General features: G+C 49.5%; 12 protein-coding genes, 1 long non-coding RNA gene and 2 other non-coding genes across 33 annotated transcripts; 8 read left to right on the top strand and 7 right to left on the bottom strand.

Annotated features, from left to right (window-relative positions):
• Window positions 1–33490: 33490 nt before the first annotated feature.
• Hs3st6 (heparan sulfate (glucosamine) 3-O-sulfotransferase 6) lies at window positions 33491–39193 on the bottom strand. 5 transcript variants are annotated; one of them, NM_001357340.1, is made up of 3 exons: window positions 38652–39193; window positions 35637–35728; window positions 33497–34220 (listed from the first exon to the last, which is right to left on the bottom strand). In NM_001357340.1, the coding sequence occupies exon 3, from the start codon at window positions 34211–34213 to the stop codon at window positions 33605–33607; it is 609 nt and encodes a 202-aa protein (NP_001344269.1). In that variant the 5' UTR covers window positions 34214–34220; window positions 35637–35728; window positions 38652–39193; the 3' UTR covers window positions 33497–33604. The 5 variants fall into 5 exon arrangements, with proteins under 5 accessions (XP_030105708.1, XP_006524490.1, NP_001344269.1 ...); NM_001357342.1 differs by having other exon boundaries at window positions 38683–39193; XM_030249848.1 differs by lacking the exon at window positions 35637–35728 and having other exon boundaries at window positions 33491–34220; window positions 38652–38790.
• A 10209-nt stretch (window positions 39194–49402) lies between these two features.
• On the bottom strand, window positions 49403–55588 carry Msrb1 (methionine sulfoxide reductase B1). 2 transcript variants are annotated; one of them, NM_013759.3, is made up of 5 exons: window positions 55419–55588; window positions 52534–52682; window positions 51987–52101; window positions 50244–50275; window positions 49403–49871 (listed from the first exon to the last, which is right to left on the bottom strand). In NM_013759.3, the coding sequence occupies exons 1-4, from the start codon at window positions 55471–55473 to the stop codon at window positions 50244–50246; spliced, it is 351 nt and encodes a 116-aa protein (NP_038787.1). In that variant the 5' UTR covers window positions 55474–55588; the 3' UTR covers window positions 49403–49871. The 2 variants fall into 2 exon arrangements, with proteins under 2 accessions (NP_038787.1, NP_001333597.1); NM_001346668.1 differs by having other exon boundaries at window positions 49403–50275.
• Window positions 55589–56037: 449 nt separating this feature from the next.
• On the bottom strand, window positions 56038–64355 carry Rpl3l (ribosomal protein L3-like). Of its 5 annotated transcripts, none has more exons than NM_001163945.2 (10): window positions 64295–64355; window positions 63672–63864; window positions 61144–61312; window positions 59710–59845; window positions 58686–58872; window positions 58437–58597; window positions 58163–58264; window positions 56669–56764; window positions 56340–56459; window positions 56038–56181 (listed from the first exon to the last, which is right to left on the bottom strand). In NM_001163945.2, exons 1-10 carry the CDS (start codon window positions 64295–64297, stop codon window positions 56125–56127), a joined length of 1224 nt encoding a protein of 407 aa, NP_001157417.1. In that variant the 5' UTR covers window positions 64298–64355; the 3' UTR covers window positions 56038–56124. The 5 variants fall into 5 exon arrangements, with proteins under 5 accessions (NP_001157417.1, XP_030105842.1, XP_017173098.1 ...); XM_030249982.1 differs by lacking the exon at window positions 64295–64355 and adding an exon at window positions 63959–64216; XM_017317609.2 differs by lacking the exon at window positions 64295–64355 and adding an exon at window positions 63963–64216.
• Window positions 64356–67757: 3402 nt separating this feature from the next.
• On the top strand, window positions 67758–70121 carry Ndufb10 (NADH:ubiquinone oxidoreductase subunit B10). The gene is made up of 4 exons (NM_026684.3): window positions 67758–67994; window positions 69388–69526; window positions 69661–69800; window positions 69961–70121. Exons 1-4 carry the CDS (start codon window positions 67847–67849, stop codon window positions 70062–70064), a joined length of 531 nt encoding a protein of 176 aa, NP_080960.1. The 5' UTR covers window positions 67758–67846; the 3' UTR covers window positions 70065–70121.
• A 132-nt stretch (window positions 70122–70253) lies between these two features.
• On the bottom strand, window positions 70254–74060 carry Rps2 (ribosomal protein S2). Of its 2 annotated transcripts, XM_030249519.1 has the most exons (7): window positions 74023–74060; window positions 72049–72229; window positions 71729–71908; window positions 71450–71647; window positions 70879–71212; window positions 70467–70558; window positions 70254–70378 (listed from the first exon to the last, which is right to left on the bottom strand). In XM_030249519.1, exons 3-7 carry the CDS (start codon window positions 71903–71905, stop codon window positions 70298–70300), a joined length of 882 nt encoding a protein of 293 aa, XP_030105379.1. In that variant the 5' UTR covers window positions 71906–71908; window positions 72049–72229; window positions 74023–74060; the 3' UTR covers window positions 70254–70297. The 2 variants fall into 2 exon arrangements, with proteins under 2 accessions (XP_030105379.1, NP_032529.2); NM_008503.5 differs by lacking the exon at window positions 74023–74060 and having other exon boundaries at window positions 72049–72118.
• Window positions 71276–71392, bottom strand: Snora64 (small nucleolar RNA, H/ACA box 64). The gene has a single exon (NR_002897.2). It is a non-coding gene; the product is annotated as a small nucleolar RNA, H/ACA box 64 (small nucleolar RNA).
• Window positions 72216–72650, top strand: Snhg9 (small nucleolar RNA host gene 9). Its single transcript, NR_027900.2, has 2 exons — window positions 72216–72321; window positions 72574–72650. It is a non-coding gene; the product is annotated as a small nucleolar RNA host gene 9 (long non-coding RNA).
• Window positions 72349–72505, top strand: Snora78 (small nucleolar RNA, H/ACA box 7). Its single transcript, NR_028515.1, has one exon. It is a non-coding gene; the product is annotated as a small nucleolar RNA, H/ACA box 7 (small nucleolar RNA).
• A 63-nt stretch (window positions 74061–74123) lies between the features above and the next one.
• Window positions 74124–76342, top strand: Rnf151 (ring finger protein 151). The gene is made up of 4 exons (NM_026205.3): window positions 74124–74198; window positions 74573–74718; window positions 75019–75115; window positions 75472–76342. Exons 1-4 carry the CDS (start codon window positions 74196–74198, stop codon window positions 75943–75945), a joined length of 720 nt encoding a protein of 239 aa, NP_080481.1. The 5' UTR covers window positions 74124–74195; the 3' UTR covers window positions 75946–76342.
• An 8185-nt stretch (window positions 76343–84527) lies between these two features.
• On the top strand, window positions 84528–91528 carry Tbl3 (transducin (beta)-like 3). Its single transcript, NM_145396.4, has 22 exons — window positions 84528–84657; window positions 86015–86066; window positions 86151–86246; window positions 86333–86380; window positions 86475–86616; window positions 86700–86784; window positions 86864–87034; window positions 87295–87370; window positions 87456–87549; window positions 87633–87814; window positions 87904–88045; window positions 88131–88189; window positions 88840–88943; window positions 89558–89705; window positions 89806–90036; window positions 90134–90204; window positions 90283–90439; window positions 90520–90578; window positions 90798–90901; window positions 90990–91061; window positions 91147–91305; window positions 91396–91528. The coding sequence occupies exons 1-22, from the start codon at window positions 84617–84619 to the stop codon at window positions 91506–91508; spliced, it is 2406 nt and encodes an 801-aa protein (NP_663371.2). The 5' UTR covers window positions 84528–84616; the 3' UTR covers window positions 91509–91528.
• A 122-nt stretch (window positions 91529–91650) lies between these two features.
• Window positions 91651–95947, bottom strand: Noxo1 (NADPH oxidase organizer 1). 5 transcript variants are annotated; one of them, NM_027988.4, is made up of 9 exons: window positions 95057–95947; window positions 93773–93961; window positions 93583–93663; window positions 93320–93395; window positions 93059–93236; window positions 92731–92912; window positions 92524–92637; window positions 92166–92283; window positions 91651–92060 (listed from the first exon to the last, which is right to left on the bottom strand). In NM_027988.4, the coding sequence occupies exons 2-9, from the start codon at window positions 93836–93838 to the stop codon at window positions 91826–91828; spliced, it is 1050 nt and encodes a 349-aa protein (NP_082264.2). In that variant the 5' UTR covers window positions 93839–93961; window positions 95057–95947; the 3' UTR covers window positions 91651–91825. The 5 variants fall into 5 exon arrangements, with proteins under 5 accessions (NP_082264.2, XP_017173141.1, XP_006525014.1 ...); NM_001357836.1 differs by having other exon boundaries at window positions 91657–92060; window positions 95185–95947; XM_017317652.2 differs by lacking the exons at window positions 92166–92283; window positions 95057–95947 and adding an exon at window positions 94455–94544.
• A 77-nt stretch (window positions 95948–96024) lies between these two features.
• Gfer (growth factor, augmenter of liver regeneration) lies at window positions 96025–98991 on the top strand. Of its 3 annotated transcripts, none has more exons than NM_023040.3 (3): window positions 96025–96350; window positions 96731–96927; window positions 97739–98990. In NM_023040.3, exons 1-3 carry the CDS (start codon window positions 96114–96116, stop codon window positions 97899–97901), a joined length of 597 nt encoding a protein of 198 aa, NP_075527.2. In that variant the 5' UTR covers window positions 96025–96113; the 3' UTR covers window positions 97902–98990. The 3 variants fall into 3 exon arrangements, with proteins under 3 accessions (NP_075527.2, NP_001365967.1, NP_001365968.1); NM_001379038.1 differs by having other exon boundaries at window positions 96090–96350; window positions 96764–96927; window positions 97739–98991; NM_001379039.1 differs by having other exon boundaries at window positions 96090–96350; window positions 97744–98991.
• A 3240-nt stretch (window positions 98992–102231) lies between these two features.
• On the top strand, window positions 102232–107089 carry Syngr3 (synaptogyrin 3). The gene is made up of 4 exons (NM_011522.3): window positions 102232–102460; window positions 104441–104678; window positions 105520–105662; window positions 105741–107089. Exons 1-4 carry the CDS (start codon window positions 102362–102364, stop codon window positions 105948–105950), a joined length of 690 nt encoding a protein of 229 aa, NP_035652.2. The 5' UTR covers window positions 102232–102361; the 3' UTR covers window positions 105951–107089.
• A 3068-nt stretch (window positions 107090–110157) lies between these two features.
• Window positions 110158–122494, bottom strand: Zfp598 (zinc finger protein 598). 3 transcript variants are annotated; one of them, NM_183149.2, is made up of 12 exons: window positions 122208–122494; window positions 115515–115627; window positions 114996–115125; window positions 114560–114771; window positions 114129–114346; window positions 113468–113585; window positions 112957–113144; window positions 112776–112860; window positions 111906–112672; window positions 111383–111557; window positions 111150–111300; window positions 110158–111072 (listed from the first exon to the last, which is right to left on the bottom strand). In NM_183149.2, the coding sequence occupies exons 1-12, from the start codon at window positions 122421–122423 to the stop codon at window positions 110719–110721; spliced, it is 2727 nt and encodes a 908-aa protein (NP_898972.1). In that variant the 5' UTR covers window positions 122424–122494; the 3' UTR covers window positions 110158–110718. The 3 variants fall into 3 exon arrangements, with proteins under 3 accessions (NP_898972.1, NP_001335160.1, XP_006524063.1); NM_001348231.1 differs by having other exon boundaries at window positions 113477–113585; XM_006524000.1 differs by lacking the exons at window positions 115515–115627; window positions 122208–122494 and having other exon boundaries at window positions 110165–111072; window positions 114560–114788; window positions 114996–115088.
• An 11134-nt stretch (window positions 122495–133628) lies between these two features.
• Window positions 133629–134852, top strand: Npw (neuropeptide W). The gene is made up of 2 exons (NM_001099664.2): window positions 133629–134186; window positions 134677–134852. The coding sequence occupies exons 1-2, from the start codon at window positions 133756–133758 to the stop codon at window positions 134774–134776; spliced, it is 531 nt and encodes a 176-aa protein (NP_001093134.1). The 5' UTR covers window positions 133629–133755; the 3' UTR covers window positions 134777–134852.
• Window positions 134853–135965: the final 1113 nt, after the last annotated feature.

The raw sequence follows: 135965 nt of genomic DNA, 5'->3' as shown, positions 1-135965 counted from the left end.
TATAGATACAAGCTGCACACCTAGATTGGACAGTTACTATTGGCTTCTTCACTGACCTTCTAGTTTTAGACTCATAGGTCTTGTGTGACACTGAAGACTATCAGGTCTACAAAACCTTGCAAGGAATCAAAGTTCAGTTCCTCTTCTGGCCTCTAGGAGTATTGCATGCATGTATGTATACACAAACACACATAAATAAAAAATATTAAAAAAAAAACAACTATTGCCTAAAAGCATATGGTCTAGTATCTAACAGTCATTAGCTCTGGTTGGCTGCTAATCAACAGTCATATGCTCTGATTGGCTGCTCTCATACATTCTGATTGGCTGCTCTTTACAACTTTAATTATTAAAAGGATGGAGTGAAGACGCAGACCAACCAAAGGCAGACTATGGTGATGGCGGGCAGACACTCAGTGGCCAGTGGCCTGGTGGCAGTGCTGACTGCTTGCAAGTTATCATCTCTGATGTCAACTACAATGGCACTGTTATCATTAAAATGACTAATGTCTGATGTTATGTGGTATGAATTACACCTCTATTTTATTTTATTTTTTATTTTAGAGATGGCCTCTACATAGCCCTAGCTGGCATTGAATGTACAGAGAGCCACCTGCCTTCCTAAATGCTAAGGCATGGACCACCTCAATTTTATTTTATTTTTAAAATGGGCCAGCAAGATGTCTCCAGAGGGTAAAGACTCTTGCCACCAAGCCTAACTTCCTAAATTCAATGCCTGGGATCCACATAGCAGGAGGGAACCAACTCTTGAAATTGTCCTCTCACCTCTCATGCATGCTATGACTCGTTCATGAACAGACCTGAGAGCACACACAATAGATAGAAAGATGACAGACAGACAGACAGGCAGGCAGGCAAGCAGGCAGGCAGATAGATGTTTTTTAATTGCTTCAAAATAGAGGCTGGGCATAGTGGAACTTGCCTGTTATCCCAGTACTTGGGAAGTAGAGGCAGGAGGATTAAAAGCTAAGGTTGTCTCCAGTTATATAATGAGTTCAAGGCTAGCCTGGACTATGTGAAACTATCTCCCTATCTATTTTTATTTTTGAAGCATAGTCTCACATGACCCAGGCTGGCCTTATCTCCCTATCTGTTTTTTTTTTTTTTTTTTTTTTGAGGCATAAAGTCAGTAAACTGCGGTGACCTATGACACTCCTGTAGCCTCTATCACTCTGAGCCTGACCTGTTTTATCAATTTGGTTTAAATATCATTTCCTTGCTCCTTTTGCAAATCTGTGTGAATCTATTCAGGTCTTTCAAATGAGAAGCCAAGAAACTGGAAACCCCCTGCCCAGATAGATGCCCAAATTTAAATTTCAGAAAAATAATGACTCATTTTTAGCATATTCCTAGACATTCAGGGAACATGCTTACTCTGGGCATTGTCTTTGAGACAGGACTTCACAGAGCCCAGACTGGCCTCAGAGTCCCTCAAAGTCCCTGTGTTGCCAAGGATGGCATTGAACTCCCGATTCCCCTGCCTCCACCTCTTCAGTGTTGGGATTACAGCTGTGCACCACCACATCTGGGTTACTTTAATGCAACGCAACCCAGGGTTTCTAACATACTGGGCAAGCATTCTGTGGACCAATCTGCATTCCTAGTCATGACAATTTATTTCTTGCTCATCTGAAGTTTAACTGGGAGTCTTACATTATTTTCTCAATCACACAAGCTCAGGGCCTCCCCAGTACAGCTTTAGGCAGGCTGACCCCATCTCTCCTGCCCAGTGTTCCAGGTTTCCTCTAGGAAACTAGGAACATTTCATGTTCTTTCCTACCCCAGGGCCTTTGCACATGACACACCTCTCTGTACATGCCTGGCTGCCTGTCATCCACAAAGCCTCTGTTTATGAGTCTCCTTAGAAAAGTCTTTCCTGGGGGCTGGAGAGATGCCTCAGAAGTTACAAGCACTTGCTGCTCTTACGGAGGATCCAGGTTCCTAGCCCCTAGAAGGTGGCACACCAACCATCTCCCCCTCCTCTCCTGGCTTCCACGGACACCAGGCACGCACACAGAACACTTAAATACATGCAGGCAAAACACTGATTCACATAAAATAAAAATAAAGAATCTTTTTGTAAGAAACCAAAACGCTTTCCAGGCCGATCTGTGACCTGAAGCAGCCTTTTACCTCCCATGTTTTGTGTGTTGATCAATTATCTCATGACATTGATCATGTTCATAATAATTATTTGGGTTATTGATTTTTTAATTCATATATTTATTTGTCTACTCTATTCTGTTTGAATAGCAACAATGACTATTTTTTATTAGATGTTTTCTTCATTTACATTTCAAATGCTATCCCCTTTCCTAGTTTCCTCTCCGAAAATCCCCTATACCTTCCCCCCTTCCCCTGCTCCCCAACCCACCTCCTCCCACTTCCTGGCCCTGGCATTCCCCTATACTGGAGCATAAAATCTTTGAAATGCCAAGGGCCTCTCCTCCCATTGATGGCCAACTAGGCCATCCTCTGCTACATATACAACTAGAGACTCAACTCTGGGTGATACTGGTTAGTTCATATTGTTGTTCCTCCTATAGGGTTGCAGACCCCTTTAGCTCCTTGGGTACTTTTTCTAGCTCCTCCATTGGGATCCTGTGTTCCATCCAATAGATGACTGTGAGCATCCACTTCTTTATTTGCCAGGCACTGGCATAGCCTCACAGGAGACAGCTATATCAGGGACCTGTCAGCAAAATCTTGTTGGTATATACAATAGTATCTGGGTTTGGTGGTTGTTTATGGGATGAATCCCTCAGTGGGGCAGTCTCTGGATGGACCTTCCTTCAGTCTCAGCTCCAAACTTTGTCTCTGTAACCCCTTCCATGGGTATTTTGTTCCCCATTCTAAGAAGGAACGAAGTATCCACACTTTGGTCTTCCTTCTTGAGTTTCATGAGTTTTGCAAATTGTATCTTGGGTATTCTAAGCTTCTGGGCTAATAGCCACTTATCAGTGAGTGCATATCATGTGTGTTCTTTTGTGATTGGGTTACCTCACTCAGGATGATATCCTCCAGATCCATCCATTTGCCTAAGAATTTCATAAATTCATTGTTTTTAATAGCTGAGTAGTACGCCATTGTGAAAATGTACCACATTTTCTGTATCCATTCCTCTGTTGAGGGACATCTGGGCTGCTTCCAGCTTCTGGCTATTATAAATAAGGCTGCTATGAACATAGTGGAGCATGTGTCCTTATTACAAGTTGGAACATCTTCTGGGTATATGCCCAGGAGTGGTATTGCTGGATCTTCCAGTAGTACTATGTCCAATTTTCTGAGGAACCGCCAAACTGATTTCCAGAGTGGTTGTACAAGCTTGCAATCACACCAGCAATGGAGGAGTGTTCCTCTTCACATCCTCTCCAGGATCTGCTGTCACCTGAATTTTTGATCTTAGACATTCTGACTGGTGTGAGGTAGAATCTCAGTGTTGTTTTGATTTGCATTTCCCTGATGATTAAGGATGTTGAACATTTTTTTCAGGTGCTTCTCAGCCATTCGGTATTCCTCAGTTGAGAATTCTTTGTTTAGCTCTGTACCACATTTTTAATAGGGTTACTTGGTTTTCTGGAATCCAATTTCTTGAGTTCTTTATATATATTGGATATTAGTCCCCTATCTGATTTAGGATAGGTAAAGATCTCTTCCCAATCTTTTGGTGGTCTTTTTGTCTTATTGACAGTGTCCTTTGCCTTACAGAATCTTTGCAATTTTATGAGGTCCCATTTGTCGATTCTTGATCTTACAGCACAAGCCATTGCTGTTCTATTCCGGATTTTTTTCCCCTGTGCCCATATCTTCAAGGCTCTTCCCCACTTTCTCCTCTATAAGTTTCAGTGTCTCTGGTTTTATGTGGAGTTCCTTGATCCACTTAGACTTGAGCTTTTTGTACAAGGAGAAAAGAATGGATCAATTCTCATTCTTCTACATGATAACCGCCAGTTGTGCCAGCACCATTTGCTGAAAATGCTGTCTTTTTTCCACTGGATGGTTTTAGCTCCTTTGTCAAAGATCAAGTGACCATAGGTGTGTGGGTTCATTTCTGGGTCTCCAATTCTATTCCATTGATCTACCTGTCTGTCACTATACCAGTACCATGCAGTTTTTATCACAATTGCTCTGTAGTACAGCTTGAGGTCAGGCATGGTGATTCCACCAGAAGTTCTTTTATCATTGAGAATAGTTTTTGCTACCCTAGGTTTTTTGTTATTCCAAATGAATTTGCAAATTGCCCTTTCTAACTCTGTGAAGAATTGAATTGAAATTTTGATGGGGATTGCATTGAATCTGTAGATTGCTTTTGGCAAGATTGCCATTTTTACTATATTAATCCTGCCAATCCATGAGCATTGGAGATCTTTCCAACTTCTGAGATCTTTTTTTATTTCTTTCTTCAAAGACTTGAAGTTTTTTTTTAAAAGATTTATTTATTATTATATGTAAGTACACTGTAGCTGTCTTCAGACACACCAGAAGAGGGAGTCAGATCTTGTTATGGATGGTTGTGAGCCACCATGTGGTTGCTGGGAGTTGAACTCTGGATCTTTGGAAGAGCAGTCGGGTGCTCTTACCCACTGAGCCACCTCACCAGCCCAAGACTTGAAGTTCTTATCACACAGATCTTTCACTTCCTTAGTTAAAGTTACACCAAGGTATTTTATATTATTTGTGACTATTGTGAAGGGTATTATTTCCCTAATTTCTCTCTCAGCCTGTTTATCCTTTCTGTAGAGAAAGGTCACTGATTTGTTTGAGTTGATTTTATATCCAGCTACTTCACTGGAGTTGTTTATCAGGTTTAGGAGTTCTCTGGTGGAATTTTTAGGGACACTTATATATACTATCATATCATCTGCAAATAGTGGTATTTTGACTTCTTTCTTTCCAATTTGTATCCCCTTGATCTCCTTTTGTTGTCTAATTGCTCTGGCTAGGACTTCAAGTACTATATTGAATAGGTAGGGAGAAAGTGGGTAGCCTTATCTAGTCCCTGATTTTAGTGGGATTGCTTCAAGTTTCTCTCCATTTACTTTGATGTTGGCTACTGGTTTGCTGTACATTGCTTTTATCATGTTTAGGTATGGGCCTTGAATTCCTGATCTTTCCATGACTATTATCATGAAGGGGTGTTGGATTTTGTCAAATGCTTTCTCAGCATCTAACCATGATGATCATGGTTTTGTCTTTGAGTTTGTTTACATAGTGGATTATGTTGATGGATTTCCAGATATTAGACCATCTCTGCATCCCTGGAATGAAGCCTACTTTATGATGATGGATGATCATTTTGATGTGTTCTTGGATTCGGTTTGCAAGAATTTCATGAGTATTTTGCATCGAAAATCATAAGGAAAATTGGTCTGAAGTTCTCTTTCTTTGTTGGGTCTTTGTGTATGTTTAGGCATCAGAGTAATTGTGGCTTCATAGAATGAATTGGGTAGAGTACCTTCTGTCTCTATTTTGTGGAATAGTTTGAGGCGAATTGGAATTAGGTCTTCTTTGAAGGTCTGTTAGAACTCTGCACTAAACCCATCTGGTCCTGAGCTTATTTTGGTCGGGAGACTATTAATGACTGCTTCTATTTCTTTAGGGGATATGGTACCGTTTAGATCGTTAATCTGAGCCTGATTTAACTTTGGTACCTGGTATCTCTCTAGAAAAATTGTCCATTTCATCCAGGTTTTCCAGTTTTGTTGAGTATAGCCTTTTGTAGTAGGATCTGATGATGTTTTGTATTTCCTCAGATTCTATTATTATGTCTCCCTTTTCATTTCTGATTTTGTTAATTAGAATACTGTCCCTGTGCCCTCTAGTTAGTCTGGCTAAGGGTTTATCTATCTTGTTGATTTTCTCAAAGAACCAGCTCCTGGTTTGGTTGATTCTTTGTATAATTCTTTTTGTTTCCACTTGGTTGATTTCAGCCCTGAGTTTGATTATTTCCTGCCATCAACTCCTCTTGGGTGAATTTGCTTCCTTTTGTTCTAGAGCCTCTATTAGGTGTGCTCTCAAGCTGCTAGTATATGCCCTCTCCAGATTCTTTTCGGCAGCACTCAGAGCTATGAGTTTTCCTCTTAGGACTGCTTTCATTGTGTCCCATAAGTTTGGGTATGTTGGGGCTTGATTTTCATTAAACTCTAAAAAGTCTTTAATTTCTTTCTTTATTTCTTCCTTGACCAAGTTATCACTGAGTAGAGTGTTGTTCAGCTTCCACGTGTATGTAGGCTTTCTATTATTTATGCTGTTATTGAAGATCAGCCTTAGTCTGTGGTGATCTGATAGGATGCATGAGATTATTTCAATATTTTTGTATCTGTTGAGGCCTGTTTTGTGACCAATTATATGGTCAATTTTGGATAAGGTACCATGAGGTGCTGAGAAGAAGGTATATCCTTTTATTTTAGGATAAAATATTCTATAGATATCTGTTAAATCCATTTGGTTCATAACTTCTGTTAGTTTCACTGTGTCCCTGTTTAGCTTCTGTTTCCAGGATCTGTCCATTGATGAGAGTGGGGTGTTGAAGTCTCCCACTGTTATTGTGTGTGGTCCAATGTGTGCTTTGAGCTTTACTAAAGTTTTTTTAATGAATGTGGATGCCCTTGCATTTGGAGCATAGATGTTCAGAATTGAGACCATTTGCTTGAAAATTTGTTTTCCAGCCTTTTACTCTGAAGTAGTGTCTGTCTTTGTCCCTGAGGTGGGTTTCCTGTATGCAGTAAAATGTTGGGTCCCGTTTATGTAGCCAGTCTGTTAGTCTATGTCTTTTTATTGGGGATTGAGTCCATTGATATTAAGAGATATTAAGGAAAAGTAATTGTTGCTTCCTGTCATTTTTGTTGTTAGAGTTGGGATTCTGTTCTTGTGGCTATCTTCTTTTAAGTTGTTGAAGGATTACTTTCTTGCTTTTTCTAGGGCATAGTTTCCCTCCTTGTGTTGGCGTTTTCCCTTTATTATCCTTTGAAGGGCTGGATTCGTGGAAAGATATTGTGTGAATTTGGTTTTATCATGGAATACTTTGGTTTCTCCATCTATGGTAATTGAGAGTTTTTCTGGGTATAGGAGCCTGGGCTGGCATTTGTGTTTTCTTATGGTCTGTATAACATCTGACCAGGATCTTCTGGCTTTCATAGTCTCTGGTGAGAAGTCTGGTGTAATTCTAATAGGTCTGCCTTTATATGTTACTTGACCTTTTTCCCTTACTGCTTTTAATATTCTATCTTTATTTAGTGCATTTGTTGTTCTGATTATTATGTGTCGGGAGGAATTCCTTTTCTGGTCCAGTCTATTTGGAGTTCTGTAGGCTTCTTGTATGTTCATGGGCACCTCTTTCTTTAGGTTAGGGAAGTTTTCTTCTATAATTTTGTTGAAGATATTTACTGGCCCTTTAAGTTGAAAATCTTCATTCTCATCTACATCTATTATCCTTAGGTTTGGTCTTCTCATTGTGTCCTGGATTTCCTGGATGTTTTGAGTTAGGATCTTTTTGCATTTTGCATTTTCTTTGATTGTTGTGTCCATGTTTTCTATGGACTCTTCTGCACCTGAGATTCTCTCTTCCATCTCTTGTACTCTGTTGTTGATGCTTGCATCTATGACTCCTGATCTCTTTCCTAGGATTTCTATCTCCAGAGTTGTTCTTTATTGTTTCTACTTCATTTTTAGATCTTGGATGGTTTTGTTCAATTCCTTCACCTGTTTGGTTGTGTTTTCCTATAATTCTTTAAGGGATTTTTGTGTTTCCTCTTTAAGGAATTCTACCTGTTTAGCTGTGTTCTCCTGTATTTCTTTAAGGGAGTTATTAATGTCCTTTTTAAAATCCTCTACCAGCATCATGAGATATTATTTTAAATTTGAATCTTGCTTTTTGGGTGTGTTGGGGTATCCAGGACTCTCTGTGGTTTAGAGTACTGGGTTCTAATGATGCCAAGTGGTCTTGGTTCCTGTTAGTAAGATTCTTACGTTTGTCTTTCGCCATCTGGTAATCTCTGGTGTTAGATGTTCTAGCTGTCTCTGGCTGGACCTTGTTCCTCCTGTGAGTCTGTTAGCCTCTGTCAGCATTCCTGGGAGACCAGCTCTCTCCTGAGTCCCGGGGGTCAGAGCACTCCCTGTAGGCAAGCTCTCCTCTGGTGGGGAAGGTGCCCAGAGGGCTGAAGATCAGCTCTGCCTTCTGGCTGAGGATGAAGGCCTGAAGGGACCCTGTCCAAGAAGCTCTGTTGCTTCTGTGACCCTCGAGATCTCCTGCGCTGACCAGCCTCAGAGAGACCCTGGATAAAAATAGCGATCACACCTGAGTCCCCAGGTCAGAGCACTCCCTGGAGGCCAACTCCAACAATGACTATTTATTTTGCTTTCCATACTTAACCATTTTTTCCCCCAAAACAGGATCATGGTCTCATGTAGTCCAGGCTGGTCTTGAACTCACTATGTAGCCTAAGATGATCTTGAACTTTTTTATGATTTTTTTTATTTCATTATTTTATGTGCATGAGTATTTTGCCTGCATGCCTGGAAAAGAATCAGATCCCCTGGGACTGGGATTATGCATGGTTGTGAGCCATCATGTGAGAGCTAGGAATTAAACTTGCATCCCCTAAAAAGGCAACAAGTGCTCTTTTTTTCAATTATTGGTTATTTTGTTTATTTACATTTCAAATGTTGTTCCCCCTCCCAACCTCCCCTCCGAAAATCCCCCATTCCATTCCCTCTCCCCTTTGCCTCCCCCACCCACCCACTCCTGACCTAGCATTCCCCTCCATAGGGCCAAAGGTCTCCCCTCCCATTGATGCCAGATAAGGCAACCCTCTGCTATATATGTAGCTGGAGCCATGGATCCCTCCATGGATACTCTTTGGTTGGTTTAGTCCCTGGGAGCTCTGTTAGTTGATATTGTTGAAGGGTTGCAACAATTACTGAAGGGTTCAGCTCCTTCAGTCCTTTCCTTAACTCTTCTATTGGGGTTCCCCAGAATCAGTCCAATGGTTGTCTGTGAGCATCTGCATCTGTATTAGTCAGGTGCTGGCAGAGCCTCTCAGAGAACAGCTTAGCTCTACCAGGCTCCTGTCAGCAAGCGCTTCTTAGCATCAGCAATAGTGTCTGCAGATGGGATAGATCGCTAGGTGGGGCCGTCCCTAGATGGCCTTTCCTTCAGACTCTGCTCTACTCTTTGTCCATGAATTTCCTTTAGGCAGGAACAATTCTGGGTTAAAAAATTTGAAATGGGTGGATGGCTGCATCCTTATCTGCTGGAAGTGGTCTCTACAGGCTCTCTCTCCCCTTTGTTGGGTTCGGCTAACATCATCACAGTGCAACAAGTGCCCTTAGCCACTGAGCCAACCCTCCAGCTCCTAATCACTGAGCCATCACTCCAGCTCCTAACCACTGAGCCATCTCTCCAGCTCCTAGCCACTGAGCCAATCCTCCAGCTCCTAACCACTGAGCCATCTCTCCAGCTCCTAACCACTGAGCCAACCCTCCAGCTCCTAACCACTGAGCCACCCCTCCAGCTTGTCAATATTTCATTAATAAAAAAAAAAATTGGCAACTCAAGTTTGGTGGTAGTGGCACATCCCAGCACTCAAGAAGCCAATGTTAGTGACATTTATAAATTAAAGGCACAGTATTGTTGTGTTATAATGGCCCTGTCAAAGATGCCACCCAAGGTCAAAGTCACAGCCTCCTCTGTGGCCCTCTGTACCATGAGCTTCTGGACCCTCCTCATTCACTTTCTGTCCTCAGGAGAGGGAAGCCAAACTTTGCTCACAGGATCCTGGGTCGTGCTAGACATGTCTGACAACATTTACTTAGTTCTATGTCTGAGACTCTTTTATTTTTTTTTTAAAGACAGGGTTTCTCTGTGCAGCACTAGGATTAAAGGCATGTGCCACCACTGCCTGGCATATGTGTGGTAGTCTTTAAATAAATCATCTACTCTTGCTATGAGCATTACTATGTGTCATGTTGAAGGTGTAATTAAACAGCATGATGAATTACAATAAATAAATAAATAAATAAATAAATAAATAAATAATACTCTAATTATATTTTTCTAGGCATTCAGACGCTTCTACGATGGATGCATGGTAAGAGAAGCACCCCAGGACTGTTTCTGGCAATCCACTTCTTTGTAAAAGCTGCACAATGTTAGCTAAAAGTATACACACTCCTGGAATAGCTTCCGGGTGAGAGGCATCCCAGGGAAAGCCAGGGAAAGGGTTTCTCTTCGTTAGGTAAGAGTCCAGGTGCTGTGCACACAAGAAAGAGGAGTGGAGGGGTTATCTGGTGAAATCAGAGCTGAAGGTTCTGGATCTGAAATTCTCTGTGGTCTCTCTGTAGGGGCATAAAGCCGGAGACAGAGGTGAATAGTGTGGTCTCACACTGTATATGGTGAGCATGAAACGTACAGATTTCCATTTGTTTGGGGATTTTGTTGTTGTTTATTGCCAGGCACGGTGGCACAGGCCTTTAATCCCAGGCACACACCATGGCAGGGAGGGATGGTGATGGTGGCAGAGGCAGTTGGATCTCTGTGAGTTCAAGGCCACCCTAGTCTACAAAATGAGCTTCAGGAGTCTTGAACCTAACAAACAAACAAACAATATTTTTATTATTCCTCTAAAAAGCTCAATCTTTGCCAAGCATAGTGGCAAAGGTCTTTAATCCCAGGCCTTAGGAAGCAAAGACAGGTGGATTTCTGTGAGTTCAAGGCAATCCTGGACTACAGAGGCAGTTCTAGATTATCCTATGCTACATAGTGAGATCCTGTAGCAAACAAACAAACAAATAAATAAATAAACAAGTGGGTTGGTGGTGGTGCACAATTTTAATTCCAATACTCAGGTGGCAGAGGCAGGCAGATCTCTGAGTTCGAGGCCAGCCTGGTCTACAGAGTGAGTTCCAGGACAGCCAGGACTACACAGAGATTAATTTAAACAGCTTCTCCTTGGGGCTGAGGGGATAGCTCAGTGACAGTGCTTAGCTAATGTGTGAGGCCTTGAGTTCCATCCCCACCAGGACAAAAACAAGCACACAAATAGCTCGGGGTTGGAGGTTTGGTTGGTTGGTTGGTTGGTTGGTTGGTTGGTTGGTTGGTTTGTTGAAATCATATTTCCTCTTTTCTGGTTCCAGCACTTCCTTCTTCTTAGAGATAGAGAGGTCTAGCCATAGGCCCTAGTGAGAACAGAGAGCGGTGGGGAACATATTCAGAGAACAAACATCACAGGCTAGCCCAAATGGTGGGAGCAGGGGCCTAGCAAACACAGAAGTGGATGCTCACAGTCAACTATTGAATGGATCACAGGGCCCCCAATGGAGGAGCTAGAGAAATTACTCAAGGAGCTAAAGGGATCTGCAACCCTATAGGTGGAACAACATTATGAACTAACCAGTACCCCGGAGCTCTTGACTCTAGCTGTATATGTATCAAAAGATGGCCTAGTCGGCCATCACTGCAAAGAGAGGCCCATTGGACTTGCAAACTTTATATGCCCCAGTACAGGGGAACGCCAGGGCCAAAAAGGGGGAGTGGGTGGGTAGGGGAGTGGAGGAGAGGGTATGGGGGACTTTGGGATAGCATTGGAAATGTAAATGAGGAAAATACCTAATAAAAAAATTAATTCTAAAAAAAAAAAATGCTGGGAGCAGTCATGACAGACAGACGGCATCTTGAACCTCCTCAGCAAAGCATGGGCAACACAAGGAATCTGTGGTCTGTCTGTCAAAGTCATATGTCCCCTTTCTGACTCAGGCACTCTAGGATCTGTTGTACTGTTTGACTTTGTCATAAGTCCTTTTTTTTTTCCCCAAAGATGATTTTATGTGCATGAGAGTTTTGCCCTAACGTGTGTGTGTACCGCATGCACACCTGGTGTGCATGGGGATAGAAGCGGGCATCGGAGGCCCTGCAAGTGAGGCTATCAATGGCTGTGAACCACCATGTGGCTGCTGAGAACTGAACCCAGGTCCTCTGCAAGAGCAACAGATACTCTTAACTGCTAAGCCATCTCTCCAGTTGCTCTATCATGAGTCTTAATATCTTCCATCAATATTTCCCCTTTGAAACAGCATCTCTTGTAGTCCAGGATGGCCATGAACTAGGTATGTAGCTGAGGGTAACCTTGAACTCATGATCCTCCTCCCTCAACCTACAGAGTGCTCACATTATAGAAAGTGCCTTCAAACCCAGTTTACTTAGTGTTCCTCCACCCACTGAACTAGCCTCTCACCCCCTGCAAGACCTCCTAACTGAGCAGGTCTTTATAGAAGAACTTCTGCTGTCTTACTGAGTTCAGTCTGGGCCTCAGGTCCATGGAGCTGAATGAAGAATCTTGTTCCTCCTGGCTCGAGAATCCTGGAGCTAAAGCCTGAGCAGAAAGCAGCGCTTTCTCTTTTTGATCCAGCCTCGGTGACAAGGAAGGGAGGAAGTGGGTGGTGTCCTAACTGGATCATACCAGTGGTGTTGCTGTGAAATACCAAAGCAACTTGGGTTTATTTCAGCTTATGCTTGCCTCACTGAGGGAAGTCGGGACAGGAACTCAAACATGACAGGAGCCTGGAGGCAGGAGCTCAGGCAGAGGCTGCGGAGGGATGCAGCTTACTGGTTTGTCCATCATGGCTTGCTTAAACGGCTTTCTTTTAGCACCCAGGGCCACCAGCCCAGGGCCAGCACCTGGCTAACAGCCAGAAGCTGGATGGTTCAGAGACCTAGAGTAGAAGCAAAGACGACTGACCAAAAAAAAAAAAACAACCCAAAGAACAAAGCAATGAATGACTCCTAATGAGAGTCTGCTGGACTCATAGTAATCAAATACCCTGCTACAAGGGGCTCTGAGGTCTTAATGCTCTTGTTCTATTGTGGAGATAATGACACAAGTGAGCTGGGGAGGTCCATTTTATTCCTTAAAAACAAATGTTTAGTTAGAGTTTTCCCCACTGGTTAGAAAATTACTGACAGACAGGTGTTCCTCGCTTGTTACCTGCTCATGGGAGCTCATGGGAACTCGTGGGAGCCAGTGGGAGCCAGTGCCTGCTGACTTAAGGACCCTGTGACAGGAAGGAAGGGAGAAAGAAGCTTCCATCCCTGCAGTTACCCGAGGCTCACAGAAGTTTCTCTTGTTTCTGATTAGGCAGTGGTAACCATGCTAAAGCAAAACCTAGTCTTTGCCTAGCACCAGTTCCAACCTGCCTTATCCATAACTGAAGAGAGTCCTGTAAGCCAGAAACACGAACAAATCAAGTATGCAAGTTCTCCCTGAAGGTGAGAGTGGAAAAACAGATAATGGTTGCTACACCCTGGGAGAGGGAGGCAGACGTACAATGCAATCAGATAAGACCACAGATCTGAGTATTCTGTTGTACAATTAAACAACTATAATTTCTAACTAGTTAGTATATATTTCAGAATAACTGGAGAAGCTTGGTACAGTGGTAAATGCCTGTGATCCCAGCGCTTGGGTGGAAGTGGCAGCCAAGTCGGGAGTTCACAGTCATCCTGACTATACAGTACGATGAGTTCCATGCTATCTTGGGCTATATAAGACCCTGACTCAAAAAATATCAATAGCTCGGCACTGGTGGCGCACGCCTTTAATCCCAGCACTCGGGAGGCAGAGGCAGAAAGATTTCTGAGTTTGAGGCCAGCCTGGTCTACAGAGTGAGTTCCAGGGCAGCCAGGGCTATACAGAGAAACCTGTCTCGAAACAAACAAACAAACAAACAAACAAACAAACAAACAAAAAAGAAAGTCCAAGGTTATCCTTGTTTACACAGCAAGGTCAAGGCCAGCTATGAGTGAGGTCCTTTCTAAAATAAAATAAAATAGAATAAAAAATTTTAAGTCTGGAGTACTAAATCATACCTATAATCCCAACTCTCTGGAGGCTAAGATGGCAGGATTGCTGTGAGTTCAAGGCCAGCCTGGGCTACATAATTAGCCCTTGTTTCAAATAGACAGACAGACAATTTAAAAGTAAATTTGTCACCAGGTGATGGTAGAACTCACCTTTAATCCCAGCAATCCGGGGGCAGAGGCAGGCTGATCTCTGTGAGCTGAGGTCAGCCTGGTCTACATAGTGAGTTCTAGGACAGTGAGAGCTACATAGTGAAACTCTATCTGGGACAGCAAGCCACGGCCACAAAAAACAAACAAAATCTTTTACAAAATAACCATGGTATGTAATGATTTGTTGATGAGAATGTTATAAGGAGAAACCCCCAAACTGAGTTACCTAAAAATTACCTTTAACCACTGGTCTCCCTGCCCTCACCCCCAAGTGCTGGGATTACAGGTGTGCGCATGCCCAGCTTGGGCTGCCCATCTTCCAAATGTGTCAAGAAGTCACTCAAGGCTGATTCTGATTCTGCTACCTGGGAGAAGCCTGAGGGCCTGAGTCCAACCAATTTCCAGGAAGGGAAGCCGCCAACAACCGAAAGCCCTCCTTGGGCTGGAGAGATGGCTCAGTGGTTAAGAGCACCGGCTACTCTTCTGAAGGTCCTGAGTTCAAATCCCAGCAACCACATGGTGGCTTACAACCGTCCGTAATGAGATCTGACGCCCTCTTTTGATGCATCTGAAGTTAGCTACAATGTACTTAGATATAATAATAAATAAATCTTAAAAAAATAATAGTCCTTTAAAAAAAAAAGAAAGAAAAGAAAGCCCTCCTTGCACATAAGACCCTGCACACCCTGTCTGCCCTGTTCCCCTGTTTTCACAACTCAAATTTGCAACCAAAAGGTTCCAGGACTTGTAGGCACAGGGAGGTCACCCCTCCCTGCTGCTTTTCCTCTGGAGCACAGCCTCTTAGCTCCTTCTTCTCTTTGACCCCTGTGCGCCCAGGACTCTCAAGAGCAAGCTTGAAAAACAAGCCCTCAGCCAGGGCTGCAATAGGAGACTCACCGAGAGCTTGAGAGGGCCAGGCCCATACCCTAGACCAATCAAACCAGAATGTCTACAGTGGGATCCAGTCCAGGCTTCTTAAAAAGTAGGTCACAGGTGTGTAGTATACAAAATATCATCTATAAAGGTTTGCCAGCCTCAGATGGCTCTCCAAACCTGTTGGTAAAGTCCCATACAATGCTATACCATGCTGAATGCTACTCAGCCAAGCATAATGGCTCATTCCTGTAATCCCAACACTCAGGGGGCTAAGGCAGGATGTAGAGTTCAAGGCCAGCCTGGCTTATGTAATTCTATCTCAACCCCTCCTGCTAAAAAAGAGCAAAGTTAAGCCAGGCACGGCGGCTCACTGCAAGTTCAGTACTTGGGAAACTGAGGCAAGAAAATTGTCATAACTTGAGGCCAGCCTGGGCTACATAGCAAGACTTTGTCTAAAAAACTTTTTTTTTAACATTTATGTATGTGTATGTACGTGTGTGTATGTGTATGTACAAGTGAGTATGTGTGTGAGAGAGTGTGTGTGAGTGTGTGTGGTGTGTGTGTGAAAGTGTGTGTGTGTGTGAGAGAGTGTGTGAGTGTGTGTGTGTAGTGTGTGAGTGAGTGTATAAGTGTGTATGAGAGTGTGTGTGTGTGTGTGTGTGTGTGTGTGTGTGAGTGTGAGTGTAGAGGTTGGAGAACTACTTGTGGGAGTCTTCATTATATATGACCTGAGGATAAAACTCAGGCCAGACTTGGCAGCAAATGCTCTTGATTTCAAAGCCACCTCAATGACTCCAACAACAGCAAAACATTTATTAAACAAGGAGCCACAGAGATGACTTAGCAATTAGGAGCATCTCTCAGTTCGAGGCCAGCCTGGTCTACAGAGCGACTTCTAGGACAGCTAGGGCTACAGAGAAACCCTTTCTTAAAATAATAATAATGATAATAATAATAATAAACAGGGGCGGAGAGATGGCTCAGCAGTTAAGGGTACTGACTGTTCTTCCAGAGGATCTGGGTTCAATTCTCAGCACCCATGGAGCCACTTACAACTGTCTATAACTCCAGTTCTAGGGCATCTGACAACCTCACCCAGACATACATACAGGTAAAACACTAATATACATAAAATAAAAATAAATAAATCATTTTTAAAAAAAGAAAACAAATTCCTTTTTAAAGGGGGGAAAGGAAAGAATAGGGGAGTTCTGTTAACCAAGTGCAAGAGCTCATCTGGCCATGCTGGCTATATGTAACCAAGTGCTATCTGCAAGAGCTCACCTGGCCATGCTGGCTATATGTAAGCAGGGCTAGGGTAGAACTCGTATTCATATTTAATTTCGTACCCTGTTTACTTGGTGTTTCTTTTGAGCTGAAAAAAAATTAAATGTTTCATGTTTGTTTTCTTCAAATAAAAAAGTGAGGAAACAAACATAAGAGCTGACAAGATGGCTCAGCAGGTAAAGGGGTCTGCAGCCAAGGCTGAATAGACCTGAGTTCAATGCCTGGGTCTGCATGATGGAGGTGACAACTAACTCCTATCAGATATCCTTTCTCTTCCACAAGCTGAGGCACACTCTCAGCCCAATGAATACACACATGAACCCAGGCACAAATACACACATGCCATCTACACATAAACATGCAGATACATATACACATGCACTTGCACACATGCACACACAATTCAACTCTGGATAGGCCCAGCCGTCAGCTCTGGAGGTGACTGACAGACTCATGCTGCGGGGCAGAAGAACAAGCTTCATCCTACAAGACAGGACACCCACCAGAACCTGACTGCTAGAAACTATCCAGGAAGGGTCAGTTACCCACTGAGTCATGGACTGAGAGGGAGGAACCCTGTGCTGTTACGAATGGGCAAACAATATGCCTCATAGCCATAGATCCCGCTCCCCGTACACAGAGCCCAAGCTCGGGAGAACGGCATGGATTAATCTCTGGGCTGTCTCTGGAATTGCATTTCTGTTTCCTTAAGTCATTTTCTATAGCAGGGGAGAATCAGAACAAAGCAAATATCAACATAAAAGACACGCCCTGGGTTCTCTTTGCACAGGACCCAGGTGTGTATGGCAGAGCAAAGACCTACAGGGAGAGTGACATTTCACAAAGGTCCCCAAAGGTGTAGAAAACGGGACCTGAGGGGCACAGATACCAGAAATGATTGTCACCAATCAATGGGACTTATGTTTCTGCTGTGTGATGGATATCTGAAATGTTTGCTATAATTGGTTCCCAGCCAGCCCTGCCTCCTCTATTAATTGAGTACATTCCTCTTGACAAGTGCCACTGGTGGCAACAATGTGTGCTTCAAGAACAGGTATTTTTCTATCTAAAATCACATTTGTGACCAAGGGTCATACAGGGAGCAGAACCCAAAGGTCATATCTCTCTCTCTCTCTCTTCCAGGAATATCCGGTGGGGCAGGGGCTTGTTGGCAGTGCATGTATCATTGTGTCACCTTGACATGGCCATTTAGATTTCTTGGGTCTCCTACATTACAGCCCCTTTAGGAAGACTTTGCCTGAGCCAAGCCTGGTAGTAGTCTATGATCTCAGCACAGAGGCATCTAAAGCAGGAAAGATACACATTCAAGGGCAACCTAGGCACCAGAGTAAACTCAAGATGGCCTGGGGCAACTAAGCAAGACCTTGTCTCAAAAATAAAAAGTACCTGGATGACTGGGGGAGTGTAGCCCACCAGTAGTGCCTGCCTAGCAAGTGAAAGTCCCTATGCTAAATTTTTGCCACTGGAAAGAAAGGGATGGAGGGGGAGGGGGGAGAGGGGAGGGAGAGAGGGGGAAGGAGGGAGGGACATCCTCTGTGGTGCAGGTTTGATCTTGCAGTTGAGGCCACTCCAAACCTAAACCTCAACCTGCTGGTGAACATTTAGCAAATGAATGAAAGTTTAAAAGAAATAGAGCACGCACGTGCAGTGACTCACAAGCCACCGCCAGCTGTTGTTAATTACAAAGCAGAAAATGGTGCCCTTAGGTGGTGACCGAGGAGCCCAGCTTTGAGGGGTCCTGTGTAGAGGTCGGACTTGGGAGGATGAGGCCGAAGGGTCCCTGACAACCTGGGCTTGAAGAGTGTGAAAGAGAAAGAAAGAAGAGAGGAGACATTTGGAGAAGAAAGCTGTCAGTTCTACAGGAACCTTAGCACAATCTCATAGCTCTTCCCCAAATCAAACATTACTCTGCAGTCCCTGCTGGCCTTCTAACTAAGTCTGAATAAAAACATTTCTCTTAAAAAAAAAAGTTGTGTTAGCTGGGTGTGATGGCGCACGCCTTTAATCCCAGCACTCAGGAGGCAGAGGCAGGCGGATCTTTGAGTTTGAGGTCAGCCTGGTCTACAGAGTGAGTTCCAGCCCAGCCAGGGCTGTGTTACACAGAGAAACACTGTCTCGTCTCAAAAAACAAACAAACAAAAAACAAACAAGCAAACAAGAGAGAGAGAGAAGGAAGGAAGGAAGGAAAGAAGAAAGAAGTTGTGTTGTGCTTTGTTTTTGAGAGGATCTCACTGTGTAACCCTGGCTGGCCTGGAACTGGCTGTGAAGACTTACCACATTCACAGCAATCCTGCCTGCCTCTACCTTTTGCCTCTCTGTTGGGTGAAATTAAAGGTGTGATGTACCACCACCACACACACAAAATACACACTACACTACACTACACACACACACACACTAGATAGAGAGACAGAGATCTGGCTCAGCAGTAAAAAGTACACAGTGCTTTTATAAAGAACCCAAGAACAGGTCCCAGCATCCACATGGTAGCTCACAAATACCTGTGACTGCAACTCCATGGTATCTATCGCCCTCTGCTGGCCCCTGTAGATATCTGCATATATGAGGCATATACCCACACAGACATATACTTATAAAATAAAACAATGTTTTAAATCATAAAGTGTAGTGGGGGGGGCATCCGTCCCCCCCTCCTCGGTGCTGGCTGCCAGGCTCCAGGAAGTTGCTCTGGAGACCCGGAGCAGCCGTCACTTGTCTTTCCCACACACCATCCCCGTAACTGTTAAATCAATAGCTACATCTTCATAGGGAATAATTGTGTCTGTGGTATTTTAATGGTCTCCTGCTCTGGAGTTGTCAGCAGAGCAAAGCCATTGATTTTCTGCCCATCCACTCAGGGCACAAAAGGACAAGCTACCCTGCAGCCTGGACTCAAAGATCAGAACTGAGAAAAGCCACTCCTGGGCCCCACGCTTGCCTCTTGGCATTGCTGTTCCCAGCAAGGGCATTTCAATATTCCCCCTTACCACACATTTCCATTACAGTTAAACCATTTCAGCCTAGGAAGATCTTCGTGGGGACTGAGAGAGAGGCTCGGTGGCAGGCGGAAAGGCTTGCCATTCAAACCTGAACACCTTTGTCAGATCACCAGCATCCACATTGAAGCCGGGTGCAGCAGTGCACAGCTGTAATCCCACCACTGGATAGGCAGAGGCAGGGAGATGCCCTAGAACCAATCTATCTGAATTGGTAAATTCCAGGTTCAAGGAGAGTCCTGTCTCCAAACATAAGGTGGGCAGAGCAGGAAGAAGCTTCGGCTAAAGGTGCCATCAGCAAGCTTGATGACCAGAGTTCCGTCCCCAGAACCCACATGGAGGAGGGAAGGGACCAACTCCTGAAAGCTGCCCTGTGTGTGTGTGTGTGTGTGTGTGAGAGAGAGAGAGAGAGAGAGAGAGAGAGAGAGAGAGAGAGAGAGCGTACACATAAGTATACACACACCACAAAATAAATAAATTTAATTTTTTCTTGGATCTTTTCTTTATTTACATTTCAAATGTTTTCTCCTTTCCAGGTCTCCCCTTTGAAAACTCCCTATCCCATTCCCCCTCCCCCTGCCTCTATAAGTGTCCTCCTGCCCTGGCATTCCCATACACTGGGGCATTGAACACCCTCAGGCCCGAGGGCCTCTCCTCCCACAGATGTCCAACAAGGCCATCTTTTGCTACATATGTGGCCAGTGCCATGGGTCTCTCCATGTGTATTCTTTGGTTGGTGGTCCAGTCCCCGGGAGCTCGGGGGGCTGGAGGGGGGCCTGGCCTGTTGACACTGTTGCTCCCTCCATGGGGCTGCAAACCTCCTCAGCTCCTTCAGTCCCTTTTCCATCTCCTCCACTGGGGACCCCCGAGCTTAGTCCAATGGTTGGCTGCAAGCTTCCTCCTCTCAGAAGACAGCCATATCAGGCATCTTACCGGCATCCACAATAATGTCTGGGTTTGGTGGTTGCATATGGGATGGATCCCCAGGTGGGGTAGTCTCTGGATAGCTTTTCCTTCAGTCTCTGCTCCACACTTTGCCTCCATATTTCCACCTGTGAGTATTTTGTTCACCCTTCTAAAAAGCACTGAAGCATCCACATTTTGGTCTTCCTTCTTCTTGAGCTTCATATGGTCTGTGAATTGTATCTTAGGTATTCTGAACGTTTGGGCTAATATATCCACTTATCAGTGAGTGCATACTGTGTTTGTTCCTTTGTGACTGAATAACCTCACTCAAGATGATATTCCCAAGTTCCATCCATTTGCCTGATAATTTCATGAAGTCACTGTTTTTAATGGCTGAGTAGTAACCCATTGTGTAAATGTACCTCATTTTCTGTATCCATTCCTCTGTTGAGGAACATCTGGGTTGCTTCTAGCTTCTGGCTATTATAAATATGACTGCTATGAACATAGTGGAGCATGTGTCCTTATTACATGTTGGAGCATCTTCTGCATAAATGCCCAGGAGTGGTATTGCTGGTTCCTCAGGTAATACTATGCCAAATTTTCTGAGGAACCACCAGACTGATTTCCAGAGTGGTTGTACCAGCTTGCAGTCCCACCAGCAATGGAGGAATGCTCCTCTTTCTCCACATCCTCGCCAGCATCTGCTGCCACCTGAGGTTTTCATCTTAGCCATTCTGACTGGTGTGAGGTGGAATCTCAGGGTTGTTTTGATTTGCATTTCCCTGATGACTAAGAATGTTGAACATTTCTTTATGTGTTTCTGAGCCCTTCAAGTTTCCTCAGTTGAGAGTTCTCTGTTTAGCTCTGTTCCCCATTTTTAATAGGGTTAATTGGTTCTCTGGAGTCAACAACTTCAGCAATGTGTCGGAATATAAAATTAACTCAAACAAATCAGTAGCCTTCCTATACTCAAAGGATAAACAGGCCGAAAAAGAAGTTAAGGAAACAAAGCCCTTCACAAAATAATACAAAGTCACAAACAATGTAAAGTATCATGGCGTGACTCTAACCAAGCAAGTGAAAGACCTGTATGGCAAGAACTTCAAGTCTCTGAAGAAAGAAATCGAAGAAGACCTCAGGAGATGGAAAGATCTCCCATGCTCATGGATTGGCAGGATTGATATAGTAAAAATGCCTATCTTGCCGAAAACAATCTACAAATTCAATGCAATCCCCATCAAAATTCAACTCAATTCTTCATAGAGTTAGAAAGAGCAATTCTCAAATTCATCTGGAATAACAAAAAACCCAGGATCTCGAAAATTATTCTCAACAATAAAAGAACTTCTGAGGGAATCAGCATCCCGGACGGACCTTAAGCTGTACTACATACAGAGCAATCGTGATAAAAACTTCATGGTAAGCCGGGCATGGTGGCACACGCCTTTAATCCCAGCACTTGGGAGACAGAGGCAGGTGGAGTTCTGAGTTTGAGGCCAACCTGGTCTACAAAGTGAGTTCCAGGACAGCCAGGGCTATACAGAGAAACCCTGTCTTGAAAAACCAAAAGAAAAGAAAAAAGGAAAAAAACAAAAACAAAAACAAAAAAACTTCATGGTACTGGTACAATGACAGGCAGTTAAATCAATGGAATAGAATTGAAGACCCAGAAATGAACCCACACACCTACAGTCACTTGATCATTGATAAGGAAGCTAAAACCATCCAGTGGAAAAAAGGACAGCATTTTCAACAAATGGTCAACTTGTAGAAGAATGCAAAATGATCCATTCTTATCTCCCTGTACAAAGCTCAAGTCCAAGTGGCTCAAGGACCTTCACATAAAATCAGATACACTGAATCTAATAGAAGAGAAAGTGGGAGAAAGTCTCAAACACAGGGGTACAGGGGAAACATTCCTGAACAGAACACCAATGGCTTATGCTATAAGATCAACAATAGACAAATGGGACCTCATAAGATTGCAAAGCTTCTGTAAGTCAAAGGACACTGTCAATAGGACAAAATGGCAACCCTCAGATTGGGAAAAGATCTTTACCAATCCTATATCCGATAGAGGGGCAAATGTAATTTTTAAAACTTAAAAAGATAATAAGGTGGAGATCGATCAGAAAACATACTTAATGCTAAACTGTGGCCTCAGAGTGCACACATGGGCTTGCTCGCCTGATGTACATGTGTATTCTCAAAGGAGTCCCCCCTCCCCATTGGAACTAGAGAGCAAGCCCAGGGCCTTTCCAGTGCTTCCAAACAGTATCGTGGGAAGTCACCATAGCTTTCTTTGCTGCACTTATTGGAGCCCAAGTGGGTGCAGCAGATGCACATTGTCACACACCGGACAGAAGACTATGCAGCAAGTGACGGGCTGGCAAGGAAACTCGGCCAACGCTTCCTGTGCCCCACGGTGATAAACGCAGATCTTTCCATGACCAGCCATGAAATGTTCCATCATTATACAGGACATTGCATGTCCTTAATTACTCTTAAAATAGAGCCTCTGAGAGAGAGAGAGAGAGAGAGAGAGAGAGACATGGAGAGGGAGAGAGAGGGAGAGAGGGAGAGAGGGAGAGAGGGAGAGAGAAAGTGCTCACTTGTAAGTGAGCAGGGAGCCTGGACCTGGGTGGGAGGGGGAGGAAACAAACTGAGCAAGCAAAGCAGGTAAGACACACTCTTCCAAATCGCTGCTCTCAAGCTGCTGCAGCTGCAGCTTTAAGCCCCAAGGGACCTGGCAGCAGCTGCCTGGGCCAACCACAAATATTTGCACAGGTGAGCTCCATTTGAAAAAGGCAGTCAGCAGTCAGCTGCCTTACTGAGGAAAGGGAAAGAGAGGAACAAGCCCACCTAGCTCCAGGCTCTGGGGAATCCGTGACTGGAAACGGGCTGTGACTATCTACTTCAGCTTCCATTCCAGATGCCCCGCTAGGAAAGACGCAGCCCTACTATACAGCTCTTATAGAGCTATTATGGCCTTATAGAACCTACCATCATACAGTCTGTGGATATCCAAAACCAAAAAGGGTCCAGAACGGGCCTCACTCCCACCTCCCCACACCCCCCAATCTGTCTCTGAGACAGGATCAGCAGCCAGGCAGCCCTGTAAATCCAACAGGGCTTGGTTCTTTCTTGTTTCTGAACAAGGTTTCCAAAGCATTTGTAAACAAGCCCTTTGGGTCCTCTCTGAAGGCTACAGGAGCACATACCTGCTGGATCCCTCTGGTCCACAGAGAGCCACACTCCTCGGCTCTGTTTGCCCTGCAGTGTCTTCTCTGGGTCAGGAGTCCTGTAACTAGTAGCCCTGTGCACCTCGTCTGTCCAGGATGGATTCCACCATCACCAGCAAGTGAGCAAGAGGTGCCTGGGGATGGGGCTCCTTGCTGCTAAATTCCAGCCAATGGTGAGTTTGTCATTGCTCCCTCCCACCACGGGACATTTTACCATGCCTGGGGACACCACTGGTTGCCATTTGGGGGAATCCTGCTGGTCTCTATCTGAGGAGACATCCTTAACTGCACAGGCACAGCCCCAAACACCCACAGTGTCCACAGTGAGGTGCTCAATGTTGCCAGCTCCCACGTTCTCCAAAGACCTTTCCCTTGGAGCCCAAGGCAGCAGTCGTCCAATTACCGGTCTGTGTTTGTCTGTGGCTGGCTGCCCTACCCCATATCTGACTCTCAGTGAGTCCAGGGAAGCTTCGCTCTCCTTTCTCCCTCTGCTCTGTGCCTTCGTTCCCTGGATTTGTGATACTTGTTTTGTGCTTTGGTCCTTGTCACTTTGTGGGGCTCTCAAGTTAGAACCTCCAGGAAGACCTGTCTCTCCTCAGCGTTCAAGGTTTGTGCAGTCCACTCTGACTGAACACTCTATCTCAGATGGCTGACCAGGCTCAATTTAACACATGAGAAGCAGCCCTGTCCCTTCTGCCACTGTGCCCTCATCTCCTACCCCTGTCAGCTCCGTCCACAGCTACCCTGATGTGGGCAACACAGTCCTCACTTCCCAAGAAGCGCTGTGGAGAGTTACATTATTTTAAAATAAGTAAGGTTGTTTATTTAATTCAGTGTTGACCTGGTTGGTTTTATGTCAAGTTGACACAAGCTGAGTCATTTGCAAAGAAGGCCTATCAATTGAAAAAAATTCCCCCACAAGATCTGCCTATAGGCAAGTCTGTAGTGCATTTTCTTGATTAATAATGAATGGCAGGGGGAGGGACATTGCAGACAGTGCCACTCCTGGGCCAGTAACCCTGGCTTAAATATGCAAGGCTGAGTAAGCCACAAAGAACAAACCTAGGCAGCACTCCCCCATGGTTTCTGCTTTGATTCCTGACTCCAGGTTTCTGCTTGAGTTCCTGCCCTGGCTTTGCTCAGTAAAGGTCTACAAGCTGTGAGCTATAAACAAACCTTTTCCAATGCAAGTTGCGTCTGATCAGATGTTTTATAGAAGGCAAACTAGGACCTGCCTAGCATGTGCAAGGCCCTTCATTCCATCACCAGCAACACAAAGGGGCATGAGTGTGACATCATACCAGGTATGTAATGTCACAGGAGTAGAAAAGTCCCCAGATTTGCAATGGCAGCATATACTTTATGCCACCCTCCAAGGATGCAGCCACCCCCTCTGCCAGCTCATGGTGACATCACACCTGAGCAAGGGTGCTGTCTGTGGGTTGGCTCTGTTGGTTGTTTGTTGAGATCACTCAGAGTAGCCTTCATCTTTTTTTTTTCTTGTGTTGGTGCTGAGGTCAGGGTTTTATGTCAAGTTGACACAGCAGCTCTGCTGTGGAGCTGTGACCCCAGCCCTTATCCTTAGCACTGCTGCACTTCAACACCCTACCTTCCAGCCAGCAGGCTCCGTGTGTGTGTGTGTGTGTGTGTGTGTGTGTGTGTGTGTGTGTGTGTGTGCGCGCATATGAATGTATGCCAGAGGCCTCTGAAAGACCCTTCAGATCTCTTCCCAGTCCACCCAACCCTCGTCTTAAATAATTTATGTTTACAGTAGGACAGAGAAGAGATACTTGCTTTCCCAGTGTTGTGGGGGGCATTTGGGGCCCAGTGGTCTGGGAGAGCTGTTCATTATATAGCGAAAGCTACCGTTATGAAAGGATTCACCATCCAAGACTTTCCGGATTGCTCTCCATACCTCATCGCTGAAGACTTGCTCGTTTTTCCAGAACACTCTTCCCTGGTTGACTTATTCTATTGTTTTATTTTCTGTGCTGTTTAACAAATGACCAGAATTTCGGCAGTTCAATCCAGATCCCATTTGCTCTCCCAGGTTGCCGAGGTCATGAGTTCTGGATGGCTGAGCAATGCTCTCTGCCTCGGGTTTCACAAGGCTGCAATCCAGTTGGCCAGGCTATGACTCTGAGACTTGTGGCTCTCTTCAAAACTCCCTCAGTCGAGGGAAGAATTTGATCCCTTGTATCATAAGCCCTGCTGCGTCCCTTTGTACCTGATAGCTGATAGTCCTGAGCCTCTTTCAGCTCATAGGAGCTGCCTGGTGCCCCTCCCCCAGTCCTCAGTCAGCGGATTGCTTCCTGCAGGGCCAGAAGATTCCTCTCCACCACCTTCTGCTCCTTTTATTTACTTTTATACAGGCGATAGTCACACTGCACTTAGTACACTCACGCTAGCGCTCCAGCATGGCCGCTGCAAGTCCTGGAACCTTTTCACCTCTCCAGAATGGAGACTCCCTCCCTTTGAAGAACACATCTCATCAGCGAGGCCTGCCTGGGAGCTGCTCCCTTATGAGGAATGGAATTCAGAGTCCGTGGTTCAACAATCAAATCACATGAGTGACAGCCATCAAAGGCACAGTCCCCCACATCTGGGGCACAGTATTTTACAGAGGTCCTTGCAATTTTACCTCCTACATCTGTGTCCTGGAGAGCTTGACCCAAGGGTGCTCCCTCCTTGATGTGTGCATGCTGTGGGCAGATGAACCCGAGTGTATATCACAGATTCTAGTGACACGATCTCTTCTCACCCTCTGTCTGCTCATTACTATTACCAACCATCACCATCTTTGCCAACACCACCACCATCACCATCACTGTCAAATCCACCATCATCACCATCACTGCCAACACCACCATCATCACCATCACTGTCAAAACCACCATCATCACCATCACTGCCAACACCACCATCATCACCATCACGATTGCCAACCATCATCACTATTATCACCACCAACATCGACATCACCACTATGTTCATCAATAAAGCACCATCACCTCCCCAGAGATTTGTTCCTTCCTCTCCTTGCGGACCCACGGAGTTTGTTTCTGCTCATACCGTGAGGGTCTAGTAAACTCCTTAAGATCAGAGTCTGACTTTACATCTTGTGTCCCATGTCTTGCCCACCATACTCCTAGGTCCATATGTCCCCTCTCTGTTAACTCCATACAGGACTAGCTAGCTACGAAACATGAGGGTTTCCTCTGTCACTCCTACAGAAGCCCACCCCTCCCCCTCCAATTCAAGTCCAGACAGTGAGACCAACAGGCCAGACAGTCTCCGGATGCTTCTCCCCCCACCCCGCAGAACCGTTGTGGTTGGCAGAATCCCCCCCCCGCCCCCCCCACCCCCCCACCTCCGTGTGCAGCCACTAGACTCCTCTGTGAGGAACAGGCTTTCCCTGAGGCAGTCAAAGCCTTTGTCTCCGGATCGGCTTCCCATCAGATATCCTGTCCTCCCTCACAGACGAGGGAAGAGGGATGATAGGATCTGACCGAGGGAGGCTGTCAAGTCAGGCCAGACCTCTCTTCCAATGAGGGGCCCTGCGCAGAGCTCTGGAAGCAGAAGGACAGCGAGAACAAGATCTCTGATTGTTCTCAATTGCCTGACTGGAGATCTCGTTTTTCCCCTTAATCAGAAGGCTCGTGTGTGAAATGCTTCTGGCAACAGTTTTGCATTAACTGTTTTGGTTGACTGACTGTTTATGTACAGCTCTTCCAGCCAAAAACACGCACAATGTGGCTCGGATTAGACAGTATGAAAGGAATCTCGGCCTCAAAGCCAGGAGCTGGGGCTTTAAAGTGGAGATGGGTCCTCCCTGCCTTATTGTCACAGAAGCTTCAGCAGCCCAGACCCTGTGGCTGAGTATCACACTTAGATAGGTCTCACCGGTTCTGGAAAGTCAGTGCCAAATGTCTCCTGGTAGCAAGCTCTGGAGCAGGGATGTCACCCGAGGCTTGATGACCCTGTAGGTGCTATGTACCCGAGGGTCTTCACAACCTATTGGGCTATCATTGAACTTCCCTGGTGGCTGAAACAAGCCAAATCCCCCAAAGCCAGGCCTTCAGATGTGTTCCTGGTCAGGTCCTACGCACAGCTCATCTGGAGATGCCTCTTGTGACCAACTCTGCAGAGAGTAGGGTCTTGTGTCTGAACTGTACAGACTGACCAGTCTCCAGAGCCAAGGCAAGAACTCTGTCTTGCCTTCCATCTTCAATCCACCAGGACTCTGAGCAAACCTTTTATCCAGACCAGATTGCCCTGGGTCTCTTATGGATTCACTGCTGAAGGAGGGCAGACAGTTTCAGAGGTGGGGTGCGTCTGAAATACGCCACCGTTCTTGGAGGTGCTGTAGCGCCTGTTGGTTAAGCTAGCACCATGCCACCACAGCTACTGCAGGCTGGGACCCAAAATGAACCAGAACACAGTTTGCATCTGAGACAAGTCCCAAAGACTGGGCTTCAGTGGGAAGGGCCCTTGCCTCAAGCCTGAGAAGAAAATCCTGTGCTTTGCTTCTTGGGTTCTGTTCTTGTCTTGTTTTGGGATTTGTTTGTTCATCTGTTGAGACTGGGTCTCAAGGAGCCATGCTAGCCTCAAACTATTTATGTAGCTGAGAATGTCTTTGAACTCTTGATCTTCCTGCATACATATCTCATAGGTGACTGCCTCTATGCCTGTCCCTACACACGCATGCGCACACACACTCACATGCACATGAGAATGCGTGTGTGTGCACACAGACACCCCATACATAGTAATTTATCTCTCTCACATTCCTTTCCATTTTTGGCCAAGATGGAATGACAAGGGCTGGAGAGATGGCTCAGTGGTTAAAAGCACTAGCTGCTCTTCCAGAGGTCCTGAATTCAATTTCCAGCAACCATCTATAATGTGATCTGATGCTCTCTTCTGGCATGCAGGTATATATGCAGATAGAGCACTCATACATAAAAATAAATAAATATTTTTAAAAACATGATAGACTGATAAGGACTTAACTGGACCTTTCTGCTTGAAGCAAGCAAAGAGCAAAGTGAGCAAAATGGTGGAAATATCGTCCTCCTTCCTTTTCAAAAGTCTGAGTGGTGCTGGGAATGGTGGCACATGCCTTTAATCCCAGCACATAGGAGGAAGAGGCAAATGAATCTCTGTGAATTCGAGGCCAGCATGGTGGGCATTGTGAGTTCCAGGACAGCCAGCGCTATGTACAGAGAGACCTTGCCTCATCAAAACAAGATAAAAATTCTGAGCTGCTCTCAGAAGATGCTGTCCATATCAGGGTGAATCTTCCCACATCGATTAAGGGAGTGGTCCTCAGCGTTCCTAACGCTGTGACTCTTTAATAAAATTCCTCATGTTGTGGTGACCCCCCTCCCACAACCATAAAATCATTTTTGCTACCACTTCATAACCATAAGTTTGTTACTATTATGAACTGTAATATAAACACCTGTGTTTTCCAGTGGTCTTAGGTGACCCCTGTGAAAGGGTCTTTTGACCCCCCCAAAGGGGTCATAACTCATAGGTTGAGGACCACAGAACTAAGGCAATCAGAACAAGTCTTCAAATGAGTCTCTCTCAGGTGATTCTGATTTATGTCACGTTGACATTAAAACCAAACATCACAAGTCAAGTGGTGACACTCACCTATGGTCCCATCACTCAGGAGGCAGAGGCAGGCAGATCTCTGAATTCAAAGCCAGTCTGGTCTACAGAGTGAGTTCCAGGACAGCCAGGGCTACAGAGAGAAACCCTGTCTCAAAAAAACCAAACCAAACCAAACAAACCCCACCCATCACGCTGCCCAAAGTTCCACCAGGACTGTCCCTTTATCTCAACCACTAATGCTCACATGGTGTTTGTTATCCAATTTGTGAGGAACCTTCTAGAAATGGAGAGTCCTGTGGGTTTACTGTGGTGGCTAAGAAAAACTCCACTGTGTGCTAGGTACCCAGTCTCAATTCCTAAAAGATAAGCTCCCTGAAACCTAACTCCATGCTCCCTCCCAGAACTGTAATGCTTCCTGCTCTGGCTTTTGTAACACTGCCTATCTCTGTAACAGGGATTGAGAGAGACAGCTCCTCACTAGCTGAGGGAAACGAAGGTGTTTCTCACTCAGCTGCATATTCCAGGAAAACAAGCTAATTGTGGTCTCTACCTTAAAACCTTTCCTCCAGCCACTTGTTCATGGCACATCTCCAGTTTGGCTTAAAGACTGCTGTCCTGCTCTAAGTAATAATACATTAATTTAATTATAATCTGGATGGCCTATGGTCTTTTACCAGTGGCTTTGAACTCCATAGCATTCATGATGGCAGCATAGTCCTGGTCCCTCCCAAGGGAGCTTCAGCAACTGCATTGAAAACTTCAAGGGAGGGAGGCTGCACAAACTAAATCACTAAAGACTTCCTGTCCCATCTGCAGCCACACTGCAGTACTATGAAGACTCCTTGGAAACCTAACAGAACCCAGGGCAGGCAGACCTGGGCTTAGAGAGGAGCCCGGGTGAGGAGCCACTCAGATCCAGAATAGGCCACTTGGAGATCAGCTGTGAGGACCACCTACAAGACCTGTCCCCAAAGCAGAGACGCATAGGTGTTCCAGTGTAGAAGGCGACTGCTTCCGCTCACCCTTCTTTCTCCTAGCGCTGCCCGGCCCAGCACACCCTTGGGAGGAAACAAGCCAGGGGCTGCCTCCCTCTGATCCTCTAACCATGCCCTGACCACAGAGGCTGGCCCAACCCTACCAAAGAGAGACCACCCACAACCAGAGACCTCAGGCTCACCTCCCTGAGAGGAGGGAGGGGTCAGCAAGTACAGCCCTGAAGTGCTCGGAGAACGACCGGATGCTGTCTTGACCTTATTGCCAAGAGCTGGCAGACCTCTGAAATAGGTGGGAGGATAATGGCCTTTTCAGGGGACTGACACTGAGAAGAAGTGTGGGCGAAATGTATCCTAGGATAAGTCTTCATATAAGGAAAGTATATGCAGGCAACGGAGAGGGTAGACCTGGGCGCTGCCTTTTCTAGTCTCCCCTTGACCTTAGGCATTCATGCCAGAGTCTGCTCAGGGTCTCAGTACCTGCTCTATACAAACCCACAAAGGCAGGAGCAAGAACACTGAACTCACCTAGTGAACCTTACCTAGATAGACCAGGTATGACCAGGAGCCTGGGGCAGGATGAGATCCTACCAATAAAAGCAACCTCATCCCAGGGCTTCTTCAAGCCACCTTCCTGGACCCAGGGTGGTAAGGAGGCTTGTCTGCTCCTGCTCCAACCCTGTCTGGAAGCTAGAGAAAGATCCCAGGCCACTTCTCCACTGGTCAAGACAGGAAGAAGGTAATTGAATCAGCACTTCTCACTCCATCTGGAACATTCCAACATGGGAAAGCCACAGAGCAGCTGGGGAAGCAATTTAGGACTTTAATTAAAGGCTGATGACTCCCCCAAGGAGCTCCACCCCCACACAGCCTGTAAGACCCACCACATCTGCCCACAACGTGTTCTGAGGCACAGCTGGGCACCTCGCACTGGGCGTTAGCCCTCAGGCTAAGTTTCCACTGGGCGGGTGTGAGCAGAACACACCAGTCCAGCTTTCTCTTTGGTGCATCTAAAAAACTGCCCTTAGAGCCTGGGCCCAGGCAAACCCTCACAGCACTGCACCCAAGAAAGCTCCACGAGGGGGAAGCACTCACCTTAGAGGGACTCAGACAAAGAGCTCTGAACATAGGAACAGAAGCAGGGACACCAGAGCGGAGGCCCAGCTGCCCAGCTCAAGGGTGTCCCACCTCTCATGTCCCTCTGCTTCTATCTGATCCATCTGTGGAGAAAGACATCCTGGCAGAGAGAACAGTATATGCAAAACTTGTGAAGGCAGAAAAAGGCATGGTGATGATGGAGATATCAAGGGCTAGGGGAGCAGGAACTTAGAGCTGATGGGGAGCAGGCCAAACTGGAGAGGTGAGCTTTTAAAGCCGTTAAGAGCTGCAGGCAAGCATCTAGTCTTCATCCTAGAAGCAATGGGGCTAGGGCTGGAAATGAGAGGTGGTGCATGCCTTTAATCCCAGCATTAGGGAGGCAGAGGCAGGCTGATCTGAGTTCAAGGCCAGCTTGGTCTACATCATAAATTCCAAGACAGGCAGGGCTGTTAAACAAAGAAACCCTGTCTCAAGAGGGGAAAAAAGGCAAAAACAAACAAATAAAATAAACTAATGGAGTCTGCTGAAGACCCCATTATTCCAGTAGAGGACAATAGCAGGTCAGGACAATAATGAGGCCTGGGGACTATCCAGGGAGAAACGAGTCATGTGTTTACTGGACTGGTAACTGACCCAGGAGCCAAGGGCTTTCCTGCCATTTTTTCCACCTCTGGCCCAGGGAATAAAGATAGTAATGCTTCTAATATTGATTTTAAAGATAATAAATTGTTTTAAACTTGGGTTTTGCTTTCCCAAGGTTATAGGTATTATCCTAACCTTACACAAAAAACTTAAAAATTATGGTTAAAACTGCTATTGTTCCATTGACTGCAGCTTGCAGTTTGATTTCAAATTTAAGATCTTTAATTCACCTGTATACTGTAATTAAGATAATTACAAGAGTAATCATCTTATGAGAGCGCTCATACAGCTCACTTCATACAAAACTGTGACAGAGTTATCTAGTTATGTTTGTCTTTGTAAATAAATTAGACAAACAGTTTGGTTATAGTTGCTGCCTGGCAGGAAACTGCAGTACGGGCAATTTTTTCACAACACTAAAGTTGTGAAAAACGTTTTAACTGTAAGTCATCTTAAGAAAGAGTATCAAAATTTAGAGGCGTAGACAGGCCCACTAGGTACCATCTAACAGAGCCAGGTGTAGAATATGTCTCCCTTCACCCTTGTCAGAGCCTGAGGTTGGAGGAGGCTATGAACGCCTCTAATCTGCATCTGGACCAACATCTGTCCAGCACAATGCCTTGGCGGTTGCTCCATGGGTACTGGAAGTAAAGTGCCAGCCCATAGCCCCAGTGGCCTGGTCCAGGGCAACTCATCTTGGAGAAAGCATCAGTCCCTCAGGTCAGCCCCAGACAGGAATGTAAACTCAGGAGCCACCCTGGACAAAGGCAGGGGCCTGCAGCCTGCCCAAATCCTTCTTCCTCTCCTGAGACTCTTCTTGGTGCAGACATTAACTGACCCAATGTTAACACTGCTAATGGACTCAAGTGACCAAAACAGAAGCTACAGTGACCTGTGAGACCTTTGGCTCCCAGTGAACCTTGACAACCAGGTGAGGTAGGTGTTGAGAGACTCTCCTTGTCCCCAATAAATCTCCCCTTACTGCTAGGATAAGGAGTAGCTCCAAGCATCACAGCCAGGGACAGGCCACAAGACCCAAGGAGTCATGGATACAAAAGTCACACACAGCCAGGTCCTTATGCAGACCTGAGACAGCGCAGGTATGACAAGGCTTATGTGGCCTCAGAGTTCATTATCAGGACAGCTGGAGGGGGGGTAGCCTGCACACACCTGGCCTCTCTTGACTATGAATGGGCAGGTGGGCTGCTGACAGGCACTTGTTCCTGCTCTGTCCTGGCGGAAGTGTACAGGAGGATAGGCATGGCATTCTGGGAGTGATGCCTGGTGGGCAGGGCCAGAGGGCTGGAACCACTTGGTGGCTGTTAGAAGTACCCACTCACCAGCTACCCACTGCCCACCTGCTACCCACTGCCCGGCTGTTACCCACTGCCCGGCTGCTACCTACTGCCCACCTGCTACCCAACACCCAGCCATTCCATTAGGCTTCCAGGTGGGAAGACGGATAAAATGAGGTGGTGGATGTAACACACACAGTTGGCCAAGCCAGCTCTGTCTTGCTCCACACTCAGGAGCCTGGAGCTTGTTTTTATCCTAGACATAGGGACAGCCCTGCTCAGCCTCCTAAGGCTGAAAAGAGAAGCTGTGGACAGCGTCCAGGGCCACCTGTATGTCACTGGGCTCAACCTCTCTAAGCCTTCCGTGTTCACCTCTGACATAGGATCAAGGACACAAGGACACTGAGTACCTCCCAGGAGATGTCAGTGTACCATCAGTGTCTGACAGAGGTTTCATGATGCCATCCCTGCCCACACCTTCAAGTCCAAGTGGAAGAAGACAAATCTAGGCTTTATTCCCTAAATACTGCAGTGAGCCAGCAGACAGACATAAATTAAAGGTACTGGGCCTTCAGGGAAAGGCTAGGCTGGGCCTTGATCAGTCCCAGCCAAAGTCCTGGCCAGTCATCTGGTAGAACTTGCGGTTGAATGGCCGGTAGAAAGCCTGCAGGCGCTGAACCACTGCCTCCGGCACTCGGGGGTGAGGCCGGCCCTTGGATTTACCCAAGCAGCGGGGTCTCCCACTACCCTGGGCCTTTTTGAGGCAGGGGAAGCCCTTAGTAGCATTGAAGTAGAAGTGCTTGTCAGTGACAACCCGTTTGAGACCCAGAAAGTCCTGTACACGGCCCACTTCGCCAGCTGGATCACTGACCAGGCGCTCACCGCTTACAAACAGGAAGTGGGACAGAGGAAAGTAGCGGAGCCAGTTGTCCAAGTGCTGAGCATAGAGGCCAATGCGCACAGCACTCCAGGCTGTGTCCACGGGACCCAGGCCGTGGCGGAAGGCCAGGGCACGGAAGCTAGGCAAGCCTGGGGTCTTGGAGAGTGTCTGTGCATAATCAGAGATGGCCCGGGTCACGGGGTTCCGCACCACCACAATCAGCTTGGTATCTGGGGACATGCCATGGATTCGGCGGGGAGCCTCCTGAGTCACAAAGTAGCTGGGCGTCTTCTCCATGGTGATCTGCCCATCCAGGGTCCGTGGCATTAGGCCCCTGTGGAATGGCAGGAGTAACTGAGTGATCCCAACATACATCTCTTCCAAAGCCATTTCCTTTCCCAGCTAGATCAGCCCTCCCGGGACCAGCAACCAACCCCTTCACCTCTGAGGAAAGCCCAGGCCAAGGAGGCTATCCTCCTCCTCTCTTAGGCTCACCCTCCTAAAGGGCTGGGTGCCCAGTGTGGTCCTACAGTTTACCCCGAAACCAAAGCTGCCCATCAATATGGCTCCAGGATAAACAAAGTGACAGCCTTGAAGGGTCCCCCTCCATGGAGTCCTGGTAACACCACACCACAGACCAACCCCTTCCAAAGCTGCTACACCCAGCCTTGACCAGACACCCCTGAGGCTGGCCAGCACAGTCCCTGCAGCCTCTTTACTGTGATCACTGACCATGAGTTAGGTCATCAATTATTACTGACAAATGTAACTCCCTCCCTCCCCTAAATGTAATTACATCCCCTCTTGACCTTTAGTTGTCTCTCTGGGCCCAGCTAAGAACATCAGTCACTAGCAGAGCCCAACACCCTTTTCAAAAAGTTAGTAGTTGGTTCTGATTTACCTAGGGCCTGTCCCAAGGTCCCTAGTGGCCCTAGGGTACCAGGAACCAGCATTTCTGAAATTATCTTCATTCTGGATAAGAGTCCTGGCCTAATCCAAATGTTCAGAGAAAGTAGGCTGACAACAGCCAAGCCCAAAACGGAGGGGAGCCCACACAGAGTGCCTGGCCCAGGCAGGCCCAGGCACCCTGAGAGGTGTCCTCAGGCTGCATTCGACAGCTTGTTAGTACACAGTGAGGTAGGGTAGGGCGGGCGGGGCTCCAAAGGCAAGCTAGGAACTAGGTCAACTGAGGCAGAGGCCATGGGGCTTTGAGAGAGACTCCTGTCCAGCTCTGACTTCAATCGTCTCAGGGATACTGTTCACCGCTTTCTGACATCCCAGGACCTACTCTGGCCAAGCTGACACTCAGGCCTAAGCTCAGCTTTACCAACCTACAGACCTTCATTCTCTTCTCTCTGTTCAGGCTCCCAAGAAGGCACAAATATGGGAAAGGCAAAAATGCACAGGGGCCATGCTGTGCTTGGTTTGAGGTGCTGATGATGGACGGGGGGATATGTGCATGCACCCCCATTAGATCAGGCAAGACTGATATCAGGCCCAGATATGGTGGTACATGTCTATAATCTCAGGACTCTGAGGACTGAGGCAAATATGATGGAGAGGAGAGGAGAGAGAGAGAGAGAGAGAGAGAGGGAGAGAGAGAGAGAGAGAGAGAGAGAGAGAGAGAGAGAGAGAGACCTTCAGCAAAATGACTGTAGAACACTGTAGTAAATAAGCAGGCATCTTAAGACTGTGAAGGAATAGGAAGTACCCAGGGGAAATGATAGGCCTCAGGCCTCCCCTGACCCACCTGAAAGAGGGGATTCCACAGAGCTTGTGTTCCCAGAGCTCCTGTCCCAATACTTGTACAGTCAGGACACATGTTGGAACATCACCCAGCCACTGCCAGGAAAAGTTCAACAGAGTACAACTCAAGGTCTGCAAATCAGTCCCAAGCCCTCCTGCAAACTTACCCTCCCTGAGCCTCAGAAGCCTTGCCTGGTGAGCTTGGAGAGAGAAGACCTATGTGTCTGGAGGGTGTGAACAAGCAGAGCGGAGCTCTGTCAAGTAGCTCCATGAACTGTACCTACCATTGTGCTCACCCCATCTGGTCTGCATTTCTCCACGGCTCCCAGACAGCCTGAGACCACACCCCGTTTGCCCAGCCCCTCCAGCGCACCACCACAACCTCTATATCCCACACCTCATTTGGGCCAGATCCAAAGAGCCCAGGGAAAACTGGTTACAGATCCTATCCCAGTGTCTGAGAGTGTTAGGGAACCAAGTCTCCAGCCACAGAAGCAAAGACTATTCCCAGCCCCTCCTCCTGCATACCGTGACATCCCCTCATATGGACTGACCCATTAAACCCCGGGAACCACAGGGCTTCTCCTACCTGTGCCCCTTCTTACCTCCTCTTGCTTTTCCAGAAAATATGACCTGACAGACGTCCCAAACCTTAAGATGACCACTCAGTGAGTAAGCTAACTGGACTAGTAAATGTTGCAGGATTTTGAGTGTGGTCAGGGCCGTGGCCCCCAAGATGGAAGACCCTTAAAAAGCCCAAGAAGCTGAGGATGTAATTCAGTTGGCATAGGATTTGCCCAGTATGCACAGGGCCTGAGTTCAACTCCTAGACCTGCATAAGAACAGCCAAGAACTGGGTATGGTGGCACAGGCCTCCATCTCTTTTTGAGTTTGAGGCTGGCATGATCTACACTGCAAGTTCCAGGCGAGCCACAAATGCAGAACTGGGACCCTGCCTCAAAAACCAAATCCCTTTGGGTGGGTGGCATGACTCAGCAAGTAAAAGCCTTTGCTGTGCAAATCTGTTGACTGCATTCAATCTCCAGATCTCACAGGGGGAAGAGAGGAGATTCCTAAGAGTTAGCCTCTGACCTACATGTTCTTGTCAGCATATTCATTCTCTCTCTCTCTCTCTCTCTCTCTCTCTCTCTCTCTCTCTCTCTCTCTCTCTCTCTCCACACACACACACACACACAAAGAGAGACAGACAGACAGACAGACAGACAGACATAGTGGTACCTATAATGAAGATATCTGTAATCCCCTGCACTGATGAGGTGTAGCTAAGGGGATGAGAAGTTTAACCATCCATGGCCACACTGAGAATCTGAGGCTAACATGTGCTACAAGAGACCCTGTCCCAAAAGTAGCAGCAACAAAGCCAAAGAAATAATGTAATGGAGAAGCAGAGAAGATAATAGTTGTGCAAAAAGCAACCCAGGGCCCCTCTGCTGAGTCCAGCAGATACACGGGTCACTGCCTGAATGAGGCAGATCACAGCCCAAGATGAGCAGTACCTCCCCAGTGGCTGCTCCTCTCCCACCTCCCTCCCTCAGCCCAGGTCCTGTGACTGGAGATACCACCATGGTATCAGGTGGTAACTTTCAGAGGCTCAGTGCATGCATGTGATGGGTTGAAGGGACATTACCTGAGAAGCTGCCACCAGAGAGCTATAGCCAAGTGAAGAAGACACTAGGCTATACAGTCCCGAATCCCAGACAGGCCACTTAGCTTACTCCACACTTCTGAGCAAATCCAGAGCAGCAAACCACAGAGGATAACCCTGAGTAGGGTGGGGCCTCGGGTCCCTCCCTTCCCCAGCATCCTCTGCACACTTCCACATGGATCCTGAAGCTGTGCTGTGTCCTGAACGCTCCCTCCTCCCATGCTGAGAACATCAGTGTTCCCGAGAACCTCTCCTCGGGTAGTACTGACCCTTAGAGGTCTCGAGCTTGTTCTCTCCCAAACCCGTTAAGACCGGTCTTAGTGCAAAAGGCAGAGTTAGCAAACGGGAGTACAGAAGAACCCGGGAAACAGTCAGTGTGCCACCCGCACTGACTCTCCAGGTTATCATGGCTCAGCTCGGGCTTGCAGAAGAGGCAAGCCAATATAGCCCCATTTCCCTACATGAAGGAGCAGGGGGCCCTCGATGCCTGCAGGAGGCGGTGGGCGGAGCCTGTGGGTAGTCACACCAGAAGGGAGGAACCAGAATCTGACCATCCACCAGGACATACTGCTGTACCTGGGGTAGTGCTCCCCACATTCCACTGCTGCATCCCAAGTCCTCCTGTATGTAGAAAGGACAGCTACAGAAGGGTGTATTCCAGTCCCCACCCTTGGGCTAAACCAAAGAGCAGAGTCTCCCTCCTCAAAGCCCAGACCTAACTTTCTTCAGACTCCAGCAGCTATAGAGGGCTCCCTGATGCAGGGTGAGGGAGAGATTCTTAGGGGTGGAAAGGCACTTTCTAGAACACTTCTGGAAACCTGGAGGCCCTTCCAAAATATACTTGACTAGTGGTCAGATAATTACCAGTACTTACCCAGAGTTATAGCAGGGAATGGACAGACACGAAGGGATGATAAAGTGACTGAGCTCCAAGTATCTCTAAGGCTGCCAAGTAGCTCCACCGGGATTATATTGATATAAACCATAATAATATATGGATATATATTAGTAGCTTAGTGGTAGAATACTCGTTTAGTACATTTGAGGCTTCAGGTTCAATTCCCTGACCCTCTAAAAAGGAAAGTCTACCTGCCCAGTTATCTCACTCGCTTGAAACTACTTTCAAGATAGGATCATGCCTCGCTGAGTCCCTTGGCCACCCAACAGGAGAACAGAGTTTTCTCTGAGATTTTCTAATTCCTGCGACCCTTGGCTATAGATGGCCTCTCCTTCGAGGGTCGCTGTGCCCAGGAAATCAAGGCTATTTCCCTAACAGGCTTGTTTTAGACCCAGTGCCCAGGATTCTACCCTACTCATCCTGGGTTCTAAGAAAGCACAGTCCAAGGCACACACCGACGAGGCGCGGACCAGCAGGGACGCTCACCGGTACCAGGCGAGGCCGCGATCATAGCACCTGTCGAAGAAGTGGGGTTCAGAGCCAAGTGCACGGACGTCGGGGTGCAACCGCAGGAACTCCAGCAATGCGCGCGTGCCGCCTTTCTTCACACCCACAATGAGCGCCTGAGGAAAGCGCCGGCGCCCCGGGCCGCTGGCCACCGGCAGGCCGGGTGCTCTCAGACGGAGGGAGGTGTGGGGCGGCTCGGCGGGTGCAGGAACCGGAGCAGGGGCGCGGGCGGCAGGTGGACAGCGGCCGGGGAGGGCGAAGAGGCAGTAGGCGCTTAGCAACAGAACTACGAGCGCCAGCGGAGCACGGAGAGCACGCAGTGCAGTCCCCTGGCCCGTCCCCGCACCCTGGAGGTCACCGGCCCCGCCGCCCAGGCCACCGCTACCTGCCATGGGGTCGCTTCGCGCTCAGGCTCGGGAGCGGGAACCGCAGACAGGTGCGCATCCCGGCTATAGTGCGTCGCCCGCTCAACCCCAGGGCGCCCGGCTTCTGGGTTGAGCTCCGCAGCCTCGCAACCCTGGAGCCGGAGAGGGGCGGGGCGGGGCGGGGCGGGGCGGGGCGGGGCGGGGCGGGGCCGAGACGCCCCTCCCCAGCCCTCGCCTGGGACTAGCGACTCCAGCTAACTTCCAGAGCGACCAGGAGCTATCCCAGCTACCCCAACACTCCTCCTGAGCTGGTCTCCGGTTCGCTTGGCTCCAAAGTCTTCGCTCTTACACTACGGGAATGCGTGGCGCGGAGGGACACAAGACTGGGCGAGTGGGAATCCCCGTTCTGTCCTTTAAAAGTCTATCTCTGCCCCTTTGGACCAGGGCGACAGGTGTGCGGCCTCAGCCCCTGTTTCCCGGAGCCAGGGCCTCATCACCGGAGGACACCGTGTCCAGGAATCGCCTGTGCAGGAAGGATGGAGCCAGGCATACATCCGGCGCGGAAAGGGTCCCCATGCATCTTTGAGCCTGTGACAGGAATGCTTGTTGCATTACTTGCCAACAGTCCACCTAGCCATTCATTAGGGTGGGAGCCCTGCCCTGTGGAGAGAGCTTGTCCGATAGTCGGGCCACCATTTTAAAGTCCTTGTATCAAATAGAGCTGGCCTCCCCAAGATGTCAGTGATCCCTTCGGGAAATTGCAAAGCGGTGACACGCCCCCTCGCCCCCCAGGAGTGAAAAGGCCTGTACTAGGAGGCAGGGGAGGCATCTGGGTTCTGTCTGTGGAGCTTCCTCTGAGCATAGTGAGATTCCCGGGGCCCTCACATGTGTGAAACCTACCAGACACTGCAGAAACTTCTCACCCACCCACCCACCCCCACCCCACCCACCCACCCCCACCCCACCCCCGCGCCTCCATGTCCTGTTCCTGGCTCACCGAGTCTACAAAGCTGCTTACTAGGAATGCAGAGGAGGAAAGACTCCATCCAGGATGCCGAATAAGTTGCCCTGACCAGGGAAAAGGTAACGGCGCCTCTTCTTTCTGCCTCTGTCCGACTTTCCTGGCTGCCCAGTCTAGTCCCTGCCCCAGTACCCTTACTCAGCCTCTGCCCTCGGCTCTGTTTATTAATCAGCAGTCCGTGGGTCTCATGGCATCTGAACAAGTCTCACACTGCAGGCTGCCTCTGAGGGACAGAAAACTCCAATGACCCACAGACATTTAGTTCCCACCCTGAGGGCAGCTAGGTACAAGGGGGACATGCACCACCCAAAACTAGTCCCAGACACCAGAGCTACATTTGCTTGTCAGGGCAAGCTGGTGCCAGCAGCCCTGTGGGCGGGTTTTTAGTCCAGCACTGTCTGGGAAGCATGTTAGTACATGTAGGGACCTAGGAAGTTCTTCTTCGGATCTAGCTGTAAATGGGATTTGTTGAAGACAAGCTGGTTCTCCTCTGAGCACTCCCAGGGAGGTCCCATACTGCCCGATTACACCTTCACAGTCTGAGTTGTCACCACTTGAGACTTAGTCCCTGGTAATCCCCCCATCTCCTCAGTGCTGGCTAAGTTCCTACCTCCTGCTGGTGATTTCCTCTGCAGGATGCCTTTCCACAGGGCAGAAGACTCTCCAGGAGACACTGGCCCGGAGCAGCTGAGAGTTTGGAAGCTGACTCTCTTTCTCCATCTTCCCTCTGGCTCTCTTGGCGGGAAGGGGTACAAATCTGGAGATCCCCCTGATGGCACCCATTCCCAAGCTCTCCAAAACTCCTAACATGGTGCTGGCATGCAGAGACTACTCAATACATACTGATTAGAGAGGAGAGGGTAGAAAAGGCATTCTGGAGGTGATGGCCAGATAAGAAGTTAACCAAATTCAGGCAGAAGAGGGAGTGGTAATGGCTGCTCAGCAGAACACAACAGCCAGAGAGATTGGAATGGGAATGCAAGCTCATCTTGCAAGGAGATAGGAGAGGAGAAGGGCCTATTAAAGTCCCTTCCTCTGGCCCATGGCCACAGGCTACGGCCACCATCAAGTCTTTGGGGTGATAGCTTTCTTGAGGTTCAGCTCACATACTATTCAAAACTAGACATCATTGACTTCCAGAACGTTCATCATGTTGTGCAAATATGGCTATCATCGACTTAAATGTTTATTTTAGATTTTATTTTGTTATTTACGTGTAGGACTGGATTTTTTGCCTGCCACTTATGTGTGCATACCACATGTGCCTAGTGTATGAGTATGTCAGAAGAGAGTGTCTGGTCCTCTGGGACTGGAGTTACAGACAGTTATGAGATTCCATGTGAGTGCTAGGAATTGAACTTGAGTCCTCTGGGAAAGCACCCAGTGCTCTAACCACTGGTCCCACACCCACACCTATCAATTTTAAAATATTTTTATCACCCTCCAAAAGAATCCTAGACCCATTAGCAGTCATCCCCTGTTTTCTCTCTTTCAGCATGCATGATAACAAGTCGCCAGTGTGTTTTCTGTTTCTCTGTGCTCACTGGTCTATCACAGACTCATCCAGAGTCTATCAGTTTGCCTCTGACTTCTCTCTGAGCACCACTATTTCCGGGGGCTTCCACAGTGTGGCATGTCAAGGCTCCGTTCCTTTTGTGTCTCACCTGTGGGAAATTTCTGTGGGTCCAAGGTACACCCTCTGAGTGCTGATAGACTCCATTTACCCTGAACCACCACCTTCATGGAGCGCTGGGCTTTAGGGAAGCCCTGAGACACTACTTAGGGGATGGGAAAACACAGTCTAAGGTGAGGGAGGCTGAAGCTGGGGTTCTTTGACTCCCAGGCATCCAGTCACCAATGGGGTGCTGCACAGAGGAGTCAGGAATGAAGGATCAGGGATCCATGGAACCCGCAAAGAGGTCAGAACTGGGTGCTCCCAAACTCCTGGATAGCTAGGTGCTGCTGGGTCAGGAGGAGTTGGGAAGGGAGTTGGAACCTGCGGGCTGAGGACTATTGATGGACGATGAACCTGGGCCAGGGAAATGGGGGATTCTGGCTTAGCTCATTGGCAAAGGTCCTTAACTTGGTGGTTTTCTGGAAGTGCAGAGAGGTCTTCTACAGGAGACTTAGGCTGCAGCTTTGTAGGCCCAAGGCCTTCTCCATGATCCCCACAGTGGTTTCAGTGGAAGAGAGAGTCCTTGGTTCTAAACTGTTTATTGGTTGTTCATGGTGGAAAATGGATGCATACCAACTTCTTTTTTTTTTTAAGATTTATTTATTTATTTATGTATTTATTATATGTAAGTACACTGTAGCTGTCTTCAGACGCACCAGAAGAGGGCATCAGATCTCATTACAGGTGGTTGTGAGCCACCATGTGGTTGCTGGGATTTGAACTTCGGACCTTCGGAAGAGCAGTCGGGTGCTCTTACCCACTGAGCCATCTCACCAGCCCCGCATACCAACTTCTAAGGGTGAACCAGAGATTAAATACCTTTTGCAGGAAGGAATGTCTGGGGAGGGAAGCTTATTGGCTAAACCCTAAAGGCCTCTAGATACCTCATGGGCATGGAGAACCCATGTTCTGGAGCTACGTACCACAGGTCATGTTTCCTAAGTGGGAAAAGTGTGGCCATGTGTTCCAGGCCAGGAATCTGGTAGGGAGCAGGGAGCTGCCTACATCTCAGATGGGTGCCTGGGTGCCAGGGACTCTGAACCCCCTCAACCGTACCAAGTTTCCTGGCACAGACCACTGCCCTACAAATTTCCACTTCCCAGTTATAAGTATTAGTGCTACTAGGAACATCTATATAGAAGGTTTCGTGTGGTTATGTTTCACTGTTCTTGAGACTCTTAGGGGAACTTCTGGGTCTTAAGGCAGTTCCATTTAACACTTTAGGAAGAGTCTCTTAGTTGCTTCTTTCTTTCTGAAGACTTACAATTTTAATTGTGTGTGCATGTGCGTGTGTGTACCTGTATGTGGGTATGTGCTTGTGAGTGTCAGTGCCCCAGAGGGTGAGGCATTGCATTGCTCTGGAGCTGTTGTGAGCTACCTGACATGGGTGTTAGGACCTAAGCTCAGGTCTTCTGCAAAAACAATTATACACTCTTAGCCAATGAGCCATCTCTCCAGCCCTAAAGAGCCTCTTTTTTTTTGAAAGATGTTATTTATGCCAGGAGTTGATGGCACACACATTTAATTCCAGCAATTGGGAAGCAGAGGCAGGCAGATCTCTGAGTTCAAAGCCAGTATAGTCTTCAGAGTTCCAGGACAGCCAGAACTACAAAGAGAAACCCTATCTCAAAAAAAAAAAAAAAAAAAGAGGAGAAGGAGGAAGAAAGAAAAGAAAGAGAGAGTTGTATTATTATTTTGTGTGTGTGCATGTTGGATTGTGTGGGTACACATACCTTGGTGCACATATGGAAGTCAAAGGACAAAGACATCATTTCTCTCTTTCAACCTTTACAAGGGTCCAGGGCATTGAACTCAGGTCATTAGGCTTTGCAGCAAGCACCTTTACCCACTGAGCCATTTTGCCAGCCAGAAATGCCTCTTTGGAGATAAATTTTGATTCCATAAATGTCCTTTGTGTTTCTCAAAAATAGGGTTGCCCAATTCCCTCTCCCTTGGGAGTCCAAGCTGTTCTCTATCTGGCTCCTGGCTCCTGACCCACTCTGCTGGCAGGACCCAGCCTCAGACCCTGCTAGCGTCTTCCTATGTGACCCAGGGATAGTGGATGCCAATCTCTGAACCACAGAGTCCTGGGAAGGTCACTTGCTTCCTGCTTTCTGGTTCTGCTTCTTCTGCTCAGAAATAAATGGGGGTTTGGGGGTCCTCATCTTAAGTGTCTCACAGAAAAGCTCAGCACTTAGGAGGCAGATATAGCAGGATCAAGAGTCCCAGGCCTACCTCCAGAAAACAAGAAGGGACTGGGGCTGTGGCTAAGTTGGTTAAGTGCCTGCCTAGCATGCCCAAAGCCCTGGGTCCTATTTCCAGGACCACACAAACGGGACATAGTTGTGCATTGCCCATATAAATAAAGTAAAGACGGGAACCAAGTGTCCAGGCCATCCTCAGCTACATAGCAAATTTGAAGCTAGCCTGGATTTCATGAGACTCTGTCTCAAAAGTAAACAAACAAACAAAACAAAACAAAACAAAACAAAACAAAACAAAAAGACTCAAGGAGTGTGGTGAATAATGGGTAGAGATCCTATATAGCCCAAGCTGGAGAGAATTCATGACTTACTGGATTTGTCTAAACAGGACAGCCAGGCACATGGTAGGTAATCTCTGAGACATGGGCCTCCCAGCCCATGTGTAGTTAAGCTCGGTGTAGTGGATGGAAGGGAGAGGCCCAAGATGCAGAACCACAGACATACCTCTGGGGAAGAAAGCTGACCAGAGCAGGCATGGACAGATGGAAATACCAGCCACCTAGCTCTGCCTAGGCCCCCACCAGAGACTAACTAGTTCTTTATGTGTAAGCCGTTTTCCAGCACTAGGGGTGGGCTTTGCTCAGGCAACTGTGTGAGCTCACCCTGACCCCGTTTTTTAGGGAATTTTGACCTCGAAATCTGTTCCCCAAGGGCAGGAATGAGCTTAGTCTGGACTCCTTTGGGGACTCCATACCTAAAATGGTGGACACTAGTGAGTGTTTTTAGTGTGGCTGTGTGGATCTGTCTGTCTGAGTTTGGTGTTTCCGCCTCTTTTTCAGTCTGTCCTCTCTTCACAGTGGGTACCCCCAGCCTGGGCCTCTCAGCAGCAGGGCAGGCATGCACAGGGCTGTCCCTCTCTGGAAGATGATTAATAACACTGCTCGGTTCTTCCCTCTGTGGGGGACTGCTGGGGGCATTAAACATCTGTGAGAGCCCTAAGAATCCCTCCCTTAAAGCCACACCCTTCATCCCCAGACCCACTCTTGCAGCCTGCAGAACCCAAGCTGGGTATGGGAATGATGGGGCGGGGCTATGGCCAAAGGGTGGGCCCAGATGTCCTTGATTTGTATGGGGTTTTTCCACTTTGGAGGCCGGATATGGCTCCATCCTGTGGAGTGGCCCTTGAGAGAAACCTGCTCCATCCACCCAGCTCCAGAGCGTTCTGTTGAGTTCGCCGTGATGGGAAAGGATGCCAGACAAGACCCCACCCTGGAGGAAGGGACAAAACTGATAGCAAAAGTGATTTAGGGGGTTTCCTTACCCTTGACAGGAATCCAGTCCCCTGAGCCTCCCTACTTTATTAACAGAGACCCCAGCCCCCACTTGGCTTCTGGCAAGAAGAGGACAGAAGATGACATCAGTGACAAGCATCTACCATAGAACCTGAGTACTCTATATTCCACGGACCAAAGATTAATGGTTTCCGTGTTCCCAATAGCCAGAGACTAGGGTCTCATTCCTGGTGCCTGGGGACACTGCACTGTAATAAAAATAGGTCATGGGGCAGACAAGCAAAAGTTCCCTTGGGTAGAAATAGTCACAAGCATGGTCCCAGGTCAGTATGAAGCCTGCCTGTGTCTGTAAGACTTGCCAGAGGTGTCCAAACCCTGTCATGAAGTGCTGCTCCAGTAAGTCACCTTCCAGGCACCCCCAGTTTCCTCTTGCAACTTCTTGGAAGAACTAGCCCAGAAGGCCATTGGCTGCTGTGTCTGCCTCATCAAGCCTGGTTCCCAGGATCTGTAACTGGGAACTCCATTGCTTCTTACAGTGTGTCCCAGATCATCTTGGCTTTGTGGCTGCTGTTTTGAGACAAGGTCTCACTGTGCAGCCCTGGGTGGTCTGGAATGCTCTTTTGTAGACCCGGTGGGCCTTGAACTCAGAGACCTTCCTGCTTCCCAAGTGCTGGGACTAAAAGTCTGTGCTACCACATCCAGCCCAGCTACAAGGATGTGTCGTGCATCTTTCAGGCTTGCAGCACCAGCTCAGAGAGGACATACTAGTGATCTTTAGATAGCTAGGTTAGGGTTAGAGTAGGCAGATGAGAAGAAGATCCCACACAAAAGGTTTCTCTCTACCTTCTACAGTTTCTTAGCTCAACCATGTCTGTAGGTGTGGATACCTTTCTGCACCATGGGGAGGGCTGATCATAACCAAAGGGCTCCAAAGCTGACCACTCTGTGGCCCAGTCTACCCAGCTATTCACCCCCCCACACCAGTGGTGTCCCCAAAGACTGAAATCTAGATGCAGGCTCAGGAGACCATGCTCTAACGATGATGTGCTGTTACCAATTCACTGGTTTGAGTCCTTTTGCTCTAAGGGTATAGACATGGACAGAAATGATGAGAAATCAGCTAGCTGGCTCTTCAAAGGCTGAGCTGCTGTCACGCAGCAGTTGACAGCTGTGTAGTGTAAACTCGTGGCGCCATCTAGTGTTACCTCATGGTTAGGTCTCCGTAAGTTGTGATTCCTTAGTCTTGCAGTCCAGGGCTCCAAAGCCTTTGACAGTAGCCAGCATTACAGCCCCTTGGCCTGGGGTGTCTGAAATCCATGGTCTCAGGCTTAACTTTCTCCAACTCCTCCTTCAGTCTCTTCTGTCTAGCTCTTTACAACTTTCTATCCTTCAGCCTCCAATTACTGCCCTATAGAAGTAATTTTATGTGGGGCAGAAATTCCCACTCTAACCCATATAGTCCTGAATAAAAGACACAGAAACATTTTTTATTTTTTATTATTTTATACATGTATTATTATATATTAATACACATATACATATGTATGCATGTATGTATGTATGTATGTATGTATGTATGTATGTATGTATGTATGTATGAACAAGCCTCAAGCTTAAACTGGGTGGATTCTGAGCTATTCTAACCTACATTGCAGTAATAGCCCCCTGTTACCTGCAGTTTGAGTGTTGACTGCTTGTTCTGCCCCATTTGTGTCCTCAGGGCGATTTTCTCTTGACCTTATGTTCATGGTCCTTCCCACCTCACAGCGACCTTCTTCCACTTCCTCTGCCCTCCACATGGTCCCTACCTGAGACCCCACACACACTCCACCTCAAGCCCCACCTTCCTCTCCCCTGCCCATTCACAGGCTCCGGCCTTTTATTGTCCAATCAGAGGTTATTGGGGAACACAATACAGCACATTTGTCAGTACAGTCAATGTCCGTCTCCAGACTGCAACCTGATCTCGGGCACAGAACACAGCATCTGAATACTCAGCGCACAGAGGAACCCCAATGCTACCCTTTCTTGCTTCTGCTCTCGTGAGTTCCCATGGTTGCCCAGCTGACAGTAGTCCCTATGACTGCAGTCCGAGAGACAGCTACGACTAGCCCCTCCCTCCTGTTGCCAGCGCCTTGGCCCCTCTACCTCTGCAGCGTGGGCTGCCATTTCACCCTCTGCCTTTGCTCCACTATTGTGGCCACTTTGTCTTCCTGTTGCCAGTTCAGCCTGCACTGCTGACAGTGAGCAAGACAAGACACTGAAGAAAGCCTTTTCTTGGGCCTGATGTAAGAAGACTAAGACTAAACAGCACAGTGAGTGAGTGAAAGTCTATGTACCAATCATAGCACACCTCCCATGCAAATGACAATTTATTCCTGCACCAATCACAAACTGTTTTGTTTGTTTTGTTTCTTTTGGAGACAGGGTTTCTCTGTGTAGCCCTGGCTGTCCCCGAACTCACTCTGTAGACCAGGCTGGCCTTAAACTCAAGAGATCTGCCTGTCTCGGTGTCCTGAGTGCTGGGATTAAAGACTGCACTGCCTGGCTATAGCCTGGTTGTTGTTGTTGTTGTTGTTGTTTTGTTTTGTTTTGTTTTGAACTCCCAGCACAGCAGATCTTCTGCTAGGCCAACAAAAAAGTGCTCCTTCTCTGGCCTGGATAGAGACGGTTATAGGATCATCTAGAACTCAGAGGTTTGTGGTAGAAAAGAATCTGGTATTAACTGTTTCAAACAGCCTCAGCTAAAACTGTGCCTTCTGGAGCCTGGAGCAATCTGCTTCCATCACTGTGAGCTTTGCTCCAACATCCACAGAATGTTCAAGCCAGCCCGTGCTGGTGTTAAGGGTAGTCTGGCTGGCTACTCATCTGGCCTTTCCCTCAAGGCAGCCAGGATAGCAAGGAAGAGTCCAATAGCTGCCATTAGGGAGTCAGTTAGGACAATCACGGGAGCATGAACGTCAATGTGCTTAGAATAAGGAGGTCTCACTGTTAACACTCACAGTGACTTTAGGAGAGGAGCGTCTGTGTACGTAGTCAGTTTGCTGGAGGTTGAAGAGGGGTCCAGAGGTTCTGCAGCCAAGGTCCACATACTTTTCCCTCCTCATAGAAATCCCAGAGCATGAATCCCCCTCCCCACCATCGAGACTCAACCACTGAGGCCATCCAGATCGGCAGCCCCTGTTGAGGTTCAATCTGTATGTATGTATTGTAATGCTAAATACACACACACACACACACACACACACACACACACACACACACACACACACACACACACCCGGTCTGGTTGCCTCAGGGATGAGAGAATCCTCTCTTACCCCAGTGAGGCTATGTTGTGACCTTGCTCCTTAATTTAAAACTATTGGTTGAAATGAAGATGACTACAGCCTATAGCTGGGCGGAAGAGAGGTAGATTGGGTTTTGTTCCCGGGCATGGGGTGTGAGGCCGAGACCACGAGCAAGAGAGAAGGAAGAGAGAGGAGACGACACCATGGAGTAGGTGAATCATAAAAACATGGTCATGAGGGTTGCCCAGTTGGAATGAGAGTGGCCCAAGCAGAACAAGGCAAATTGTAATTTGGGGTTATTGACAGGGAAGAAAGCATAATAGCATAGAGGGTTGATATCCATCCAGCTTTAGTGCTATTAAGGCTTATTATACCTGTAAAGATTTGTGTCTTTTATCTGGGAACTGAATGATCAAAGCTAGGGTAGTAACCCCCAATTAATATTAATTTATTACCACACCAAGCCCCGGCTGGTCAGCAGGCAGTATCACCAGAGCAGGCCCCACCTCCCTTCATTCCTGAGGGACATCTCAACAGTGGGCCAGACAAAGGAACAGCCAGTCTTATTCACAAGAAGGCCTTGAGCCCAGAGCATCTCCAGGTAACTGTTTCAAACTCCTGCAGCCCTGGCCTCTGCCTGGCTCTTCCAAGCTTCAAGACCGTCAAACCTGACATGCACCCTCTTCCCAGAGACTGAGGAATCCTCCTGGCTCTGAGACAGATGAGGGGAGACTAACATCTCCCTAGGGCTCTAGCAGACGCTGGGCACTGTTTGAACACTGTTAAAATCAAATCCAGTACAGTGGCGCTTGTAATCCTAGTTCAATCCTAGCATGAGACAACAAACACGGAAACGGCTCAGGCTGCATGTTTATTGACTTCTACTTGATCATCCCAGAGAGCAATCAAGGGGGGGAGTGGGTCTCAGCTTCAGCCACTCTCCCAGGTGTCAAGAGCTTCCAAACACACCAATAAGGTACAGTGGCTTTCTCTTGGGAGGTACACGCTGGACAAAGTGGTGAGAAGAGGGTCCCTGCCACGCTGGCCAGCTAATGGGGCAACAACTGTCACTTCCCCAAGCTAGAGTGAGGCAAGATGAGTTTGCAGATTATGAAACGGAGTTTTGTTTTCTCTGCCAGAAGGCAAGGATCCAAGAGTTCCCGGTATCAGCCTACTCCCCTCCTCAAAGGTCACGGGTCATCACCACCCTGGCTGGCATAGAAGGATTTGACCAGAGCAGATCATTCGGTGACTGAGGCTGGAGCGGTTGGCAGGGGACAGGGGGCAGGGGGCAGGGGGCAGGCCATTCGCAGTCCATGTCCTGCAGAGCCCAGAACAGACAGGCACAAGCTTTAGTGAGGGCCAAGGCACATCCTCAGAGCGCCACAGGGGTCAGTGTGGACAGCCAAGGAGATTGGTGGCAGTTTGAGGGTCATTTAGAGATGACCTGAACCAAGTCTCCTACAGATTCCAAACAGCCCATGTCTCGGCCCCATCCCCAGCTCAATATGGTAGAGCAGTGGAAACCTTCCAGAAAGTGCTTCCTCTAAAGTGGTTCCCCTGAGAAACAAGGGCGCATAGGGAGCCTCCTCCCCACCCCCGCCCCCACCCCAGACCGAATGCCTGAGGTTCTGACACTAACGTGGGGCTGCCAGAGAGTGGGTGTGCCCATCTGGGAAAGAAAGCTGCTCACCTAGTGCCCCTGGGAGGCAGCAGCTTCTTTGCCTGGAAAAGAGAAGGAAGAGAAAACACATTATGGTTAAGCCATGCTTCTGTTGGGCATGACGGCTCGTATGTGCAAGCCCAGCGAGGCTGAGGCTGGGGATTCGAGAGGAGCAGAGAGTGCTGTATGGTAAGTTCCAGGCCACCCTGAGCTACAGAAGAGACCCAATCTCAAAAGTACTAAAGCACTTAAAGTACTAAAAGGCAGAGGCAGGTAAAGCTCTGTGAGTTCAAGGACAGCCAGGGCTAAATAGTAAGACCTTTCACTCGGGAGGCAGAGGCAAGAGGATCTCTGAGTTCGAAGCCAGCCTGGTCTACAGAGTGAGTTCCAGGACAGCCAGGGCTACACAGGGAAACCCTGTCTTGGAAAACCAAAAAAGAAAAACAAATGAACAAACCAAAAACCTAAAAAACTAAAACCAGGAATTGTGAGATGCCTCTGTGAGTAAAAGGTACATGGCAACCAGGCCTAGCAACCTGAATTTGATCTCCAGGACCCACGCAGTGCAGGAAGAGAACAGAGTCCCACGAATGGTCCTCTGACTCTCACCACATGTGGCACGTATCGCACACGTACCCACAAATACACTACGAAAATAATTAAAATGTACTCTGGGAAGGGACTGGAAAGTTAGGCTGCTCTTCCACGGGGCCAGTTCCATCCCCTGCACCCACATAGTATCTCACAACCATCTGTAACACTAGTACTGGTGCCCTCCCCTGGCTCTGTAGGCACTGCACTCAGGTGGTACACAAGAAATACATGCAGGCAAAACACCCATATACACTGAACAAAAATAAAGGGGAAAAAAGGGATTTTTCTGAAAAGTGTTAAAAGAAAACAACAAAATCATGATTCAGGCTCCTGGCCAGCAGAGCGGCCCAGGGACCCAGCTCAGAGTGCTCTGCGTGCTGTGTGCACATGAGTCCTACAAAGGGAGCCCACGGTCTCTCCCTCCACTAGCAGACACAGAGCACGGATCCACCCCACAGGAAGGCAATGGCAGCAGCTGGTTTTTGAAGGCTCCGTTCTGCAGATCATCTGGCCACAGCCCTTGACTACCACTAAAAAGGTCGATAAAGGTGTTTTACTATACCGTTACTATGTGGTAGGCCCCAGGGCCCACTTTCTTTTTTTTTTCTTTTTTTTTTTAAGATTTATTAATTTATTTATTATATGTAAGTACACTGTAGCTGTCCTCAGACACTCCAGAAGAGGGAGTCAGATCTCGTTACAGATGGTTGTGAGCCACCATGTGGTTGCTGGGATTTGAACTCCTGACCTTCGGGAGAGCAGTCGGGTGCTCTTACCCACTGAGCCATCTCACCAGCCCCAGGGCCCACTTTCAATTGTCCTCAGCAGCCATGTGATAGAAACTATGCTGCCATGTCTACTATAGAGAGGAATGGCAGTTGCTCAGGGTCAGAAGAAAGCCCTTGGTCACACGGCCCAGATCCTCCTCAGCCGTGGCCTACCCCTGCATCCAACCGAAGATTCCAGCCACCGAGAAAACCCCACACACCCTCCCTGAGATGTTCCTGTAGGAGATACCCTGGATATCTGCCCCTGGCGCTACCCTTCAGCTGGCTTTTTGGGTGCTAGCGCCAGGTGTATTTACTTTGCCATGGCCGACAGATAAGCATACACAGCCTGCCTCCCTGCCACACCTTCCTCGGTTACAACAAGATGTCCCCAGCTGCTAAAGGTACTCACCTTTAGGGACGAACTTCAGTGAGCTGCTAAATATTCAGAATCTTGATTGTCCCCGCTTGGGGCCATCATTCAGGAACTCGTGGCCCAACCCATTGCCACACTTGCCACAGGACACCTGGGAAATCGCAAACACAGTCAGTCTCCTGTCTGCTGCACATAGGAGGTGCTCCCACCACCTGCCCATTTCCCAAGGGGTGGAGCCTGTGTGGGGAGGCTGTCCTAAAGCTCATGTTCCCTCAGTATATGAGTGCTCTCAAAGTCTCTGCCGTGGTGATTCATGTCTTTAATCCCAGCACTCGGGAGGCAGAGCCAGGTGAATCTCTGAATTTAAGACCAACCTGCCCTACAAAGTGAGTTCCAGGATAGTCAGGGCCACCCAGAGAAACCCATCTCAAACAACAAGAACAACAACAACAAATTCTTGGGGTGCCACCGCCCCAGCTGAAGGTGGAGACCTGAGATAACCTCATGAGGGAGCAAAAGAAAAGAGGTGTGACTAGTTCCAAGACCCTCCCTGGCCAGCATTCACCAGGGCTATCACACTCACCTTTAAAGCTTCTGGTCGGTTTTTCTCAGGGCACTTGGTCACACTGTCTGGGTGGATGGTTTCAGTGAACGCTGGCCACGGGGATGAGTGTGCGTACTTCGAGTGACTGGAGAACAGCTCATAGCTGCACTTGGCACACACGTAGACACCTGTAGCCGAGGATGAGCAAAAGCAGAGACGCTGACCATCTGTCTTGAGCAAGCCACCTTGACCTTGGACCTGGAAATGACACTACCAGCACCAAGCCCACTGTAGTGGGAGCCCATTCAGCACCCTCATGTATCCCCTGCTCATGGCCCATTGGTTAACTCTGGGGTAGATGGCCCCTAGCAATGCCTGACTGAGTTATGGGAGGCCAGAAGTCACCCTTTGGGCTCATTTCAGCTGCTCTCAGTGACCCTGTGACATGAAATCTTTAACATTTTAATGGAATTATTTAGTTTTGGATGTTTTAAAAGGCTTGTTTTTATTTTATGCATATGGTGTTTTGCCTGCATGTATGCCTGTGTGCCTCATGTATGAAACGTCTGCAAAAAAAACCTGCAGACACCAGAAGGGGTTGGATCCCCTGAGACTTGAGTAAACAATCTATCCCGTGGTAGCTGGGAATGAATCCCAGGTCCTCTGAAAAAGTATACTCTTACCACTGAGCCATTTCCAGACCCCTTGGGTCTTTTGTTTTTATTTTGTCTTGTTTGTTTGTTTCGAGACAAGATCTTGTGCCAATTAGTTTTTGTCAATTTGAAACAAACTAGAGTTCCCCAGGAAGGAGGAATGGGGCTGAGGATTTGCCTAGATCAACCTGGTCTATGGGTGTATCTATAGGGACAGCTTTCTTATCTTGTTAGTTTGCTTTTCTTTCTTTTTTTTAAAGATTTATTTATTATTATTATATCTAAGTACACTGTAGCTGTCTTCAGATGCACCAGAAGAGGGCATCTCATTACAGATGGTTGTGAGCCACCATGTGGTTGCTAGGATTTGAACTCAGGACCTTTGGAAGAGCAGTCAGTGCCCTTAACTGCTGAGCCATCTCTCCAGCCCTTGTTTGCTTTTCTGAGACCGGGTTTCTTTGTGTATGGCTGTCCTGGAACTAGCTCTGTAAACCAGGCAGGCCTCGAACCCAGACATCCACCTGCCCCTGCATCCCAAGTACTGGAACTAAAGGCGTGTAGCATCACCACCCACTGGAACATTTTCTTGGTTAATGATTGATGTGGGAGGGCCCACCTCACTGTGGGCGGTGCCATTCCTGAGCCAGTGGATCTAGGCTGTTTAATAAAGGTAGCCAAGCAAACTAGAGTAGCAAACCAGTAAACAGTCTCTGCTCAGTTCCTGCCTCCAGGTTCTTACCTTGGTTTCCCTCAATGGTGGACAGTAACTTGTCAACTGAAATGAACTCCTTCCTCCCCAGATGGGTTTTGATCAGTGTTTTTATCACAACAGAGAAGTAAACTAGGCCAAGTTTTACACTGTAGTTCAGGCTAGCCTGAAACTATGTAATCCAGGCTGACCTCAAATTTCAGGCAATCCTTCTGCCTGAGCCTCCTATCCCCTGGCATTACAAATGAACCACCACACCTAGATAACATTTTCACTTACAGACAAGACAATGGAAGCCAGTGCTGCAGACACACAATACAGTACGTGGCCAAGAGAAAACTCCCAGAAGTCGGATAGTGGCCTCCCTTTACCCTTAGACAAGCTCCACACAGTAGGGCTCCTAACTGCCAGTGTAACCACTTGGTCCTCTTTCTCAAGTGGGCATCTCTGCTAGTCAACAGTCTTGGATACCATGGATATCAGCTCCGGTCTTAGGAACAGACTGGCCCTAGAGGACAGTCTTCCAAGCCAAATAGGGAACCCCAGAAAACAGCAGCTGGGAAGAAAGGTTTCAACCTGTCCCCAAAAGATCACATGAGTGGAAGGGGTAAGGATGGTTGCAAAACTGAATTACATAACTGTTTGAAAGACTTAAAAATGGGAACCTGCAGGGTACTGAATCATCGGTCACCCACCACTTGAGGACAGACACCCTGGAGTCTGAACTGTTCTTTCAACCTGTATCAGGAACTGGAGAGGAAGCAAAACTGAGTGAGTGTCTAGCTTGCCAGGGTAGCCTGAGGGCAACTGGAGTGTTGTAGCCAAAAAGAATTCAAGGGAGGTCTCTTCCCAGCAACCCTGTATTACAACAACTGGCTTATAGAGGTGCCCATTGTCACAGCCCTGCCCTCTAGAGGACTGACATCTAACAAACAGATCCTGCCCCTGGAACGCCAGTGCCATAGTTTTTACCAAATTAGTCCAGATCAGCAGAACCCAGCAAGAAGGGAGCCAAGCAACGTCTCTCACAGTACTGGTCAAACTTCATTTATGCTGGCAAGAACCCATTGACAACCAACGCAGAGGACGGAGAGACATCTGGGACAGCACATTCCGGATTGAACAGCAAGTGCAGAGCTTGTCCGCTCATCCAAGCAAATCAGGGGTTGCAGGCGGGGGGGTGGGGTGGGCGAGGGGGTACATTGTCAGGGCAAATTCCAACACTGACCTTGGACCACATACCACCATCATTCCGCTCTAAAGTTCAGACCACTCTGACACCATCCGGTGGCATCACCCTTACGCATCTGGCCCAGAGAATCCCCCAGAGAGATCTACATTTGAAGTTCAAGGCCTGTCCCCCTCGAGAACAGAGTCTACCGGAATGTCCCTTCTCCTCTCAAGTCCTCCTGCTCCAGAATGCCCTGGCCACCCAGCTCCCCTCCTCCAAGTTCTTTTTTCCCAGGCTCGCTTCTCCTCGGCAACCACACTAGCCCAGTCCCGGTTCGGGAACTCCACAGCTCCCCAGGAGGCAATGTATGCTTTAATGCCACGGGGTGTACCTGGCTCGAAGTGATTCTGGAAAACCTCGCCTCCGAAGAAGCTGCAGAACGACATGGTCGCGACGGGACAGGCAAAAGCTCCCAGCCAGGTCCGGGTAAAACCCTAAGATCTGGACTCAAACCCGACCCAGTCCCAATAACCAATCACTTTCCGATTCGCCATAAGCCCCGCCCCTAGAGGGGACCAGTCACTCTTGGATTCCCCACGGCCGCCTCCTAGCAGCCCCGCCCTCAAGGAGTCTCTCCTCCCATAGGCCCTAAACCCCACCCATCCAGCCAAGTTTACCCAGAGATCACGTCCTTACTTCCGCCTCTAGAAGGCCCCGCCCAGGGAGCCGCTCCCAGGAAGCTTAGCTGTTAAGATGAAGGCCAAACCTATGCTAAGCTCCAGTACAGCGGCTAGGCTATAAACATTGGTACTAGCCAATGGTAGCTACTACTAATACCATTGTGCAACTGGCGTGGAGGCGCATCTACCCAGCTGTATCTATAGCCCTCTTATCTGGCGCTAAACCTTGCGCCCGCGTCTGGGATCACCCAACCTCCGACCCAGGCTTAAGATCTACATCAAGCCTCCCAGGGAATGTGGAAGAGAGACAGACACACAGAGACAGACAGAGAGAGTTGCCTCAGGACTTTATTGAACAAAAAGGACCGGACAGATAGCAAGAGTGCTACATCCCAGGTGTGCTCCATTCCAGACATCTTACATGTTTCCCAAGGTCTCCGGCTTCTCTTTCTCCAGATGTTTCTTTTGGGGACCCTGGTTAAGGTGAGGAGACAAGATGAGAGTTAGTCAGGAGAGTCAGTCAAGAAATACTACCTACGGCCAGTGCCAGGGCCACCTAGGGCCTGCTCTACTGGTTTGCTAAAAAGGCCCCTTCTTCTAGTTCCTCTCTGGAACAAGTGGGACTAGCTCACCATGAAGGCCCTCTTCTCCTGCGCTGTCTGAAAACATCCGTGGCCAAACTTAGAAGTGGTGTCAATGAACTTGAGCTCAATATTCTCCAGGGCCCTGCGGCTGTGGTGCACCAGAAGGGACTGGGTATCCAAGAGAGAAGAGATGTCAAGGACAGAGGGCCCCGACTCCTCCTGTGACCTCCAGTTCACACCAAGGAGGACTCAGTCAATCCCTCGCTCTTGCCAGACCCCCTTCCTTTACTCTCCCACCACACAACCCACCACAGAGCACGCTAAAGGACAGAACAGGCCACTGGAGTCCACTCCCCAGCTTGCCAAGCAGCACTGACCTTTCTCAGAGTGATCACTCGCTTCTTGGTACCTGCAATGCAGCCCTTTAACATGATGAAGTCATTGTTCACTTCCCCATAGTGGGGGAAGCCACCCTACAGGGAGACAGACCACACCAAGCCAGGAACAGGGCAGCCAAGTTAGGAGGCTGTAGTGGGAGGGAGCCCTATGCGCAGACCCCAGGGTGCAGGGACAATACCTTCCCACTGGGTCACTCCTCAGGGGGCAGTAACATCTCAACTGAATACTAAGTATCTTTCCTGTGTCATCTCATTTAACAATATGCCTTTTTGTGGGCACACTGATGCTCAGAAGTTTGGGTTTGCTGAGCACGGTGGTATACACTCGTAAATCCAGCACTTGAGAGGGGGATATGAGATCACTTTGAGTTGAAGGCCAGCTTGGGTACCAGAGAGAGCCTCACTAGAGAGCTCAGTTTGAAACATTCTAGACTAGCATGAGACCCTGTGTTCCATCCTGAGCACTACCTTAATAAACGGCTTTAGCCGAGTGGTACTGACACACCTTTAATCTCAGCACTTGGGAGGCAGAAGATGGAGGATTGTTTGAGTTCAAGGCCACCCTGGTTTACAAAGCAAGTTCCAGGATAGCCAGTGCTATACATAAAAACAACAAAACAGGGTATCGTGGCATAAGCTCTCAGCACTCAGATGGTAGAAAAAGGAGAATCAGAGGCTAGAGAGATGGCTCACTGACTGTCCTTCCAGAGGTCCTGGGTTCAATTCTCAGCAAACACATGGTGGCTCACAACCACTGTAATGAGATCTGGTGCCCTCTTCTGGCCTGCTACATGCAGCAGAACACTGTATACATAGTAAATCTTTTCCCAGAACACTGTATACATAATAAATAAATCTTTCTTTTTAAAAAAAGGAAAGGAAGAGGAGAATTTTCAAGATCATTCTCAGCCATATAGGGAGCTGGAGCCCAACCTGGGTTACATGAAATGCTGTATGTATTTTGTTGTTGTTTTTGTTGTTTTTTGTTTTTCGAGACAGGGTTTCTCTGTGTAGCCCTAGCTGTCCTGGAACTCACTTTGTAGACCAGGCTCGCCTCCAACTCAGAAATCCGCCTGCTTCTGCCTTCCTAGTGCTGTGATTAAAGGCATGTGCCACCACGCCCAACCCTGTATGTATTTTTTTAAAAAGAGCAGACACATGCTTCAAACTCCGCAGCTACTTCCTTCTGGCCCTGGACTCACTCCTGAGACCCCATACTCTATGGGCACAGAATACCAGCCCCTCACAGTGATTATGAGCGTGCAGGAGCAGGTGAGAACTGACGCTTTCAAGTGTGCGAGAGCTCTCCCAGTACCTCCCTCCTGCCAGGACCTGGGGCCTATTCTGTGTGGGGGGCAACATCCAGTTGTAGAAAACACATGGAGCTCTTCAGGCAGGGTGGCACCCAAATGGAGCTGTCCCCTGTCCCTGATTCCCATCAGATGCCACTTGGCATCCTGGCCAGGCTCTCACCAGGGGTGTGATTGACTTGTCAGTTACGTCGTAGCTGGTGGATGCGTTGTTTCTGACCATCTTTCCATCTTCCATGTGCAGCCCCCGGCCAATGCGGTAGATCTGGCAGGAAAACAGCATAGAATGGACCAGAGGTAGGTTCTGTGGCTAGCAACATGGCCAGTCACACGCTTGGCCCACATGCTCAGACTCTGGAACTAGTAATATTTCATGAACTCAATCCATGTGTGAGTCATGCCACCCCACTAGAAAGTCCTCAAAGTTATGGACACACCTTCTTGTTCAGCTCTGTACGGTGGTGGTAACCCTTCTGCCCAGCCCGGGCGATGGAGCAGCCTACTCGGGCAGGGTGCCAGGCGCCGATGCAGGCCACTTTGCGCAAGCCTTTGTGGGTCTTCCTTGGAAGCTTCTTGGTATGCCAGCGACTGGTCACCCCTGTAAATGGGATTGGCTGGCGGCTCAGAGGCTACGCCAGGCCCCGCTAACCAGTCTTCCTGGAGCCACCGTCTCTACTGGGCCCTACCTTTAACACCCCGGCCCTTCGTGACAGCAATGACATCAATAACCTCACTCTGGCTGAACACGCTGTGTACAGGCACCTGCTTCTCCATCCGTGCCTGAACCCAAGCCACCTTCTCAGCCACGGTGCCACCATTCAGCTGAATCTCCATGATGTGGGCCTTCTTCTGCCGAAAGGGCAGCAACTTCATCTGTGAGACACAGAATTAAGGTCAGTTCACAGTCCCCACAAGCCTGCAGATGGCTAGCCCCCTGGCAACCTGAAGAGACCAGTCTGGCCAGATGGGAAATGGAAGATGTCAAAGTCGGGTAGATACAGGAATGGGCTCCCACATTTTTTCCAAGTGTCGGGTGCTAACTAGACCATCCAACAGGGCTCTGGCTGTTGTGAGCACCACATGCTAAGAGGACATACAGGTGGAGACAGAGCAGTTAGGTCACAGCATAGTGTTCCACAAGTATTTATAGAGCTCCCACTGTATACTAGGCTTGTGGTAAGTCCTGAGGCCCACCAGGAATTAGATGAGTGTGATCCCTGCCTCTACGGGCCCTGAAGGTCACACTGATGAATGCCACGCACCGACTTGCTTACCCATGAGCAGCAAGTGAGAATAACAAGTCTGTGTTCTGAGGACGGGGAAGGTGCCAGAGAGGAGTGGGGTCAGAGCTGCTGTTGTGGCGCCTGGGGAACACTTTCCCGGAAGACAAGGTGCCTAAGAATACTCCAGAATGAGTGTTCTGGTTACAGTTCAGTGAACATCAAGCTGGACCAGGTACAGCCAGTTCTCTAAGCCTTTCAGGACATTTGGGGCACTGTAGCTGTTGATGACACTGGCTAACATCACAGGCCAGTGACCTCTCCACTCTGGGACAAGAAGGGCCTGCGTGGGGCAGCTAGCCGCATCTTGAGCCTGTTCCAGGGCTGGTGCTATTTTTAAGCTGACATTTGCAGGGCTCTTCATTTAGGAGGTGGAGGATGGGGAAGGCACCCAAGGGTTGAATGGGCTGAGGGTGGGGGCTGAGCTGACCTGGGTGTGGACAATGACCCGAATGACCTTGCAGTACTTCTTCATGGCAGCAAAGTCTTTCTGCAGCTGCTTCTTGCCGTCAGCGTCTCGCCACCTCTTGCAGGCTTTGGTAAAGGCTTTCTTCTTACTCTTGTGCCTGAGCCACACACACAGAGGGCTCAAGACCCAGCCAGGAAGCTCCCTGCCTGCTTTTCCCTATCTGCCGCTCACCAAGCAAGAACCCTGGCCTAGGATCCCCCACCACCACCAAGAGCCAGGGCTTCTTCCCATGCCTACCCCTGATCATTTCTCCCCCTCCCTCCATTTCCCCTCTCTCCCTTTCCCCCTCTTTCTATGTGTGTGGATGTGGGTGTGTTTCAAGAGGGTCCCAATATGTTACCGAGGCTGGGCTAAAAGTCCAGATTCTTCTCAAGTGTTAGGATTACAGACGTGTATGCGTCCAGCAGTAACACAACCTCTGAAGTCTTCCTTATACCAGGAGCAGATGCTGTGCCTCCAGCTAAGCAGACACCCACCCTTCCCAGCCCTTACTGGAGCTCTGGAAGGTAAGTGAGCCCCATCCTAGAGATAGAGAAGCCTTGGTTCCCAGAGGCTAAAGTCTGGGATAAACGGCCAACTCATAATGCAAACAGTAAAACAGCATCCCCGATGCTCTCTGGTCACTCATGACCTTGGTAAGGGCAGCACTCTATGCTCTCCAGTAATCCAGGGCATGCAAGGGACTCAAGATGTCAGCCAACATGCCCTAAGTCCTACAGTCCTACACCAACACTGAAGCTCATATTCATCAATTAATTCCCATAGAGGGTCAGGGATTAAAGACATGCACCACCACCAAGCACTATGAGGCCTTCTGTTTTTCTTTTTCCTTTGGCTTCTAGTACAATCAGATCAATTCTGAAATTTCATCAAATTAGCCTCAGGGATATAAAAACCTTCATGACTTTTAAGTTTTTACACTTATTTATATAGGGTGTGTATACATGTGTACAAATACCACAGTGCACAAATGGTCAGAGGACAACACAAGATCAGTTCACTCCTCTCACCCTGTCCTGGGGAATCTCACACAGGTTATCAGCAAACATCTTTTTTTTTTCCCTGAGACAGGGTTTCTCTGTGTAGCTCTGGCTGTCCTGGAACTCACTCTGTAGACCAGGCTGGCCTCGAACTCAAAAATCCGCCTGCCTCTGCCTCCTGAGTGCTGGGATTAAAGGTGTGCACCATCAGCAAATACCTTTATCTTGAATCATCTCACCAGCCAACCCTGAAGATGTACATATCTGATATCTCCTGCTTCTGGATCCCAGGGTCCTCTCCAGCTTTCTAATTCGTGTTCTTTCCTGTCCTGCTGAATGAAGGCACCACACACACTCTCTGCCTGGCTAAGGCTCCTCATCCCTCCATCGCTCCTGCACAGAGCTGGGGTCTTACCAGTCCTTGTAGAATCGCCGGCGGCACTCATCGCTGAGGTGTTCCGCAAAGATGGTCTTGAAGCTCCGCAGGCCTCTCGGAGTGGCTACGTAGCCCACCACACCCACCACCACCAGCGGTGGCGTCTCCACAATTGTCACAGCTTCTACCTCCTCTCGCTTAGAAATTTCTATTTAGACCAAGGGACAGGATTTGAGAGGAAACTTCTCAGCCAATGGGGGAGGGAGTAAGAGGGCCACCAACGTCACAAGACAGCCCAAGAAACACAGCTGTTTCCTGGCTAACTGTAGTTAGGCCACCATAAACTTTGGAGTTTGTTTTACTAAATATGGTTTCATAAGCTCTAAGGAAACCTAAAAACCCATCATTTCATGGATAGTCTTAGGCTGCCATGGGTTTCATCATGGGGTTTTGTTTTGTTTTGTTTAGGTTTGACAGAGAGTCTCTTACAGCCTAGGCTAGCTTTGAACTTGCTATGTAACTGAAGACAGTCTTGAACTCCTGATCTTCTTGCTTTCACCTCCCAAGTGTTGGGATTATGGGCATTTGGCCACCGTGCTCAACTGAAATGTATGTCCTAAAAATGAAAAGAAGGAAGGAAGGAAACTGGAAGAAAGGGAGGCATAAAAGAGAGAGGAAGAAAGAAAAGAAGCGATAAGAGAAAGAGGAAATGAAGAAAAGAGAAGGGAAAGAGACAAATCAAAAAGGGATACAGGGGGAGACAAAAGGAAAGGAGGGAGATGGGGCAGTAGAGCAAAATGGAAAGAAGGGAAGGAAGTGAAAGAAGAAGAGAGAACGAGAGAGAGGGAGACCCAAGGCAGAGGGAAGGAGCTGGGCAGTGGTGGTGCATGCCTTTGATCCCAGCACTTGGGAGGCAGAGGCAGGCAGATTTCTGAGTTCAAAGCCAGCCTGGTCTACAGAGTGAGTTCCAGGACAGCCAGGGCTATACAGAGAAATCCTGTCTCGGGGAAAAAAAAAAAAAGTTTCTCTGTGTAGCTCTGGCTATCCTGGAACTCCCTCTGTAGACCAGACTGGCCTAGAATTCACAGAGATGAGCCTCCCAAGTGCTGGAATTAAAGTCGTGCACTACCATGCTAGGTTAAGAATGTGTTTCTGGGCTGGAGAGATGGCTCAGTGGTTAAGAGCACTGAATATCACACTGAGACAAGACAAACTGCAAACTCTCAGACAAGCCCAGCCAACTAGAAGCAGAGACCAGCCCAAAAGCCTAGAAAACAAAGAGAGCAGTGATCTGCCTAGAAGAGGCTCAAACTGACTGAGCAACCTGGGAAGGCCACTCTCTGATCTACTGAGCTTCACAGAGTGTACAGTGTGCTCTTCGTCCCCAGCTCTGGGCCTTGGTAAAGTAGCTGTCTTTGAGTTATCTCAGCTCCTGTAAGTAACCTCTCACCCACATTCTTTTTTTTTTTTTTTTTTTTTTTTGGTCTTTCGAGACAGGGTTTCTCTGTAAAGCTCCGGCTGTCCTGGAACTCACTCTGTAGACCAGGCTGGCCTCGAACTCAGAAATCCACCTGCCTCTGCCTCCCAAGTGCTGGGATTAAAGGCATGTGCCACCACTGCCCGGCTTACCCACATTCTTGTAATAACCCCAGGAAAACTTAATCCTAGCACTCAGGACACAAGCAGGAAGATGACGTCAAGCCTGTGCTATAGTAGTAAGACCCTGCATCAAAAACAAAGGCTGGGCATGAAAGTGCACATCATTAATGTCAGGACTCTGGAGGGCGAGGCGTCCAGATCTCTGAGTTAGAGGCAGCCTGGCTCCAGGCCAGCTAAGACCTTATTTGGGGCCGGAGAGATGGCTTAGCGTGTAAATCCATTTTTAAATTTTCTGTTCTATTATTTTTAGCAATCCTGAGGACTGAATCCAGGCCTTTCAGCATACAAGAAATGACTTTGTTTCTGAACCACATCCCCAAATCTTTTTGTTCCTTTATTTTGTTTGTTTGTTTGTTTGTTTGTTTTGAGACAGGTTTCTCTGTGTAGCTCTGGCTGTCCTGGAACTCACTCTGCAGACCAGCCTGGTCTCAAACTCAGAGATCCACTTGCCTCTGCCTCCCAAGTGCTGGAAAAATTAAAGGCGAGCGCCACCACGCCCACCTATTTTACCTTTATTTTGAGACAAAGGCTCACTAAGTTATTCAGGCTGGCCTGGAATCTGTGATCCTCCTGCCTCAGCATCCCAAGCAGTACAGTCCTGAGCCCTCTAAAGGCGCCCACCTTTAAATTCTGGTTGTTCCACTTACTGGAGCCATTTTCTAGCTTCCCCTTGCCTCCGTGTTACATTGCAAGTACTGTCAGAAACACAAGTACACACCGGTATTGCTTATGGCCGTGCTACACAAAGATCAGCACGAAACCTGACTGTCCTGAGGGCAACACCTCTAGACAGAACAGCAGTTTTTCTGGTACTACAGCTCTACTTGAACCACCAGAGCACTTTCTGACTCCTAGAACCTAGAAGATTCTATTCCCAGCTCTGCCGTGTGCCCCCCTCGGTGACTCACTGAGTCCGGGTCGGTGCACTTCGCGAAGGGTGTGGGTCATGCCAGCCTTGTAGCCCAGGAAGGCTGTTAGGTGCACCGGCTGGCTGGGGTCATCCCGAGGCCAGCTCTTCACCTTGCCCCGGTGCCGCCGGCTCCTCTTGTGGGGCAGGAAGCCCAGGTGTCCATGCCGAGGGGCAGAGAACTTCCGGTGGGACTAGGGGTCGAGAAAAGGAGTTCATAACTGAAGTCTCTCTAGCGGTGGCTTCAGGTTGACTCAGGAGACTCAACATCCCCACTCCCCACCCCACCTACAACGCAGGCTAGAGGCCGGAGGGAGAGGTCCAGGCAGTCCTCGGTGCTACCTCATCCATATACAAAAGAACAGACTGAACATAATGGAGCTTTACAGACCGGATCTCCACAACCACGGGCTTCCTGCCCCTATGTACCTAACCTGGCAAGACCTGCAAGGGTCCAGGACAGTAAGATAGAACAGCATCTGTGACTCATCCATCTCTTGCTCCAAGAGCATAGCCCTGGTCCTTTGCTGCCTGTCAAACCCATTCCCCACAGTTCCAGGATTGTCCCTGCCCCCTCCCCCCAGAATGCCAGTTCTGTTCAGGGTGTAGCCCCAGCCCACTAACCATGGCCGATCCCTGCAGGTTAGGAAGGGGCCTCCCCACCAGGCACCAGAGGTCAAATGACAGAGCTAGAACACTCAGCTGCCAGATCCCAGATTTAGCACCTGGCAGGCTCCTTGGCCAGCTCCTGTACCAGCATGGCTTTTGGTACCAGCGGAAAAACCTGGGAAGGGCATTAGATGGACAGCTTACAGTGGTAAGAACACCTGGCACCAGGGAGAGTGTTCCCACACACTCACCATGGTCCTGGGGAACTGTGTGATGACTCTCCAAAGATAAGGACCACTGTGGCCAGAGGAGCGATTCTGTTCTTAGGTCACAGCCAGAAGGAAAACTGGTAAAGAGGTCTCTTGTCCTGAGAGTTGTAAGCTAGAGTTCTCCATTGCTGGAATAAAGACACCATGATTGATTCTGGAGAGATAGCTCAGCAGTTAAGAGAACTATTTGCTTTTCCTAAGGACCCAAGTTCAGATCCCAGCACCCACATGATGGCTCACAACGTAACTCCAGCCTCTGGGGATCCGAAGTCTTCTGACTGTTAGGGGCACTGCATGTCTGTGGGGTAAAGACATACATGCAGGCAAAACACTCCTACACAAATAAATAATAAATACAATAAAATAAAAAATTTAAAGGCATCAAAATCAAAAGCAACTGGAGGAAAGCATTTATTTGGTTTACACATCCTGATCACAGTCTATCACCAAGGCAAAACTCAAGGCAAACACTTGAAGGGAGAAACTGAAGTAAAGCCAGGTGGTGGTGGCACACGTCTTTAATCCCAGCACTGAGGACACAGAGGCAGGTGGATGTTTGCAAGTTCCAGGACAACCAGAGCTACACAAAGAATCCCTGTCTTAGAGAGAGAGAGAGAGAGAGAGAGAGAGAGAGAGAGAGAGAGAGAGAGAGAGAGAGAGGAAGGAAGAAGAGCTAAGAGTGTGGCTCAGTTCATAGAATCCTTGCCTAGTGTGCACAGAGCTGCCCTGGCTTTAATCTTCAGCACAGCATAAACCAAACATGGTAACACACAACTATAATCCCAACACTTGCATTTGGGACGTGGAGGCAGGAAGATCAGAAATTCAAAACCATCCTCAGCTATATACCAAGTTACAGGTCAGCATGTGATACATAAGACCCTGACACAAACAAAGAAACAAAGAAACATAAAAACATATTCATACAAGAACCTGTTCTGGCAAGTTGGGGTTTTTTTTTTTGTTGTTGTTGTTGTTTTGGTTTTTTTGTTTTTTATCAAAAAAGAAACCTTGACAGAAGCCAGGGTCATTTGGGAAGAGGGAACCTCAATTGAGAAAATGTCCCCAATCAGATTGGCCTATAGATCGCTTCTTGGCTTTTTGGCTAAGATCAAGTGCAGATTGGCCTATAGATAAGCCTGTAACACATTTTCTTGATTAATGACTGATGTGGGAGGGCCCAGCCCACTGTGGGTGGGGCCGGGTTCTGTAAGAAAGCAAGCTGAATCAGCCCTGAAGAACAAGCCAGTGAGCAGCACCCCTCCATGGCCTCTACTTCACTATCTTTTCTTTGTCTTCTTGTTTTTTGTTTTGTTTTTGTTTGTTTCATTGGTTGTTTTTTTTGTTTGTTTTGTTTTTGAGACAGGGTTTCTTTGTGTAGCCTTGGCTGTATTGGAAGTGTAGACCAGACTCACAGATATCTGCCTGGCTCTGCCTCCCAAGTGCTGGAATTAAAAGTGGGTACCAGAGCTGAAGAGATGGCTCAGCGGTTAAGAGCACTGGCTGCTCTTCCAGAGGTCCCGAGTTCAATTCTCGGCAACCACATAGTGGCTCACAACCATCTAATGGGATCTGATGCCCTCTTCTGGTGTATCTGAAGACAGCTACAGTGTACTCATATATAATAAATAAATAAATCTTTAAAAGCTGGTACCACTACCATCAGACTTTTTCCTTTTTTTTTTAATTAAAGATTTTATTTTATTTATGTGTATGTGTGTTTTGCCTCTGTGTATGTCTGTGTACCACTTGTGTGCCTAGGGTTCTTGAAGGCCAGAAGAGGGCATCAGATCCCATGGAACTGGAGTTGCAGACAGTTATGAACCACTATATGAGCAGTAGGCATCAAACCCAGGACCTCTTGAAGACCACTTAACTGCTAAACCATTTTTCCAACCCTTTCTTTTTCTTTTGAGAAAAGGTCTCAGCAGGAAGTGGTGGCTCATGCCTTTAATTCCAGCTCTCAGGAGGCAGAGGCAGGGAGATTTCTGAGTTCCAGGCCAGTCTGGTCAACAGAGTGAGTTCCAGGACAGCCAGGGGTATATAGAGAAACCCTGTGAAAGAAAGAAAGAAAGAAAGAAAGAAAGAAAGAAAGAAAGAAAGAAAGAAAGAAAGAAAGAAAGAAAGAAAGAAAGAAAGAAAGAAAGAAGGAAAGAAAGAAAGAAAGAAAGAAAGAAAGAAAAAAGAAAAAAGGTCTCATATTATAACCCATCTGGCCTTGAACTCATGGCAATCCTGTCCTTGGCCACCAAAATACTAGGCTTATAGGCCTGAAACTACATATCTGGCTCCCCAAACTGATCTTGAACTCCTGGATTCCAATGATTGTCCCAGCTCAGCCCCTTATGTAGGTCCAAATACAGATTTGTGCCACTATGCCCATGTGTCTTTTTAGGTTTTTGTTTTTGGCTTGTTGAGACAGCGTTTCTCGAACTCAGAGACCCACCTGCTTCTGCTCCCAAGTGCTGGGATCAAAGGCTTGCACATTATTTATTACACAATCAAAATTCTGTAGTTGTAAAATTACTGACTCCATTAGGTTTAAAATGTTCCTTGGGGATAGTGGTTTTACACTACATGCTAAGATTCTATGCTACCAAAATGATAAGATTTGTGGGTCTGACTTAGGTGTCACAACTGATGTCTATATTAGACTAGATTATGATAAATCTCTACAGCTAATAGCTGTTTCTTAGCCCCTAACTCTGGCAGGAGGTGACCAGCACCTAGATGACACATAAGTGAGGATTTCCAGGTTGCAAAACCAGGTTTTAAACACATAAACTCAAGAGTTTTGGCAGTGCAGTCCTGGACAGTGAACAATTCAGGACACAAGTGCTCAGGACCAGAACCACCAGAAGCAGGGCGAAGCACTGTGCCTAGGGTGGCGGACCCTTTTCCTCCAAGGATTGCATCTTCAGAGAAGTCCCGAGGTTCACTGGGACCCACCAGCCCCAGGGAACCTAGGCAGAGTCTAGAGCAGTTGTTGACTGGTGTGTGTACTCTTCCAAGCCATGTTCACCATATTCCCTGCTATCTTAGCTGGTAGGTCAGGGCAAAGCATTTCCAGCCATTTGGTGATCTTTGTCCAACTAAAAACAGGATGCCTCAGAGCGCTGGGGACCACAAGGGGGTGCTCGAGAGGCGAACCACTATCCCATGGTGCCTCGCGGCTGCCCACTACGCAGGCGCAGCTGTCACCTTTCTGCGCAGGCGTAGAGGTCCCGCGTCCTTAGCGGGCCCAGCGGATCCGGACGTGGAGCGAGTAGAAGGTCGGTGGGGAGAGTTTGCTTAAGCCATGCCAGATTCTTGGGACAAGGATGTGTACCCGGAGCCCCCGAGCCGCACGCCTGCTCCCTCGCCGCAGACCTCGCTCCCTAACCCCATCACCTACTTGACGAAGGCCTACGACCTCGTCGTGGACTGGCCCGTGACCCTCGTGAGAGGTACAGGGTCTAGAATTTCGCCCGCTTAGTGGAGATCCCCCCTACCCCGCGGATCCCACATCCAGTTTCCGCCCCCTGAAACCACCACCCGCTGCATGCCGCTGTCCCGCACCCTGAATCGTCTCAATCTCCCCCAGTGCATCTAAGATACCCTCTACCTTTTATCTGAGACGCCCCGGTGCTGTCACTCCAGATCACTTCCCACGCCCTCCCGTCTACCCTGCTGCACCGCAGGATAGTCCACTTCTTTCCGGGACTACCCTGTCTATAATCCTTTCTGTCTTCAGCAGAACCCCAACTAACCTTTCGTCGACCCCGGTCGTTCTTTTAAGCGGTGGAGGTTGGAATCCGGGAGGTTGTGGTGCATGCCTTTAATCCCAGCACTGGGGAGGCAGAGGCTGGTGAATCTCTGGGTTTGAGGCCAGCCTGGTACAAAAGTACCAAAAACAGGAATCTAACCCACCTGCAAGGAGCTTTCCTTGTTGTACACAAGTAGCCAGTCAATAAGCCCTTGTTGAAATGGACCGTTTGTATCCGTCTGCATGACCAGGGTGGTAATTTTGTTCTCTTTGGACCACAGTTTAACCTGGCAAAGCCGTGTTTTAAATGTCTATCCCTGGTCCCAGAGAACGATCCACTCAACCTGTTTGCCAGAACGGTGGGCAGCAGCTGGATCAGGCTGGGCTTAAGCAAAGCAGCTCATTTATCCAGCATTAGGGGTGCACAGCATGCTTAAGATTTTTTTTTTCCTTAGTGTTGAGGGTCCGGTTGTGGTGGCTTCTTTGTGAGACAGCATCTCCAATGTTATACAGGACAACAAACATAGCAAATATCTTTATCAGCTGCTCAGTAGCTTGGGTTAGACACTTGTCACTGTCCCTGGCTTACAGGTGGTCCTTGGGTTAGAAAGATGGTTTTCAAGCCAGTCCCAAGTGCATTATTGCAGTAAGGTCAACTACATTTTTGGGTAGCATCTTAGAAATGTCTGTGTCTGGAACTCTGCTGTGTAATTTGCCATTGGGTCTTGCTTGAGTTCCTAATAGAGCCTCCTTGCCTATTCAACTCCACCCCACCCCATGGGTAGTTGGGCTCAATTGTGGGGTCTGTAAAAGCTTGGGACTTTATTTTGTATTTTTGGGTTTGGTTTTATTTTTATTTTACTATTTTTTTTTTTTTTTTTTGGTTTTCTCGAGACAGGGTTTCTCTGTGTATCCCTGGCTGTCTTGGAACTCTTTGAAGACCAGGCTGCCCTCGAACTCAGAAATCTGCCTGCCTCTGCCTCTGCTGGGATTAAAGGCGTGCGCTACCACGCCCGGCCAGTTTGGGACTACAGACCCTTCGCCTCAAGCTGCTTCAGCTGACAGGCCAAGGTTCAAGGTGTTCTCTTCCGCAGAGTTTATTGAACGACAGCATGCCAAGAACCGAACCTACTACTACCACCGACAGTACCGTCGAGTGCCAGACATCACAGAATGCAAAGAGGGTGATGTTCTGTGTATCTATGAGGCTGAGATGCAGTGGAGAAGGGACTTGTACGTAAGCAGCAGGGAACACTGGGCACTATTGGAACCCCATCTCTCCTGAAATGTTGATTCCCTGGGCTGAGGTTAATAGTCCTCTACCCTTTCAAATTCTTGAGACAGGCACTTTTCTCCTAATCTTTCAGCAAAGTTGACCAGGAGATCATGAACATCATCCAGGAGAGACTGAAGGCTTGTCAGCAGAGGGAGGGAGAGAACTACCAGCAGAACTGTGCCAAGGAACTGGAGCAGTTCACCAAAGTGACTAAAGCCTACCAGGACCGCTGTGAGCCCCCCAGCTTTGTGCCAACCCTTTCCTCTCCAGCTTTCCCCACCTATTTAACTGTTAGGCAGCTGGGGATCAGTTTTGAGTTTTCTCAGCCTCTAAGACCTTACCAAGCTCATTTAACAGCTCCCCATGCCCCCCTCCCTAATCTCTTTTCCAGACTTGGACCTGGGAGCCTACTATTCTGCCAGAAAGTGTCTGGCAAAGCAGAAGCAGAGGATGCTGGAAGAAAGGAAGGCTGCGAGGCAGGAGGCTGCTGCCTAGGTGACCAGAACTCTTCATTCCACTGCTAAAAATAAAGTCAAGAGTTTTGGACATAAACTGTGTTTCTGGTGACTAAATTGCACACAGCCATATCCTCTCAGGTTGTATTAGACAAGTCTACTGAAACCTCTGGGCTAGCCAGAGCTACATAGTATCATGTATGGGGGAGACAGACAAAAAAAAACATAATAATCAGCAGACTTAATTCTTTTATTTTTCTCATATAAAAACCCTTATGTGGTAGCCACAGCTGGAGCCTGGGTCCTCTGAACAGAGACTCTGGTGTGGGTTTTCACAAGATGATCCGTGAATTCCTAAAAAAAGAAGCAAGACTTTAGTATACAGCAGCATGCCCCAAACTCAGATAAGATAAAGGCAAACACACCAACCGAATCCGAATACCTGATAAGGAGACTTGGTGAAGACAGTCTCTTTCCAGAGGTCGGGAGTCAGGTAGCTGTAAGTCTTGGAGATGGCATCAAAGGTGGCCTTAGCTGTAAAATAGTAAGAGGGTTGGTGGCTTCATTAGAGTCCTGCCCACCAAGGTGCTGTTGCAATCCTAGGAACAGAGAAGCCACCTTGGGGCAGGTCTGCCATGCAACCTAAGCCGGGCATAGTGGCGCACACACTTGGGAGACAGAGGCAGGCAGATTTCGGTTTGAGGCCAGTCTCTGGTCTACAGAGTGAGTTCCAGGTCAGCCAGGACTATACAGAGAAACCCTGTCTCAAACAAACAAAAAGACACCAACCACACACTGGACCTGTGTGATCCAGCAGAGCTAAGAGAGGCCACAGTTAATTGTGAGATACCTACCAAAGTTGCCCAGGGTGGCAGTGCAGCCTCTGGCTGAAGTGTAGCAGTCATCTATACCGGCCATCATCAGGAGCTTCTTGGGCACAGGAGCAGAGACAATGCCAGTGCCTCTGGGGGCAGGGATGAGACGCACCAGCACAGAGCCACAGCGGCCTGTCACCTTGCATGGAACAGTGTGGGGCTTGCCAATCTTGTTCCCCCAGTAGCCTCTCCGCACAGGGACGATGGAAAGCTTGGCCAAGATGATGGCCCCTCGGATGGCAGTGGCAACCTCCTTGGAGCACTTAACACCAAGACCAACGTGACCATTGTAGTCCCCAATAGCGACGAAAGCCTATGAGAAGACTTAGGTGAAATGGCTGGAGACAGGTCATGGCACCAGCACATCCCAAAGAGGACCTGTGGTGCTCCTCTAGGCAAGAGAGGCCACTGTGAGGCCAATCCAAAGTCCTGAAGGAACTCGTTTTCTCTCTCTCTCCGTACGAAAGTCACACGGGTAAAACCTTGTGTAACCATGCAGAGTGAGAGAGTTTTGCTCAACCTCACGGCCAAAAAAGCAATCTTAACCAACCTTGAACCTGGTCCGCTGGCCAGCCCGAGTCTGCTTCTGCACTGGCATGATTTTCAGAACCTCATCCTTTAGGGACGCACCCAGGAAGAAATCAATGATCTCAGACTCCTTAATGGGCAGGGAGAACAGGTAGATCTCCTCCAAGGACTTGATCTTCATGTCCTTAACCAGACGGCCCAGCTTGGTGACGGGGATCCACTGAAGGAAGAAGACACCAGTCAAAGGGCTGCCTCTCGGTGCAGGGGCGAGCAGCCCGCCCCGCCAGCGGCCCAGACCTACCTCCTTGTCTTCAGCTTTACCTCCACGAGCCCCGCGGCCTCGACCACGGCCACGGCCTCGGCCACGACCACGGCCCCTAAGACCGCTGCCGAATCCTCCGCGGAAGCCGCCGCGGCCACCTAATCCTGGGCCCCCGGGTCCTCCGGGCCCTCCCGCTGCACCGGCGTCATCCGCCATTTGCTAGTGACAAAAAGAAGAGGAAAAAAAGGAAATCAGCAGAACGCTAGGCTGTGCGGTCCTGCCAAAACTGTGTCTGTCCGGATGTCCACGGATTCCCACGGCCCAGGCCGCAAAGCCAGGTCCCAGCAACATAGACTCACGTGTTCTCCCGAAGAAGAAGAAGAGGGAGGCGCCGCGGAAGGGACAATTTATAGTGCTCCAAGAAGCGCGAGATCTCGACTGCCTACGCACAGCACCCGCAGGCTGTGGTTGGCTGCGTCTTGTCCCGCCCCCGCCGTGATCTGTCTGCGCCTGCGGACTTTCCCTCGCCGAAGCCGCGCCCTACACCAGCCGGAAGGACGTATAAATACTCGCGCCCGCGCTGGGCCGTCCCGCTTGTGTCCAGGAACCCGTGGCGACGTTGGCGTGTTCGGGTAAGTCGCTCCTCACGGGCTTCTCCAGGCTTACGCAGTTGATCCAGTAAATGGGCGTTCGTTGAAAATCACCCTCGGCTTTGGCTTGTAGCCGGGGGTGAGATTCGGCGCCCAGAGCCACAGAGGCCTCAGCTCACCGCCCGCTGCCCCGGTGTGGGAGGGTGAAACCCAGGCCCCTACATTCCAGAGCGACTCTGCTGCCCCGCGGTCCGCCCTGTGGCCACAGTCTTAACCGCCTCATTTATTTCGCAGGTTCCCCTGGATATGGACGTTGCCGCCGCCTCCCGCAAGAATTGTCCTCTTTTCTCAAATAAAGTGATTTAACCTAACTTATCGTATGTTGGTGTTTTTTGGTTTTGGTTTTTCGAGATAGGGTTTCTCTGTATAGCCCTGGCTGTCCTGGAACTCACTCTGTAGACCAGGCTGGCCTCGAACTCAAAAATCCGCCTGCCGCTGCCTCCCAAGTGCTGGGATTAAAGGCGTCCGCCACCACGCCCGACGAGACATTTTTTTAAAAGATTTATGTATGTGAGTACACACTGTAGTTGTACAGATGGTTGTGAGCCTTCATGTGGTTGTTGGGAATTGAATTTAGGACCTCTGCTTGCTCTGGCCCAAAGATTTATTTATTATTTTAAGTTCACTGTAGCTGTCTTCAAACACACCAGAAGAGGGCATCAGATCTCAAGGGTGGTTGTGAGCCACCATGTGGTTACTGGAATTTGAACTCAGTACCTTTGGAAGGGTAGTCGGTGCTCTTACCCACTGAGCCACAGCCCGACGTTTTTTAAAAGATGACCACCTACGCTAAAATAAATTTACAGGAATGTGTTTGCATTTTTTTTTCAAGTAGGGTACCAGTGGTGACCACTAAAGTTCACCTTAGTAAACCAATAAAAATCTCAGTTTACTGAGCGTGTGGCCCCACAACAGTCCAGGTCAGATCATGACCTGGAGTGGCCTTTATGTATACTGTTGTAGCTCCCAAGATGGCCTTCACTGAAAGGGTATGAAACAGTATTTCGTTGTGTAGCTCTGGCTGTCCTGGAACTCACTTTAGATCAGACTGGCCTCAAATTCAAAGAGATGCCTCTGCCTCCTCTGTTGAGATTAAAGGAATGTACCACCACCACGGCCTGGCTAAAAGGAAGACTTTGATGGAATGTTAGCAGCTCCACTACTGTTGTCTTAGACCTACCTCATGTCCTTACTATGATTATGTGGCCAGTGTGACCTCTGTACCAATATGGAGACCTTGTTACACCCAAGGGGAAAAGACAACACTTCACTATATTCACAACTCCATTGTCTACCCAAAGGCTTTCAATTTACAGTTGAAAAACCTCTGGGCTTTTCCACAGATGAATCTCCTGCCATGGAACTTCTTTTTGTTTTTTCCCCCCATGACAGGGTTTCTCTGTGTAGCCCTGGCTGTCCTCAAACTCAGAAATCTGCCTGCCTCTGTCCCCCAAGTGGGGGGATTAAAGGCGTGCGCCACCACCGCCCAGCTAGAACTTGGTTCTTGATGAAGGGATGTTAGTGGAGAACTTCAACACCTAAACTGAGTACCCAGTCAGTGGAGGAGCCGCTGGGATCTTGCTGGCTTCAGGGAACCAGCCTCTACAAGCTTGGTTCTCTAGCTGTCAGCCACAACCAAGGCAACACAATGAATCCATAGACTACTGAATTGAGGCCACCCACCTTTGGAGGGAAGCTAAGGGTAGGTGGTCATGAAGTAGGTTCCAGTGGGCTCTGGAGCAGAGCTGTGATTGGCCCACGCTGGACAATGCCACTGTGATGTCAGTCCACACGTGCTGTCAAATGGAGGCTCCTGAACTCTTGGTCTCAGTGGAGCTGCTGTCCAGATACAGATCATGGTGAGCCCCCCGTCTCTTCACCAGCTCTGAGATTGTACTCAATTCCAGGCAGATGCCCAACTATCTAGAAATAGATTCTATCTCCCTCTTGAGAATGGATGACAGTCCTTTTCTGGGACAAAAAAATTTTCAGAAGGCTCTTAGCTGGTATGTACTAGAAACATTCCAGCTTCTTCAGGCAAGAGTTGGCAGTCTTGGGAGTCAGCCCCCACAGATCCACCCTTGAAGTGGGTGCAGACCCCTCTAAGCTCTGTCCTTAAATTTCTTTGGATAGCCGTCCTCCCTATCAAAATATTGCAGGGTTATCTGGCTGGTATTAGTACTTGTGGCAGGGGCTTGGAGGCTTGGCCCTAACGCTGACCTGGTCTTTGCAGAGTGGTGGGTACGATCTCAACCTCTTTGCCAGCCCTCCTGACTGCAAGTTCCTGTGTTCTGTCTGCCATGGGGTTCTCAAGAGGCCAACGAGGTTGCCGTGCAGTCACATCTTCTGTAAAAAGTGCATCTTCAGGTGGCTAGCCAGGTATGTCGGGAATGCAGGTAGGTGAGGCTGGGGGCTCATTCCTGTGGCCAAGAATGGGAAAGTCTACCAAAAGCTGGGTTCCAATGGCTATAAGACTCAATTACAAAGTCTAGGACACTAAGCATGTGTGTGCCCTGGCTCCATGTGTCTGAAGTCCCTAGCTTCAGCTTGGAGCAAAAAGCTCACTGTAATGCCCACTTTATGCCTCCAGACAGAAAGGAGGGGCTAGCTGGGTTTCCCCATGAAGACTTGCTCTGGCACGCATATGACCTCCACCATCATACTCATGTCTCCTTCTAGACAAAACACCTGTCCATGCTGTAGAAAAGAGGTGACAAGGAGAAAGATGGTCGAAGTGAATAAACTCCGAAAAACCATTGGCCGCCTACAAGTCAAGGTAGCTCTGAGCATCCACTCCCATCCTCCTGTGGCAGTGGGGGGCTGGGGGTGGTAGGAACAGAAGAGGTGGAAAGAACCAAGAGTAGGCCAAAGGTCATTGAGATGACAGAAGAGTATGAGTCTACCACTTGCTGTGCCTGTCCCTTAGAACTTCAGGTAGGAATTATGAATCTGCCATTACTCTTCAGCCCTCTAACTTTATAAAATGAAAAAGCTTGGAATCACAAAAGTTCAGGAAGCTCTAGAGCTTGTTTCATAGTCTGTGGATTACCATAGATTAAGGATCACCTGGGAGCCCCAGCTAGCAGTGACTAACCTAGTTTAATCCATACTGAGCTTTCTCATACTCCCTAGTGCAAGAACGCTGCAGCCGGCTGCTTGGACACACACCCTCTGGCTCATCGCAAGGAGCATCAGGACTCATGCCCCTTTGAGCTGATGGCCTGCCCCAATGAGGGTTGCACTGTGCAGGTGCTGCGAGGGGTCCTGGATGAACACCGCCAGCATTGCCAGCAGAATGGACAGCAGCGCTGCCCCTTAGGCTGTGGGTCCACCCTGGCTGCCTTGGAAGGTGAGCACCACAACTGCTACCGCGAGCTACGTGATGCTTGGGTCCAACGCCATGAGCGCAACCGGACCCTGCTGCTGGGCCTGCTGGGGCGTGTACGCCGGGTGCACCTCACCACCAGCATCATCCACCAGCAGCTGGCACAGCTGAGCAACTTCCTGGAGGATGATGATAACCTGCTCCTGAATGCCCAGGTGCAAGAGACTGAGGTTACCCCGGAGGCTGAGATGAGGGGTACGCAGGGCCAAAGTGTCTTATAGAGGAGTTAAATAAACACTGAACCCAGGCCTGGCCCACCTCACACCTCAAGTCCTCCTTGCCTTCTCTGTTCCGTTGTCCTTGTCATCCCTGCAAATCTTCCATATTAGACACTGCCCTTTCTTCCCTGGACTGTTCTCCCAGACTTTTTTTTCCCCCACTGAGACAGGATTTCTCGGTAGCTCTGGCTGTGTCACCACCACCCCACCACCTCCCAGACACTTCTTTCTCCGGTTAGATCTATCACTGAATAGTCCCCATCCTGCAAAGCTCTTCCCTTCTTCGTTAACCCACCTTGTCTCTCCATGGGTCTCCTGCACTTTCCTACCAGACTTAATAGCTTCCTAGCTGGTACTACAAATGACTCAAAATCCTAATGAAGAATAGAAGTTAAAGAAATCTGTGTTCTCTTGTACTTAGTCTCCTCTGCATTCCTCAAAGCCAGCCAACCGGCTCTGAGCCCAAAGCACCATGCCCAGAAGACCACAGGCCACAGCTTTACAACTTCAATAGCTCAGATGTTGACGCAGCTTTACTACCTAACGTACAATGCTCCCTCCTGCCCTCTGCCCTCCCTTGCTAAATCTGCATTGACACTTAATCTGCGTTAAGTACTGTGAATTTTCTCTCCTCCCTGGATACCCTACTTGGTCCATTGAAAATGTGAGCTATGTAAGAGCGAGAGTTTTAAGCCACGAATAATGCTGCACACCTTTAGAACTCTGGCAGAGGCAGATGGCTCTCTGTGAGTTCAAGGCCTACCCGGTCTACATACCAAATTCCAGGATAGCTGGGGCTACATAGACTCTGTCTCAATAAAACAAAAGGTCAGATGTCTCAAAGGTTAAGATCACTGGATTCAGTGCTCTAAAACAGGATTCAGTTTTCTTGATTGCACCATGTACATGGTGGCTAACAACCATCTGTTACTCCAGTTCCATGGGCTCTGATCCTCTCTTATGGTTTCTGGGGCTAGGAGGCACACACATGGTACCCATACATTCATACAAAACAATAAAAGATGTCTGTTTTCTTCCCTGGTGTCGTCCCAAGTGTCCAAAGCAATGTCTCATACACAGAGGTGTGTATTCAACAGGCAGTCTTTTTGTTTTTGTTTTTTTTTTAAGATTTATTTATTATATTTATATGAGTACACTGTAGCTGTTTTCAGACACACCAGAAGAGGGCATCAGATCCCATTACAGATGATTGTGAGCCACCATGTGGTTGCTGGGAATTGAACTCAGGACCTCTAGAAGAGCAGTCAGTGCTTTTAACGCTGAGCCATCTCTCCAGCTCAGTGAAAGAGATCTTAATACAACTGTTTGTCCTGTAGGATTGTATATTATACCTGGAATGTGTTTTATAGTATGCAAAGAACTGCTTCCTCTTACTGGAGACATATGTGGGAGCACTGTCAGCCTTAATTTGCACAGGTACCTCATGATAGTCATTACTTCCAGTAAATATGTAATCACAGAATCACCCTTTTTTTTTTTTTTTGTTTTTTTGTTTTTTTTCGAGACAGGGTTTCTCTCTGTGCAGTCCTGGCTGTCCTAGAACTCACACTATAGACCAGGCTGGCCTCAAACTCAGAAATCCACCTGCCTCTGCCTCCCAAGTGCTAGGATCACAGTCGTGCGCCACCACTACCCGGCTTGGTTGTTTTGTTTGTTTGTTTTTGTTTTGAGCAGCCTTTTCAGAATACAAAATAGTTGCCCTTTGAAACTCTGAGTATTTATCAGTGGTACAGTGTACAAACTTTTCCAAATTCTGCAAAATAAAACACATCCATCTGCCAGATTTCATTTCCTTTGGTGCCCCTAGGGTCACTTCCAGTGGGTAATGGAGTTTGATTATACAGAGGCCAAGCAGGACATTTCTTTATCATGTCCTTGTCTTGTTGCCAGGTGGTAGAATTTTTTTCTTTTCTTTTTTTTTTTTTTCTTTTTTTTGGTTTTTTGAGATAGGGTTTCTCTGTGTAGCCCTAGCTGTCCTGGAACTCACTCTGTAGACCAGGCTGGCCTACAAAGAAATCCACCTGTCTCTACCTCCCAAGTGCTAGGATTAAAGGCATGCACCACCACTGCCTAGCTAAATCTTTACTTTTAACATGGTGTTTTTCATGACATTTTGAGGCTTCTAACATATTTCCTATTAATAATTGGTCAGTTTCTTCACTTCCTGTGCTAATGGGCCTGGGAAGCCTGCATGAGACTGAATATGAGTGAGATATAATAGATAATTTCTGTTTTGAATCGTATGTTAGTTGTATAAATAATGATGCAAATTGTGAGTTATCAGGAATAAATTCAGCAGTTTATGCAAAACAACTCTTGCTATCTGGTGAGCAGTTAAGAGGCTCAGGGAAATCAGAACCATAAGAACTGCATTAACTGTACTCTTGACCTTTGAACTGGAGTATATGGGGTTTGAGTTACTTTGCTTTTTCTTTTTTTTCCTGACTCATAACCATCCATTCCCAATTTATTTGCATCAGTGTAAAATGTAGGCGCTACAGTTATTGGCATTCCTTTTAGTGTATGTGGGAGAAGCCAATTAGTTCAATGAATGAAGATTGATAAAGAGCCTGCAGCCATTTGGGAGGAATCAGCAGCAAACATCCCCAAAGCAAGTGACTCCAGTGTGGTCACATCGGGAAGAGAAACACATCCAGTGAGTCCCCAGGGTGGCTGGAAGGGTCCTGAAGTGAGACCAAAATTTAAATAGAAGGGCAGGGATGTGCAAATCTGTTAATATCAGTCAAGGTTTTATGGACTGGGTGGCCTCAGCATTAAAGATAGCCGGCTGGGGGCTGGAGAGATGGCTCAGAGGTTAAGAGAGCACTGGCTGCTCTTCCGGAGGCCCTGAGTTCAATTCCCAGCAACCACAGGGTGGCTCACAACCATCTGTAATGAGATCTGACGCCCTCTTCTGGTCTTCAGGCATACATGCAGGAGACTGCTATATACATAATAAATAAGTTAATCTTTAAAAAAAAGAGAGAGAGAGAGAGACCACTGACTGACACTCTACAGGCAGAGGTGGGTGGATCTCTGAGTTCAAGGCCAGCCTAGTTTACAAAGCAGGCTCCAAGATAGGGCTGTTACGCAGAGAAACCCTGTCTTGAAAAAAAAAAAAACAAAACCAAAACACATTTTTGGGAGAGGTGTTCAGTAGCCTCTGGTTCTATCTGTACCTTCAAAGTCTACTCAAGGCTGGACTAACCTGAAGGAGTAAACACGAATCTCAGGGAGCACACAGTGGCCATGGAATACTTTCTCCAAAGATAGATTCGGACAATCTATAAGATAAGGAGGTCGGCCAGTTCCTCCTGCCTTCTGTTTTTCATACCCCCCCCCACACACACACACGCACGCACACACGCACGCACGCACTACAGTGGGGAACAATCATGGAGGAGGAGGGATCCCAGTCTGCCCTTTGAGAATAAAATGGGAGGCCAGAACCAAAGTCTTTTGGATAAAGCACCACAAGGGACGCACGAAAGACAGACCTCCCTCCCTCCCTCCCTTTTGACTCATTTTCACTCTTCCACCACACACTCAATGAAATAAAATAAAATCAATGGAAAAAAAAAGAAAAACAAACAACAAAACAGAGCTCTGGCTGATCTAGAGGACCTGGATTTGATTCCCAGTGCCAACGTGGTTGTTAATAACATGTGTAACTCAAACAAAACAAACAAACAAAAACCCAGTGCTGGCCGTGGTGGCACATGCCTTTAATCCCAGCACTCGGGAGGCAGAGGCAGGCAGATTTCTGAGTTCGAGGCCAGTCTGGTCTACAGAGTGAGTTCCAGGACAGCCAGGGCTACACAGAGAAACCCTGTCTTGGGAAAAAAAAAGAGAGAGAGAGAGAGAGAGAGAGAGAGAGAGAGAGAGAGAGATTAAAGGCATGTACCACCATGCCTGGCCACATGCATCTTTTAGCTTTATTTCATGTGTATGAATGTTTTACCTTACATGTTTGTATGTGAGCCATGTGCATTACTGGTGCTATAATAAAGTCAAACGAGGTCATGGGCTACCCTGGAATGGGGTTAAGTATACTACCATATGAGTATTGGGAATCAAACCCAGGTGCTCTTCAAGAACAAGTACTCTAAATTGCTGAGCCATCTCTCAGCCACTACAAGTATCTTTTTAGAATATCTTCATTTCTGTAAGTGACTGGGAGTTAGATTCCCTGATATGAAGATAGAAAGAGGGGGCATGACTAAATAATGAAGATTGTATTAGTCAGGGTTTTCTTAGAATATGTATATATATATATATATATATATATATATATAGAATGTGTATGCATATATATATATAATATGTACATATATATATATTATTTATTAGAATGGCACATAGGCTGTAGTCAAGCTGTCTACCAAAGGAAGGTCCAAGAATTCAGTAGCTGTTCAGTCTATGAGGCAGGATTTCTCAGCTGGTCTTCATTATACACCAAAATTCTGAAAAAAAATAGGCCAATGAGCAGGGTTCCTTCTTCCACGTCCTTTATAGAGGCTGTCAGCAGATGTTGACCCAGTTCAAGGTGGATCTTCCCACCTCAAAAGATTTGGATTAGAGATTTGGATCTCAAAAGATCCAAAATAAAAGTAGGTATTGGGGGCTGACGAGATGGCTCAGCAGGTAAGAGCACTGAGTACTCCACCAAAGGTTCTGAGTTCAAATCCCAACAACCACATGGTGGCTTACAACCACCTGTAATAAGACCTAAGGCCCTTTTCTGGTGAATCAGAAGTCAACTACAGTGTACTTATGTATGATAATAAATGAATCTTTGGCCTGGAACAAGCAGGAACTGAGCAAGTGGGGCCGACTAGAACAAGAAGAGATCCTAGAAATTCAATTCCCAACAACCACATGAAGGCTCACAACCATCTGTACAGCTATGGTGTTCTCACATACAAAAATAAATAAATAAATAAATAAATAAATCTTTAAAAAACAAAAAAGTGGGCATTGGGCTGGAGAGATGGCTCAGAGGTTATAAGCACTGACTGCTCTTCCAGAGGTCCTGAGTTCAAATCCCAGCAACCACATGATGGCTCACGACCATCTGTTATGGGATCTGCTGCCCTCTTCTGGTGTGTCTGACAGCTGCAGTGTACTCATATAAATAAAAAATAATAAATCTTTAAAAGTGGGTATTCCCACACTCCTGAATAGGTGTACCTGGCCACTTTTGGGTGTTTTTGTTATTAACCAAAGTTAATCCAGAGGTAGTTAACAACCAAGAATAGCCGTGAAAAGGACAGGGAACTTCCAAGATGGCTTCCTCCTTCTCTTAACCTACGACAAATCCCAGGCAGTTTTAAATGAAGGCCTTGTGAACCTTTTGGTTTTTTTCTAAGACAGCATCTCTCTGTGTATCCCTGGCTGCCCTGGAACTCACTCTGTAAAACAGGCTGGCCTTGAACTCAGAGATCCACCTGCCTCAGCCTTCAGAGTGCTGGGGAAAAAAGGAGACACCACCACTGCGCACGCAGCTCAACTTCACTTTTTAAATTTTCCTTTTGAATATTTTTTCATTTCTTTCTTTTTTTTTTTTTCTTTTTCATTTTTTTGGGGGGGAGGTGGGTTTGGTTTTTTTGTTTGTTTGTTTGTTTTTGAGACAGGATTTCTCTGTGTAGCCTGGCTGTCCTGGAACTCACTTTGTAGACCAGGATGGCCTCAAACTCAGAAATCCACCTGCCTCTGCTTCCCAAGTGCTGGGATTAAAGGCGTGAGCCACCACTGCCTGGCCTTTTCTTCATATCTAACTGTGCCACTACCTCCAGGTTTCACCTGTGCACTGTCTCTCTTGCCAGTAGGGGCCCTGAGAATGGACTGGCTCACCAAGTTCAAAGGTGGGTCAGCATATGTTTACACCACAGTGGTAGTGGTGAGCCAATCAGCCATCCTGTTTTTCCTCAAAGTAACCAGCACTAAATTAGCAGGAGGAAGACACCAGAAACTTTCAAAACTCCAGGCTCTCAAGGAGAAGCTGGGCCTTGTCTCAGTGCCTCTTCTGCATCATGGAGGGTCTTTATGCCTGCTATGTGTATGATTTCCTACCCATAAAAACCAACTTTCTTCGCCTGCTCACTCTGTTTGTCCTGCTTGCCATCTTTGAGAGTTCTCTGCTGCCACCTGTTACACTTGAGTTTCTTTCCCCTGCCTTTTAATTCTTTTATTGGCAGAGAAAATGAGTCTAATCAAGACCCCTAGATGGTTACATCTTTCAGGACTGTTACATATTGACCATACCTGCTAAGGGGCAAATGTAAACATTTCCAGAAGCATTTAATAAAAGAAAATGGTTTATTTGAGACAGGTTTTCACTACAGAGTCTTGGGTGACTTGATATTCATTAAGTAGACCAAGCCAGTCTTGAATTCAGAGATCTGTTTGCCTCTGCCTCCTGAGTACTGGGATTAAAGGTATCTCCAACCATGCCTAGGCCAAAAGCACTTTAAAAATCCATGTTAAGATAAAAAGGCCTGGAAGGAGGGTGGTAATAGCACATGCCTTTAATTCCAGCACTCATGATTCAGAGGCAGGGGGAATCTCTGTGAGTTCAAAGCCAGCCTGGGCTAGATTGTTTCAAGTCAACCAGGCCAATAAAGACCATGTTGCGCGCCGGGCATTTGGGAGGCAGAGGCAGGCGAATTTCTGAGTTCGAGGCCAGTCTGGTCTACAGAGTGAGTTCCAGGGCCACACACAGAAACCCTGTCTCGAAAAACCAAAAAAAAAAAAAAAAAAGACCATGTTGCTTGTTTTCAGAAACACACACACACATACACACACACACAAACTGGCCTAGAGAGATGTCTGAGATGTCTCACTGAGTAACTGCTGCCAAGCCTGATAATCTGAGTTTAATCCCTGGGATCTACACAGTGGAAGAAAGAAGTTATTTCCAGGTCCTCTGTCTATACATATACTATGTGGAGTGGGCAGATGTGTGGCGCGCGCGCGTGCGCGCACACACACACACACACACACACACACACACACACACACACACACACACTAAATGATAACTTGAGGGTATCAGAGAGGCTGAAACAGAAAGAGCTTGAGCCTGAAGCCAGTCTAGATTATCACACAATTCCAGACCAGCCTAAAACTAACTGAATACATAATCAGACTCTTCCTTAATCATTTTTTTTCCCGAAACAGGGTTTTTCTGTGTAGCCTTGGCTGTGCTGAAACTTATGCTATAGACAAGGCCGACCCTGAATTCAGAGATCCACCTACCTCAGCTTACTGAGTGTAAATTAATTTTCTTTTTAAGATTTATTTATGTAACCAGTGTTCTGCCTGCATGTACGACTGCAGGACAGAAGAGGGCACTAGATCTCATTATGTATGTTTGTGAGTTACCATGTGTTTCCTGGAAATTGAACTCAGGATCTCTGGAGAAGCAGTCAGCACTCTTCACCACTGAGCCCTCTCCAGCCTGCAAGTTAATTTTAAAATTTATTTATAAAGTGCTCTATCTACATATACATCTGCATGCCAGAAAGGGACATTAGATCACATTATAAACAGCTGTCAGTCACCATGTGGTTGCTGGGAATTGAACTCAGGACCTCGGGAAGAGCAGCCAATGCTCTTAACCACTGAGCTATCTCTCCAGCCCTGCAAATTATTATTATTTTTTATTTATTATTTATTATTTTTATTTTTTTGGTTTTTCGAGACAGGGTTTCTCTGTATAGCCCTGGCTGTCCTGGAACTCACTTTGTAGACCAGGCTGGCCTCGAATTCAGAAATCCGCCTCCCTCTGCCTCCCGAGTGCTGGGATTAAAGGCGTGTGCCACCACGCCCGGCTACAAATTAATTTTTAATGAAAAGAAAACAAGCCGGAAGGACACGCCTTTAAATCCAGCAGTCGCGAAGTAGAAGTAAGCAGATCTTCAATAGAACGAGTTCTAGGACAACCAGTGCTTCAGAGAATCTGTATCTCGAAAAACACAAAAGGGAGTGGGGGGAGAGGGAGGGAAGGAGGAAAGGAGAGCGAGACAGACAGACAGTTACACACACACAAACACACATCGGGTTGGGGGCGGGGCACAGAGGCGAAAGTCCTGGACAAGATCTACAGAAGCATGTGATAGGGGAAGCTTTTTTTGTTTTGTTTTGTTTTGTTTTGTTTTTGTTTTTCGAGACAGGGTTTCTCTGTATAGCCCTGGCTGTCCTGGAGCTCACTTTGTAGACCAGGCTGGCCTCGATCTCCCCAGTGCTGAGATTAAAGGCGTGCGCCACCACGCCCGGCGATAGGGGAAGCTTTAAGCACCGCCGAGACACCAATCCGTTGTTGTAAAAGACATCTTGTCTAACAAAACCAAAAGAAAAAAAAAAAAAGGACAGGACAGTTAAGGAAAGGAAAGGAAAAAGGAAAGGAAAGGAAAACAGACCCAAATGAAAACAGTAAATAAGACGTTCTACTGCCAGCTGCCAGCATCCACACTGGATATGCCTTCGGCTCCCACTCCCAGTGGCAGCAGCCGGTCTCCCGGCGCGCATGTTGATGGCGTCAAGGAGTTGCGGCTCCTGACGTCATCACCGCGTGCCTTGAAGTACAGAGTAGCACACTGGCCGGTTCACGCGGGGAGAAAGGCTGCTGAACTTGGAGGCGCTGCCCTGGGACATGGCCGAGACTGCGGCGGGATTGTGCCGCTTCAAAGCCAAGTAAGTCCTCGGAGGAGGCGCGGACCCGAAGGGAAATGGGGAGGAACCGGAAAAGGGAGCCAGGAGTTTAGGAGGGGTGTTCATTGTGATAGCGGGGGCTCTGAGTCCTGAGCTCAGTCAGTTCCCCTGTGAACAGCTGCTGTTTAGTGCTAAGATAGGAAGAGGCTCTGCCTTTATTCATAGTGTGCAGTTTTCAGATAACTAATTTCCATCTGTCACTGAGTGGAATGGATTATGGCAAGGGAGCTCTTGCAAAGAAAAGCCTCGGTGCTGACAGCATCTCTGTTGATGGGTTAACTGGTTGCAGAGTCTCCGACGCTGCTTTTATTTTGATGGGCAGACTTCCACGGACTGGACTTAGGAGGTTGGAGGGCAGAGCATTTGAATTTGGAAAGCCCAGCCCAGCCCAAATAGAGGGCAGAAGCAAATGACCTGTTATAGTGCCTGGGCCAGGAGCAGTGACGCTGTGGTGTTGACTATTAAGAAAGATAGGCAAAGCTGGGCATGGTGGCTCACGCCTTAAATCCCAGCACTCGGGAGGCAGAGGCAGGCGGATTTCTGAGTTCGAGGCCAGCATGGTCTACAAAGTGAGTTCCAGGACAGCCAGGGCTACACAGAGAAACCCTGTCTCAAAAAGCAAACAAACAAAAAAGAAAAGAAAAGAAAGAAAGGAAGGCAGGCAAAAGTCCTTCTGGGCCAGGCAGGGTAATGTCACAAAAGCATGTGAGGTGTGAAAGAAGGGGAAGTTTAGGCACTGCAGAGACACCCCTCAGTTGTTTTAGAAGTCATTAGACAACAGAGATGAAAGCGCTGGTAAGAAACTCACTGAGGAGACTGCAATGGCCACCGCCATTACCTCCCAGAAAATTTCATCGGCTTGGACCAAAGCAGTAGAGGGAGTGGAAAAGAGGGCAGCTTTAGTCAGATCCCAGAAGTCACTGTTAGTCGGGAGAAACCAAATGACACTGAGGCTGGAGGAGTGGGGTGGCATGCTGGGCCTACTGGTCAAGACTTTGAGAGTATGTTACTATTCCTGGCCTCCCACAACTAGTAGAGAGCCCCCAAAAGACCTCAGTGCTGAAGCCTGGGCTGTTGGGCTTCCTTCACCTTGAGTCAGGCCCATCTCTTCAACCTGTCTGATGACCCCATGAGAGCCACTGGGGCATGCATCTCAGCCTCTCCATAATGTGAAACATCCTCCCACGGAGATGCTTGGTTTTCACCCCCGGGTTCCTGCTGCTGCCTGGGCGCTCAGCAAGGGCAAGCATTTGTCTCATCTCTGGGAGAGCACCCAGTGGTCTGGGGGCACTGGGGCAAGGACATTAGGCCATCACTCAGCATCCTGTTCTCTTCCCAGCTATGCTGTTGAGCGAAAGATTGAACCTTTCTACAAGGGTGGGAAAGCACAGGTAACTATCCCCAGGGGCATAGCGGGGGTGGGGGGTTTAGTGAGTACTGAGTAGTTCCTTGGCTGAGACCCCTTTTGTCCCTAGCTGGACCAGACTGGCCATTACCTCTTCTGTGTCTGTGGTACCAAAGTTAACATCCTGGATGTGGCCTCAGGGGCTTTGCTTCGGAGCCTGGAGCAGGTAAGGACAGACTTGGGCAGATGTGAGAGGCCCTGGGGGAGGGCAGCATATTCTTATGGTGTTCTCTATGCCCACTCTTCCTTTAGGAGGACCAAGAGGACATTACCTCCTTTGACCTCAGTCCTGATGATGAAGTATGATGGGTAGGGGCGGTGGGTAAGCTCTGGGACCTCCCTTCCACACTGAATGTATTATCCCTCATCTTTACTATCCCACACCCTTCCCCAGGTACTCGTAACAGCCAGCCGCGCACTGCTGCTGGCTCAGTGGGCCTGGCGGGAAGGCACTGTCACTCGCCTGTGGAAGGCGATACACACAGCTCCTGTGGCCTCCATGGCTTTTGATGCCACCTCTACACTGTTAGCCACAGGTAGGACCCCAGCTAGGTGGGTGTGCTGGGGGGATACTAAGGTAGGGTTCTGTACACCCTTAACCTCAAACACATCCCTACAGGCGGCTGTGATGGGGCTGTACGTGTTTGGGACATTGTGCAACATTACGGGACACACCACTTTCGAGGCTCACCTGGTGTGGTGCAGTGAGTAGGGTGGTGGAGGAAGGATGGGCGGGGGCACCACCCTTGGAAGTCCAGCTCATTTGTCTGTCCCTGCTTTCAGTTTGGTGGCCTTCCATCCAGACCCCACCCGCCTGCTGCTCTTCTCCTCAGCTGTGGACACCTCTATCCGCGTGTGGTCACTGCAGGACCGCTCATGTTTGGCTGTCCTGACTGCACACTATAGTGCTGTCACTTCTCTGTCCTTTAGTGAGGGTGGCCACACTATGCTCAGGTCAGTGGCTGGCTACTGGTGGGTGGATAGGAGAGGTCAGCCGGGCGGTGGTGGCACACACCTTTAATCCCAGCACTTGGGAGGCAAAGGCAGGTGGATTTCTGAGTTCAAGACCAGCCTGGTCTACAAAGTGAGTTCCAGGACAGCCAGAGCTATACAGAGAAACCTTGTCTCGAAAAAACAAAAAAAAAAAAAAAAAAGAAAGAAAGAAAGAGGAGGCCAAGGCTGAGACTGCAACAGAGGGACCTGCTTTTCCTCAGCTCTGGCCGTGACAAGATCTGCATAGTTTGGGACCTTCAGAGCTACCAGACTACAAGGACGGTGCCAGTGTTTGAGGTATGGCTGCCTACGGGCCAGGGTGTGTGAATGGGGCAAGGAGAGGATACTTGGCTGTACAGGCTCTGATCTTGCTCATCCGCAGAGCGTGGAAGCCTCTGTGCTACTGCCCGAACAGCCGGCACCTGCGCTGGGTGTGAAGAGCTCAGGCCTGCACTTCTTAACAGCTGGTGACCAAGGTGTGGGGGACTGGCCACACGTGGACCAGGGGCTGGGGGAAGCCTGTGGACCTCATCCTTCAACAGCCCTTGTTATCCTACAGGGATCCTTCGTGTGTGGGAGGCCGCTTCTGGGCAGTGTGTATACACCCAGCCACAAATGCCAGGCCTACGGCAGGAACTGACCCACTGTACCCTGGCCCGTGCTGCTGACCTGCTCCTCACTGTCACTGCCGATCACAACCTGCTCCTCTATGAGGCACACTCCTTACAGTTGCAGAAACAGGTAAGCATTTGTTCCTGCCCAGTGCAGGGCTTGGGTTGTAGGCTTCTTTGCATGCAGGCCCTCACTCACGACCTTCCTGTCTCCCACAGTTTGCTGGCTATAGTGAGGAAGTATTGGATGTTCGCTTCCTGGGGCCCAGTGACTCCCACATCGTCGTGGCTTCCAACAGCCCTTGCCTGAAGGTGTTTGAGCTGCAGACTTTGGCTTGTCAGATCCTCCATGGTCACACAGGTAAGTCCTCAGCCTGGAGTTGATAGAACCCTTCCCCATCTCCTTGATACACTTGTTCTCTGACCGCTCCTCCCCTCTCTCCCAGACATTGTCTTGGCCCTGGATGTGTTCCGGAAGGGGTGGCTCTTTGCTAGCTGTGCCAAGGTGAGACCCCAGAAAAGATATGATGACAGCTGGGCAGTGGTGGCACACCTTTAATCCCAGCACTTGGGGTGCAGGGCAGAGGCAGACAGATCTTTGTGAGTCCCAGGACAGCTAGGGCTACATAGGGAAACCTTGTCTTGAAAAACCAAGAGAGCCAGGCAGTGGTGGCGCATGTCTTTAATCCCAGCACTTGGGAGGCAGAGGCAGGCGGATTTCTGACTTTGAGGCCAGCCTGGTCTACAAAGTGAGTTCCAGGACAGCCAGGGCTATACAGAGAGACCCTGTCTCGAAAAAAAACAAAAAGAAAAAAAAAAGAAAAAAGAAAAAGAAAAACCCGTGGGGGGAGGGAGGAGGAAGGGGAAGGGAGGGGAAGGCCCAGGCCTCCCAAGTGAAAACCAAGGCAAGAAAACTATGACTCAGGCTGGTGAGATGGCTCAGTGGGTAAGAGCACCCGACTGCTCTTCCGAAGGTCTGAAGTTCAAATCCCAGCAACCACATGGTGGCTCACAACCATCTGTAACAAGATCTGACGCCCTCTTCTGGAGTGTCTGAAGACAGCTACAGTATACATATAATAAATAAATCTTAAAAAAAAAAAAAGAAAAGAAAACTATGACTCATCATCTCTCTCCAACCCCTACTTTCCACAGGATCAGAGCATACGCATCTGGAAGATGAACAAGGCTGGCCAGGTGGCCTGTGTAGCTCAGGGTTCTGGCCACACACATAGTGTGGGCACCATCTGCTGTTCTAGGTAAGGGATCAAGACCTGGCCCTGGGGTATCCAAGGAGGGAAAGGCCCAAGTTACTGGCTTCTAGCACAGGGTAGAGAATGAGTGTGCTCATTTGGCCATGCTATGGGGCTTTAGCAAAGATGTGGAACAGAGAAGAGGCCCGGGGAACTTGGGTGCCCTTGGAAGGTGGACAAAGTGGGAAGGGCGGGAAATGGGGAGAATGACTGAAGGAGGTCCTGCTGGAGTGTGACCCTTCATTAAGAACTTGACCTGTGCTTGGCACCAGTCGCTGGATACTGAGGGTGGATGGGATAGGCAGAGGCATTTGGGGGTGATGTTGGCCGGTCTGCATGCTGAGATTATCCTTCTAGTCCTGATCATGGTGCAGAGGGCAAAGCTTGGTGCACTGCAACTAGTATCCTTCGGCCTGAGCAGTGTCTCCTTTTTTTTTTTGTTTTTGGTTTTTTTTTTCCGAGACAGGGTTTCTCTGTATAGCCCTGGCTGTCCTGGAACTCACTTTGTAGACCAGGCTGTCCTGGAACTCAGAAATCCGCCTGCCTCTGCAGCCTGAGTGCTGGGATTAAAGGCGTGCGCCACCACGCCTGGCTAGTGTCTCCTTTCTTGTTGGATACAGGCTAAAAGAATCTTTCCTGGTGACTGGCAGTCAGGACTGTACTGTGAAGCTCTGGCCTCTCCCTGAAGCTCTGCTGGCCAAGAGCACAGCTGCAGACAGTGGCCCCGTGCTTCTACAAGCCCAGACCACTCGGCGATGCCACGACAAAGTAGCCAGCCATACATGGCCTCTGGGGTGGGGTGTGGCTGAGCCTTTGCTGGGATGGGTGTCTTAGTGTCTTAAGTTTTGTTACCTGCTTTCGTCACCAGGACATCAACAGTTTGGCTGTCTCCCCCAATGACAAGCTGTTAGCAACAGGCTCACAGGATCGCACAGCTAAGCTCTGGGCCTTGCCTCAGTGCCAACTGTTAGGTGTTTTTACAGGCCACCGACGTGGCCTCTGGAATGTCCAGTTCTCACCTACGGACCAGGTGCTGGCCACAGCCTCTGCTGATGGTACCATCAAGCTCTGGGCACTGCAGGACTTCAGTTGCCTCAAGGTAGGTATATATAATACTGTCTGTAGTATCCAGTATATGGGTATATAATATACCCTCTCATGCCCATACCACTCAGGTCCTCTGTCTCTCCCTGCAGACATTTGAGGGACACGATGCTTCTGTACTGAAGGTGGCCTTTGTAAGCCGTGGCTCACAGCTGCTGTCTAGGTGAGTGAGCTAGGAGTCCTCTGGGGATACCTGGGGAGGGACACGCCCCTACACTGAGCCCATCCATTCTCAACTCAGTGGCTCTGATGGGCTCCTGAAGCTGTGGACCATTAAGAGCAACGAGTGTGTGCGGACCCTGGATGCTCACGAGGACAAGGTCTGGGGACTACACTGCAGCCAACTGGATGATCATGCCATCACCGGTGGCAGTGACTCCCGAATCATTCTCTGGAAGGTTTGAACCCTATGGGGTGGGATGAGGCAGGGCAGTCCTTTGACAGCACTGGGGCTTGGCTGACCCTAATTTGATCCCAGGATGTGACAGAAGCTGAGCAGGCAGAAGAGCAGGCCAAACGGGAAGAGCAGGTGATCAAGTGAGTCTGGGCTGGGTAGACCCTGCTGCATCCCCTCAGGAGTAGCACCCCTTGCACGTCCTAGCAGTACCAGCTCCTGCATCTAGTAGCAGCAGCAGCAGCCCCTGCATGTTCCTACTGTGCAGCACAGGAAATGGGCCGGGGTAGGGTTCATACTTATGGGCACTCAGGCTGAGCCGGGGTCTCTGAGTGACCATGTGCTTTCCTCTGTCCCACCAGGCAGCAAGAACTGGACAACCTGCTCCATGAGAAGCGGTATCTCCGGGCACTAGGCCTTGCCATCTCTCTGGATCGTCCCCACACTGTGCTGACCGTTATCCAGGGTCAGCGCCTACCCCAGGAGGAGGTGGGGTAGGGGAGGCTCCAGGGATTGGTGAGCCCTTTCCTCAAGCTCAGACTTTCCTCTCATAGCCATCCGGAGAGATCCTGAGGCCTGTGAGAAGCTGGAAGCCACTGTACTCCGACTGCGAAGAGACCAGAAAGGTTGTGGGCAGGCTGGAAGAAACCAGGCTGGGGAGGGGGTGGCCTGGTGGGCAGAATGGGGTTGGTGACCATCTGTTACCTACAGAGGCCCTGCTGCGCTTCTGTGTCACGTGGAACACAAACTCCAGACATTGCCACGAAGCCCAGGCTGTGCTTGGTGTGCTGCTGCGGCACGAGGCTCCTGAGGAGCTGCTGGCCTACGACGGGGTGCGGGGGTCACTGGAGGCCTTGCTGCCCTACACTGGTATGTGACATGGTCCTGGGTCCAGGGATGCTCCTAGTGGGTTCACAGACAACCCCCACCCCAGCCTGAGCCTCCTCTGTTTTCCTCTAGAGCGGCACTTTCAGCGGCTTAGCAGGACACTGCAAGCAGCCACCTTCCTGGACTTCCTGTGGCACAACATGAAGCTGTCCCCATGCCCTGCTGCAGCTCCCCCAGCCCTATGAAACAGAAAAGTTAACTTTCTAACTTGGTTTCTCATGTGAATCTGATCAGTCTCTCCCAAAGTCCTTGGCCACACTTGGCTGACCGAGGCGTCATCTCTAGGAATTCAAGCCCACCCCGCCCCATTCCCTCAGTGCACAGTGATTTGGGTGAAGTCATTCCAGTTTTATTTAGAGGAAATAGAAAGTTAGCTGGCCCGTGGCCCTGCCAGCCATAGAGCCCCACTCTTAATCCTGCTTTCTTGGTGAGGTCTAGATCCCTGCTTTGCCTGAGGTTGGCTTTGACAGTACAACCTCTCTGCAGAGCAGCAATACAATCCTCAACGGGGAACCCGAGTCCCTTGTTCCTGTCCCAGTGCCCTGCGGGTAATGGAGCAGCATCGACTCTGGATGGCACTCATACAGGGACGAGTTGGTACTACAGGGGGAATGGTCCTGTCCTCAGCCACCTTGTCTGCCCCAGCACTGTCTGGGAACCCTGGCCTGCCCAGGAGCGAGCCCAGCCCTTCAGGTTGCAGCGACATTGCAGGGAGTAGGCCTGTCCGGCCATTATACCTGCAGGAAAAGCAGGGCTTGGTTAAGGAGTTACCTATGTTCCCGTCCGGCCAGGCAGAGCCTGCCACTGCTCCACCACACAGAGACACACACACTTCACTGTACCTGCACAGCCACCAGCCTCGGTCTGAGGTCTCCAGCACATGGACACGTGCCCCTGAGGGCACGGATAGCTCATCAGAGCGACTGCCCTCGTAGGCCTGAGTAGTGCAGAACTGCCTCCCTAAGATAGGGATGTGGGGACCACTGTGGAGCTGAAGGTCAGAGTCCACCCTCACCGTTCCTGGCCTGGCCTCTGGGCACCCTGCACTGCTCTGAAACCCACTTGGGCTTGCTCCTGGCTCTAAGCAGCACCCACATGCCTAGTGCCCCACTACTACCTCCCTCCTGGGTGTGGTATTGGCCTTGCCAAAGGTCTAGGTCCACTCATAGTGCTGAGTTTATAGTAGGGATGGGCTCATACCACTTCCTTGCAAAGCCAGGCCTGACTCCTGGCCTTGGCACGTTGCTACCTCCTCCAGGTAGGGAGCTGGAAACCAGGCTACCTGCTGATCCTTGTTCTCCACCAGCCACCAGCCTGTTTAAGAGGCCAGGAAAGGGCTCAGATACCTAGGTCTGCATCCATTTTGAACAGAGGGAAAACCCCAGGTTCTTAATAGTGAGGTTTTACCTGAAGGATGTCGTAGTAATATGTCCAGAATTTCTTGAGCCTTGGTGTGGAAAGGTCTGTCTCTTATGTCAAGAGTGTGGAAAGGCTGTACACAGGGAATGCTCTGAGCCTCCAGGCTATGAATGTCAAGGCTGCCTCTGGGTTGGGATAAGGGCTCCTCTGGTGTAGGCAGGATCACCAGGCTGGGCAGTGCAGCCCACACATGTAAGAAATAAGTAGGAAGGAGGCTGGGACTACCCCTTTTCATATATATATATATATCAGCCCAGCCTTCTCATCTGACCCTCCAACAAGTGCATTGGCTGGGAGCAGGGTGAAGGTTAGTCACCTGCCAGGAGGCAGCATGGGCTCCAGATCCAGAGGTTTGGGTACAAAGAAGCCGTGAAGTGCTGAACTCCTCAATATGTGTTCTGAGGTTGCCAGCAATGCCTGTACATAGGTGTCCAGCAGCCGCAAACGTACCAGTCCTCGACCAGTATGCCCCCGACGTGTCAGCAATGGAGCATCTGCCCGGGTATCACAAGCACACACTGTGGGGCCCCACTCACGCACACTGCCCTTACCATCCCATGACCCTTACAGGCCTGACCAGGAAGCTTGGGAAGAACTTGTTCAGATCTCCGTAGCAGGCCTGCCTCCACTGGGAAGGTTTTCTTAAGGGTCTTCTGGTGGGGAGGAGCAGGTGTTAGTCTTTGAGATGGAGAGAACCCCCTAGGGAGGGAAGGGTCCCTAGAAGAGCTCCTACAGGCAGAAGGGGAGGTCCTTGGACTGAGGTCATCCACAGATGGAGTATCCAGAGGACTCTGGACTGGAGCCAATACCCACTGGAGTATAGTCCCAGTGTTAACTTACCTGGAGCTGCCTGAACTCATCCCAGCTCCTCCGCACAAATGTGTCACTGTTGTCTGACCAGCACACGGAGAAGGCAAATGTCTGTGTGAGGAAAGGTAGAGGCGACATCTCCTTCAGTCTTTGCCAGTTTTCCTTTTGCATCTTTGGAGACAATCGGTGCAGGGGTGAGGGACGGGGCAGTGTGGTCTACCTGGAGTCGGTCCATTTGCACCAAGGCTACAGCATGGGCTGATACTGGGTGTCTTGGGCTTGCCATGACTATGGATGCTTGAAGGAGCTCCGAGCATCCGGAAGAAGTGAAGTGGAATTCCCCAACACTGCCCTAAGTAGAGTCCCTTCGAAGCACTCACAATCCAGGAAAGAGTTCAGTTTCCTGGTTCTTGAAGCACAAAAAAACGAGAGAGGATTCATCACAGGAAGACTGCCAGGGGGAGGGGCAAGCCTGGGCAGATGGAAGAAAAGGCCCTTTGTACAAGACTGTTCTCAAACAGAACCACCTGGGGCTCCTCTCCTTCCTTAGTCAGGGGAAGAAAAACTGTAGGGAGTTCCACCACCAAAGCACCTGCCGCCTCAACTTCACCTGCCCCCTCTGCCTCTTCATCCTGCTGTGACCTCCTCCAGGGTGTGCCTAACAGCTTGCTCTTTGAATCCACCCTGGGCTACAGTACAGTATGTTACAGACACAGACAACCTTGAGTCAACTACTGGGTCCTTTTTTGGTTGCTTTGGTTTGGTTTGGTTTTGGTTGGTTGTTTTTGTCTTGTTTTGCTTTGAGATAGGGTTTTGCCAAAGTTGGGAATATTACTGTCTTAGGCTCCCGAGTAGCTAGGTCATAAAGCCAATCTCCTTACTTAGCTAAGTCTTGGCATTACCTTTAATAACTTTCTGGCTTTTTTTCAGAAATGTTGGAAGTCAGAAGACAGAAGCTGGAAAAGTGAGGAATTGTGAGCCCCTCTTACCACTCAGTTGACAGCCCCTGTCTACCCCTCCCAACCTTAGATGCTCTTCACTCTATCTAGCCACTGCCTCTCTCAGATGCACACAGAGGAGCCCCCAACTCTGGGTTCCTCCCTGTCTCTTTAAAAAAATCTGTTCTCAGTGGGGTAGCACATGCCTTTAATCCCAGCATTTGGGTGGCAGAGGCAGGTAGATTTCTGAGATCAAGGCCAGCCTGGTCTACAAAGAGAGTCCAGGACAGTCAAGACTGGTTACACTAAGAAACCCTGTCTTGAAATACACACACACACACACACACAAAATCCACTGTCCCAAATTGCCCAACATCTCTGTTTTTAGGGAAAAAAATGCCAGTTGCTACCATGGTCATAAGTAGGCCTTGCCGGACTCTGGATTCTGCCTCTATCTCCTCTACCTTCCCTAGACCCTGCCCCCAGCGTCACTGGTGTTTCTGTAAAATGTCAAGCATTTGAGCTGATTTCTTATCCCAAAGGCCTGTGCCTAAGGGTCTCCTCACCCCCTGCACAGCTTTCATCAGTTTTGTAAATATGATTCTGGTGTACTGGGTTTTCCGCATTTGCATCACTGGTTAAAGGCTAAAGAGGGAGGCTTGTTCCTTGTTCTGCTCAGTGGAGGAAACAGCACCTGGAGAGAGCAGCCACTCTACAAATATTTGCAGAAAGAGTAAATGAACACATGGAGGCAGCGGAAGGAATTCTTCCTGTGATGGCACAGGCGTTTAAGTCAAACACTTGAAGAGGTGGTGTGGTGGCAAAAAGATTCAAGAATTCAACATCATCTTCACTCAGCTACATACAGAGTTCAAAGTTAGTCCAAGTTACATGAGACCCTGTCTCCAAAAGAAAAAAAAAAAGGAAGAAATTCCTGAGGCTGCTATTAAAATAGGCATAATAATCTTTTATCCAAGCTAGAGGATGAGGACACGCCCTCTCTCAAGGTTGCGCAGTGGGGGACAGTTACTAGGGCACAGGTAGCCTCTGGCAATAAGTACTGTCTGGTCTCTGTGAGGCCACGCCCCGTCGCGCGTTGCTAAGGCACCGAGAAGCGTGTAGGTGGGCACGTCGTAAGGCAGGAAGACCCCAAATTTTGCCGCCCTTAGGTGTCTGAGCCAAGCGATGGGGGTGATGCGAGAAGCATCTCGGAACTCATCTCAGTCCAAGATCTCAGCACAGCCGCAGCGCGCCTTCCACGACACACTTCACATCTGCCGGAGGAAGCCTGAACCCCACCATGGACCACGCACGCCGGGCTCGCGGCGGGTCACCAGGCGCAAGAGTACCCGCAGAGCCGGAGCCGCAGCCGCCAGTGCCGCCTCGGCCTGGGCCTCCGGCGCCGCCTCCTCCCGCCCCGAGGCCTCCTACGCCTCCGCGACCCGGGCCGCCGCCTCGGCCCCCAGCCCCGCCCCGCCGCCAGGCCCCGCCTCCTGCCCCGGCCTGAGCCCAGCCCCGGGCTGCGGTTCCCGCTCCTGCCGCCGCGCGCCGGCGGTGGCGTGCACGCTCCTCCGAACTGTCGCCGGCACGCCCTCTTGGCCCCGCTGCCCGCACGCCAGCAAGATGGCGGCGCCCAGCGAGCCGGCGGGCTTCCCTCGCGGCAGTCGCTTCTCCTTCCTGCCGGGCGGCGCGCGCTCCGAGATGACCGACGACCTGGTGACTGACGCGCGGGGCCGCGGCGCAAGGCATAGAGACGACACCACCCCTGCCGCGGCCCCGGCGCCGCAAGGTTTGGAGCACGGGAAGCGACCGTGCCGGGCCTGCGTGGACTTCAAGTCGTGGATGCGGACCCAGCAGAAGGTGCAGATGCCCCGCTTGGCCGCCCGGTCCCGGTCCCCCACACACCTGGTTTCCAGGTTCCCGTTCGGCTACCGCACGGCCCAAACCCTCAGGGTTGGCTATGCCTAAACATGTTTACCCCTCACCCACACACACCGTTAGGCTCAAACTTTTGCGCTTTCAGCCACTGGCTAGTCAGATCGAGTTAGTAGGCTGTCAACTGAAAAAGGGAGCGTTCTTGTTTCCTTTATTATTATTATTATGATTATTATTAGTGATAATGGGAATTCGAACCGAAGGCCTCTGGCGTACAACGCAAGCAGTCTGCCACTGGGTTGGAATTTTATGGGCTTTCTGGTTGGGTAAGAGTGAATTGACCTTTAGTCGGCCTACTTCTGCAGCGGGACATCAAGTTTAGGGAGGACTGTCCACAGGATCGGGAAGAATTGGGTCGCCACACCTGGGCTTTCCTCCATACGCTGGCCGCCTATTACCCGGACAGGCCCACGCCAGAACAACAACAGGATATGGCCCAGTTCATACATATATTTTCCAAGTTTTACCCCTGCGAGGAATGTGCGGAAGACATAAGGAAGAGGTAAGTTGTGGCTATACCTCTTGTCAGTAAGGTCCCTAGAGCGGGCCTAGCTGATGCCGGGCGGTGGTGGCGCACGCCGTTAATCCCAGCACTTGGCAAGCAGTGGCAGGTGGTTTTCTGAGTTCGAGGCCAGCCTGCTCTACAGAGTGAGTTCCAGGACAGCCAGGGCTACACAGAGAAACCCTGTCTCAAAGAAACACAAAAAAAGGGGGGGGGGCATAGCTGATGTCATAGAGAGGGGCCTAGAACAGTAGATTCAGAAGTGACAGGTTCCTAGGAGAGGGGACACCAAAAGGGATGTTGGGGTTTGGGGGCCTTCTCCTTCCTCAAAAGCCCAGTCCTTATAGCTCTTCCTTATGGGGCTCAAGCCAATCTCTCAGCTTAGTTACCAGCTTTAAAAACTGGACTGAAGGGAGGCAGAGGCAGGCGGATTTCAGAGTTCGAGGCCAGCCTGGTCTACAAAGTGAGTTCCAGGATAGCCAGGGCTACACAGAGAAACCCTGTCTCGAAAAACCAAAAAAAAAAAAAAAAAAACTGGACTGAAGTAAACATCCCTCACTCTCAGTGGCCTAACCTAGGTTGCACTTGCTATTTGAAGCAGTTAGGAGTGAGGGGAGCTCTAGCTGCATTGTGCCCCTGGTGCTGAGAAACAGTCCTTTGTGCCAGGCCCTACCTAGAAACTCTAGATTCAGGCCCCCCCCATCCCCCTACAGGAAGATAGGTCATAGCAGTGCCCCAACTCCCGTCTCCAGACACTGGCAGAGACAGAGGGGCCGGGATCTCCTTACATCCTTCTGTGCTTCTCTCAAAGGATAGGCAGGAACCAGCCAGACACAAGCACTCGAGTATCCTTCAGCCAGTGGCTGTGCCGCCTGCACAATGAGGTGAATCGGAAGCTGGGCAAGCCTGATTTTGACTGCTCGAGAGTAGATGAGCGTTGGCGTGACGGCTGGAAGGACGGCTCCTGTGACTAGAAGATTACCAGCAGTTCGTGAGGGGCATCTAGCCTGGTTCTATGGGCAACAGCCTGATTGACGATTAAAGTGCATCTGAGCCAACACTTGTTTCTGTAGTTGATTTCTGGATGTATTCAAGAGTTTAGCGTACTGACTCTCTAATCTGTGCAACTTATCTGTGTAAGAGAGTTTCAGAGGCGCTGTCATCTGAATCTCACTAATTTTAGCTTCCTTAAGGCTGGATTCAAATTCTTCAATGGCTCGGTGAACATTTTTATGGTTTTCTAAATGGCTTTCAACACTTGGCAAATCTGAGCCCCATTCAGTGCGGTCCAGCTGCACCTGCATCTCATCAACCCAGTTCAAGAGATCTTGAACAAATTTCATATTGACTTCCTCTTCTGTCAAGTTCTGATCCAGCAAAGACGACTTGAGAAGGGGCTTTCGGATCTGCATTAGCTTCAGAGTCTGTAATGAATTTGGCTCTACCCCTAAACTGAAGTTTGGAGCTACAACTGAAGGGAACCCAGGTGCATACACCGGAGTAACTGATGGCGTCAGGCGGGAAGTCATCCCGGACGACAAGCCAGAAGTCACGCTAGAAGACGTCAAGGAAGGGGTTAAACTCTGGGTTAGCCCTGAGTTCAGGCTGGGGTGTAAGGTTTGTGCAAATCCTGAGTTTAAGCTTTGAACACTGCCTCTGGGAACCCTGCCACAGGATTAAGAAATGGAGGTGCCTACTACAGACACTTGGGTGGCCTCCTCAGCGAAAGCCCCATGAGACTGAAGGTGAGAGGCAGGAGTGGTCCAGGTGCCTCGTACCCTTCATTTGGGACATAGTTGCCCCAAAGGAAGATGGGCTAGATGATTGCCTTACTACTACACAGCCCTGGCTGCCTACAAGAACTGTGATCCTGGCAACTCTGCCATTTCAGAATTGAAGCAGGGTTCCCCAGCTCCAGCAGGGTTTTTCTCTTAGGGTGTACCAACCATGGTGCCCACTGTCAGCCTGGCACATGGTCTTCTGCAGCTATGACAAGCATGTCAGCAGAGGGTCCTGGGAACAGCTTCCTTAGCGTTTGAGGCCAAAATAAACTGAAGTGACTTAGGGGCTGGTTTCTGTGTGCTTTGTGTTTGGGCTTACAGTGGTGGACTGGCTCGGTTTGGCCTGTCTGTGATTAGTTGGGCCCTCTTGTCTGGAGTTGGCAGAAGTCACCATGGTGCAGCTGAGACACACATTTCAGGGAGTGTCAGAATTTCCAGGGTGATGAAGAAGCTGAAGAAGACTAGGGGTCTGTGGGGGTACAAATGGGGAGTGGTCAGAGTGTCGCCAGCTGGGATTGTGTCTCGGTGAAGTTGAGAACTGCTGAGTATAAACTCTGCAGCTGTTGAGCATCTCTGGATCTGCTCGGCTGGATCGATCCTTGAGGCCAGACTCCCAACCACAGCATCCCAGCAGCATGTGTGCCCCAGTCCTATGATCACAGGTGGCATGACTTCCCCACCTAAGGAGGCCCTTAGGTGTGCTGGCTTCTACAGAGGATACTCAGAGGGGTCCAACAGCAGAAAGGATACAGGAGCAGCTGGCCGGCTGAGAAGCTGCCCCTTTCCTTTTCCAGGACTACTCTCTGATGAGGCTTAATGCAGCCATGCTATGGAACCAAGGGTTTCCTGTTAAAAGCTGTGATCATCTGCTTGTACTGCTGGCTAACTTTGCTCCTTCCCCTTGTCACTTCCCCTTTTCCTGGCTTTCCCTGAAGTCGCATACACACACTAGCCTCCTATTTATACTTCACTTAAGAGCACTGGCTGCTTGCTGTTCCATCACCCATGTAGTGACTCGATCAGTAACTCCAGTCCCGGGGGACCCATTACCCTCTTCTGGTCTCTGTGGCTACCACGTACAAAGCCCATTCAGAAATATATCCAGGCAAAACACTCCAGACACCTTTGTTGCCGTGTCCTCTCCCCAAACATACGCAGGGTTTCTCTGTGTGGCCCTGGCGGGCTTGGAACTCAAAACCTGTAGAAGACCAGCTTGGCCTGGGACTTCACAGACATCTTCCTGCCTCTTCCTCCTGAGTGCTGGGATTAAAGGCTTGTGCCACCACTGCCTTTTTCAAAACACATTAAATCTCCCCAACCCCAAAGAGCTAGGTATGATAACACACATGCCTTTAACTTTACCCTGAGCACTTAGGAAGCAGAAGCAGATATCTCAAGTGTGAGGCCAGCTTAGTCTACATACTAAGTTCCAGGCTAGCCAGGGTTACATAGATCCTGTCAAAAAAACAAACAGCCGGGCGTGGTGGCACACGCCTTTAATCCCAGCACTGGGGAGGCAGAGGCAGGCAGATTTCTGAGTTCGAGGCCAGCCTGGTCTACAAAGTGAGTGACAGGACAGCCAGGGCTACACAGAGAAACCCTGTCTCAAAAAAACAAAACAAAATAAACAAACAAACAAAAAAACCCGACAATAACTTTATTCACTTACTTTTGGTTTTTTGAGACACAGTTTCTCTGCCTACATCTGCCTCCAAAGTGCTGGGATTAAAGGCATGCGTTACCACTGCCCAGCCAATAAATTTATTTTTAGAAAGTAAATCAAGCCAGGCGTGGTGACACATGCCTATAATCCCAGCACTTGGGAGGCAGAAGCCAGTGAATTTCTGAGTTAGAGGCCAGCCTAGTCTACAGAGTTAGTTCCAGGACAGCCACGGCTACACAGAGAAGAGAAACCCTGTCTTGAAAAACCAAAAAAAAAAAAAAAAAAAAAAAAAGCTTCATTTTGTCCCTGTTCACAGAGCATCTGGGTCAAGACAAGCAGAACTTGTGTGAAGGAAGGTTATGGTTTGAGCTGGCATTTGAGAGCGGTCAGCACAGACAGAGGGATAAGTACTCAGCAATGAAAAAAGGTAAACAGCAGAAGTGTAAGCTCATGGGTGAACCGGAAGCAAACATTTCCAAAATGCAGGGTAGGGGCTTGGTTATACTGGGTTTTGAGGGAATGGAGGAAGAGGCACTAGAAATAGATGGGCAACAGCTTGAGTTTGCTGCTAAGGGAGACAGAAGTATGAGCACGAACTGTTTGTTTTGGTGATAATTGGGAATTTAAAACCCCATGCATGCTACTAGCTAAGCAGGCATTCTACCACTGAGCTCAATACTCAGCCCAGGAATGGTGTTTTTCAAAGAATATGCTGCATTGTTTGGGTGTTGATGAAAATGACGGAGGAGAAGGACAAAATGGGTGATCACACAGATCTGTTAATAGCTAAAGGAGATGGGATGGGATGCTCACCTGCATCCAACTAGACTGAAACAAGACAGACCAGAGCCAGTGGTTCCTCCAGCTACACTTTCCTCTGAAGAATGAACAACAGATCACACAAAGTAAAGTGTGTAGTCTCTATATGTGGGAGCTTTCCTTATACCCAGCTCTGGTCCCAGGAAGACAGAGATAGGTAACTGGGGCCTTACCCATGATCAACTACACCCTAGCTTCTGTGACCATGAAGGTGAAGCCATTCAGTCTCTTACCAGCCTGGCACTGAAAGAGCATCAAGTGGCTCTGTTAGTCAGGCTGTGGGGCAGAGGAATCCCAGCAGAGGTCAGGATAATTAGGCAACAGCTGGGACAAGATCTTATCTCTGGTAATTCTCCCCTCCCAGAACTCAGGATTAATTAGCTACAGATCAACCCAGACCAGAGATGGAAAGGGCTTTTGGAAGAAATGACTTGGCCTGAGGAGAACAGGCATGCTCAACCTTAACTTCTGCTGGCCACAGTGGACTCTGCTTCCCAGACAGTACCCCTGACAGTGACAGAACTGCCACTCTCCCCACCTGACCCTGTTAGGAAGGTACAACCTATGAAGAAAAAGCCAGAATACAGGGGACATGTGAGCCACAGACAACACAAGTGTGCACAACACCTCTGAGCTGAGCTTTTCTTGATTCAAGGGCTAGTGAGAACGCCCCGCCAGAGATTTACCTCTGGTCTTCTGAGGTTGAGGGCTCGTTCTCTCTTCCTGAATGTAAAGGTCAAGATGCTGGGCCTCAGTTTCCTCTTACATACTCACCAAAAGGCTCTCCTGATCAGAGAAGCAGGATGCTGCACTTGTCCTCCTGTCGATGCTCTTGGCTATGACAAAATCTGAGCTTACCTTCTCTTGCCCACCTCTAAACCCCATAAGGGCTTCGTTCTGTGTCTCTTGAGAATGTCCCTATCTCCAACTCTGTCATACGGGGGAGAGCGAGTGGGAAGGATCCAGGGCAGGGCTCAGACCCCGGCGCATGGACCTAGTCGGGGGCGCTGGCTCAGCCCCGCCCCGCGCGCCCCCGTCGCAGCCGACGCGCGCTCCCGGGAGGCGGCGGCAGAGGCAGCATCCACAGCATCAGCAGCCTCAGCTTCATCCCCGGGCGGTCTCCGGCGGGGAAGGCCGGTGGGACAAACGGACAGAAGGCAAAGTGCCCGCAATGGAGGGAGCATCCTTTGGCGCGGGCCGTGCGGGAGCTGCCTTTGATCCCGTGAGCTTTGCGCGGCGGCCCCAGACCCTGTTGCGGGTCGTGTCCTGGGTGAGTGGTCCCTAAGCTGGCCCCTTCCCTGTCCCCCGCCTCTCTTAGCATCCCTTATCCTCCACCCTCACCCACCCCCTGCCCATCGCCCCTCACCCTCCTCTCCGCCGGTCCCTCCCCCCACCCCCCGCCCGCAGGTTGGGGTGACGTCACATGGCTAGGCGCGCCCACCTGCGGGCGGGGGAAGGGACGGCGGCTGTTACCAATAGACCTTGAGAGGTCACCACTGGTCTCCCCCTGCCCTCAATTCCTCTTAAGGTCTAATACAGTCCCCTTCCTAGGTCTTTTCATTTTTCCGGTTCCCACGACCTGGAAGTAGGCACAGAGTTGCGGATGTAATTCTCCCAGTATATCAGGGACTTAATTCCACATGGAAGAGGGGGTATAGGAGCCAAGGAGAATGCGCAGTTTCTTCCCTTTGCCTGATAACATCCGCCAGGCTCATTTGGAGGGAGCGGTTCTTCCTAGATCCCTCAGGTCTAGCTGTGAGTTAAAGGAGCATAAGGAGGCTCCCTGCTGCTGTAGCTAGAAGGGGCTCATCTGGGAGGGCTTCCTGGAAATGGCATGGAAGCTAGAGACGGGGAGTAATCTATCTCATTAGCGAATGTCTTCCCTGTCCTAGGCATTTAGGAGATGGGTGCTAAGTTCTGGATTTTGGATTTTGTCCATCTGGGAGTCCTCTAATCTCCATGCCTGTCTTGAAAGAGGGCGGTTCCCAGGGTGGAGCCCCACCCCCACCCCCCAAGACCTCGTGGACTGAAGGAAGAACAGTCTCTGGTCCTGACTTGTGGATTGCTTTCAAGAAACATGAGCATGCTGTGGCGTTTTTCATGACTACATTATCAAGGAGTTTAGTTGAGAATTGTGGAATGATAGGAGTTGAGATGTTTCTTAGAAATGTCCTAGACGTCTGCACTAAAATGACTGTGGTTTGCTTCTGTCCTGCCTTGGAGAACTAGTTGGTGGGCAGAGGGTCCTGAGGTTGGCTCAAACCTTAGAGCCTCAATGCTCTTGACTGATATTATGATAACTGACTACTCACGGGAATCTATTCTGAAATGCCCACTATTGCTGGTGGACATTCTTGGACCCAGCATTCCAAACTAGGCTCCTTGACACCATGTGGGACACTGAGGAGCACACACACACACAGGTCCTGTGTGCAGAGGTCAGGTTCGAAAAGGGAAAGGCTTGTATATTTCTCTAGACAGCTGTCCCGTGACTTCACTCTCCACAGTGCACTGGCCCACCACAACCCTGGAAATCACTGATGTAGGTGAAGGCTCCTGCTTCCACGCTTCCAGTAAACTCTGGGAGGCCATAAGGTTCTAAGACCGGAGGAGTGACTGCCCTGAGAAGTACAGTGTGAACCCTTTATACTCCCTTATAAAGGGGATAAGAGTGGCACCTCTGATATTTTTGATTTAGATCACCTGTAACTAAGCTACAGTCTGCAGCTGCCATGTGGGTGCTGAGAAGTGAACACAGGTCCTCTTAACCGCAGAGCCATATGTCAGCCCTGTATTAGAGCCTCAAGTAGCCAAGGCTGTCTTCCTCTGATCCTTCTTACTCCACCTCCCGATCAATTGTTGAGATTACAGGCATGCACCTCCTTGCAAACGTAAATGTAAATATCAGTTTTTGTTTTGGTTTGTTTTTTCGAGGCAGGGTTTCTCTGTATAGCCCTGGCTGTCCTGGAACTCACACTGTAGACCAGGCTGGCCTCGAACTCAAAAATCCGCTTGCCTCTGCCTCCCGAGTGCTGGGATAAAAGGCGCACCACCACTGCCCGGCATAAGTAGCAGTTTTAATTACTCCTTAAATGCTTCTTTATTTTCAATAATTGTGCAGTACACGAGGGAGTGAGAAATGGGTTCGGTGCTGCAGAGGAACTCTGGGGCAGGTATGGAGACCTGAACTCTTGACAGGGGGAACAGATGCCTCAAGCAGTGGCGTGAGGCTCTGCTTGCTGCTCTGCAGGTGTTTTCTATTGCGGTGTTCGGACCGATTGTCAACGAGGGCTACGTGAACTCCGACAGTGGTCCAGAACTGCGCTGCGTCTTCAACGGAAATGCGGGAGCCTGCCGCTTCGGCGTCGTACTAGGTCTAGGGGCCTTCATCGCCTGCGTGGCCTTCTTGCTGCTGGACGTGCGCTTTCAGCAGATCAGCAGCGTCCGAGACCGTCGCCGGGCTGTGCTACTGGACCTGGGCTTCTCAGGTGGGCGGGGCCAGCGGTGAAAGGCGGGGCCTAATGTAGGGTGCGGTGCTGGTGCGGGACCTGATGCCTGAGCGAGGGGGGCGTGGGTGCCCTCAGAGGAGAGACAGAGCCTGATTCTTTTGGGAAAACCGTAGGATCTTTGTGGGGACGTGACTGGGCCCCTAAGGAACAGGACTAGGCGCGGGGACTGCCGCAGAGCTTCTTCCGGGGCTGTGGCAGGCTGAGAAATACTCCTCAGGGTTTTGAGCCGGGAGGACCCAACCACAAGAGGGTGTGATCTAGAGATACAGGGTGGAAGTCTTGAGTTGAAAGCACCGAGTCAAAAGAAAAAAAAAAAAAAAGCCGGGCGTGGTGGTGCACGCCTTTAATCCCAGCACTTGGGCGGCAGAGGCAGGTGGATTTCTGAGTTCGAGGCCAGCTTGGTCTACAAAGTGAGTTCCAGGACAGCCAAGGCTACAGAGAGAAACCCTGTCTCAAAAAAACAAAAAAAAAAAAAAGAAAAGAAAGAAAGAAAGAAAGAAAGAAAGAAAGAAAGAAAGAAAGAAAGAAAGAAAGAAAGAAAGAAAGAAAGAAAGAAAGAAAGAAAGAAAGAAAGAAAGAAAGAAAGAAAGAAAGAAAGAAAGAAAGAAAGAGAAAGCACAGAATCTCTTTAGGGCACGCCAGGACTAGAGAAAGAGGTGGCTGATGGGCGGAGTAAGGCTGGGCTTCGAAGGGGGCGGGGCTTTGGAGGTCATGTGAATGGCAATTTGCTGGTGAACCTAAGGGACATTGCACTTTCTCTGAATGCGCGAGGTGGGTCCTGTTGGCGGAGCACTATCTGATCATCAGCTCCCACCTGCAGGGGTCTGGTCCTTCCTGTGGTTCGTAGGCTTCTGTTTCCTCACCAATCAGTGGCAACGAACAACGCCAGGGCCAGGCACCGCGCAGGCTGGAGATGCGGCGCGTGCTGCCATCGCTTTCAGCTTCTTCTCCATCCTCAGCTGGGTGAGTGAGGGACCCGTGGGTGGCAGGGTTGGGGGTGTCTCCAGGTTTTCCCCAGCTGACCCTGATTCCCTCACCCAGGTGGCGCTCACCGTGAAGGCCCTGCAGCGGTTCCGCCTAGGCACCGATATGTCTCTCTTTGCCACAGATCAGCTAGGTACTGGGGCTGCCCAGGCCTACCCAGGCTACCCAGTGGGCAGTGGTGTGGAGGGTACAGAAACATACCAGAGCCCGCCCTTCACTGAGACCCTGGACACCAGCTCCAAAGGGTACCAGGTGCCTGCCTATTAGTAGGTGTTAGGCTCCGGCCAGGGCTGGAAGGCCACCTCACCACCGTAGGCCTCAAGGCCTCCTGAGACCTTTTCTGGGTCCTACCGTGCCAAGGACAGAGAAGGTGGCCACTATGGGCCTCTGGGACCAAGGGGAGTAGCCTCCCTGGTGCCTGGACTGTCCCCACAAAGTTCCCCCCTAGCCAGAGATCTCAGTCTTAAGGCCCTGAGAAGAAAACTACTTCTTGGAGTGGACTGGCCTGGGAGGCATTCCTTTTATGGGCCAGCCAACCAGGGACTCACCTGTCCACTCTAGGTCAGAAGTCCAGCTGCCTCCCAGCTCAGGGTGCAAGGGCTCTGGGGACCAGGGAGAGGGAGACTAATTGTACCCTTAGGTGGGGATTATGGCCCTTGTTCCCAGTCCCATGTCCCTGGCTCCACATGGTGGTCCACCCTGTCCAGAGGCTCCCTCCCCTCCTCTTACAGGATCCCTAGAGCAGCTCAGCCCTGTCGGTGTCGTGATTGTGATTAAGTCTTCAGGTCTCATCTCATAGTGCCCCCATAAGCCGCCCCTCTCTGTGTGGCTCCTGCCCAGGTGTTTCTGGCCAGGAAGGTATAGACAACTATGGGCCTGGGCACCCGCCCTTCAGTAAGACCTTCCCTAGGGAACAGACAGCTGGGTACCTGGGTGCCAGGCAAGACAAGACTCTTACAAGGAGAGGACTAAAGGTCTCATCTGCCCAGGGTGTCACTGGAGAGTCGTTCCTGTAAATGGCTTAACCTTGGCTTCCTGAACCAGTCCCTCCCTAGTCTATCTTCTATCCCCTTTTAAGGCCCAGACCAGGTGTGGGTCCTTGTGCATAGCAGACTACTCATACATTGCTTGAAGCTGGCTTTTCACATCAAGTCAAAACCAAACTCGTTGCCATGTCTCATTCTTCCAGACAAAATGCCTCCCTGTGGAGTTGCAGTTGAATGACAACCCTGTACGTTGTAGCATAGACCAATCATGTGGATATTTAAGTGAACATGTTTACAATTTTTGTATATATGGATCTATTCCTTTTCCTCTGAAAGAACAATCCATGATTGTGTATTTTCAGTGTCCCCTGTTACAACTGCAACTTCTTTACAATAAAGACTGTACGTGCATTGACCATCAGTAAGGTCCCCTGGACTTATTCTTTGTCCCTTTCCCTCCTGTGTTGGGGGCTGCAGTCTCAGGGCATCAGGGCCCATAAATCAGGAGTGGAGGAGTAGGAAGGTGGGGATCAGGCTGATTCCCAGGTTCTCGAGAAAGACCACACAACTATGATTCCTTAACGGAGCACATTGCTCGGGTGAAGTGTGCCGCTCCATGCAGGCTTGGCTCTGAAATGCTGCAGACCTCTGCTCTTTTATCCTTTTTCTTTCTTCCTCTTTCTTTTTTTGATGTAATCTGTGATTTGGTTTGTTTCTTTTGTTCTCTCTCTCTCTCTCTCTCTCTCTCTCTCTCTCTCTCTCTCTCTCTCTCTCTCTTTTCGGGACAGGGTTTCTCTGTGAGTTCTCTAGAACTCACTTTGTAGACCAGGTTGGCCTCGAACTCAGAAATCCGCCTGCCTCTGCCTCCCGAGTGTGCCACTACGCCTGGTTTACCCCACCCCTTTAAAAAAGTTTCTCTGTAGCCCTGGTTGTCTTGGAACTCACTTTGTAGACCAGGCTGGCCTTGAACTCAGAAATCCGCCTGCCTCTGCCTCCTGAGTCCTGGACTAAAGGCGTGCGCCACCACTGCCTGGCTTGTCAGGCGTTATTGATGCTATGGAGCTGTTCAGACCTGGCCCATGTGAATACTCCAGTGTTCAGTCTAAGACCAGATTGATGGTAAGATCTGTAGGATATATGGGCACCCAGGGGATGAGCCTCCCGTCTCATTACTTTATAGGGGTCACAGTCATAAGTTCCTGACTCTATTTGATCTTTGTAGCATTTCCCAGTTCCCTGGGGCTCCCTCCTCAGTCCTCTGTTAAAAAAGCTAGACAGTGGTGGCACACGCCTTTAATTCCAGCACTCAGGAGGCAAAGGCAGGCGGATTTCTGAGTTCAAGGCCAGCCTGGTCTACAGTGTGAGTTCCAAGACAGCCAGGGCTACACAGAGAAACCCTGTCTCGGAAAAAAAAAAAAGTTATCCTGGTCTACAGAACAAAATAAAAACAAAACAAAAAACGGGAAAGAAAAGAAAGCTAGATTTTGTCTTTAGCCATATTATCTCAAACACATCTTGGAAGGTAAGCAGGGTTGGGTCTGATTAGTTCTTAGATAGGAGAAAACTAGGCTTCTCTATTTACCCCGCTCTGTATTCAAACCATGATTACCCTATGACAGCTCCATCCAGGAGAGGAAGGATCCTTCCTTTCAGATACGTAGACATCACCAGGCCTCTGACACTGTCCTGTCCCTCCCTACCAGGATAATTTGCTGCTTCCTTCTCTCTCTCTCTCTCTCTCTCTCTCTCTCTCTCTCTCTCTTTCTCTTGCTCATCAATGGTGGTGCATGCCTTTAATTCCAGCAGGCAGATCTCTCAGTTCAAGGCCAGCCTAGTCTACAGAACCAGTTCCAGGACAGCCTGGGCTATATAGAGAAACCCTGTCTTGAAAAACAAAACTTAAAAAAAAAAAAAAGGAAAAAGAAAAACAAAACTAAAAATGAATAAATAGGGCTGGGCTGGAGAGATGGCTCAGCAGATAAGAGCACTGACTGCTCTTCAGAAGGTCCTGAGTTCAAATCCCAGCAACCACATGGTGACTCACAACCATCTGTAATGAGATTGGATACACTCTTCTGGTGTGTCTGAAGACAGCTACAGTATACTTACAATAAATAAATAAATCTTTAAAACAAAACAAAAAAAAACACCTCCAGTTCAAAGTGATCCAGGGTTATCTTTTGGCTTTCCTGGATACCACCCACCCACCCCCATGATACATACGCATGCAGGCAAAACATTCATACATGTAAAATAAAGGTTTTTTTTTTGTTTGTTTGTTTGTTTGAGACAGGATTTCTCTGTGTAGCCCTGGCTGTCCTGGAACTCACTTTGTAGACCAGGCTGGCCTCGAACTCAGAAATCCACCTGCCTCTGCCTCCCAAGTGCTGGGATTAAAGGTGTGAGCCATCACTGCCCAGCATTGACATGGCAGCTTACAACCATCTGTAACTCCAGTCCCAGGTACATTCATTCCTCTTGTCCTTTTTTTTTTTTTTTTGGTTAGTGATGGGGCTCATATATAAAGCATAAAGCAAGCCTGGCTACCCCCTGCCTCTTGTACTATAATGTCATTCTTTTAAAATTTTTATTATATTTTTTTAACTTTATGTTTGGGGCTAGGCATAATGATGCCTTTTTTTTTTAAGATGTATTTATTTTATTTATATGGGTGCATTCTAGCTGCCTTTAGACACACCAGAAAAGGACACCAAATCCCACTACAGATGGTTGTGAGCTGGGAACTGAACACAGGACCTTTGGAAGAGCAGTCAGTGCTCTTAACCACTGAGCCATCTCTCCAGCAATGTCTTTAATCCTAGCACTCCGGAGGAAGGTGGATCTTTTAGTTTTGAGGCCAGCCTGGTTAACAAAGCAAGTTTTAAAAACAGAGTTATGGCTGGGGCAGCGGTGGCACACGCCTTTAATCCCAGCACTTGGGAGGCAGAGGCAGGCGGATTTCTGAATTCAAGGCCAGCCTGGTCTACAGAGTGAGTTCCAAGTCAATTAGGGCTACACAGAGAAACCCTGTCTCAAAAAACTAACAAAACAAAACAAAACACCAAAGCCAAGCCAGAGTTATGTAGAAGCCTGTCTCCTGTATGAACGCAGGCATGCGTGTGTGTCTAGGCCCAGGACAATCTGTTGCAGTCACTTCTCTCTCTTCATTGTGTGGGTTCCAGAGATCAAACTAGAGTTGTCAAGGGCGACAGCAAGTACTTTTACCCACTGAGCCATTTTGCTGGCCCTGTACCCCCAGTTTTGAAAGGCAGTTTCCTGGGTACTTAATTGTTAGGTCGTACACAGCCAGGCCTGTTCTGGGAAAGCAGGGTCCCATGTGGGATCTGAGGCAAGCAGCTGCCTCCTGTGAACAAACCCCTGCAGCGAAGTCAGTCCTTTAGGCCTCCTTGGCAGACCCTGCACCACAGCGTATATTTAGTATGTACCCAGGCTTCCTGACACACTCAGAGGCAGAGACTCAGAACACCAGCTATGTGCAGTACTGCAAAATAAATTTATTTGAAGATAAACTGTCTTTTATAAAATGTCAGAGGCAATTTGAGATCTTAGATTTAACTTGTCTTGTAAAAAGATTGAACTTCAAGTAGCACAATTTTGTGTCTGTTTTTAATCTGGAACATTCTCTATGAAACAGCCAATTGTTTACACAACACACTTGACATCTGACTCCAGCACCAGTGGACCCGAAGCTGTCAGCTCTGGGGCTATGGACTTGCCTCACGAGAACTCTCTTCAGGCCACTGAGGCCTCTAGCTCAGGTCCCAGCATCCTAGCCTTTCCCTCCCCTGGCACATTCCAAAATCACAAGATCACAAACCAAGACTGACCCTCAGCCAAGCATGGGACAGAACTTATGAGTGACGGTGCACAGGGTAGACCTTTCCTGATGTCCACCTGGCAGGCCTGGCTAACCAGGAGGCCTGGCCTTCGGCCTTCCCAGGGCCCTACCAGGGCCAAGCAGCTGGGAAGAGGGAGGAAGGAGAAAGGAGGCGCTAGGGTGTGACAGCTCCTGCCCTCACCAGCAGCAGCTACGTAATGATCCTGGCAATGGCTTGAAGGGAGGGGAAGTCATCGTCCCGGGCAGCGTGCAGTGCCTGGTGGCTGCTGACGTCACCGTGTGCCAGTACCTGCTGGCAGGTGGGGCACACACAGCAGTCCAGGCCCAACTGTTGGGTGCTGGTCTGCCACACATTCTTCTTGTTCCTCTTAGATCTGGAGTTGGGAGGCTTCTCACGACTGCAGAAGTCTGTGTGTGCAGACAGCAGCTCCTGCTGTTTGGCTGTGTCTGGCAGGAGCGCCAGCAGCTCACTGAAGATCTTCTGGAAGCTCTCTCCAAGCAGGTCCCTGCAGCTCTTGTAGTACTGAGCCGCAGAGATCATCCCCTGCCACCCAGAGAAGCATAGGCAGTCATTTTCACCCTGGGCAAGGGAGGCCAGCCTCCTACCCACTCCCCCCTCACCTGTCTGAACTCCCCCGAATGGCTTTTAAACTTGCTGAAGCAGGCCTCATCGCTTTGCAGAAAGTCCTTGATAGACTGGATAAGCTGCAGGTTTCTCTCCCGGAAATTCTCAGGAACTAAGTAGGCTTGTGGTGTGGGTGCTAGCCCGGGTCTGAGGTCAGATGGAGGCTTGAGCCTTTAGGGTGGCTTAGGCTGCACCCTCCCACCGGCTCCCAGTGGCTCACCCCACTTACGTTTTCGTGGTGGTGGTGGTGGTGGTTGTGGTGGTGGGACTAGGAGCACAGGCTGAGTGGGAGCTGGGCAGAAGACTAGAGAAGCCAGGGGGTGGCTTGCTGATGGGAGGCACCAGGCCGGGTGGGGGTGGGGGTGGAGGTGGTGTGCCCTTCAAGAGTACCACGGTGCTGAAGCCTGCAGGGTGACATAAGAGCTTCAGTGTGATCCCAACTAGCCCTGTTATTCTGCATGTCCAGCCCCAGTAAGCGCTGGGGCCCATTCACATCCAGCCTCAGCAGGCTCAGGGCCAGAGCTCTATGTCGTGGGCCCACTTTGGGGAGCCTTAAGCAGTACAAAGTACCATAAAGTAGCTAACTGTGGAAGCTCAAGGTGGCACTTGCATCCAGACTGTACTCAGCAGCATAGACATCTCTAATAGAAGTGGGCATCTTGTGCCCACCATGTGCAGGCTTCCAGCCTGACACTACGGCTCCAGCACTTCTCCGAAACTTCTAAGGAACCCACAGCATTAGGCACACATACCTGGGGGAGGAGGCATCCTGGGTGGACAAGGGCCTCCGAGAGCTGGAAAGTCCTCCTGTGGTATGGGGCAGGGGAGGGGACCGAGGGGCCTTGGAAGCCCTGGAGGTTCCTTTGGGGCACTCCGTACCAGGGCTGACCCTTCGGAATGTCCATTGACAACGATGGTTACTGGCACTTCAGCTTTGCTCAAAGGGGCTTCCAGGACCTGCTCAGCCCCAGAGGGCTTTGGGGTATGATCAGGGGGCAACAGTGGGGATGATGTGGCCCCAGGCTTCTCAGAGCCCACCTTCTTCTTCTTGCCAACCTTGGCTGAACTCTGGTTGGTGGCTGGTGCCAGCAAAGAAGACACAGCTACCGTGGTGGGCACACTCCGCAGCCCCTGCACAGTGAGGCCACCGCTATCCTCCTCATCCACTGGGGCTGGGCCACCCTTTCTGCCACCCCTGCTCCCCTTTCCTGCCTTCCGGGGAGGCTGGCTGCCACCAACCACAGCCTGGGACCCCGGGGTGGGTAGGTTCCCTTTCTTGCTGCAGCCGCTATTCCAAGCTGAGATGAGACTGGAAGGGGCACTGCTGGGCTTGGGTGCGGAGGAAACCAAGGCAGGAAAGTCCTCTTCCTGGAAGGTGTTCTTGCCCCTGGGAGGACCAGGATAAGCCAGTGCCAAGCCTACAGAGCCTGGGGTAACCGCTGTGCAGCAGGAGGAGGTGGAGGCACAGAGACTGGGGAAGTCTTCCTCCTTGAGCTCAGGGCTGGGTGGTGGGAGGGTACTGGGTCCAAGGAGGGAAGGACTGGTTAGAGTTACACCATCACCAGGCCTTGGCCAGATCTAGCCCTGTCTACCACACTCCCCTTCCCAGTTCCCACACATACTTTGAGAGGGCAACCACTGGGCCTGGGCCTGTGGCTGGGAAGGCTTCTTGGCTTACAGGACCATTTGCTGAGGCTTCCTTGGAGCCTACAGACATAAGATGAGTCCAGGTAAGGCTGTGATGGAAGGCTTGGGGAAGGTGAGATATTGACTAGGAGCTACCATTAGGTGGGACTGGGTTACCTGAGCCTTCACCCTGAGCCCGAGGCAGACGCCGGTGGCCACGGGGTTCCTCAGGCACCCTGGCTGCGGCTTCCTCTTTCTTGGGCCTGCTACCCTCCTCCCGGTCCTCAACCCTCTGAGTCTCCTCTTGCTGTTGAGCAGCCACAGAGGCCCGGATAGCAGCTGCCACTTCTCGGTCTTCTTCTTCCCTGGGATGGAGTAGAGGTGAGGAAAGACCTCAGATGGGCAGTGTCTGAGCTCAGCCTGCAGCCTGGGCACATGCATGCTTTGCAGGTACTTCCTGGCAAAACTGTGCTCTGCTCTCGGGGCCATTCCTCCCCCCAGATTCTGTTGTTTCTCCCTAGCAAGTGGTAAAGAAGAAAGAAAATTCTACTTGCTGGGCAAACACTGTTGCCACCCTCAGGAGCCCAGGAGCTCTGGCTGGAGCCCACTGACCCAGCTTGACTGCTGGCGGCTGCCACCATGGAGAGGTGGCGGCAGGAGAATGTCAGTGGTATGCAAATCCTCCCACCTCTTGTACCTCCAGCTTCCCCGGCGGTTCTGCTGGGCTCCACGCCCGCTGGCCCGGCCAGCTCGGCCCTGGCGATTGTACCTGTCCACCTCCTCGTAGTCCTCACCACTGACGACTCCTGTGGTCAGTACATAGCCTGTCACTTTCCCGGGTCAACCAATAGGACAAAAGAACTGCTGTCCAGACCACACTGAGGCCAGCGCTCCTGTCTGGAGGGCAGAGGCTTCTCCACCCCCAACAGCTTACGATCCACAAGGGTAGGCCCAGACGCCGCAGAATCCAAACCAGCCGTAACCTCTAAAAATCAGTTCCCAATTGGTACAAGGACAGGGGCCTAAGCCCCACCTTTGGGGATGGGATATATGGGCTTCAGTGATAGTCTGTAGTCTCCTGAGGCACAGAAGCACCCCAAGGACTCCAGAGCCCAAATGCAAAGCACCGGAGAGGGTGAGAGAGGGAGGGCAAGGAGCTCACAGCTATCACTCGGCTCAGGTGCTTGGAGCAAGGAATGGTGAGGAGATAGCCAGGTGGGTGCCTCCTGTGTCTCAGCTGGGTAGAAGGAATCTAACTGGGACCTAGGTCTGAAGTCTGGGAAGCAGATACTCACAGAAGGAAGGCCCCAGTACCTAAGCCTGGCTGAGCCTACGGCCACCTAGCTCACCCTCACTCCGGCGTGAGTGCCGTGGTGCAAAGCTAAACTGAAGGTCAATCTGCCGGTTCTGGCGTGCCTCGGCCCGGCTGCGGCTGTGGCAAGCTGTTTTATGAGCCTTGAGGTCGATCTCGGTGCGGAAGGCATGGGTGAACTGCTCAGTGCTGCAGCGGCCCTCCTCACACAGGAAGTGCTTCTCCCGGAAGTGCTCACGCAGGTAGGCATAGTCACTGGCAGACAGAGTCAGCAGAAGCCAGATCATCTACTGTACAACCAGACAACTCCCAGAAAAGTCCTAGGAGAGAATCACCGAGGCACTCCCTGCAGCAGCCCAGCCCCGCCCACCTATAGTACCTCCAGGTCCCACTCCCTGCAGCAGCCCAGCCCCGCCCACCTATAGTACCTCCAGGTCCCACTCCCTGCAGCAGCCCAGCCCCGCCCACCTATAGTAGTCCTGGGCCCCATCAGAGTCACAGAAGTGGCAGAAGTAGTGGTCTCGGCGCAGGTGCTTGAGCAGCTCGTCATTGTCCAGGTAGCGCTCGTCACAGAACTTACAGAGTGGATGTCCCCGATGGGATGTATCATCAGGGTCACCCTGCATACGGTGTCGAGCCAGGTCCTTGCGTGAGTACCACTTGCGTTCATAGGTGAAGATCTGCAGAGAACACAGGGCTGGACACAGAGTTGGGGCTCCCAACCTCCTGACTTCGCAGTGGAACATTAGGGGCAATGAGTGGACCCTGATAATACCAGCTCTGCCCTAGAGCCCACTGAAGGCTGGAGGAGCCATATTGCTACTTGGAGGTCCCCCATGCCCATTTAAAGCAACCTAAGGCTCTGTGGGGCCTGGCAGTCTCTGGGTTCCCCAGTGCAGGATACCTTGAGGTGCTTGAGGCACAACTTGCAGCAGAAGAGCTCATGCTGCTTGCGCATGTGCTGCTCCAAGTCCCCGAAGAGGCTGAAGGGTGGCAGGTGAGGGCACCGTGGGCACTCATGCTGCAGCAGCTGCCTGGGGAGAAACCACAGCCACCCACATGGTTGGCTCTACGTGTTGTCCAGAGCAGAGCCACATGCCAGGCCCCAACTCAGGAATACAACAACTGTATGCACAAGGTATGGGGTCCAAGTCTGTGGTCTTAGCCCTCAGCCATGAGGAGAGGACCCGTGATAGTCATATTCTTCCTGGGTTTTTACAGACCCTGAGTTAACAATGTTTGCATATTCTTGTGCCCCTCAAAAGGCTAAAACAGCAAACCCCCTCATTTCCACTGCCATCTCAGTGGAGAGCCAGGAGCTCCCTACCTCGTGCGAGGGAACAGAGGTCACCAGCACCGTGTATGCACACCCCAGTCCGGGTTGTGAGGGGGGCGACTACAGCCTCCAGCTGAGAACCCTCACCTGTACAATGCAAACACCTTTCCATCTGCAAAATAGATGTCATATTTCTTCTCGTGTTGGAGCTGATGGATGGGGATCAGGGCAAAAGCAGGGAGTTTCTTCCCAAAGACCACCTGAAGAGACAGAGAGCAGTGAGCAAGACCTGGGTGGAATGACCGGGGACCAAGCAGAGGCAGAAGAGGCACCCTCAAAAATCCTAAGCTGGCAGCAGCCACTGGATCCCCAGCCAGCCTAGGCCTCCTCTCATTCCAAGTTACCCACAAGAACTATAGAACAGATGTGATATCCAGGCTCTCCACCAGGAGGCAGTCATGCTTCCTGAAGGCCTGGTATTCACCCACAGCAACACCCGAAAGCTGCACAGAGCAGGTCAGTGTAGAACAACTTTCACAGAGTGGTGTGGGTCTGAAGGGCATGTGTTCTAGACAGCAGCTAAAGAAATAGCAAATGGTGCCTAGAAGCTGTCAGATGCATCAACTCCTGGCTACCCTGTCCTGAACCACCTTAGCATGTGTCCATGATGCCACAGGAGAAAAGGGCTCCTACAAGATTGGTATCTGGACCTGGTCACAGGTATGAGCCACAGAGATATTTCAGCCCCTAGAGAAGAAGGAGCCTAGAGGGTCCAGGGCAAGGCTTGGGTGCCCTGAGACAGGATCTGGACGTCCAAGCCTTCCCCTGCACCCCGCAAGGCTCCCTCTTCTCTCCATGAAGCTCCTCAGGTGGTGACTTACAGTGCCAATTCCACAGCGACTCTCACATCTCTCCTACTCAAGCCCTTGCCCAGCTGCCTCTTTGCTACTGCCCTACATCTCGCTCTAGCTCAGTTCCAATACATCCTACCTTAGGGAAGGTCACACCAAGGTCACCAGTGAGGTCTAGGCTTAGCCCAGGAGGGTATTTTGAACCAAAATATACAAGAGTTTGAGGTAACTCAGGAGTGACCAGGGAAAATGGGCCCATTTACAATCACAATCCACACACAGGGCCCCAAGCAATGAAATAACTAAAGCTGGTTCTATGAAGGACTGAGGGAGAGTCCAGCTCCACTTTGACATATTATACTTAGAAATGGCACACATGGACCACAATCTGCTCCTCCAACAAAGGAGGCTGCTCCATGATTCAGACACACCACTGTTAGGGGTGGGAACAGGTCAGCAGTGGCCTAACAAACCCTACCTGGTAAGGCTGAATAAGATGAACTTCCTGCCTTGTGCTCTGTCTAGCTCAAGTACAACTGCAACCCAAACATCATCTTTATTTAATTTATTCGATCTTAAAAAGGTCAGGCAGCCAGGCAGATTTCTGAGTCTGAGGCCAGCCTGGTCTACAGAGTGAGTTCCAGGACAGCCAGGGCTATACAGAGACAAGCTGTCTTGAAAACAAAACAAAACAAAACAAAAAAACAAAAACAAAAACCCAAAAACAAACAGACAGACGGCCAGGTAGATGAGTGTCCGTGAGTTTGAGACCAGCCTAGTAACAAGTTCCAGGACAGCTAGGACTACATAGAGAAACCCAGTCTTCCTCTTCTTCTCTTTTCTGAGACAGGGTTTCTCTGTATAGCCCTGGCAGTCCTGGAACTCACTTTTTAGACCAGGCTGGCCTCGAACTCAGAAATCCACCTGCCTCTACCTCCCGAGTGCACCACCACGTGCTCCACCACGCCCGGCTATGAGAAACCTAGTCTTAAAAACCAAAAAGCAAAAATCCTGCCCCTGCTTCCAAAGTATCCAAATTACATGCATGTGCTACCACACCAGGCTACTGGCGCCCTCACTAAAGGCAAACCAATAAAGGCTCCCTGTGGGGATTCCTTCCATGGGCTATACTGCCCCGCCATAGGGCAGCTTTCTTCCCAGGAAACTCTTTTTCTGGATCCCAAATTATGTACAGGAGCCCCTAAAACTCCATGCTGTTTCTTTGCTCGCACCCGGCTATGCTTTCCAGCCATCCCCAAACTTTCCTCTCCAGCCTAGATCCATCCACAAGGGACTCAGGAGCATGAACCCCCGCAGAGTGCTGATAAGACACAGAGCCTGAAAACTCCTGAGCACAAGCAGACTACAGGGCCACACAGCACCAGACACAGCCATACCCAACTTAGCTCCTCCAAGGCAGGCACAAGAGCAGTCCGAGGAAACTCCCTGAAGCTGCCAAAAAGCATCTAAGCCTAACAGACGTAGCGGAGGATCAACTTCCTTCCCTAAAAGAAGCTGTGCCAGGGACGCCCCCGTCACTGCCACTAACTCCAGGGCCCTCTCTCAGCTGTGCACTTGGGTCTATTCTGTGTAGCATCTCAGGCTATCACGGAAGAGGTTCATCTACTTCAGGGCTATGGGCACAGCCTCAGTGCCAGGGCATGCTGAGTAGGGAGTTCATCTGTGTCACCTCTTGTCTTATGATCCCTGCCCTAAACACGCTGGCTTGTTGTTTACCTACAAAACATCTCTTGAAACTGCCTGAGATTAAGGGCAGCTGTGCCCAGAGGAGAGGCAGGGCGACAGCACACATCCTGCAAGGAGTAAGACCAGAAGCTAAGCAGAGTTTCTTATAGAGCCTGGCTGGTGACCAGACAGTGGGATGAGTGTTCGGGCGAACCAAACCTGCTTTACCTTATGCCACGGAGGCTGAGAACCAAGAAACACGACCATCTGACTGCAGGGCAAGAGGCAGTGTCAAGGGGCCACTGAGCCAAGTCTGAATGGGAGTGAGGTGAGGATCTGCCAAGCAGAGACAGAGGCCAGCCTTTAATCCCAGCACTCCGGAGGCAGAGGCAGAGGCAGAGGCAGGCGGATTTCTGAGTTCGAGGCCAGCCTGGTCTACAAAGTGAGCTCCAGGACAGCCAGGGCTATACAGAGAAACCCTGTCTCGAAAAAAAACAAAAAAAAAAGAAACAGAGGCCAGCAGGCCCCAGGCCTACCAGTCTGATGGAGGTGGCCTAAGCTGCATACACACCTGGGTCAGGCTGAGAATAGGGAAGGAAGACACAGGCTGGCTCAAGATCGGAAAAGAAGTACAGGACAAGGCTTAGGAAAGGAGCCATGGGCAATGCAGGGGGAAGGCTAGGCGTGTCGGGTCTGAAGTTTGTGGGCCTGGAGCGATAGGCAGAAAAAGCTGCCTCTTCAGGCAGAGAGAGCAGGACTGCCTAGGTAGGTGCTGGAAGAGCAAAGTGGCCAGGAGGCTCCCCAGTGTAGTAAGGCAGGGGTCTAACCAGCAGGACCCTCTCTTCCTGGAGACATTCCTGTGAGGTTAGGAGGGGACAAAGGAACATGGAAGTGTGGGGCCAATAATTTGCCTGGGTTGTAAGGGGACAAAACCAAGGAGTCATTGAGGAGGCCTAGGAAAGGGCTCATGGTCTGAGACAAAAGCTTAGGCTGGGTCTAGGTATGAGGCTGGGCTACCTGGGGGAGCCCCTGGATGGGCTAGGCAGCACACAACCTAGAGGTTAGGCAGGGGTGCTTCTGAGTCAACTGTGTGGAATCTGCAACCCAGTTCCAGAGAAGACTGAGGGGGTAGGAAGCTCGCTCAGATGGTGTCTGCCAGAGGCCTTGCTACTCCTCACCTCCACATGCAACATGTGCTCAATAAGACAGGTGAGCTATCATGCATTGAAGTGTACAGGGGCTGGGAAGATGGCTCAGCGGTAAAGAGTGCTTCCTTCTCCCCCCCCCCCCCCCCCCGAGAACCTGGGTTTGGTTCATACTACCCACATAGAGGCTTACAACCACCTGCAGCTCCAGTTCTAGGGGAATCCAACATCATCTTCTGGAAAACATGCATACATGCATAAAAGAAAAATAAATCAGCCGCACCTTTAATCCCAACATCCCAGAGGCAAAGACAAGTGGATTTCTGCTGAGTACAAGACCACCCTGGTATACAGAGTGAATTCGACAACAGCCAGGGCTACATAGAGAAACCCCATCTCAATCAATCAATCAAGCAAGCAAGCAAGCAAGCAAGCAATCTTTAAATTAAGAAAGAAATTATTATTTTATGCATATATATTTCTGTGTGTATGTTTATGCACAACACTAATGTTAGGTGCTCACAGATGTTAGAAACAGGTATGGTGGGAGCCCAAAAGGGACAGGAGCAGAGAGCCTTTGGAAAGGCCAGGAATCCCAGCCCTTAGGAGGCAGAAACAGGTAGATCCCTGCGAGTTCCAGGCCAGTCTGTGTACATAGTGAGACTGTCTCAGAAAAGGAAGAAGAGTGGGAGGGACCAGATGACAGACAAGCATTCACAACAGAAAATGCCATTGCATCATCAGGTCCAGCCTGCCGACCTGGGCCTTGGAATAACCCTGGGAAGGCCCTCCGCATTCCCCTCCCACTTCCTGCTTGTGGGTGGGGGTGTGGCCCGTCCAGAGACGGGCAAGTTGGAGAGCAACAGGATGAGAAAATGGCTCTAGAGAGATGTGTCCAGAGGAACACAAGAAGTACCTAAAGAAAGACTGAGCACAGACCTCTCCACTACTCAGCACAGGAGCCTCACACCACATGGCAGCCCACCTAAGCTGCACACTGAAGAGTCCAATTGCCCTGGCTCTTCACCAGACCAGCAGTTTCAAACTTGTATACCGTCTCTGTACTACACCCAGACCGCCCCCTACCCGAAGCCTATACAAGGTGTCACAGCAAAGGAAACTGGCCCTTCAACACATTTGTTTTGTTTAAGGCAGTTTCTGTCCAAACTCATTCTGTAGACCAGGCTTGGCCATGAACTCAGAGATCTGCCTGCTTGTGCTACAGAATGCTGGGATTAAAGGTGTGTGCCACCCCCATCCAGCTTTATATAACATCTTAACAAACATCCCTCCTAATTTTTAGTCACATGAAGGGACTAAGTCATTGTGGAATTCTGGAATTCAGGACATATTCAAAGGGTAATACAAGACTCAGTAAGGGACAAGGGTGAAGGCGCTAGGTTACAAGTGGAGGGAATCAGGATAAACGGTGAGGCTGAGCTGGACAGCTACCATCTCACCCCACTTCCCAAAGAGCTCCTGCTGCCCAGCATGGTGGTACAAGTCTAAGAGGACGCCCAGGCTTAGCCAGGGGCACAGAGTGTCAAACCACATCCCAGCCAGGGCAAGCTAACAGCTCATGTCAAAAGCCCCTGCCACAGAGCTCTTAGAGGTGTGAGGCTCAGGAAGACTGAGGGAGGGCAGACACTGGCTACAGCTGACATATGTATGTATGTTCACTCACTTCCTGAGTGAGACCCAGAGCCCAGGCCAGGACGACGTACATAAGGACCTACAAAATGTCTCCCTTCCTAGAAGGAAGCTACAGGTATGTGTGCTCAAAACCCGTGTCAGACCTTCCCATCAGCGTGTGCACGACTGGCCAGCAAAGCCCCAGCAAGACCCTGAGTAGGACACCAGCCAAAAGCTTCCAGAGATGTTTCTAAACCCCAGATCTCATCCAGTAGGGTAAGGCTCCTTCCACCACACTATGTCTGGGGTCTTCTAGTCCCTCTTCCCCAGTATGACATAGATGCTTAGGGAATGTTCCAGATTCCAGCTGAGTCTTTTGACATAAATATCAAGAAAGAAAAGCTGGGTGTGCTGGGTATGGTGGAGAATGACCTAGCCCTCAGGAGGTAGAGGCAGGTGGATCTGTGTGACTTCAAGGCCAGTCTGGTCTAGAGAATGAGTTCCAGGACTGCCAGAGCTACAGGCCCTGTCTCAAATACGGGATATGGTGGTGCACTGCCTTTAATCTCAGAAATCAGGAGGCAGATACTGGTTCTACATAACAAGTTCCAGGCCAGCCAGGACTACATAGTGAGACCCTATCTCAACGAGAAAGAAAAAGGTCAGAAAGAAAAGAAAAAAAAAAAAAAAAACTCAAAATTTTGGCATCATTTCTATCTCTGCATCACTTCTAAGAACAGGAAAGGGTGATTCCCTGGCAGAAGCCACTAGCCAAAACCTTCCACGAACCAACCAAGGTAATTTCACAATTCTGGAAGCAAACAGATCTCTACGGGCAGCAAACCAAGGGAGGTTCAGCTGGATACTCCCCATCAAAGGCTGGCATTGCTGGAGTCCTCTGACCCCCTTCGGGATTTCCAAGTCTAGACAGCCAGAAACATCCTCTTCCCACCACTCTGGAAGGAAGCCTCAAAGCTAGAACTAGTAACGAGGAGGAAAACTTCCTAAAATTGTGGACCACCAAGCACCTAGGAATCAGGTCCTGGTATCACCTCCACTCTACAAATGGAAACGCTGTCTCAGGAGCTAAGGATCACCGGTGGGGCCCAGAAGCCCAACTAGTCTGGAAATGTCCAGTTTAACCCTTTTTTTCCAGAGCAGTCAGCTTCCAGAATAGACAGTGTCTGGAGGTTCCCCCTGGCTGTCTGCTCCTCCTCAGTGACGATCCCGAAAAAATTAAGATTCACAGACAGGAGGGCTCTCGACCTGACCTTGCCCTTCCCGCAGCCAGGTCATAGGGAAAAGTCCCCAGGCTTAGAGTTCCCACAGACATCGCTCCTCCTTCCCCAGCCCGGCCGCCTCTGGCTTCTCCCAGCCCCAGGAGGCCCGGTGATCGCATGGCGCCCCGACCGACCACCCGGCCTCCGGAGGGAGCGGGTGAGGCCAGGCCGCGGCCGGACACCGAGCAGGCAAAGCCATCAGGAGTCCGCCCTCCCCGCGCCCCGTCGCGCGCCCCGCTGGCGCACCTGGCGCAGCTCCTCGCGGCACACGGCGCAGTAGCGCTGCTCGCACAGCACCCGCATCTTGGTAGAGCACCGGTAGCACACCGGGTGATCGCAGCGGCCCAGCGCCGTAGCCTCCAGGTCACCGCAGCACAGCACGCAGCTCCCGCCGCCCCGCTCCGGCGCTGCCACCGCCTCCAGAGCCGCGCGCCGCCCCTCGGCGCCCGCCGCCGCCGCCATGGCCGGGCTCCGGCCCCCTCCTGGCCGGCGCGGCACAGCGCGGCCTGGCTCCCGGCGGACCCGCCCCTTCCGTCGACGTCACTGCCCTCAGGCAACCGCCCGCCTGGCGGAAGTGCGCACTGCGACTTCCGCCCGGGCCTGGTGTTGTACAGAGCTGCCATTCGCTCATGACTGCTGCTCAAGCCTTTCCAGTCATTTAAATGCGGAGTCTCTCCGCCTTCGCCGACGCAAGCTCTGGAAACGCCGGAGGAGCTACAGGGTTTCCAGCATCATTTCCGATAAAACACGAACTGTGGTTTGTTTTTCGAGACAGGGTTTCTCTGTGTAGCCCTGGCTGTCCTGGAACTCACTCTGTACACCAGGCTGGCCTCGAACTCAGAAATTCGCCTGCCTCTGCCTCCCAAGTGCTGGGATTAAAGGCATGCGCCACTATGCCCGGCTCGATCAGTCTTAAGCTAAGTATCACACAAACATTACTTGGACGTAGTATGTAGTATGTTTGTATCTTAAATGCAAATTTCACTGGATGTCCTGGGAACATAGCTTAGTGGCAGAGACTTGCCTACCGTGCCTAGGTTCCATTCCCAGCACAAAATACATACATAAGTAATTCAGCTAGTAATGACTGAATCCGACAAATTTTTAGGAACCTTTCTATAGCCCTGCACCTCTCTTGTGTTTGGAACATAAGCCTCTGACATCAGGACATCCAGACATTCTCACCCAATCCCACTAGAGAAGGGACCTCGTGTTTTCTTGGTTGTAAGACAGACACATCCAGCCAGACATAGTATGTAGGAAAGGGAAGCACCCAGAGGTGCTTGAGTGGATAGTAGTGAACCGGAGGCTTCAAGTCTGCAGCTGTTGGGCGGTCTCCGGATTTCTGATGAAGCGAGATGGGTCCAAATCTGAACCCTTTCTAGAAAGAGTCAGTATATTGTGTGTGTGACCCCAGAGTGCCTATGGCTAGCTAGAATCAGAAATGACTTAAACCCCTAATCCTGGTACCTAGACTTACATGCTTCTGAACTAGGTTGCCCCACTGAAGCCTATAACCTCATTTGTAAAACTGGGGTCGCCATACCAACTATGTAAAGCAGACCGGGCTACATTTGCCATCTTCGGACAGATAGGGGGATTTACCTTTCTTAGGCAACTGGGCAGGGCTAAGTATTGTTAAAATGACAGGGTGTGGTCACATACCTTTCATCCTAGCACTCACAGGCATAGACTTTGTAAGTTTTGAAGTCAGCCTGGTCAACATAGTTTCAGGCCAGCCATGGCTACGTAGAAGTGAGACACTGTCTCAAAAAAAAAAAAATCTGTTAAAATGGAGGACTGGAGAGATGGCTCAACAATTAAGAGCACTAGCTTTTCTTGCAGAAGTCCTAGGTTCAATTCCCAGCACCACATGAAGGCTCACAACCAGTTCCAGGAGGTTTAATATCTTCTGGTCTCTGAGGGCACCAGGCACACACGTGGTACACAGGCAGGAAAGCAAAACACGTCCATAGAAAATAAAAATAAATTTTAAAAAATGAAAACATTTCTGTTAAGATGACAATTGAATGTTAATGATAAGCTCGTTAGATGCTGATGGCAAGTACTTTATTGTCCCAGTTTGTGCAAATAAGTACAGGCTGAGGGATGGTGAATGTGGCTTCCTAATTGACAGCTTTTGGCCTCACCCTTTGCTGCCCTGGCTTTTTTTTTAGTCAGCCAGCCAGCCAGACTACCCATCTGCCACCATTCTGAACACTCCTTAGACACCTGAGAAAACAACGCAGTGAACAGAGTTGATTATCCCTCTCCTAAAGGCACAGCCTCAATCAGAGAGCTGTTTGAAACAGTTCACACCAGACTTTTTTTTTCTTTTTTTTCCGAGACAGGGTTTCTCTGTGTAGCTCTGGCTGTCCTGGAACTCACTCTGTAGACCAGGCTGGCCTCAAACTCAGAAATCCCCTTGCCTCTGCTTCCCAAGTGCTGGGATGGATTAAAGGTGTGAGCCACCACTGCCCGGCTACACCAGACATTTTTAAACCTACACACCTGGAACTCTAGATGACCCTGTAGTCATCTCAGGCTAGAAAGGAGGACTATTTCCCATGATTGGCCAGCAGAGGGCCTACTGTGACTGAGGAGACAAGGCTGTGATTGGCATAAACATTCTCTAGCCAGGTAAGCAGACTGGCTGTTCCAGCTCAGGCCGTGAGTCACGCGAAAGCTCTCCTCTCCTACCTCTTGTGTTGCCGGTTTAGATTTAGTAAAAGGCATCTCTACAGGGGTTTTTCTTGCCTGTTTTTTTTTTTTTTTGGGGGGGGGGGTTCGAGACAGGTTTTCTCTGTATAGCCCTGGCTGTCCTGGAGTTCACTTTGTAGACCAGGCTGGCCTCGAACTCAGAAATCCGCCTGCCTCTGCCTCTGCCTCCCGAGTGCTGGGATTAAAGGCGTGCGCCACCACGCCCAGCTCTTCTTGCCTGTTTTTAATAGAGCTGACTGAATTGGTAGCATGAGAAAGAGCAGATGAGTAGCTGTGGTACTGTGACAGCACAGCTGCCCAGCACATTGGGAAATGCACAGTCATGCAGTCCATGGTTTGACAGGTCAGAGGGGAACTGCATGCAAACATTTTGCTTCACAGATTCATAAAGAGCCTGTAGGATAAAAGACAAATGGATGCAGACAGTGGTGACAGGCACATCTCTTCTGAGTCGGAGGCCAGCCTGATCTACAGAGAGAATTCCAGGACAACCAGGGCTACACAGAGAAACCCTGTGTCTCAAAAAACAAAACGAAACAAAACCAGAAAGACAAATGACCCAGGCTTGATCTACACGAGCTCTTGGACACCCAGGGCCATGTAGAGAGATCTGGGTAAAAACAAAATGTACCAAAAAAAAAAAAAACAAACAAACAGACAGACAAACAAACAAAAAAACACAACAACACAACCGTAAAAGAGACTGAAAGAGCCAAAGGAAGCACGAAGGACTCCCTAGACAACAGCAAATATCAAGGGAAACCCTTGCCTGGCAGTGGTGGCACATGCCTTTAATTCCAGCAGTTGGGAGGCAGACGAAGGTGGATTTCTAAGTTCAGGCCAGCCTGGTCTGCAGAGTGAGTTCCAGGACAGCCAGAGCTACACAAAAAAACCCTGCTCCCCCCCCCCCAAAAAAAAAAAGAAAGAAAAGAAAAGAAGAAGAAGAAGGGAAGCCCTCTTGGAGGGGTTAGGAACTAGACCAGTGCTTGCTGTGTGATACTCCCCACCACGGTGACAGTGGACTAAGCCTCTGAAACTGTAAGCAAGGGCCAATTAAACACTTCCTTTTGGGGGCTGCAGAGAAATGGCTCAGCAGTTAAGACCTCTTCCAGAAGTCCTAAATTCAATCCCAACAACCACATGGTGGCTCACAACCATCTATAATGGGATCCGATGCCTTCTTCTGGCACTGGGGTGTACAGATAGAGCACCCATTCAAAATAAATTAAAAGTAAACACTTTTTTCTTTTCAAGACAGGGTTTCTCTGTATAGCCCTGGCTGTCCTGGAACTCACTTTGCAGACCAGGCTGGCCTCGAACTCAGAAATCTGCCTGCCTCTGCCTCCCGAGTGCTGGAATTAAAGGCGTGTGCCAAGCCCGTTCCCTTGCCTGTGTTTTCTCTGGATAGTATGTAGGAACAGTGGGAATCTCATCCATTCATGCGCGTCACTAATTAGATGACGAGGCATTTGGCTACCTTAAGAGAGTCATAGTTACTCCTGCCGTTTACCCGGGCTTCATTGAATTTCTTCACTTTGACATTCGGAGCACAGGGCAGAAATCACAGCAATGGGACACTAGGACACTGAGCATTGTGTGGGGTTGGTGTGGTGGCTCAGCAGGGACAATGCTGAAGAACTGAGGTCAGTCCTTGGAACCTATAAAGATCTGCATGCTTGCGTGCCTCTTATTCCTCTAAGTGTTAAGGCAGCGAGACCACTCAGGGTCAGCAGATGGCAGGTTCTCTCTCTCTCTCTCTCTCTCTCTCCTCTGTTTTTTGTTTGTTTGTTTGTTTGTGACAGGGTTTCCCTGTGTAACAGCCTTAGCTATCTGCCCTGGAACTCACTTTGAAGACCAGGGTGACCTTTAATTCACAGAGATTCTCCTGCCTCAGTGCCCCAGTTTGTGCAGGTTCACCTTCATACACATTTCCTTTCCACAATTCCTACCTTGAGTGTAGTTTCTATGAGCTACCATTGGGTTTGGTTATTTTCTTTCTTTCTTTTTTTTTTCTTTTTGTTTTTTTTGAGACAGGGTTTCTCTGTAGCCCTGGCTGTCCTGGAACTCACTCTGTAGACCAGGCTGGCCTCAGCTTGCCTGCCCTAAGGTTTTTCTCTTAATCATGAATAAACTGTCCAAAGGCTTTATTTGAGTCTTTGACCTTCTGTTTTCATTCGTGTCCACACTTCCATTATTTTATTAATGAGACTAGGAACACCCAAGTGAGGACCATGATTTTCTCCTTAACATGTGGCAGGACTTCTCAAGATTTCCAGTAGGAGTGGCTGGGCGTGGTGGCTCACACCTTTAATCCCAGCACTTGAGAGGCAGAGACAGGCAGATTTCTACGTTCGAGGCCAGCCTGGTCTACAAAGTGAGTTGCAGGACAGCCAGGGCTATACAGAGAAACCCTGTCTCGAAAAACAAAAACAAACAAACAAACAAAACAAAAAACAAAAAAAGATTTCCAGTAGTACTTCTTTCTTTCCTTTTTTTTTTTTTTTTTTATGTCTGCAAATGTCTGTCTGCATGTGTGTAAGTATTCTGTGTCCATGCCTGGTGCCTGCAGAGATCAGAGGCTGAAGTCAGAGCCACTGGAACTAAAGAGTATGGATGTGAGCCTCCTTGTGGGTGCTGGGAATTGAACCCTTGGCCTCTGCAAGAGTAACAGATCCTCTTAACTACTGAGCCATCTCTACAGTCTTCCCCCTCCATATATATATAATACATATATATTATATGAAAAATATTTTTGAGACAGTCTCTTTATGTGACCCCAGCTGTCCTTGAACTCCCTATGTAGTGGCCTCAAAATCAAAGAAATCTGTCTGCCTGTGTCATCTGAGTGCTGGGACTAAAGGTGTGTGCCTGGCGCTCTTCTCCTGTCTTTTAAGTCTTTAATTGGCAGACAAAAGAACCCATCCCTGTGTCCCTCCCATGGTAGAATGGAGAACCAACTCCTGAAAGTTCTAGTGCAACCTTCACAAACAACCTAACATACATACCCATTATACCCATGATGATGATGATGATGAGAGGAGGAGGAAGAGCAGCAGAAGCAGCAGCAGCTGAGTATCTTGTAATCCCAGTGCTGTGTAGGTAGAGACAAGAATGCCCAGAAGCCTTCAGGCCAACCAGCCTGGCACATGCAGTGTTGAATAATGAAGAGATCCTGCCTCAGACAAAGTGGGAGGCAAGACCCAACACTGCAGCTTTCCTCAGCACCCACATTGTGACTCACAACCATCCACACCCTCTGGGTCTGACCTCTGCAAGGCAGCAGGTGTGGGCACAGTTCACTTACATACATGCTATCAAAGGTACAGGAGCGACCAACTCCCTCGGGTTGTCCTCTAACACATGAGCCTGGATTACACACATAGTGCAGTGCTGGAGAGATGCAGTGGTTGAAAGCACTTGCTGTTCTTGCAGAGGGCCTGGGTTGGCTTCTCAGCAACCCATGTGGTGGCTCACAACCATCTGTAACTCCTGGTCCAGGGGATCTGACACCGTCTTCTGACCTCTGTGGGCACCAGACATGCATGTAGAGTACAGATATGAAGGAAAAATACTCAACATGTAAAGCAAAAATGAATAAAGTATTCACGAGGGAGGGGTCTAGAATCCGAATAAGGGCCTTTGGGATGGCTCAGTAGGTAGAGCTAACTGGGACCTGCGTGGGGGAGGGAAAGCACTGACTCCTTCAGGCTGTCTGCCAGCTCCCGTTTGCACATCATGGCATGCATGATGTGCACATGTGTGCACACAATATTCTTTATAAAGGAATGACATTTAAATAATCAAATATTAAATAATCAGAATATCAGGCTTGGGAGTGTAGCTTGTACCGGAATGCCTGCCTGCTTACCATGCCAAAGACTCTTGGTTCAAGTCCCAGAACCACCAAGAAGAGAAAACTCAGAAAGACAACAGTCCTGAACTGAGAACACCGGAAGCTAGAACTCCGCAGATCGTATAGGAATTGCTTCTCAAACATGAAGAATCAGAAAACCTAGAGTTCAGAAAACATGATTCCAAGCTGAGCTGAAGCCACGGGCAATGCAGAGGCTTCAAGAGTAGAGGCCCCAACTAGAGCCAGCAGCTACCACTCCCTGAGGAAAGCTGCTAGGGCTCTTGAGTGGAGTTGTCCAGGCATGGTGGTGCAGGCCTATAGCCCCAGCATGAGGGGCCTGAGGCAGGAGGGTTACAAAGAAGCCAAACTGAGCTCCATAGCAAGACAAAAAAAAAAAAAAAAAAAGGGGAAAAAAATATGGGAAGGCAAAGAGGTGGCTCAGAGAGTCAAAATAGCTGCCACGGTGCCTGAGGACCTGAGTCCCACAGCCTGAGTTTAGCCCCCAGGATCCACAGGATTGAAGGAGAGAGCCAATTCTTGCAAGTTGTCTTCTGCCTTCCATGTGTATGAAAGGGTGTGTGTGTGTTCAAATGCTTGTAACTAGATTTACAATACCAGCTAACAGAGCTAAAAGCAGTGTCAGGCCCTTTCTTTCTTTCTTTCTTCTTCTTCTTCTTCTTCTTCTTCTTCTTCTTCTTCTTCTTCTTCTTCTTCTTCTTCTTCTTCTTCTTCTTTTTTTTTTAAGATTTATTATTATAAGTAAGTACACTATAGCTGACTTCAGACACACCAGAAAAGGGCATCAGATCTCATTACCGGTTGTTGTGAGCCACCATGTGGGTTCTGGGAATTGAACTCAGGACCTTCAGAAGAGCAGTCAGTGCTCTTCACTGCTGAGCCATCTTGCCAGCCCCAGGCCCTTGCTTTCTAATCAAATGGCATTTTGCACTTAATTTCCAGACCTCTGGTGAGAGGCAGATTCCTTTGTGGCTGGGTCCTGGGCACAAAGTGGGAGCAGAACAGAGCAATGCCCTCTGCATTCTGATCTTTTGTTTGTTTGTTTTGTTTTTTGTTTTTGTTTTTTCAAGACAGGGTTCCTCTGTATAGATATCCCTGGCTGTCCTGGAACACACTTTGTAGACCAGGCTGACCTCGAACTCAGAAATCAGCCTGTCTCTGCCTCCCGAGTGCTGGGATTAAAGCGCCACTATGCCTGGCGCTGCATTCTGACCTTTAGGGAGCAGGGCAGAGAGATGCCCGCTACATCCTGATCTTTAGGATGAGTCTGCTTCCTGATCCCTTAGCCCCAGCTTGGGTTGCTTCTATCAGCTGCTGTGCCCCCGTGCCCCCGTGCCCCCGTGCCCCCGAGCCCCCGTGCCCCCGTGCCCCCGTGCCCCGTGCCCCCGTGCCCCCGTGCCCCACCACCTCGGACCACAGACATTAGAGGACTGAGGTTGCTGGGGCTTAAGCTCCAGGAAGCACAGCATGCCAGGCCAGGCTGCAAACTGTACTTTTTGTGCAGTGTTCTACTTTCGTAATTGGTCCATGCCCTGTTTCAATTTTATTTCTCTTTTCTTTTTGTTAAGTCTACTTATTTCTGTGCATGTGTGTCATGACACAAGTGTGGACAGCAGAGGACAACTTGTAAAAGTTGGTTCCCTCCTTACACCTGTGGATCTCAGGAATTGGAGTCGATAGACCTGGTGACAACAACCTTATCTGCTTTGTCATCTCTGGGATCTCTGGCCCTCCCTCTCTCCTTCCCTCCCTTCTTTCCTTCGTGAGAATAGAACGAAGGGACTCACATGCTAAAGAAGTTCTCACAGTTTTGTTTTGTTTTTTCAGGACAGGGTTTCTCAGTGTAGCCCTGGCTGTCCTGGAACTTGCTCTGTAGACCTGAGATCTCTGTAGATCTGGCTGGCCTCAAACTCACAGAAATCTGCCTCCCACATGCTGGGATTAAAGGTGTGCCACCACATCCGGCTTTAAAAGTATTTGGGCCAGGCCTTTAAAGTTGTGCCTTTAATCCCAGTATTTGGTAGGCAGAGGCAGGTGGATTTCTGAGTTCAAGGCCAACCTGGTCTACAAAGTGAGTTCTAGGATAGCCAAGGCTACACAGAGAAACCCTGTCTTGAAAAGCTAAAAAAAAAAAAAAAATTTAGAAGAGAGAGGCTGGGAGGAGAGGAAGGAGGGGAATCTGTGGTCAGGATGGATGGATGGATGTGATGGATGTGATGGATGTGATAGATGGATGGATGGATGGATGGATGGATGTGATGGATGGATGGATAATAAAATGGTATTTAAAGGTTTTATTTTTATTTTATGTGTATGAGTGTTTGACTACATATATGGATGTATACCATATGCATACCTGGTGCCCATGGGTGTTGGATTCCCTGGAAGTAGAATTTCAAATGATTGTGAACTACCATGTGAGTTCTGGGAACCAACCCATGATCCTTTGCAAGATCAGCAAGTGCTCTTAACCACTGAGCCATCTCTCCAGCATCCGACCCAATTTTAGCTTTTTAATTTCAGACAATGTCTTCCTAAGTGGCCCATGCTGGCAACTTTCTATCCTCCTACCTCATCCTGCCTTGTACTTGGAAATACAAACCCGTTCCACCCAGCTTTTCTAGGTGCTACGCCCAGGATGGACCACACAACTGATGTGGTCATATGGATATGTGTTTCCCAGGCCACCTCCAGGGAGCTCCCCATACCTTCTTGATTTCATTGCTATTCCCCAGAGGTCCCTGATTTTGAGTGAGCAACAGTGCCTGGGGACCCTAAGTGGACTGTGTCGTGCCGAGCCTTCCGCCCACTCCACTCTCCAAGCTGCTCTCTCCAAGACTAGGGCTCCCATAGGAACAGGTGGTTGATGGGGGTGGCATTCTCTGACGCTTGCCTGGTCCCAGAGGTCCTCATGCCTAAGAGCCCACCCCCTCTATGTCTTCTGCCCACCCCTTGGAAGCCATCTCCTGGACAGGCCTGGAGCTCTTGAAACACAGTAATAGAAAATCCTTACAACCACTGAGTGCCTACTGTGTGTTAGATGTGCAGATTTGTGCACATTTTTTATATTTGTTTGATATGAAGACCTGGCTAGCCTCAAATATAAACCAGGTCCTAACCATGTAATTCCAGCAGGCTGGGAACTCACTGCCCCAGCCTCCTACATGTGTGAGTGGCAGGCAAACTTGTCATTACTTGTCTTTTAACGCAAAGAGATGAAGTGGTCACTCTCACCATTCCCTCACTCTAAGGGAGGATAGAGAGGCAGAGGAAACGATAGCACTTACAGACCCTCTCTGCCTTCATCAGCATCAAGTCTGTAGCATATCTGAACCCAGCCACCCAGATCCAGGTGAGGAGGTACCTGCTGGAACCATTGGGGCACTTCTACCTCTGGGATAGGTGACTCCTCTGTCCCCCTCACTCTCTTTTTTAAAAACTCAAACATTTCTTATTATTTTATATGTATGAAATATGTATATATGTGTATGTGTTTTACCTGCATGTATGTTTCTGGACTACATCCATGCCTGGTGCCTGAAAAGGCCAAAGAGGAACTAGAGGTACAGACATATGAACCACATATAGGTGCTGAGAATCAAGATTATGTCCTCTGGAAGAGCAGCCACTTCTCCTAACTGCTGGCCCATCTCCCCACTGATTTGGAGTGCGCAGCAGCTCCTGGGGACCTAAGTGGCCAGGCAGTGGGCGATGTCATGCTGAGCCTCCTGCCCACTCCTCTCTCCAGGCTGCTCTCTCCAAGACTAGGGCTCCCATAGGAACAGGCGGTTCCTTTGGTTTGAAGATCAAAATAAGGTGTTTCAAATTGGAAATGGTGGCCTGTATCTATAAACCTAGCCCTGGAGGTAGAAACAGGAGGGTCAGAAGTTCAAAGTTATTCTTAGCTGCATAGCATGCTCAAGGCCAGTCCGGGCTGTATGAGAACTTCTCAACTAGAGGCTTGAGGGATGTCTTAGTGGGTAAGTGCTAGAGGAGTGAGGTGACTAAAGCCATTTTAGTGGAGTCTTGAAGTTTATAGAAATTTGCTAGGAAAAGAGATAAGGGAGGAATATTCTTTTTTTGTTTGTTTGTTTGGTTGGTTTTTCGAGACAGGGTTTCTCTGTATAGCCCTGGCTGTCCTGGAACTCACTTTTTAGACCAGGCTGGCCTCGAACTCAGAAATCCACCTGCCTCTGCCTCCCAAGTGCTGGGATTAAAGTGCGCCACCATGCCCAACTGGAATATTCTTATATACAGGTGAACAAGTCACCTGCTGTGGGGCTAAGCCCTTCCCCTGATTGACTTTGGCTGGGGAGGAGGTCTTGTGCCAAGATATTGTTACAGAGGAGGCTCTGGAGTTTGGTAGGGCCCAGTCAAGCCTCCTGGGGCTGAGGGTTCCAGGAGGAACCTCTTAACATTCTAGCTCTCCAGAAACCACAGGGATGGCTTCATGTGGCCAAACTGTCCTGCCTGCTTGCTTTCCTGCCTTCCTAGCTCCCCGCACCCCCATCTCTTTGATTTCCTTCTTCTTCCTAGAGCTAGGGTCACATAATCAGGCTGTTTTGAACTCAAGATCCATGCTGGGATGATAGGAACGTGTTCCCATGCCTCAGCCCCAAGCTCAAGGTCTCCAAGTATTAAGCTACCTGTAGTGCAGACTGGGTTTGGGTGGGATCTCAGGAGCTGTACTAGGTAAGAAGAGGTACAGCCCTCAGGGAAGAGTGGCCCCACGCGCAAAACTGCCCTATGCTAGCCCACCAGAACTCTGCTGTCTCCTCTCCTTAAGTGCTCCAGTTGAAGCAACTCCTACCAAGGGGGCATCCTTTTGCCCCTGGCAGCCCATTCTTGTATTCTGAGACCGTGGTACCGGAACTCCCTCCTTGACAGTTCCCTTTCTGGGGGCGAGGAAAGAGTAAGCAAGGAGATCCCCCACTAGAGCTTCAAACACAGTCCAGCTTGCGAACTACTCATTGAGAGGCTTCTAGCTGCCTGGGTTCCCTCTTCACCTCCCTCTCCATCCTCCTCTCCCTTGGGTGAGTGCGACATGTGCGGCGGGGGCGATCCGGGGCGGGGCCACTGAAAGGCTGTAGTCGCACCAACTGACTGGTCTTCTCCATCCTCTGGAGCTCCGACGTTCTCGTTCTCGGAGACATAAACCCAGTTCTTGTCCTAACCCTCCAAGGGGCAATTGACGTGAGCGCGCTGGCGTCTAACAGAGAAGTGCGGGGCCCTGGGCCCGGGACTCCCAGGAACCGGCCCCTGCTGCCCCTGCTGCTGCTTCTGCTCTTGCTACCGCTGCCCGCCAGCGCCTGGTATAAGCACGTGGCGAGTCCCCGCTATCACACAGTGGGTCGTGCCTCCGGGCTGCTCATGGGGCTGCGCCGCTCGCCCTACCAGTGGCGCCGTGCCCTGGGCGGGGCTGCTGGACCCCTCTCCCGGCTCCCAGGACCGGTCGCCCGCGGCGCTCTCCTGCTTCCTTCCTCAGGGCAGGAGCTGTGGGAGGTACGAAGCAGGAGCTCACCTGCAGGGCTTCCCGTCCATGCACCCTGGAGTCCGCGGGACCTGGAGGGAGTCCGCCAACCGGAGCAGTCGCTAAGCCTTCACTCCTGGATCTCAGAGGAGCCCGCTGCTAGGTAAGTAGGAAAGAGAGGAGGTGGGCGTGGCATCTGGCAAGGGAATTTCCAGGGGTCTTAGACCACACAAGACCGCGAGCCTATGGGTACTGGTGGGTTTTTGTTGTTGTTGTTTTTGTTTTTTCCCTTTTTCTTGTAGCTCAGGCTGAACTCCTCCTGATCCTTCTCCCACATACCAAGTGATAGGATTACAAGTGTGCACCACCACACTCGGTTTACGTGGTACTAGAAATGGAACCCAGGACGTCACATATGCTAAGCAAGCACTCTGCCTACTGAGTTATACCCTGTTTTCCAGCCCCCCCCTTTTGATATTATGCTTCCCTATCTTCCTGGTTGCTGATTTTACATGTGTGGGCCACTACGCCCCCCCTACCCATTCTGTTTCCCATCACGTTAGGAGAATTTCCCAGAGTTCCTTCCATATCAACCTGAGGACAGAATGGAGAGCCTTGCCCCTGTCTCTAGAGTCCTGCTTTGTTCTTTCTAGAGCCTTCGGAGAGACGCTTCGTGCCCAGCCATGGTTCCTGCAGCAAGTCATCTTTGCCGATCCTGTCAGGCCCAAGAACCGATGGCGCCCCCATGCTTGACCTAGGCAGGAGCACAGCTTGAAGCTCCAGTCAGGCCTCGTGGTCTGGTCAATAAAACCAACCTGATTCCTGCGCCCCCGCGTGTGACCCTTTTTCTCATTGTGTACTTAGCATCTAGCTTCAGAGCGCACATAGCTGCGCGCCTACGCCCTGGCAAATGTCAGGAAGCCCTCCCTGACCAGACCAGCTCATCCGTTTGTCCTTAGGGACAGACACAGTGCGGAGAGCAAAGCTGAGATGCTTCCGGGGCCTTGGCTTGCTTCCTCCGTATGTTCCCTTCCCTGTTCATGTGTGTTCAGGGTCCCGAATATGATGACCCACCCACCAAACTTCTACCGGGATCAGAGCAAGACACCCCTGGGTCTGGCCAGACCATCGAAGCATCCAGGAGGGAGAAACTAGGGAGTGGAGTGTTCAGGTGGCCCTCACTCTGTCCTCTGTCCTGATTGCTGAGACTTTTCTGCAGTGTGAGCTTTGCCTCTGGCCCAGGCAGCACACCAGGATTTCGCCCACTTTCTGGTATTAGTTTTAAGCCTGAATTTCCTTGAATCCTTTCCCTCCCGTCAGCATCTGGAGAGCAAGCAGAAGGCGCCGGCTTCCTTTATAGCCAGGCTTCCACTCTGAAGGAACCCCCCCCCCCCGCAGCCCCCACTCCCGGACTCTCATTCTCCTCTGCATTTCCAGTCTTTTGCTCTGGTCCCATGTGATCAAGCTGTGTATCGAAGCACAGATCTATAATTCTTGTACTTGAGAGGCTGAGACAGGGTGGTTGCTGTGAATTTGAGACCAGCATAATTAACATAGTAATTTCCAGACTAGCTTGGGACAGAACACACACACACACACACACACACACACACACACACACACACACACACACACACACACAGAGAGACCACACTCACACCCATGCATGCACATCTTTGGGCTTCATCCAGCTTCACACAACTAGACCCCTCACCCTCTGCTGCATCTCCAAACTTCTAGCATCTGTCTTTTCTCAGACCTAAGTGCTGGGACTCCTCAAATCTCCCTCCCCATCTGCTGTTGGAATTCCCCTGTAAACATGTGGTGAGCTCCCCTCTAGATCCACTTCCCAAAGGCAAAGAACAGGTGGACCCCGACTGCTGCCCCACTCAGGCCACTCCTGACCCACTATGTCCTCCTACCAACTGAGAGCCCTCCTCCC

Source organism: Mus musculus, chromosome 17 (assembly GCF_000001635.26).
Source record: "Mus musculus strain C57BL/6J chromosome 17, GRCm38.p6 C57BL/6J".
Lineage (NCBI taxonomy): Eukaryota > Metazoa > Chordata > Mammalia > Rodentia > Muridae > Mus > Mus musculus.
This window is presented reverse-complemented; position numbering and strand designations above follow the sequence as displayed.

Coding starts and splice junctions, on each gene's coding strand:
- Hs3st6 (NM_001012402.2), bottom strand. CDS start 39,095: ATGGCAGGTAGCGGTGGCCTGGGCGGCGGGGCCGGTGACCTCCAGGGT. Junction 34,221..38,682: donor CGCGGCCTCGCCTGGTACCG/GTGAGCGTCCCT, acceptor GCCATTCCACAG/GGGCCTAATGCCACGGACCC.
- Rpl3l (NM_001163945.2), bottom strand. Junction 61,313..63,671: donor AGTGCACCGACCCGGACTCA/GTGAGTCACCGA, acceptor TGGTCTAAATAG/AAATTTCTAAGCGAGAGGAG. Junction 56,460..56,668: donor GAGTGATCACTCTGAGAAAG/GTCAGTGCTGCT, acceptor TTGGATACCCAG/TCCCTTCTGGTGCACCACAG.
- Ndufb10 (NM_026684.3), top strand. CDS start 67,847: ATGCCAGATTCTTGGGACAAGGATGTGTACCCGGAGCCCCCGAGCCGC. Junction 67,995..69,387: donor GCCCGTGACCCTCGTGAGAG/GTACAGGGTCTA, acceptor TCTCTTCCGCAG/AGTTTATTGAACGACAGCAT. Junction 69,527..69,660: donor ATGCAGTGGAGAAGGGACTT/GTACGTAAGCAG, acceptor CTAATCTTTCAG/CAAAGTTGACCAGGAGATCA.
- Rps2 (XM_030249519.1), bottom strand. CDS start 71,905: ATGGCGGATGACGCCGGTGCAGCGGGAGGGCCCGGAGGACCCGGGGGC. Junction 71,648..71,728: donor GTAAAGCTGAAGACAAGGAG/GTAGGTCTGGGC, acceptor TTCTTCCTTCAG/TGGATCCCCGTCACCAAGCT. Junction 70,379..70,466: donor TCACCAAGTCTCCTTATCAG/GTATTCGGATTC, acceptor TTCTTTTTTTAG/GAATTCACGGATCATCTTGT.
- Rnf151 (NM_026205.3), top strand. Junction 74,719..75,018: donor ATCTTCAGGTGGCTAGCCAG/GTATGTCGGGAA, acceptor GTCTCCTTCTAG/ACAAAACACCTGTCCATGCT. Junction 75,116..75,471: donor TTGGCCGCCTACAAGTCAAG/GTAGCTCTGAGC, acceptor CATACTCCCTAG/TGCAAGAACGCTGCAGCCGG.
- Tbl3 (NM_145396.4), top strand. CDS start 84,617: ATGGCCGAGACTGCGGCGGGATTGTGCCGCTTCAAAGCCAA. Junction 86,617..86,699: donor CTCTACACTGTTAGCCACAG/GTAGGACCCCAG, acceptor ACATCCCTACAG/GCGGCTGTGATGGGGCTGTA. Junction 91,306..91,395: donor GGCCTTGCTGCCCTACACTG/GTATGTGACATG, acceptor GTTTTCCTCTAG/AGCGGCACTTTCAGCGGCTT.
- Noxo1 (NM_027988.4), bottom strand. CDS start 93,838: ATGGCAAGCCCAAGACACCCAGTATCAGCCCATGCTGTAGCCTTGGTG. Junction 93,664..93,772: donor TGCAAATGGACCGACTCCAG/GTAGACCACACT, acceptor TTCCTCACACAG/ACATTTGCCTTCTCCGTGTG. Junction 92,284..92,523: donor CCTGGCTTTGCAAGGAAGTG/GTATGAGCCCAT, acceptor TCCCTATCTTAG/GGAGGCAGTTCTGCACTACT.
- Gfer (NM_023040.3), top strand. CDS start 96,114: ATGGCGGCGCCCAGCGAGCCGGCGGGCTTCCCTCGCGGCAGTCGCTTC. Junction 96,351..96,730: donor GGATGCGGACCCAGCAGAAG/GTGCAGATGCCC, acceptor CTACTTCTGCAG/CGGGACATCAAGTTTAGGGA. Junction 96,928..97,738: donor GCGGAAGACATAAGGAAGAG/GTAAGTTGTGGC, acceptor CTTCTCTCAAAG/GATAGGCAGGAACCAGCCAG.
- Syngr3 (NM_011522.3), top strand. CDS start 102,362: ATGGAGGGAGCATCCTTTGGCGCGGGCCGTGCGGGAGCTGCCTTTGAT. Junction 102,461..104,440: donor TGTTGCGGGTCGTGTCCTGG/GTGAGTGGTCCC, acceptor GCTGCTCTGCAG/GTGTTTTCTATTGCGGTGTT. Junction 104,679..105,519: donor ACTGGACCTGGGCTTCTCAG/GTGGGCGGGGCC, acceptor TCCCACCTGCAG/GGGTCTGGTCCTTCCTGTGG.
- Zfp598 (NM_183149.2), bottom strand. CDS start 122,423: ATGGCGGCGGCGGCGGGCGCCGAGGGGCGGCGCGCGGCTCTGGAGGCG. Junction 115,126..115,514: donor AAGGTGTTTGCATTGTACAG/GTGAGGGTTCTC, acceptor GTTTCTCCCCAG/GCAGCTGCTGCAGCATGAGT. Junction 113,145..113,467: donor GGAAGCTGGAGGTACAAGAG/GTGGGAGGATTT, acceptor ACTCCATCCCAG/GGAAGAAGAAGACCGAGAAG.